The following is a 144179-nucleotide window of genomic DNA, read 5'->3' as shown; positions in this document are numbered from 1 at the left end:
ATGTATGAACTTAAGACATTTATATGTCTCCATCAAACCACAAATATCCCATTTACATGAACAGATAAATTAAAGTGTACAAGTAAGTTAAATAACAAAAATATATTTGTTTATGATCTGTCAAAACAAATGTCGCTGACTTTGAGGTCGAGTTATTTGTGATTTCGTTTCCTGTTTAGGTTGTTAAGGTTTAATTTTCATATATATGGAGGCTTAAAAACCACAAGGACGGCCATATTCTGTTAGGTGGCTCGATGCATAGAGAAAGAATAGGATCTTGCAAAATGCCATAAAATAAATAAATAAATAAAAAAAAAAGAATTATTGGCAGTCAATTAATAAATAAAAAATGGGTAAAGTATTCTGTGTTTACTGCATCATGAATGTATATAATGCACAATATTAGGTATATTTAAAATTTCCAGGTATGTTGGGGATTTTAATGAATCACATATACAAATTGTACGACAGTTTGATCCCACATATTGATCAGGGTGTCTAAAATATCAATCGTGCTACTATATTCCTAGTAAGTTTCTTGTACCATGACATCAAATTTCAAGAAATCTGTTCCACCCACATTTATGTATCAAATACATATACATCAGATTCAAAATTAAATATGGGTTGCAAACATGTAAAAAAGCAGAAGAAAGCAAAATACTTGTTACTTGTCCTGCATTGACCTTATCATTATCCATTATATGAATATCATTAGATGACTAAATTCTGTATTAAAAAAACTCTTCTATTTAAGAATTTTTAATGCAACTTATTTATATTTCTATCTTATGTTTTGAGAATGCTATATCAAAATTATTTATTATTATTATCATTCTTTCGAACTACCTTAATCATAAAGTGAAATAGTTACGTTCATAATATTAATTGTTTTAATTTAGAAATATGATATATTTTCCTTTCGATGAGCAAAGTGAATGTATTGTAACGTTAAAACAGTTAAATATCTAGATTCATTTTAAATAATCAATCAGTAAAATAACTATAAAAAAAAAAGAAAAAAAAAAAAAAAAAAAAAATGAAAATGTAGTTTTTGTCCGGATGAACTAAGTTCAAATTTATTCTTATTTATGCCAAATTAACCTGGATAAAACTAGGTACAAATCTGATTTGTTTTTTCAAACAAACACGACAGTTTGGATTGATGTAAATGAACACAAAAATTATATAGACGAAAATTGCTTCATCATAATTATAAACAATACAAAGAGTAAAGAAATATAGTTAATAAATGTACTAAAACAGTTTTATACAGTTGTAAATATGAAATTTAAATAAACTGAGTATAACTTGTCTTTTTTCACATAATTACCTTTCGAAAAAAAATGTTAATATCTGCAATTTCAAATGAAAATTATTATATTAAGGCATAAATACATTTTCTGTTTATGTTATAAATCGTGTCTACCTACATCATAAAGTAGAATAGAACCATTTTTAATATATGATATGCAAGAATAAAGCGTGTGAATTGTGAAGGTCTTTTGACATATTCAAATAATAAATTTGACAAAGTTTAAATGAAATTATAATGCTGGAGCACACGTAATAATGCCTTATCTTATAAATCAGATCCACCTACAACACAATAAATGTAAATCTGTACCAGCCAAATATATTAAATAGCACTCTAGATTGGAATCGTGCAAAATATGATTTATGGTTGAAAAGCATACATGTTTTTTTTTTTTATTTTTGATATTTTGTTTAAAATGTTATACTTAACATAAATTAACATGTGGCTTTCCTTATAACACTTGTTATAGATGAAACTATATAGAATATCCTGAAAAATTCAAAATTCAAGGAGATATGTTGAATTTTAAATGTGGATTATCAGATAATCTGGAATGAATAATTATGTATTTTGGGGTGTAGTACATATTACTGACTTTGCATTTCCTTACAAAGTCAAACATTGAAGATATTCCGCACTCTTATTCACGATTATGGACAACAAATCAAGTCGTTAGATTTCAATTTTCAAACTCTATATTCACATCATTTATTGAAGTACATGGAAGACTTATTTTGAAAGCCCAAATATAAAAGTAACAAATAATTAAGTTCTCACTGTAGTTTAATTTCTTAGTACATGTTTTTGCATATACCGTAGGCCAGGTGAGCTATTGCCATCATTTCGCGTCCGTCGTCGTCGTTAATAATTTCTTCAAGCATCTTCTTCTCTGAATCTACGTAACAGATTTGCATGGAACTTTTAATGTCAGTTCCGTAGAGTATCCTGCACAAAATGACCATATGGATTTTTGATCGGTTAAAAAACATGGCCGCCGTTACTAAAAATAGAACATGGGTGGTCAAACAGAAGAGTATTATCATTAGGTTTAGCCGAATTCTGAAATAGGGTAAAAGTATTTTGCATGATGAAATCTATCTGTGGTCACATTTGGTGAAAATTTGTTGACCCATGTTGGAGTTATTGGGCATTTTTTGCTGTATTTTGATGTTATTACTTTCAAAAATATTCTTCTCAGAAACTACCATACAGAATTAAATGAAAGTTGGTATTTTGTTTTTTAGGGTATCCGCAAGAAAATGACAGTTTGGAATTTTGACCGTTTAGAAAACATTGCCGCCTTTACTAAAAATAGAACATAGGGGCGTACAGTAGTTTTCTGCATATATCTCCAAAACCGTTAGGTTTGGCCAAAATCTTTCAATTGCTGAAATATCCTTATTATAAGGCCTACAAAAGTCATTAAGTGATCAAAGTTGTCAGACTCCATGTAAGGGTTATTGCCCTTGGGATGAGAGGTGAAAAATGACTTTTTCATTTTACAGTTTTCAGCCTATATCTTGAAAACTATGATAGATAGAATGAAACTTTCAATTGCTGAAATGATTCTTTTTATAAGGCCTACAAAAATTTCCAGGGATCAAAGTTGTCAGACGACTCCATATAAGATTTATTGCCCTTGAAAGGCAAAATATTACGTTTTGTTTGCAATTTTCAATCAATATCTTAAAAACTATAATAGATAAAATGAAACTTTCGATTGATGAAATGATCCTCATGATAAGTCCTACAAAAGTCTTCATGGAGTCAAAATTGTAGGACAACTTCTTGTTAGAGTTATTGCCCTTGAAAGGCAAAAATTGAACCAGGTGTGCGATTCAGGGTCCTAGGAGCCTCTTGTATTTAATATATATCAAAGCATGTGATCAACATTTCAAAATGAACACATCATGTGAATAAAAAATTATTACTTTTAAATGCATCTCCGTATGATATAATTTTAATATGAATTAACGATAAATTATTGCAATATCAGATTTGATAAATTTCTTGGTCATGAATATCGTCATCCGTCTTGTATAACACTGAATACTTATTTGCATACTAAACGACAAAACCCATGAATAACACACACACACACACACACACACACACACACACACACACACACACACACACAGAGAGAGAGAGAGAGAGAGAGAGAGAGTAAAATGATCTAATGACTCTTTTTGTTTCAAATTGCTTTTTCATTTATATCTGCATTTAGACATTTTCGTACCATTACATTGAAAAGTCCATTTGTTTTTAAAACAACTGCATACACATACATTTTGTATATTGAAATGTATTGTAACTGATACAAATGTACTGTAATCGATCAACACCACGAATACTATATAATTATGTCTTTTCTTTCTGAAAATGTATTATTTCTTGATCGGCGTTTATAAAAAGCGGCAACATAAGTTCGTGACTTTTTTCAATTGCAAGAAAGAGGATCTATAACTTCTGAAGCAAGCCAAAGTTATCATTGAAGAGGAAAACTAGACTACTTGAACGTTACCATGTTTTATGCGACGTCTTGCTAATAATATGCGAATATCCTGGTGCAATCATTTATGTAAAAATGAGTTTCAATGTTATTATTTTAAAGATAAGCGGGGAATCCGGAAAGAGGAGAAATGGTGCAAGTATTCGTGTTAACGTCAAATATTAAGCAATACCTCAATTAGAAGCCTGACAAACCTGCTACAAAAATTGTAAACGACGGACAGACAAATGAACAATGTTGTTACAATATAACCTCCCCCGGTCTAATTTAATGGATTTAATGTAAAGTTTGCTTTTACTTTTGGACACAATAATCAATCATGTCCCAAGCTACGTTTCTTTATAGAATATCGAGAGGGTGTTAGTTTAGTCTAAGCTTTTATAACAACCCCCTTTCATTAATAGGCAAAGGCATTTTGGCACCTCAAAATTATTGTCTTTGTTACCAGTGTTGTTATCAGGTCTGACACAACTGTCTCTTTGCGGAAATTGTTCAAATCGTTAATATTTGTGGTAGTCAATTTGTTTTAGAATCACTCAGAAATATGATTAATTTGTCGTTAACATATGTCTGATTGATTCGAATACGGCTAAAGAGATGCATATTCGATGTCTCCTGTTTAAAAAAATGAGTTTTACATTCTAATTATTTTTGTTCGGTTTTGAAGCACCCTTTAAGCACTTTTTGTACTAAAGTTATATTCTACATGTTATATTTGATTTCATGTTCACTGAGAATTGGTTGTTTTTTACTTGCGTTTTCTTCGTTGAATGTTATACGTGTTTTTTTTCTTTTTTATTTGTTCACTAACAAGAAAGTGAGAATGTTTCATTACGATTTTGCTGTAATTTGATTGTCTAATTTGCAATAAAGGCTGTCATTTAGTATATTTATAGCCATGTTGTTTGACATTTGTTATTGTCTTTTTGCTCTTTAAGGCGACAATTCAGTACGTGTTGGTTATCTTTATCTTCAACCGATTTACATTAATTTTTAAATGCATAGATAATAAAAGGAATATGATTGGAGAAAAAAAAATAGTTTAACATGCTAAAGTAATACATCTATATGAGATATGATGTATTGTCTGACAGACAAATACAAGGGCATTTTCTCAAAATGATTTTAATTGCATGCATCAAACAACATTTCCGATGTATATATTTTCAAGTCACTTCATTCACCATTTCATATTAAGTCAATATACATACACAGCTTTGATGGTTTAAATCAAAGTGTATCAGCAAAATGTACTTTATCCTTGATTGTTTTACCCAATATTGAACCAATGACTGCTGATCTGACTTATCAACGATATCTCTATCAGCCATGTTTTACAGGGTCACTCTGACGATAAAAACTTTCTTGGCATTTAATGGTAGTACATATAAACATAATTCGTAACTACCGTTTTTTAGATTTGAATGTCGGTTTTTCTCTCTTTGTTTAAATCATCCAAACTCAACACTTGCTAGTCATATTTGTCAGTTTGGTTGATTATGTATTCATATGATGACTATAGCGATAAGCAACCTGATTTATATGTATTATTTGTCATATTGACTATCTGCTTATCGGCACAAGCATGGAGGTAACCATCGTCATCTCATGACCTCCAAACAGACCTTTGTACCACTAAATAGTTGCTATGAGGAATTAAAGATGTAGCCAACAGGAATCGGAAAAACTTCATGGTTCGTCCTCTTCCGCAAGCGCCGAAAGACAATTATCATATTCAGTTCTAAAAATGTGCTGTTGATTTTTTAACTTGTCCATTTTCTGAGAACCCATCATAAACTCAACCCATTTTTCGGAGTCAGCTCTATTTAGTGCTTCTAAAAAGAAAGTATCACCATCTGCATTGTCTTGAGTAATTTGTAATCTTTCTCTGGTTGATTTGACTTTACATTTATTTAAGTTCAGGAGCATTTCCTTTCCCTGCATTTTAACATCCCGACCAATGATGATATAGTGACAATATCGGTTCCTATAACCTTTCACAATCACTGGCATCCTAACTTCCTTTTTGTCAAAGCGTCTTATGATTTTCATGCGTCCTTTCTTCGACAATGTATCCTTGGTCTTGTTATTAAATTTTGTCGCCAGAACCATTTTGCAAGCTTTTGATGGTTTTCTTACAATTTCAAAGTGTAATATAATCAAAAAGTTAGTTATTGATAAATGAAGATCGCAATCAGCTTATATAATGTTCCCCGAACACTTAGCGACGTTGATTGGGCAATTGAAACGTTCAATCGATAAAAAGAATGCATTAATATATCTCAGACATGAAAGGTATGTGTCAAAATTAAACCACAATTTTACATAGTAACACGGTCATACATATTTAGTGTCAGATTGAAACGAAACGTTATGAACTGTTTTTCTTTCTGATATATACTGTAATTGCTATTTCTATTGATTTTTTAACGATACCATTTGATCGGTTAACATAGTTGATCTATACACAAAAACTGGACGCAATATTCAGAGAAATAACAATTTGTGTCAAACCCCCAAATAAATTGATAGAAAACTAGTTGATCTTTCTTCATGATCACGTTAATATTAAGAATAATACTATTTCAATGTATAATAACATTCCAACATTTCTGTCAAATCGATAAATTATTTCTTTTAAAAAAAAAAAAAAAAAAAAAAAAAAAAAAAAAAAAAACAAGAGAGAGAAAATATCAAGAAAATGGTAATCACAGGAACAGGAATTCGGAGAGGACAATCAAAACGAGTATAATTCAGGGATCAGACAAGGAAATAGAGACAGACAACAAAACAAGAAGAAATAATAATAAACAAAGACAAACAAAAACAAACACAACAAAAACAAAAAACAAAAAACAAAAAACAAAAATAAAAATAAAAACGAAAACAAAACAAAACAAAACACAAAGGGAATATAAACAAGAGTAACCAGGATAAAACAGGGAGCATAGAACATATGCATTGGTGTGATAAATATTTTTTTTTATTGAAACATTCATCGAGTTGTTCACAAAATGTCTTGTTCACGGTGTACGAAAGAAGAAAGAAATAAGCATAAATGATGAGGAAGGGGGGAAAAGGAAAGCTCAAGGATATGTGAAATAATTTGATTTATAAACTGATATTTGAAACTTTGCATTTTTACTTAATCAAAAGCAGTATTCCTAGCGAAAAAGATTGATAACTTTGAAAGCACTGAGACCCTGCTATCTTAAACTATAAAATCACATGCACAAGAAATACATGTATTCGTGTCTGATAATGAGGATCGTATGGTTAAATGTGCAAAATCACAAATGAAAATATTCTAATGATGCCTTTGACAATTGTATGAATAAAAACAAAAATCAAAATAATATAGACAAAAGTGACAAAGTACCCTTTTTTATTTAAAAAAAATGCACTAAACAATTAATAAAATTTTAGTCCCATTACTTACCTAACTTCGCTAGAACTATCTGCTTATATAGACCACTAAACAATATTGATACATAATGATTACAATTACTCTGTAAAGACAATTAAAATAAATTGACTGATAGTAAAATGATATTAGTTCGATACAAATCGGACACGGCGCTGACGAGGTCTGACTTTTTTCCTCGATGTTAAATGTTTTTTTCAAGTAACCTACTTCAAACAAGCTTTTGTATATTCAAACACAACTATGTAGCATCTTACCTTTCTAATGATAAATGGCAATGTACAGTTAAACGTATTCAAGGCCATTTGGGCGAAAGAATGGTCCCCTTACCCACAAAAATATGCCCCAATGTGAAAGAAAAGATCGTTTATAGCATACACGAACTGAACGCTATATCTGTCTGGCATTTATTACAGAGATCTTGTACCAATCACATTGTCAACCAAAATTATGACTTTATTGTCCGGAAGACGACAAAATGTTAAAAAAAAGTTACTTATAAAACAGATTATCACGCATTTTAGCACGTAAATTGTATACTTCGTTTAAAATGTCAGTTTTTAACTGATTTAATTTTGTTTGCTTTTTTTTTTTATACATATAAGGTTTGAAAGAAGCAACTACGATGAATGGTTGGCATACATCTATCCAAACCATTTAAAAAAAATGCTAATCTACCACATACGAATTCTGGATTTTTCGAAGAAATTTTAGTGGGTATGGGGCACCATTCGTACGCCTTTATTGCTTGGGATACGTTAATTAATGCGATGCCTTTGTTCATTAGAAAGCTTAGTTGCTACATAAATGTGTTTGTATATGCAAAGGTTTGTTTGCAGTAGGATACTTGCAAAAAAATCCCAAATTAACCTTGAAATGAAAGAAAATATTAAAATCCGAAAATTTTCTCTTTGATGTAAAACTCATTATTGTCATATTGAAACTAAAAGATACGCGCGCCTGAAATGATAAGGTATGCTTAATACATCGATAATGAAAATACTAGAAAACAACATGTCTTTTGTACACCGTTTATATGCCAAAAAAAAAAACATTTTAGTTCATGTTGTGGCATCTTTTTGTCATGGGTAGGGGTGGCAATTTTCTACCTAACTTGACTTGAAAAAAGCTAAAATATTTATCACTTGAGGTCATTTTGAAGCAAAGACATGATATTAATTACCTGTTTCACACAAAAGCTTGTTTAAACTAGGGTATTTAAAAAAAAGACAATATCGGGTGATATAGTAGATAATTCTAAAATTCTGAAAATTTCCATTTTCCGATCTTATAGTAATGCCATCCCAAAAGAAAAATCTAAGCACTTGAATCAATCAGATATGTTTGGTACATCATTATCTTAATTGTGAATGCCTAAAATATGAGTTATACAATGCCAGTATGCTGTGAAATGAATTTTTGTGCGGTATGCGGAATGAATTTGAAAGATTAATCTTTTAATGGAGATTTTGTATCAGTTGGATAACTATTGCCGTTAACCGACTTGGCGGTTAGTATATAAGTTAATTGCACGGGTATTTAGCTATCGAGGACTGGGTAGTGACCACACAATCGCACGTAAATATATATATATATATATAGGTAGACGTTTATATATATATATTTCATATTCTAGTTTTTATATACATGAAGTACAGTATTTAAATCTGTTGTATTTATTTTGTAGATTAATTTGTTACAGAACGTGATGTTGTTAAAGATTCTGCCAGGCAGTGTATCTTGTGTTTTTGATGGACTTTTTTTTTAAGACTCTCAAACAATTGAGTCAGAAAAATCTTGGCTTTTTGACCCAGTGGAGTATAAGTATAGGCTTATACTGAAAAATAAGAAACCGAGAATATTCTTTGGCGACAAATGGATTCGGTAATGGGAGGTACAAAGGTACCTAAAAATCACCATGAAGTTGAAGTGGATGGTGGACCCTCCCAGCTCATGAACAATTTTACTACAAATATTTCTTAATTGATTAACCGCTACTTTTAGACTACTAAAACTTAATTATTAATTATTGAAATAAATGCAGGTTTTTTGTTAATATCTACATGTTTTTCAGTGATTAAAGTATAGATAATTTAATATTTAATTAATTAATTAATTAATGCTTAGACATAATTGCTTTGTCGCTTTGTTATTACAATTAATGAAATTTTGATTTTGTGGTTCGACACCACCCACTAAAACAAAAAAAAAAAAATAAAATAAAAAAAGTAAAAATAAATAAATAAATAAATAAATAAATAAAATAAATACTTAATAGATAATAACGAAACACAATTAACCCAACAGCAGGTTCATGCGCCAGTTCACAGTCAGAAGATATTGATCTGTAATGTGTTTTTGTGTTTTTGTAAAATCTATTTTCTTTCTGATTTTGAAGAATTATCATTGTTCTGTTACCGTGAATTTTAATTTTTTTATTGTTTGCACCTATCATACGATGTTACTTAAAAATTTTGAAAACCTTTTGATGATACTTGAAAGTATTTCAATTTATATTTAGGTTAAACGCTGGATGCTTTTCACCATATACGTTGTATTTTCAGTTATTAGTTCTTTATTTTCAGTAAGTTTCCTTTTCAATACCTCTTCATTTATCATTTTGTTTGTTTGTAGTCTTTTGAAATATAACAGCTACATCCACTAACATAACGGAACTAATAGTCAAAATACATTTATATTCGAAATAGAAATGGTTCATTGCAATAATATGTACATGAACAAAACTCAAGACCTTGAAAAAGCTCGAACACAAAACGGTTTAGGACTTTGTATGAAACCAAACAATGGATCCATTGACGGAATTGGCTCGTTGTCTGGTGGGAGAAATGTGAAACGTTGTACAAGTGACGTCATGTACAGAAAAAGCTCCATTTTAGCCAAGGCTTCACCCATACAGCCTCTTCTTCCTTCAACATAATTCAATTGGATAATACAAAACAAAAACACAATCAAAACAAACGAACAGAATGAATGAAATCTACACCCCCACCAAAGTCAAACAAAGCCTTATAATTCCACTTATAAAACAAAGTATACATGTTCGCTTTACATGTGCATCTCCTGTGTTCGTGGTTATTATTGATCTGTATACTCAACAATTTATTCTGTTTTTATTTAGATACTCAAATAACAACGCACTCCTCAGCTTAGTATATTCATGTCTGAACGAAAACAGATAGTTTATTATGCCTATATATATATAACGTCTCAGAATGTGACGACTCTATTCGCTACACTGCTCCATCGGATCAAATTGATACAGGAAAGATATATAAACGTTTAGAAAGGTCTGAAAAATTCCCAACGATGTTAGAACTGTCAAATTTGCAATGCAAATTTTTGGTTGTTCCCTCCGCGGGACTCGAACTCGTACCGCTGTGACACCTATGGCAACACCGCCTGCACTAAATCCAGCGACCTAGACCACTCGGCCAGGCTATATAAAAATATAGCTTTCGCTGGTCAGGTCATTCCTCCTCCTAGGATTAATCTAGGGCTGAAACTTAGAGTCGTCACATTCTGAGACGTTGTATAATATTGATTTGTTGTGACATGCATCATTAATTTGATCCTCTATCCTACATAATAACATCTAAATGAACTGTCCCGTACTACTATATATCGTGTACTAAGTTACAGCCCTAGATTAATCCTATATATATAGTGTGCATATAACATTGTCATTCTAGTGTATGTGTCCTGCCTAACTAGTTTATTATATGTTTATAGACGTATTCTGTATGTAAACTTTGTAAAACATTAATCCATGAATTGATACTGAAAGAAAATAAGTAAATATAAATGTATTTGTGTTTATTTCTTTCCTCTGCTTCTTGCAATTTTAAGATTGTGTAAAGATATGTTACTCATTTGAACTTACCAAGAGAAAAAGTAAGAACATTTCTGCTACTTTTTACATTAAATTGGCCATCTTTCTCCAGGAAGCGATCTGGTTTGAAGACATTACTGTCTGGAAAGGCTTTTTCGTCAAATGCGACTGAGTCAAGACACGGCATTAAAGTGCAACCGTTCGGAATGACGTAGCCATTATGTTCTATATCACCGGTTACTAAACGAAGTAGTGCTATTGGACCAATATTACAGAGTCGTAGGGTTTCATACATCACGGCTTGGCAGTATGGCAAATTGGGTTTATCAGATAAAACCGGTGGACGTCCGTTCCCAATAGTTCTATCTATCTCCGCCTGCATTTTGTATTGAACGTCGGGATGATTGAGCATGTATAAAATAAACCATTTTATAACTGTGGCGGTAGTGTCTGTTCCAGCAATAAATATATCACTAATAATGCAAAGCAATTGATCTTCTGCAAATAAAAGATTGTGTTATTTTGCATTTACATGTTTACCATTTGATCTTTAGCATGCTTTAGAATGATTTATTATAACGGTCTTTTTGGGCATAAAGGGAAGAGTGCAACTTCTTTTATCTTAAGGTGGTTCAAGGCAAAATCAAAATTGTACTTGATCAATACCTATCCCTTGATTACATGTATAAAGTCTGTTAAATTATTATCTATATGAACATGTAATTACGATTTCGTTTTTGCATAAATTATTGAAACTATAAGTCAAAACGTATACATCAAAATAAATAAATCAAATCACAGTATTTTTTACCTGAGAACAGTTCATCGTCCTTAGCTTGTGCCATTTCATGAAGATAAATATCAATAAAACTGTCAAGGTTTTTATTGTCAAAGTTATTTTTACGCTCCCGAATAATGTTGTTCCAATATTCATATATTTCCTCCAACATATTCCGCAGTTTGTCAAAACCGAATGGATCAAAAGGTAGTTCAGCTAACCACGGGATAAAGTTCACGGAACCTGTTAGAGTATGATTTGACGAAATAAGTTTTATTATTTTGGCAAATCGTCGAATTTTGTTGTCACTGAATTCACATCTTTTGCCAGTTAAAATACCAATGAATGCGTTGACTACACTCGTATGCAAGATTTCATTCAGTTGAAAGGGGCACCCGGCTTTACTGTCTACATAATTCAAAAATTCATTAACTTCTTCCACAATACTTTCTTCAAAACACCGCTTACTGAACCCAAGACCACGTAAATTAGTCATGGCAAATGTCCTATTGTGTTTCCAGATGGAACCACTTGCACTTATAATGCCTGCAATATCAGAAATAAAGTTGTGAAATGGAAAATGTATTTTAATTATGAAATCAAAATATAGCAATATATTATGCATATATGTTCGAATCGATACCAATTTCGTAGACCAAGACATTTTTAGTGGACATCAGCTCAGGAAAGATGATAAACTCTCTGTTATACTATGTTTTCAACTAAAACATTCAATTGACTGTTAAAGTTTGCGTAATATCAGAAGTATGATTATAAAACCAGCCTCCGAATCGCACAGCTCTCTTATTATTACTATCACATGAAAAAAATGCATTCTCAGTGAAATCAAACCTAGTGTGTATACAGTCATTTCGGTAAGTCAGTTCTAGTGCATGTTTAAAATATCTCTTGTCTTTTATGAACTAATGCTTGTTCTGCTAGCGGGGTACACTAACCACAATAAATATCAGTGACTATTTACTTGTTGTAATGTCATTTGAGAAATTCTACTGTTCAGTTGGAGGTGCACCGGTAATCCATTATTTTGTATATGCTATATATTTGATTACATCTCAACTGATTACGTTTTCAGTAAAACATACAATGTACTATCGGTTACATCAGATTTTTTAAAATTAATTATTTCAAGTAATCAATGACAAACGCTAATTGAAAGATTGTAAGACAAAAATGATTGGATTCTGGTCATGTACTGTTTAAAAGCTTTAAAAAGAGTAGAAGTTGAGTAACAACTGAAAAATTGTTAACATTCTATTCAGAAAAAAGCACCTGACCACCCAACGTATTTACTTTTTCACGCATTTAAATCGGAATGTGACGACAATATTTATATCTCAATGCCTCCATTTGGATTTGTGCTGTTTAGGTTAAGTACATATATTACCACTACATAAAATATTTGTCTGAATTGTTCTATAAAGAAAAGCAATAATTAGGGGATGTTTATTTTCAAAATATTGTGTTATCGATAATCTATTTATCGATTAGATGTTGTTAATGGACAGATGGATATATGCGTTTTGCACTAAACAGACCATACTATGGAGAAAATCAAACAAACAAAAAGAACTAAACAGAAAGAGATATTTTCACCTGATAGAGTTAAACATGAAACAAAAGGTAACTGTTTTTTCATCACTTGATTTACCCTGTGTATATGACAGTAGGTATATTTTATTACTTCATTAAAAAGAAAGATATGTAATTTGTTTGCATGGAGTAGTAGAAATAAAAATAAGTCTACTAAGATGAAAACTGTCATTTCTTCTCGAAGGCGCTACAGAGCAATATTTATTTTATATCTTATTAAAGTGTTAACGCTTTTTTCTTGATATATTTGTACATACCTTTTTGTTTAAGCAATTCTATGAAAATAGAATAAGGTCTGTCAGACGTTAAGTCTCCTTTTTTGACAAGTAGTTCCTTTAGGTTTTTTCGTCCATTGACAATGACAACCCAGGTTTTGCCTATAGAGAGGCAAAACACATCTCCGTATTGTTTGCGGAGTTTCCGAATTACTTCAAGAATGTTGCTCTCTTCAGCCAAATTATGGAGGTTTCCGATTACTGGAAAAGGAGTCGGTCCAGGTGGAAAATTTGCTGGCCTCCTGCTGCGTACCCAAAGAAATGTTGATAATATTGCAATGAATGCACAAATTATCAAGAGCATTGTTGTGTTAATTTACCAAACTTAAGGGTCTTCTCAAGCTGTTGTTATATTTTATGCGGTGTATATATTCTCAAATCTCGAGTTTATATCTAAAACTTCGATGTATTGCTTTACAAAAATGAAAACAGATGGCTTAACATTTCGCTTGCGTTACTAAATTTTGATCTTTACGCTCTATTAAAGTTGGCAATGTATCATGGCCTAGTAATCCGAATATAAAAACCTTACATAAAGAAATTTATGACAATTTATTATTCAATCGTTTTATTTGGCACTGAAGTTTAACGGCCACCCACAGTATATATCAGTTCGGCTCCGACTACTTTCCTACCTGTTAATAATGTGCCTACTTGTCGTACCGTCACCATCGAAAGGAAATTTATGCATTATTTATTTTAACAAAAAAAAAAAAAAAAAAAAATACACATGTGACGCAAATTCATTTTTTGTAACATATTTTTTATCTTTATTGAGTCATCAGTATTTGGTAAGTCAGGAGACTGAAAAAGGATCAAATGACTTGAGTATACCATAGAACATAGAGTACATCTGTGAGGACAAGGGGTGCAAAAGGAAAAGTATAACAACTGTGTCGGAACAACAAAAGACCTTTAAAATAAAAGAAGAAAATATCCGAATTGCGGATTATTATATTTAAATCTATGATAGGAATGAAAATTATACAATAAAAACAAAATATATCAAGTAATATTTTTCCATCGTGTCAATAGCTTAAAAGGCGACTATTGTAATCATGTAAAAGTACTTTACAAGATAACCCCGTCGCATATTTTGCGCCTGTCCCAAGTCAGCAATTACTGGTCTCTGTATGTCAGGTTTCGTATTCACATTTAGTTATCTTTTTTAAAATTTTACTTGATTGTATAGGAGTAAATCTTTAGCTGTACCTGTGCAAAATGATGTTATGGGGCCAGCTGCAACCTGTCTTGCGAACTTGTCTATGTGGACCTGTCTATGTGGACTTGGGCTCACATTTTCATCCCGGGCGGTTGTTGTGTCTTCGACATATACACCAAACCTTTTGTTATTTAATGTTTTTTAAATATGCAATATCTAAACAGAAATGTCCAATCTACTAATGAATAAAAATCGAATAGTGAAACTAAAAAGTCCTTAATATTAAATTAGCAAAAAGCCGTATAAGATGAGCAACTAGAACAATGGTACCCCTTATAATTACAGGTTTCCATTCTTTATTTTTTGTTTTTGTTTTTGTTGTAATTGTATAGTATAGATTTACCAATTCATTCCCATATATTAAGTGCCGCTCTGCTTTAAAACCTCACAGAAGCTTTTAACTAGCGATTAATATATTCTTAATTGCAAAAATGTGGAAATTCAATAATGGCCTCACAGAAACTGTATTCAAAATAAGTTGCAAATAAAAGTTGGCCACTGGAGACATTAGAATTTTGAATTTGATTATGTTGAGATCACAATCTTTTTCTTGTCCGACTTTTTCTTTTCTGAGTATTTGGGTAATCTATCATTTATCCAGCTCAGCGGAGAAATTTTGTACTTCAATCAAGACTGAAGGAGAATCTATATATAACCATTTTACATGATAATTGCATGCCTTGATTCGGTCACCATTTGTGAAGAAATATATCCAGATAGCTATTCCTTTCAACCAGACCGTTTCCATGTTGAACATGGGAAATTAAAGGTTACAATAACAACAACAACATATTTACCCTTTTAAAGGTAAGTCAAAATGTAATTTACCTAATATGTTACTTCACTTAATATTGACACCCTCTGAAAATGCCGAAACACACACACACACACACACATACACATTTCAATGTTTTATTTTATGACGTCACAATCTAATGCTAAAATTACGTTTATGAAATGTTAAACAAACAAAAGCAATTCAATTAAAATAGTCGTTGTATCAACAATTAAGTTATGTAAAGATGAAATCTCAAGCGCTTGCTTTCGATATATATATTGAAAAAATGATACCAGCTATAATGAAGTTTGTTTTTACCTGAAGATTTACTCAATTGTTAATTGCAGCAAGCTATGAAAACAAGAAAAATGGAAAGAGCAATAGAAAATATTGTCTCATACACTGGTCCCTTTTAAACATCTTGCTATAATGTATTTTATGGTTACAGTCTCTTGATCATCACCCTGTATTTGATAATGATTTATTTTGTAGGAAGAAGAGACTTTACGGGTAAAGCCTTGGCTAATTGAGCTTGTTTCTGTACACGAGGTCTTTAAAACACCACTTCACGTTCTGCCTTCCGGAAAATGAACCCATTACGTCAATGGAATCGGCGAAACCCTTTAATGTCAGAGCTTCTTCAAACTTTTCATTTTTGTACACAGTTGTGGAAAGTGTTTTTTTTCTATTTTAATATCACGTCTTTGAATTCAGTTATGTTTTTAAGGGATCAAAGATTCGAACAGTTATCGAAATAGATATAATCTATTTGAAAAATTAATCATTAATTCTCACAATACTTTGATATTTTAAGACGTCATAACTTACAACTACTTTATTGAGAAAAAAGACTGCAGGGATAACAACTAAGCAAAATTACCTTTAGTACAATAAAAAAAAATTGAGGCGTAACAGGACCAGAATACTTTCAAATGAATCTTTATTGAAAAAAAGCCAGTGTATCTTGTCAGTCTACACACCATATCACACGCAAATATTTGTTGAAGATATATATACATGTATATACAATATTTGTTTTTATACAGCAGGCATTGGAGCTGGCTTGTGCTTGGATTCGTCTATAATGTCAATAATTGAATTGTACCAAAAGATCAATTATCAGACTTCAGATCAGTATACAGTTGATCACAGTCTTGGGTTTTTTCCCATAAGTTTAATTATTACACCTTCAATTTTCAGTAAAAAATAGACAAGGCGTTAAAATCTTTAATTCGACCATGTATTTCCATTAAGGAAATGCCAAAAACTGTATTAGATGTATTTCAGAAAAAACAGTCAAAACCCTTTTATTTCTTAAAAATCTCAAACTAACAATAGCCTCTTTCTACCCTCACGTTTGTTTTGAGTTCATCAAATAGACACCTTTTTTTGAAGAAGAATTTTTCACAATACACTATTTTTCCTCAAAACCAGGAAAAAGCAAAAATGAAGCGCACTATCTATTGAAATACCCGCTCAGGAATATGTAATACAAGACTTATACCATTTCTTGAATGTAATTTTATGATGTTTTAGAAACAGATTTATTTGATATAAAGGTCGTCGTTCCTTTGTTTTTTTTTATTTTGAAGATTAACCACAACGAAGCAAAGCCAGTCCACTCTGTTTATCTGTTGTCTACTAATTGTATTTACAAATAATAATCATACTCTTGATCTTTCGAATTCTCTTATGACAATAGTGAATAAGGGTAGACATGTTCTACATGTTGTTATATCCGCAGATGTATAATATGACTTTGACAATAAAAACACCGTGATAAATTTCATTTTACAAAAACAAAACGGAAAACCAAAAAATCGCGTACATTTTTCAGTTTACTTGAGATGTTTATTATATAGCTTTATAGTATTTTATTTTAGATAGAGATATTTTACTGGTTCGGAGAATGTCACGTGCTGTGGTATAAATTATATTGTCTCTCTACTTATACGCTCCCATAGCAAAACAAAATTATCTTTCTTTCCGTGCTTTCATTGTTTTAACTTCACCTTCCAAAGTGGCAGAAAACAGTATCACATGCCGGACACAAAAATAAATAAACTGGAGGAAACCTGAAAAAATCAATTGACGGTGATCGGACGGGAAATAGGTAATAACGACAAAGCGTCTTTATCATAATGCTTTCTTTTCCTATCTTGCACAAATTTCAATTCAAACCATTTAATGTTAGTTTAAGAGCCTCCATTGTCTAGTCTGCCAATTTATTTAAGTAGCCTAATTATTTATATGTTATAAAAGTGAGAAAGCACGATATGAGCGCCGAAGTACGAAGACAGGGAATTGGTTAACGAGTTGATTATACATCAATTAGTCATTTTCTTTAGTAAAATTGGCAAAAATGACTAATAATGTTTTGTCACCGCCCTTTGTTTAGTATTGCCGGCTGACACCCCTTCATTCCAAAGTGTCTGCATCTTGCTTAGTAAAATGTAATGATAACAATTGTTTTTTTAAGAACTTTATAAAGTCAAAAATGCATAGCTTTGTTTTTGTAAAATCACAGCATTATTAAACAACCCGTCTGTCGATTCGATGGTGATGTTTTTTTTTTTTTTTTTGCTCCTTTTTATTCCTTCAGTATATCTAATAATCAAAGTCCTCCTTTTTTCACAAGCATTATCCTTCGTGAAACATAAATGATTTTCAAAATTTTGATACAAATGATAACATCGTTTTAAAAAATAGGATAGGACGATCTCAAGTCTATAAAAATACAGTTGTATCATCTCTGAACTGTTTTCAGCATTTTATAGTTGAAAACAAACATGACTTAAAAACTACCACCAGATCAGATGAAAGTACTATTGGTCTATTGAGTTCCATTCTTAACAGAAAATATTTTTAACCTTGGTTCCCTTGATTACTCTCTCCAGATATTGTGTTTTCTTAACAGTACATATTTGACAAAACTACTCTTTGAAGGAGTAATCAAGGGAACCAAGGTTATAGGGTAATCAAAAGAATGTAATCCAGGGACAAAGACCAGATATGGAAAACACACATACACAACAAAGAACATAAAGTAACTAAAATAATACATACAAAGTAACAAAGTCAAATGAGCAACTCGGACTCCACTAAAAACTGGTGGCATGGACCAGGTGCACCGGTAGGGTAAGCGTCCTCTGCTTTTCTAGAAACACCCGCCGAGTTGCTCATAAAAAGTCAAGTCCAGGGTAGACAAACGAGGAAAGGAAAACTATGACCCGTTGAATAAATCAGTTTTCATGTGCAGATGGATACACCATAACGATCCACGAGTTCATGATGACGACCATAAAATTTCTGTAGTGATGACTTCAATCTTGTAGCAACATAACCATGTTCCAGAAGCCTATTTGTTAGAGTTCTAGCGCGATACAAAACATCTGCGTAGTTTGAAATGAAGAGGTTAAATATCATATTCCTACTAATATCGGTTGAAAAGAATGTTGCAACACTATCAAAAGCTATAGGGAAAAGTAACTAAAGAACATAATGCGTCAACTGATTTGTTATGTAACACCTGATCGTTCCGACTGTCTCCCGTATACTGGAAGGTCACAAAAATCCTTTCAAATCACATTTTATTTCAGCTTCTAGCTAACATTTTAGTAAATGGGCTGAGGTAACCCCCTACTCACCACCCTACTCATCAACCAATATATGATTTTCAAGTACCCTTATACCTCCCATTTACGGATCATCTTTTTGCCAAAAAATAAATTGAAGGATTTTTGTATTTTTTGGCTACATCTATACCTCGTTGAGGCAAAAATCTATTTTTATGGTTTTTTGATTGTACAAATTTCTTCTTTCTACAAAACGAAGTAAACTGACATATGTATATATCATCATGTAGTCAAATGTCTCAGCTTTACAATGGTACTAAGAAAAATGTGGTAAGACTTTTTGGAGTTTTTGCAGTAAAATTAAAAAGTACACAACTACATCGCCGAAAAATCGCTTAAATTGACATAATTTCAATGTCAGAAACTCCTAGAGTATCTATGCTTCAGTAAAAATGACTTACGCGGTATTTTCTGTTAAGTATTATCACAATTTATTCTTCTAGGGTTCTTTTGATGAATTTTGGCAATTTTGTTAGTCAAAATGGGATTTTCGGTTTTTCGGTCAAACGTCACCTAGATTCGACTCTACAAGTTACTAAAACGTTTCAAAGTTGGTATCGTGCGATAGATAATTCAATTTTCTACACAAATAAATCCCAAAAATCTAAGTTTCAAGAAAGGATTTTCAAACAATGTTAAAAATATTACCCCTACTCCTAGAAAACTGGTTTCAGTATCTAACAAAATTTTCATTCACAGCATACCGACAACGTAAAACTTATTTTTCAGGTTCGTGTATTCATAATTGAGATAATGATGTGTCCAATTTATCTGATCAAGTAAGGCGCTTAGATTTTCTTTTTGGGGTATTAATTACTACAAAATCGTAAAAAAAGGTAATTTTCAGAATATCAGAATTTCTTTTAAATCACCCGTTCTTTCCATTTTTTAGACGTTTTTTTAGAATATCTTAGCTCAATCAAGCTTTTGTGTGAAACAGTACATTAATATAATGTTTTAGATTCAAAATGAGCCCAAATAATAAAAAAATAAACTTTTTCCAGTCAAGTTAGGTGAACAATTGCCACCTCAACCCAAAAAATGCTTCAAATTGAAACCCAATCTTAATTATTCAAATATAAACGATATACAATAGAAATGTTGGGTACTATTGTATTAATCATCGATGTATTCAACATATCTTCTCATTTCAGGGGTGTATTTTTCAGTTTCAATTTGAAAATAAAAGAGTGGAATTTTCAGAATTTCATAATTCATTCCAATTCACCTATACTTGACATTTCTTTTTTCAAATACCGTACTTTAAACCAGCTTTTGTATATTCAAATACTATCATATAAGGTCTTAGGTTTGTAGTGAGCCCAAGTGATGAATATTTGAACTTTTTCAAGTCCATTGAGGTGAAAAATGCCACCCCCACCCATGAAAAGAATACTAAATATGAACCAAAATGTTAATTTTTAGCACATAATTGATTTACAAAAGACATGTTGGGTACTATTGTCTTAATTATCGATGTATTTAACATATCTTCTCATTTTAGGCGAGTTGTTTTCAGTTTCAAGCTGACAATAATGGGTGGGTTTTTAATAAAATAGGGAATTTTATGATATTCATATTTTCTTCCATTTCCTTTGTAATGGGCAATGCTTTCAGGTAACCTACTTCAAACAAGCTTTTGTATATCAAACACAACTATGTAGCATCTTACCTTTCTAATGAGTCACGGCAATGTACAGTTAAACGCATTCCAAGCCATTTGGGCGAAAGAATGGTACCCAATGAAAACCTGCCCCCAATGTGAAAGAAAAGATCGTTTATAGCATACACGAATAGTACGCAATATCTGTCTGGCATTTACTACAGAAATCTTGTATCAATGACCTTGTCAAGCAAAATTATACCTTTATTGTCCGGCAGACGACAAAATATTAAAAAAAGGTTCGACACCATCCAATAAAACGAAAAAAAATGGTAATAAATAAATAAATTAAATAAATTTAAAAAAATTATAATAATAAAATAAATATACAAAATAAATAGATACTTAATGGACAATAACGAAAAACAATTAACCCAACAGCAGGTTCATGTGCCAGTTCACAGTCAGAATATATTGGTCTGTAATGTGTTTTTGTGTTGTTATCAAATCTATTTTTTCTGACTTTGACGAATTACCATCGTTCTGTTACCGTGAATTTAAAGCTTTTATTGATGAAACCTATCATACGATGATACTTATTTCAATTTATATTTAGGTTGCTTTTCACCATGTACGTTATATTTTCGGTTATTATTTGTTTATTTTCAATAGGTTTCCTTTTAAATGCCTCTTCATTTATCATTTTGTTTGTAGTACTTTAAAATATAACAGCTACATCCACTAACATAACTGAACTAGTAGTCCAAATACATTTATATTCGAAATAGAAAAGCTTCATTGCAGTAATATGTACGTGAACAAAACTCAAGACCTTGAAAAAGCTCGAACACAAAACGGTTTAGGACTTTGTATGAAACCAAACAATGGATCCATTGACGGAATTGGCTCGTTGTCTGGTGGGAGAAATGTGAAACGTTGTACAAGTGACGTCATGTACAGAAAAAGCTCCATTTTAGCCAAGGCTTCACCCATACAGCCTCTTCTTCCTTCAACATAATTCAATTGGATAATACAAAACAAAAACAAAATCAAACAAACAAATTGAATGGAATCTACACCCTACCAACGTCAAACAAAGCCTTATAATTCCACTTACAAAACAAATTATACATGTTTGCTTTACATGTGCATCTGCCGTGCTCGTGGTTATTATTGATCAGTATACTCAACAATTTATCCTGTTTTATTTAGATATTCAAATAACAACGCACTCCTCAGCTTAGTATATTTATGTCTGAACGAAAACATATAACATTGTCACTCTACTGTATGTGTCCTGCCTAACTAGTTTATTATATGTTTATAGACGTATTCTGTATGTAAACGTTGTAAAAAATTAATCCATGAATTGATACTGAAAGAAAATAAGTAAATATAAATGTATTTGTGTTTATTTTTTTCTTTGCTTCTTGCAATTTTAAGATTGTGTAAATATATGTTACTCATTTGAACTTACCTAGAGAAAAAGTAAGAACGTTTCTGCTATTTTTTACATTGAATTGGCCATCTTTCTCCAGGAAGCGATCTGGTTTGAAGACATTACTGTCTGGAAAGGCTTTTTCGTCAAATGCGACTGAGTCAAGACACGGCATTAAAATGCAACCGTTCGGAATGACGTAGCCATTATGTTCTATATCACCGGTTACTAAACGAAGTATTGCTATTGGACCAATATTACTGAGTCGTAGGGTTTCATATATCACGGCTTGGCAGTATGGCAAATTGGGTTTATCAGATAAAACCGGTGGACGTCCGTTCCCAATAGTTCTATCTATCTCCGCCTGCATTTTGTATTGAACGTCGGGATGATTGAGCATGTATAAAATAAACCATTTGATAACTGTGGCGATAGTGTCTGTTCCAGCAATAAATATATCACTAATAATGCAAAGCAATTGATCTTCTGCAAATAAAAAATTGTGTTATTTTGCATTTACATGTTTACCATTTGATCTTTAGCATGCTTTAGAATGATTCATTATAACGGTCTTTTTGAGCATGAAGGGAAGAGTGCGACTTACTTTAACTTAAGGTGGTTCAAGGCAAAATCAAAATTGTACTTGATCAATACCTATCCCTTGATTATATGTATAAAGTCTGTTAAATTATTATCTACATGAACATGTAAAAACGATTTCGTTTTTGCATAAATTACTAAATCATAAAGTATATGTTTCAAAATAAATAAATCAAATCATAGTATTTTTTACCTGCCAACTGGTTGCTGTTCTTAGCTTGTGCCATTTCATAAAGATAAATATCAATAAAACTGCCAAGGTTTTCATTGTCCAAATTGTTTTTATGTTCCCGAATAATGCTCTTCCAGTATTCAAATATTTCCTTCAGCATATTCCGCAGTTTCACAAACTCGAATGGATCAAAAGGTAGTTCAGCTAACCACGGGATAAAGTTAACGGGACCTGTAACGGTGGGATTACACGAAATATTGTGTATTATGTTGACAAAATGTTTAAGTTTGTTGTCATTGTATTCACATCTTTTACCAGTTATAATACCCATGAATGCGTTGACTACACTCGTATGCAAGATTTCATTCAATTGAAAGGGGCATCCTGCTTTCCTGTCTACATAGTTTAAAAATTCATTAACTTCTTCCATAATATTTGCTTCAAAACTCCGCTTACCGAACCAAAAACGGCGTAACGTAGTCATTGAAAATGTTCTATTGTGTTTCCAGATGGAACCACTTGCACTTATAATGCCTGCAATATGAGAAACAAAATTGTTATATGGAAAATGTATTTTAATTACGAAATCAAAATATAGCAATATATTATGCATTTGACCGGAGAGTCCATTTGTTTCCAAATTTCCCACTGAAAATTACTTCTACTCGTAATAAGAATATTATACTGAAAACTTAGCATTTGGTATTTCCATTCATAATGTAAAACTGTGACATGCATTCGTTTAAGAAACTGTTAATTTCTGAAAAAGTAATTTTGTTTCTTTTATTGATTTGTACATATACATGCAAACTTATTCTACCAGAATACATTAAGGAGGTATGGTATCTTTCCATTGAAGTTAGAAGAATGTGTGTCGCCTATTTTTCGTGTTTTAAGTAAGAAAAAAAAATCTTAAAGTTTAAAATCAATTATATTGGTTAAAACGAAAGACAAGATGAGGGTTCGAATCGATACCAATTTCGTAGACCAAGACATTTTTAGTGGACATCAGCTCAGGAAAGATGATAAACTCTCTGTTATACTATGTTTTCAACTAAAACATTCAATTGACTGTTACAGTTTGCGTAATATCAGAAGTATGATTATAAAACCAGCCTCCGAATCGCACAACTCTCTTATTATTACTATCACATGAAAAAAATGCATTCTCAGTGAAATCAAACCTAGTGTGTATACAGACATTTCCGTAAATCAGTTCTAATGCATTTTTACATATATGATATCTATTGTCTTTTATGAACTAATGCTTGTTCTGCTAGCGGGGTACACTAACCACAATAAATATCAGTGACTATTTACTTGTTGTAATGTCATTTGAGAAATTCTACTGTTCAGTTGGAGGTGCACCGGTAATCCATTATTTTGTATATGCTATATATTTGTTTACATCTCAACTGATTACGTTTTCAGTAAAACATCAATGTACTATCGGTTACATCAGACTTTTTAAAATTAATTATATCAAGTAGTCAATGACAAACGCTATTTGAAAGATTGTAAGACAAAAATGATTGGATTCTGGTCATGTACTGTTTAAAAGCTTTAAAAATAGTAGAAGTTGAGTTACAACTGAAAAATTGTTAACATTCTATTCAGAAATAAGCACCTGACCACCCAACGTATTTACTTTTTCACGCATTTAAATCGGAATGTGAAGACAATATTTATATCTCAATGCCTCCATTTGGATTTTTGCTGTTTAGGTTAAGTACATATATTAACACTACATAAAATATTTGTCTGAATTATTCTATAAAGAAAGGCAATAATTAGGGGATGTTTACCTTCGAAATATTGTGTTATCGATAATATATTTATCAATTAGATGTTGTTAATGGACAGATGGATATATGCGTTTTGCACTAAACAGACCATACTATGGAGAAAATCAAACAAACAAAAAGAACTAAACAGAAAGAAGTATTTTTTTCTGAATCAAATTCATATCTGACCAGATTTTGTTAAAATTACCCCTAAAATTTTTTTTATATATTTTCACCTGATAACGGTAAACATGAAACAAATGGGTAATCGTTTTTAATCACTTGATTTACCCTGTGTATATGACAGTAGGTATATTTTATTTTTATTTCATTAAAAAGAAAGATATGTCATTTTTTGTTTGCATGGAGTAATGGAAATAAAAATAAGTCTACTAAGATGGATAATGTCATTTCTTCTCGAAGGCGCTACAGAGCAATATTTACCTCATATCTTATTTAAATGTTAACACGTTTTTCTTGATATATGTGTAGATACCTTTTTGTTTAAGCAATTCTATGAAAATAGAATAAGGTCTGTCAGATGTTAAGTCTCCTTTTTTGACAAGTAGTTCCTTTAGGTTTGTTCGTCCATTGACAACAACAACCCAGTTTTTACCTATAGAGAGGCAAAACACATCTCCGTATTGTTTGCGGAGTTTCCGAATTACTTCAAGAATGTTGCTCTCTTCAGCCAAATTATGGAGGTTTCCGATTACTGGAAAAGGAGTCGGTCCAGGTGGAAAATTTGCTGGCCTCCTGCTGCGTACCCAAAGAAATGTTGAAAATATTGCGATGAAGGCACAAATTATCAAGAGCATTGTTGTGTTAATTTACCACACTTAAGGGTCTTCTCAAGCTGTTTTTTATATTTTATGCGGTGTATATATTCTCAAATCTCGAGTATATATCTAAAACTTCGATTTATTGCTTTACAAAAATGCAAAAATATGGCTTAACATTTCGCTTGCGTTACTAAATTTTGATCTTTACGCTCTATAAAAGTTGGCAATGAATCATGGCCTAGTAAGCCGAATATACAAACCTTACATAAAGAAAGTTATGACAATTTATAATGCAATGGTTCTATTTGGCAGAGAAGATTAACGGCCACCAACAGTATATATCAGTTTGGCTCCGACTACTTTCCTACCCGTTAATAATGTGCCTACTTATCGTACCGCCACCATAGAAAGGAAAGTTATGCACTATTTATTTATATTTCGCATGCGTTATTGAATTTTGATCTTTACGCTCTATTAAAGTTGGCAATGTATCATGGCCTAGTAATCCGAATATACAAACCTTACATAAAGAAATTTATGACAATTTATTATTCAATCGTTCTATTTGGCACTGAAGATTAACGGCCATCCACAGTATATATCAGTTTGGCTCCGACTACTTTCCTACCCGTTAATAATGTGCCTACTTATCGTACCGTCACCATCGAAAGGAAAGTTATGCACTATTTATTTATATATTTTCATATTTTAACCAAAAAAAAACAACAAAAAAACAAAAAAAAAATACACATGTGACGCAACTTCATTTTGTAATATATTTTTTTATCTTTATTGAGTCATCAGTATTTGGTAAGTCAGGAGACTGAAAACGATCAAATGACTTGAGTATACCATAGAACATAGAGTACATCTGTGAGGTCAAGGGGTGCAAAAGGAAAAGTATACCAACTGTGTCGGAACAACAAAAGACCTTTTAAATAATAAAACAAAATATCCGAATTGCGGATTCTTATTTCTAAATCTATGATAAGATTGCAAAATATACAATGAAAATAAAATATATCAGGTAATATTTTTCCATAGTGCCAATATTTTAAAAGGAGACAATTGTAATCATGTAAATGTACATTCAATCCGAGCTTGGTCTATCACTTAATGTCAAACTTATGCCCTATCAACTTCGCAAATATTAATACTAGAGTGATATACAATTGGAACCTTGCATAATAACATGTCTAGTGAAGTTTGTCATCATAAACTTTTATTTTATGGTTTAGTGTTTTGAAAAATTATTTAAAAAGGTTTACATCCATGACAGCTTACATTTATAAAAATCCTTAACCATAAAAATTACCTTAATGCAAAGTTGAATGGTTTTTGAATAAGATCTTAAACAAAGTATGTACCCTGTTGGTGACACAGGTAAAAATATGGTAGGATGTCCAATCTAACCTACAAGTAGCAGTGGAACATAAATGTGCATGGTCATGTATTCAATCACCATCAAACTGCAAAGCTAAGCCTGACATTGTACATGAACCTAAAAAGCTGTATCATTGACACTTTTTTGGATGACCATTAGACTCTGACATGTATGTGGGGGCTTGGAATATTAATTTGAGTCAAAATAATTATTTTCAAAATTTAGAAAATCATTCACAACTTCTTTTTCTCATACCCACAAACTCAAAACATTATAGTTCATATGTACATGTAGAATAAAGAATCTTGTCAAGTGTGCTGAGCATTCATCAAGACATACATGTATCTGAAGTTGCAACACTACCCTCTCTGTTAGAGAGAAATGTATATTAGACATAAACACTCTTGAAATGGAAGATACATGTATGTTCATATACAAATTATTTTCACAACATGTTTTATTTGGTCTGGCAAAACCGTGTCTGTGATAAGATGAAATACATTTTGTACTGTTTAAGCCCTAAAAATACACTCTGAACCTAATTTACATGTACATTTATTGTAGGAAAAGGAATATGATATGGTAATACCCATACATGTATATGTAAATCAGATAAAAATCATTTTCACAAGTATTTGTTTCATACAAAATTAGAATATTCATTTTTGAAAAGTCTGATGAAAGAGAAGCAGATCAGGTTACATTTACATGTAGGGGATGACCATTTGAATCTTGGGGGACTGGCATTTTTTCAGGCAAGAAAATTTATTTTCAGTTATCAAAGTAATTGCTACAATGTTTTCGGTCAGACATTTATTTCTGTCAAAAATTATTTTTCTTTTTCTGTTTTCAGGTGAAAAAAAATCTGGACAACATTAAGAGTATTTATCTTTTTTATTTTCTACCGCAGTCCAGATTATTTATTTTCAGAGAATATCTATTTCTAAAATCTACCATTGCCAGCCTCCTCAAACATGTACTGATGTGTTGTGTAGTACAGTCATGTGCAGCTGTTTGATTACCAGACCAGCCCATCTTGGAACTTTACCTAGGGCTTTCTTATTATAATATATAATTATTAGTACATGTATGCTGGGACCCTCTATCGGTCTTATTACTCCCAGATGTATGTGTTTAATGCTAATGTTTATGAAAACTTTAATTTAATATTGAAATGGCGTAGCTAAGACTACTTACGAGTTCCAACAGGATAAACAATGCCGTAATTATCTCGAATGGTGACAACATTTTCAAACGTCAAAATCCAGTCCCTTTTCCGTTTTAATCGTTTCGTTGGTAGAATGTTACATGCAGAGGCAACATTAGCTTCAGGATGTGTGCTTAGATGCTGGGGTATTTTGCAATATAACCTTCTGCTTCGCTTGTTATTTCTTGGCCAGATATTTGCAAAATGTTATAAACAAATTTTCAAAGGACTTTCAAACAAATTTTCAGGCAAACTGCCACATTCAGTAAATATTATTTTAATGCCTTCCTCAGAATTCCTTTTCAATGTAATGAACTCCCCCGAACACTACACAGAATCAATAAGATAGTTAAAATTACAAGTCATTCTATTTTGTAAACAAATATCTTCCTCAAAAAGCAGACGATTTTTATAGCCTCCTTTTTAGAGAGTGAACTAGATAAAAAGAAAGATAACTCTAATTGGAAACCTATGACTAGACAATTATCATAGGAAAAGATTTAAATATGCTGTATCCTAAAATTTTATCTATAAATGTGTAAAAGGGGTCAGTTTGTGCATTTTCCAGATATAAGCAGTTTGCCAATTGTGTCACACTACACCATCTGATTTGTTTTTTGCAATATCTTTTTTATTTAAAAAATACCCATTCTGATTTCTTAAGAATACTTTTTCACACGTATTAAATATACTAAAAATAAGATATCAGAAATTTCCTCAGTTGCATTTTGAAATAAAACATGTCTCAGTTTAGTGTAATTTTGACTCTGAATGCCATTAAATATGATATCAGGACAGTCTTAATAAAGAAATGTAAAGTTATAAATCAGTTGTATTCCTTATTATCCATTATTTAGATAATTATATCAAGATCATAATTTAATACCAAAATAATGGCAGATAAACAGATTTGAATGTTTTTTTTATTGAACAATACAGATCTAACAAATTTGACCAAAACTGTTAAGACCATACAAAACCTTTGCTGTTGCGATGGTGACACGATTTTTTTTTTATAGCAAAGCATACCATTTTTCAAAAATTCATATGATACAATATCATTGTGCAATACTCAATTCCAAACTTGCAATGTGCCATTTCTGATTAATTTTGATGATTACATAGAATAGCTCTTAATAGTTGCATTCATAGTTATTATGATGTGGCTTTAGTTCTACTAGATGATAGTTTCCTTTCGATGAACGACATAAAGAAAAAGTCAATAAACATTGTAATTTTTACAAAGTTGAAAATACTTATCTCTACATAAGAAGTACATGCATTTTTATTAAAATAAAAGATTTATTCGACAAGTTCAAATTTTAATCGGCGTGAACTAGCTGCAAATGTTATTCAAATATAACCAACTGCATTCTGGGAAAAAACGGGTAAAAATTTGCACAGTTGTGAAACAAGAGCACGCTAGTATGGGCATAGTACATGCTTTATATAAGGATAGAAATAAAAAAAAAGAGTAAGAAAATGATAGTGTTCCCTTATGCTCTATGAGATTTCTTTATTAAATTAATTTGAATTTAAAAATAAGTAACACAATTTAGTTGTTACATGTTCGACCAAAGGTTTTATAGATGTGAAATAGAAACGAAACAAATCTCAATTGTAAATTCATAAATCAACTAAACTAAGTACGATGTTTCCTTTAATGAAAAAAAAAAAAAAAAAAAAAAAAAAAAAAAAAAATTAAATTTTAAATAAAATGATGATGTCCGCAATTTCAAATGAAAATTATTGCTTTAAAGCATGCTTGAATTTTCTGGTTATGCTATAAATCGTGTCCACCTACACCAAAAAACGTAGAAAAGAACCGTTTGTAATATTCGATATGTACATAAGGCAGAATATGAATTGTGAAGATCATAAATTTGGGAGAATGTAAATGAAATCATAAGGCACGTTCGTATGTCTAAATAAAAATTCTGATCCACCTACAATATTGTGATGGTTGATACCATCTGTCCCAGTCAAAGTGATTGATACGAAGTGTGAACATTTTCTGCTGATCTATTCACAATTATGGACAATAATTTAAAGCATTTGGTTGCAAGTTTTTAACTGTACATTGACATCATTTATTGAAGTACAAGGATGACATATTTTAAAATCCCAAATGAAAAATCAAACAATTTTGTTCTTACAGCAATTAAATTTTTCGTTAAATCTGTCGTATATCTAACTGTGTTATTTTCCAAAATGCATGTGATTGGCATTTTAAATTCAACATATCACGTGAAGAAAAACAATAATATTTTAAATTCTATATATCAACAAAACAAAACCGTTAAAGCACCTTTTTTGTAAAAGAATTTTGAGATAAATTCACGTTAAATCATAGCAATATCTTATTTGAATTTCTAACATAGATTTAACAAATTCCTTGGCGATACATATTATAATTTCGCTTGTTAAATATTACTTTTGTTTAGGTACTCAATGCAAATTGGGTACTCTAACCAGTGAATAACACACACACACACACACACACACACGACAACAACAACAACAACATGATCTATCTCTTTATCATATGCTGCTTCATTTATATTTACATTCGGACATTAATGTACCTTCAAACTAATTAGGCCGGTCAATGGAGAAGCAGTTCGCACTAATGAATTAAAATTTATTGCTACAGATATTTGTAATCGGTAAAATAAAAGTAATGCACAACTCCGCGAATACTATATGATGAAATAATTGTTTCTTTCTGAAAATGTACAATTTTGCAATTGTTGTTTATTAAAGAACAACATTACTTCGTTGTTATTTTTAATTGCAGAGAGAGAATCTATATCGTCGGAATCAAGACGAATATATCATTAATGAGAAAACTTGAAAGTTATTTAAAACTTTTTCCTCAGATACAGTGTAACAATAAGTCTGAAAAAAAATCCCACCTATCAGCAATTAAACTATAATAAGATGTAATATGCTACCTATTGCTAAGAATATTCTCATGTAAATAATTATAAATATATTGGCTATGTCGTCTATACATTTCCGATTGAATTATATGACTATACGAATGTGTACCCGATGTTTCTTGCTTTTACAAACAAAAAGTTATATATTATTCATATATTGTTCGGTTTTAAACACTTTTTGTACCAAAGTTATAGTTTATATGTTTCCATTGATTTCATGCTTATTGAGAATTTATTGGTTTTTCTGAGGGTATGTTTGTCGTCTTGGTTATTTCCAGTTTGATATTATCAATACCAAGAAAACGGGCATAAGCAAAACGTTTCTTTTAATTTTGCTACAATATAATCTTTTCATTTTAAGTAAAAGTTGTCATCTATAATATTTATAGTCATTGTACTGACATTAGTCCCTGTCTATTTGTTCTTTAGGGCGATAATTCGGTATGAGCTGGTTCTCATCCTCTTCAACCGATTAACATTTGTGTCTATATGCAAAGGGAATAATACCAATGTAATACAATTTGATGTAAGAAAAGATATTAGTATAACATGTCTAAGTAATATATTTATATAAGAAATGATGTATTGTCTGACCAATGTTTGAATAAATACTGAAGTCTCAACATTATGCACGGGGATCAGCTCGCACAGTGTTTCATTATTCACATTATCTGCACTTTGTGCATTGGATTTGAGTCATCACCATCTATAAACATGGTGATAATGTTGCAGTCTTTTGCATTCTTTCGTATACTTGAACCTCTGTTAGTTTTCCTTTAGGGCACATATGAATTGAAGTGATCTTCCCTATAAGGAAAGTATTTAGGTAGACCATGTAAAACATTTGCCAAAGTTTGCACAGTTTGTTGGGACTGGATATACGAGTCTTGGATTACTGCTAATTCATAGTATGAACTTGAAGTCGTTGAGTTAACGGGACAATACTGGTCAATGTTTACATTATTCGAACAATTGGACCACAGTTCACTTCGCGATAAATCAAATTCAGAGGTGTTACGCAGTCTTAATAACATTAGTTCTGTGAACGTTTTGTCTTAAGGGACATCATGATTAACGAATTTTTTTTGAAAAATTTTACTGCATCACACACACACACACACACACACACACACACACACACACACACACACACACACACATATATTCTACCGACTCTATTCGCTACACTGCTCCATCGGATCATATCGATACAGGGAAGATATGTAAACGTATAGAAAGGTCTGAAAAATTCCCAACGTGTGTGTGTGTGTGTGTTGCAGTAAAATTCCATATGATTATATGATTAACGACCTACCGATCCCATTATTTTTTTTCAGCATGTGAGAGTAAACACGCATATTTTCGTTTTTGGGCCTCAGCAAAAATTACAATTTCAAATAAATAAAATTGTATTTAACCTTAAGTAAATAAAGTTTTGACTTATTTGTAAATTTGGCAGATAGAAAGAAATATTTCTAATATTGAATAATACATAATCTGTGACAAGAGACTAAATAGATTTGAATTCTTTGGTACTTTCTTATTTGTCTTGCTAATAATTTATGTAAACAACTGATACTTAAAAGAGATTGGTAAAATCTATTGAATTGCTTTAGGTAATAGTTTTCATTGTTTAAGGATAAATAAATTAAAACTGTATTAGACATAACAGACTGAGTAAACGTAATCTTAGATAACCAAACGTCTCATATTCTAAGGCGTTATGAATATTCAGTTTTGGTAATTAAATAAAATTAAGAGATTACATAGGTAAATAAAGACTGGTCCGACAACACGTGATACTGTTTTTTTTTTACCTCAGAGACAGCTTGAAAACTGGCACAATAAAATAGCCTGAGAAACCAACTAATCATCGGTTGGAACCCTTCAGTATAGTTTTGTTTAGAGCGAACTGTTTCAAGATTACAACCTTAAGTCATTTATAGATACATGTATGTTAGGATTGTAGCAAATGGTTATGATCATCAATTAGCCCTCGAGGTCCTTTGTAAGCAGTAACTGTCAAGGCCATGTACAAAACTATTTAAAATGGGACAGTATCACCGACTCTCCCGCCTCCGTTCGTCAAGCAAAGACAAGTTACTTTTCAATAAGTTTAGTTTAACACTCACGTAGCACTCAAATCAACGGCAACACCTGTAGTTAGTTATTTAGTTATGAAGATTATCACACTGCATAAGAATAAATGATAATCACTTTGTAGAACTAAAGACTGAAGCCTTCAAGATCGCTAATCGTCAAATATTCACTGGGACTGATTTTGTCTTACTTTAAACATATGAAACTGTACAAATGAGCAAATGAAATATGCTCTAAAGTCTTGGTTCCCTTGATACTATTGCTTATTCTTTCGTAACCGATACGATCCGAGTGTTTTCAATCATTCGGAACAAGATTAAACAACTGGCCATGGTTATATATAGATATCGATGTCCTGAGAATATACAGTAACGAACGCCTGTAGTTGAATCGGAAACTGGCTAACCGATCAGTTTATCTTTTAATGTAAATGAGAAACAAGCAAAATAAAAAAAGGAAAAACAGGCATAAACACGTGGTTAATATGTGTTTAAAAACACGTTGCAGCGATTGATATATGACCAGGGAACCAGTTTAGAAACCAGATAAAGCAGATGGCAATGCATATTCATTAATATCGGGGCGTGCTAATGTATATGTCATATATAGTCATGTAACGAGCCTCAGTGTCTGAATCGGGGTTCAAAGCTAACCGATCATTCCATGTAAACTTCCTTCCCCTTCTCGTTTACGCAAGAGACACATGTAGAACACTCGTGTATGTTACTTAACAGGTACATTCTTATCTCGTATGAAACTGAAGTATGGCGTTAAACACGGCGAGAATCTGTAGCATAATGTGGCATATACATATAACTACATATTTATGCAAATCATATGCGAATATTAAGTACTGAAATTACGAGAGCAAGAGGTCTTAAAAAGGGGTATATCTCCTAGGAGGAAAACAATATACGCAAATATGTGCAAGCCAAAGTGGACAAAAATGAGTATTTTCTGCTATTAAAAATTGATTTTTTAATATTACAAATTTATTTTCTAATTTTACACATTAGATTTCTTATATCAAAAAACACTTTTTTAATATTAAAAATTCAACTGAATTTCAAATATTAAAAACGATTTTTTAATATTAAAAATTCAACTGAATTTCAAATATTAAAAACGATTTTTTAATATTAGAAAATAATTTTGTAATATTAAAAAATGTAACTGATTTTGCAATATTGCAAAGTGATTTTCTAATATTACAAATGCATTTTGAATTTGTAATATTAGAAAATGCATTTGTAATATAAGAAAATATTACAAATTCAATTTGTAATATTACAAAATGTGTGAGGTTTTATAATATTACTAAATCAGGAATTTATAATATTAGAAAGTGAATTTTTAATATTACAAAATGAATTTATAATATTAAAAAAATATTTTCTTATATTAAAAAAATGATTTTGTAATATTAAAAAAGTATGTTTTCTAATATTAAAAAAATGACTTTTAAATATCACAAATCACTTTTTTTCATATTAAAAAAATGATTGAATTTCTAATATTAAAAAACGACTTTTAAATTTATAAATTGATTTTCTAATATGAAAAAATGGATTTGTCGTATTCAATTTCAATTTTTTTTAATATTAGAAAACCATTTTGTAATATTAAAAATCTGACTGATTTTGCAATATAGCAAAGTGATCTTTTAATATTACAAATTCATTTTCTAATATTACAAATTCATTTTCTAATAGTACATATTCAATTTGTAATATTACACAATGTGTGATCCGGCCACCTATTGAGACTACTGATCAACTTAGCTGCAAACAAGTGCAAATCAAGGACAGTATAGGGATCTTTAATCTAATAAGAATTCAAAACACTGACACCCGGTTTCAGAGGAGTTGATACTATCCAAATAAAAGCATAAATAGCATTTGGCATTAATTTTGGATAATCAAACAGAACCAAAGAGGTAGACTGCAGGTTTTTTTTATACAACATTCTTGCTAGGTTTGGTACAACGTAGACGTGGTATTTCTACCTTCCACATTTTGAGAATCCTCATTGTTTGTGGTCGCGACCTTTTGCGTCAATTTTTACGGAAGCTACGTATATTTCATGTGTTATCCATAGTGACACCAGATTTTTTAAGTTGTTAAATCTTTTCATTTTACAAAAAAAAATGTTGACTAACGTGTTGTATATACATGTATCAGTGTATAGTACACAGAGGTATAACATAGAAAACTTGTTAACTAATCTCGAAGGTATACTATTCGCATTGAAATCATGCTCAACTAAGGTATTGAAACGCAATTATAAATATAGAAGTAACCTTTTTATGCCCCTTTTACTTGCTCTCTTCCGAATCTTGCTTTACAACATAAAGTAAAGGTACTGCGGGGGTACATACAATTTATCCGTATTTTAAATTGCTACTGTGATCATTATATGTTTCACTTACAATGTACTTTCAAAAATACAGACACGATTTTCATGAAAACGCTATCGACTAAGGTACTGGATCAACAAAAATTTCTCTTTACGACACAGAGAGATTTTAAAAGAAGTTCCTACTGTGATAAGTATATAAAATGTTTCGCTTACTAATGCGTATAAATGATTGTCACGAACAAATAATAACCAATGACGTTAAGAAATCTCTCAATCAATCATGATTATATATTACAAATACAATGTACCACATAGGAGTGCAGAATAATGAGTATATTTCTTAGCACGAAAACGGCAATTACACCAGGTACAGGAACAGTCAGCTGATCGTCAGCGTCCTTCGAGTTGTGCGTTTGACTGGTTAAGATTTCGTTACAAAAGCTTTTTGGGGATTTTTGTGTATTATATCCACAAATCCACAAAGATAGTCAAAATATATGCTCGAAGCTACGTTGTCATAGCTTTAAAATGAACGAAATGACGGGTGTAACGGATATACAGAAAGTGTTTTTTTCAACTTTATTGTTATAAAGTAATTTAAATAGTCATACCAGTTTAAGATCGTTTTGTGCACAAGATTTAATTTGTAAGCATTTCCTTCTCTCTCTTTTTACTCAGAAACTGGCAGTGAAAGACAAGACATAATTTATAACATTTATTACTCTTTTTCTAACAACCAATGAATAGTAAGACATCACAAAACATACATCATTTTCTCTTCACTATTTCACAACAATTAAATTGAAATTGAGAAGAAAAAAAATATAAACATTACATTAAAGTATATTTTGAAAATATCACATGAAACAAAACATTAGCACTACACACAACCAAGGAGTTAAATATTGAAGGATTCGCATCTTGTAATTTATCGCAATATTAGTATACTAGCCACAGCAACTTGGCGACTATATATATACTACCATTGAGGTCAAAATTAGGTCATATAAAAAATGACATCACAAAAGCAAAGGAAGCTACAGCTATAAATATCCTTATCTACACCCTCATACCATTTTTCATCAATTTGAAACAAAGTTGATGATTATCATTGGAGTCTTGAAGAAGGTGTTAGAATTTTAATTTAGGAGGGACTATTTTTCTTGAGGGCGTGACTCCGGTCACCATTTTTTTTATATCAACAGTTGGTCAAATAAAACCATTGATATCACGACAAAATGAGAGGTTACAACTATACAATTTCTTATATACACCCTCAGACCATTTCAGATCAATTTGAAACAAATTCTATGATGATAGTTCAGGTTTTGAAGAAGGAGTTTGAATTTTAAATGAGGAGGGAAACTGCCCTCGAAAGCGGGGCTATGCGGTCAAGAGTCAACCAGGGCATATAAAAACGTTAATACCAAACATACAAAATAAGATAAAGCTGTAAAACTCCTTGTGATATTCCTATCCTTGGCAAAACTCATGATTTGTACTTTTTAACACACTTTATCATTACCTTAAAATTTGTGTTAAATATCTCATAACATCAATATTAGCAGTACCTACCACTTGTTCACACTATTTCACTAAACTCAGGTATACATGTACATGATTATCTCAAAAATATATGAAAAAGAAAGCACTAAATATATTTTGATACTCACATATAATATACATATACTGATCTAGTATTGCATTTTTATTGCAAACATTGTCTAATTGCACACCCTGCAGCAACTGCTCCTGACTTGGTTTGAAAACATGGCAGTTTGTTCTAAAGTTAATCTTAGTAGACAGAAGTGTAGATATCGTAGGATTGTCCAAGAATGATCTGTTGTCTGTGTGAATTTCCTTGACCATGGAAAATACTCTTTCACAGTCAGCATAAAAATTTGGTACGAGTCCACCAACAATCATTATCTCGGATAAGTAGAAAAGCTTTAGATTGCCTGTAATCAGATTTTTCTTCTGCAGTACTGAGCCCCATCACTCATCTGGCAAAAAAAATAGCGATGCAGTCTAAGAGCTGTTGCCATTAATGTGTTCTATAACCCTACATATAAAAATTTCTAAAATTACTCACACATGTTAACAATATTCAAACATTTTTGTAGTAAATTACAAGTATGATTTTAAAGTACACATTCTCAGCTTTTATGTGAGTAATTCAGATCAATATACACATATATCATGATCATGCTTTTACAATTCAGAGATCTAGGTTCAGTGTGTTTTGGTACATTAGAGGCCATGTATGAGGCCAATTGACATGGCAGTTGGAAGTGAGACTTTCACTCTGTTATGACATGTAAGATTATGGAATTCTTTGAAATAAAAAGAAAAATTCCAAACTTGAACAAATATATCAATATACTTCTAAAAAGCATTTTTTAACAATCAAACACCAATAAAAATATATGAACTAACAAATAAAAAAATGTGGCTGAAAGGAATTGCAACCAAAGAGCCTTAGTATGTACACTCACAACCAATTCCCTATGCCCAAATAAAAAGTGGTTCCCTATGACCAATTCCTGTAAAAAATAAACACATCTAGATTTTATTGCAATATTGCAATTAACCTTTCACAAACGCTTCAAGGTAATCAGTCAAGAGATGAAGGCATTACCTAAGTGACAGTCTTAAACTATCATTTTTTTTTAAAGTCTTCCTCCCAAAAAAGTAGCCCACTTTGCTGATTTCTGTGAAAATTAACCCATCCAAGATTGTATTGCTACAAACTATTCACCAAAGTTTGAAGATAATCGGTCAAAAGATGGAAATGATATCCAGGCCACAATTTGTGATGGGTGGATGAATGAACAGGCAGATGGATAAGCAGACTTTGAGAGGGGTATAATTATAACATAGGACATGTCCCAGTCAATTAAGGGTATAATTATAATATGTTTACTTTCAAACTTATCACAGTCAAATAATAAAAATATTTTGTCTTTACAAAAATACAAAACTTAACAAATATATATATCAAATATTTTCTGTATTTTATACAATAACTGCATCATCATATCCTACTGCAATATTTTGACAAGTTATTATATTTTATAGACACATAGTCTTGTAAACAAAATAATTACACAATGAAAAACAAAAACATTAATACCTTTAAAATAGAAGGTTTTTTTTGAGATTTTTACTTCGATGACCAAGATGATATTTAATACAATAAGTATAAAAAATAAAAGATGACCAAGATGATATTTAATACAATAAGTATAAAAATAAAAGAACAGCGTTCCAATGTCTACAGCGAAAAAAAGTGTGGAACACTTTATATTCACTTAAATTTTTTAAGTCCAAGGCTGTAACTTCAGTACAAATCATTCAACAATAACAAAAGTTGAACTTAATCTGTAACTTCTCATAGTTAGACTATGTACAAAATCTAAAATCAACTCATAAAAGCATTACAAAAAAAAAAAAACGGAAAAACAGAAAATTCACTGAGACGTTTTAAAGTCCAAGCTCCATAACTTCCGTAAAAAACATTCAACAGTAACCAAAGTGGAACTTAATGATAAAGGCACATACCAAAAATAAACTTATTTGGTAAAAGCATAAAACAAGTGAAAAATGCGGACAGACATACAGACAGACGGACGCCTTGCATTTCCAGACTTTGGATAATAAATGATGTGATGTGAAATGTGAATGTAATTTAAATATAACTAGTTAGTCTCAATCTTCACTTCGTCGATTAATTGGATCACTTTGGTCATCATCATTATCACTTTTTTTATTAAAAATCCTTTCAACAAATTTGTACTGATCAGAGTTTTTCATGTCCGCAACTTCAAAGCCAATAGTCTCAGGAACTGCCACATAAATTACCAAAAACAATACTAAGACTACAGCCATATAAAGAGCATATATGTAACTCTGTAGATACATCTGAAATTGAAAAAAGTATTTGTTCCAAATATGCATCATTACTTTTATCTAGTAAAATATTTATTGACTGATTGGTGGATTGCAGTTTTACATCCTATGTCAGATATTTTACCATGTTTTATACACTTCGAGTTCAGAAAATTAAATGGACCCTTTCTTGTTCTAGTCATGTTCAAAACATTGATCACCCTATATTTATTACATTATTTAACGGTGCATTAGGGAGGCAAGATACCCATTCAAAAAGTATTCAAGAGAACCAAGATTATAGCGGTAATCAAAAGAATGTAATCCAGGGACAAAGACCAGACATGGAAAACAGGCATACACAACAAAGAACATAAAGTAACTAAAATCATACATAAAAAGTAACAAAAGTAAATGAGCAACTCGGACTCCACTAAAAACTGGGAGCATGGACCAGGTGCACCGGTCGGGTAAGCGTCCTCTGCTTTTCTAGAAACACCCCCGAGTTGCTCATAAAAAGTCAAGTCCGGGGTAGACAAACGAGGAAAGGTAAACTATGATCCATTGAATAAATCAGTTTTCATGGTGCTGATGGATACATCATAATGATCCACGAGTTCAAACCAATCATTTGGACTACGAGCAAACCAGCAATCATTTATCTCCTAAATGTTGCATGCCTTCCTGACAAGCAGAGACTATAGAACTAAAGTCTGTGGTATAACTCAGCTGAGAATGGAACCGACTACATCCTGTATTCAAAGCATGCAAAGTAGTATTTTAGTCATTTCCTTTCAAATCATGAAAGTAAACAGAAACGCTGTAGAACAAGTGTATTCTTTTAAAGATAAAAGAATACCTTGATTAAAGTAGCAACTTGTAATAACAAACAAATTACACATTGAACAACAATTTAGATGAACATGTCAAACTCCAGTAAAATATTTCAATTCATGTCTTTTTTTCAGAGACAGTTGTTCACAGAGATTGCACTACTATACTATTGATATGATACACAAATGACCATAGACAAGTATATGACCATATCAATACCCTTTCCGTGTGGATAAAAACAGTAATCCAAGCTTGTCCTAATAGTTTAGTATGGACCCATCAACAGTTTTTTTATAATCTAGCTGCAAATGGAGTACAATATAAGAAAGATTACTTATATTATCATAAAATAGTGCTACCACTGTTAAAAGTAAGAAAAAAAAAACCTAGCTTGATACATATTTATAATGACTTACTTGCAAGATTCTAAAGAGAAACAAAACAATTGAATTAGAAATCCAATTCACACCCATGGAAATACTAAAAACAGCACCTTGGTTTTTCTCTTCGAACATCTCTTGAACCATTATGTATGGAATGGGACCTGCAAAAGTATAAAGTCAAATTTATGATAAATATACACCTTAACAAAATTTCTTTCAATATAATGGTAGTATAGTATGCACATCTACCCTTTGAGAAAACATTGCATATTTCTTTGTTCTTTATCTTTAAAGAACCAAAAACAATGAAGAACACAAGTTTTGATTTGCAAGTCTAAAATTAATGTTTTCTTTGATAATCATTATGTACAGGAATAACTCAAATATATTTTAGTGTTAAAAATGCATTACATATTTACAAATTTCATTCTTAAAAAAAATAATATTGACTTTAAAAAAAAGCATGACAATATGCTGAACTTTTGGATCAGTGTTGTAGAAAACAGGGAAACAGATCATGCCTAGTCTTGGATTAGACTGAAATTATAAACTCGGTACATATGCATGGGAGTTAGCAAAATAGCAAAAGAAGTTAAAGGTAAAGTTTCTTTTTTTTTTTGATGTGTGAAAAACTTTTACATGAATGTCCATGAATCGATATTTTTTGATTATTTTTATCTGAAAATGTTAGCAAATCACTCCTAACCATTACCCAATTGGAAGGCAGTTTGGTTTGCTATTTCATTCAATTGTTTTACAATTCACTCACAAATAATTAATTTGCTTGCACAAGTTAAGTGGCTTATATCCTAAGATTCGTGTTAGTTTTACAATGTTTTAAGAAACGTGTTAATTTCAGAGAATCATAACGACTCGTAAGTAAAATTTGTGTATGTGAAGGGGGTACTAAACTTAAGTGTGCAGGGCATTATTGTGTTTTAGTTTTTTTTTGGTAATTTAAACCCAGTAGTTGTTTGTTTTGTTATTTGTCTAAGACTATTTTGTTACTAGTTTTATCACAGTTGTAAATACTTGCCCAAACCAAGTGAAAATGCCACAATGTAAAGTGAAACCGCTGTTACTGCAAAAAATGGACATGGTCTTTGGAAGTTCTAAAATCAAAGAGATAAGAACATATGTAATCAACATCCAATATCAACACCCTTTGCGAAGAGCTGCATCTCTTGGTTTGTTTTGAAAACTCTTTAAAAATATTAATTACTCGAGAATGAAGTCATTGGTATTTTTTAAGCATGATAAGTGAGCCTTACTGTCTTTATTAAAATAGATGTTATTTAAACTGCATGAACTCAAGCCATTGGTAATTACTGGACCAAATAATATCGGTTAACACTCCCACATTTGGAAGGAGATTCCAATAAAATCAATGAAAAATTATAAATCTCTCACATAAAAATGTAAGATTTATGAGGGGTTTATGGTAAAATTATTATATTTTCAGTAAACAATACTAAAAGAAAAAAATTGAGATGAAACGATGTGTCAGCAAGACATGGATGCCCCTGCCTCAATTAGTACTCCATCAAGATTCAACAAAGCAGAAACAAAATTCAATCACTCTATTTAACTGATCAATAAAATCTAACATACAAAACATCAGATCTACATTTCACAGTGTTTAGGAAAAAAGCCTGGAAAACAAAATGAACGGGAATTTTACTAAGTTCAAGGAGAAGAACTCTTTTAAAAATTATCAATCCGGAACAATACTTACATGTTTACTTGATTTGTAACTTATCAATTAACACCTGTATATAAAAATTAGTCATAAAAATTGTCATATGAGGAATTTTTCTAAGTTATAGGGGCCTAACTCAATCAAAAATCACCAAAATGAAACAAAACTGGCATTTTATCAGTAACTCATCAATATGCATATGCATACAAAAAAATTGGTTCAATATCTCAAAAAAATACAACAGCGTCATTTCTACAATTTTCTTCCAAATAAAAATTCCTGACAAATGTACAACGCATGACACAAGGTTTAGCTGAAAAATGCATCAGTCCATCAGCAGCCATTCCACAATTTTTTTCAAATGCAACGATCTTACCAGAATTTATCATTCACTGCTAGTGATTAAGCTTTAAAAAAATTATAAAAATATGCAACTTTTAGAATTTACCTTCTTTTCCTCATTTAATTATTTATCCCTCCTTAATAATTGTTTTTTACAGAAAACTAAGTTTGCATTTATCCATCAAATAGTTCATATTTAGATCTTAGTTTTTAAATTCAGTTTATATTAAGTTAACACTATATGTGTAGTTAATACAGATAACTTGAATATTGAGATATTTCATCAAATTTTTTTCTAAAAACATGGGTCAAAAACAGAAATGGCAGATTTTCTCTGAACAAAAAAGAAAAAAAAAAGATGTCCGACAGGCCTCAAACCGGATCCTGGATACGTGCCCTTGTACTTGATGCTTGATACCAAATACCAATTGCAATCGGCTGCAATTTGTAGATACTAAGAAAATTGTAAAAAAAATAATTTCCCTGCCTGCCCGCCCGACCAACATTTACCATCTATAACGCGATTTTCACTATGTGAAAATCAGCCAAAACTGTTTGTTACACTTGTAAGTTTTAAAATAAAAACAAAGCTGATTTTTAACAACAGAATTTGAATTATGTACCTCACAAAGTTGACTAGTGATGAGTTGAATAAATAATGCAAAAAACATCAATGCTGTAGACAACATCAATAGTTTTCTTCTCGGTTGTCTAGTAGACAGTGTAATGAAGGTTGAAATGCAATTTGTAAGGGCTGTTCCCAAAACAACCCACTCGGCAAGCTCAAACTGTACCCCAGCGTATTGATAAATAAAGCTGGAAAATGCAACTATCTAAAATTGAAGCAAAACACATAATGTTACCATACTGATCTTAATGGTACAAATAGGACACTTACAGTTGTGGATAAAGGGGTTTCTAGGGTCAGAACCCCCTTTATTGGGAATTTTGATCATTTTGTGGAAAATGTTGGAAAAGGTGATCATGAGATAATAATAACCTGAAGCCCCTTTCTCAAAATTTCTTGATCCACACCTGTATTACCTCAACAGTCCCCAATGTTACAGAAAAGGCCTGACAATTTTATATTTACATTTTAATTGTGTCTACCTTTTACCTTTTTATTTGGTACTTCCCTAGTAAAATGAATTTTCGCCTTTTTTCTATTTTTTTTTTAATATACACATTAAACAATCAACATTTTTTTTCTAGCCACGGTTACTTTTCTTTTTACTTACCACATTAACTCCTGAAAGTTGCTGAGCAGCTTGTAAATAACAAACAATTATCAGCCTAACTCTAGATTTGATATCTCTCATCAAATTTGAGACTGAGGTAAACTGCATTCCTTCTAATTGCTCGGCTACATAAATAACTTGCTCACTTTTTCCCTCTAACTTTTCTTGAACACATATCTTGCGTAATTCTGAAACAACGTACATGGATATTTTTTCTAGGTCAACAAACAAAGTGGAAATTAGCAAAATTGGAAGTAAATACAAAGTAAACAAGAGGCTCCCACCAGAATTATGCCCTTCAAAGGCAATAAATTTAACGAAAAGTGTCCAACAATTTTGACTCAAGCAGTCTTTACATGTTTTTGGTAGGACTTACCATAAGATCTTCTCAACAATTGTAAGTTTCTTTTAATCCATCATAGTTTTTAAGATATTGACTGAAAACGGTTAAAAAAAGGAGTCATTTTTCCCCTTTCAAGGACAATAACTCTTACAAGGAGTCATCTACATCTTTTATTCCTGAAGACTTTTGTAGTTCTAATAGTATGGATCATTTCAGCTATTGAAAGAATTTTTTCTAAAACTAACGGTTTTGGAGATATATGCGAAAAACTACTGTCTGACCCCTACGTTCTATTTTTAGTAATGGCTGCATTTTTTTTTTGACAGATAAAAAATCCCAACATCATTTCTATGCAGGATACCCCAAGGAACATTCATACCAAGTTTGGTTTCAATTGGAAATAGTTTCAGAGGAGAAAATTTTTGATAGAAATAACGTTAAAAATAGCAAAAATCGTAAAAAAGGGCAATAACTCCAAAAAGGCTTCAGGAATTAAAACCAAAATTTGACCACAGAATGATCTTATCACTCTGAACACTTTTTTCCATCAGAATTTAGCTAAACCTAATGATTTAGGAGATATATGTGAAAAACTACTGTCAGACCCCTATGTTCTATTTTTAGTAACAGTGGCCATATTTTTCAACGAATAAAAAATCCCCACCATAGTTCTATGCAAGATACCCCAAGAAACATTCATACCAAGTTTGGTTTCAATTGGTCAAGTAGTGTCAGAGGGGAAGATTTTTGTAAATAAATAACATTAAAAATGGCAAAAATCTTTGAAAAAGGGCAATAACTCCAACATGGCTTAACGGATTAAAACAAAAATTTGACCAGGGATAGATCTCATCATAATGAACACTTTTATTTCATCATAATTTAGCTAAACCTAATGGTTTAGGAGATATATGTGAAAAACTACTGTCTGACTCCAATGTTCTATTTCTAGTAATGGTGGCCCTGCTTTTCGATGAATCAGAAATCCCCACATCAGTTCTATGCCCAAAGAAACATCCATACCACGTTTGGTTTCAATTGGTCAAGTAATTTCAGAGGAGAAGAGTTTGTATAATTGTTAACGACGACGGATGACGACGACGACGGACACCAAGTGAGCTAAAAAAGAATAATGGTAAAGTCCAGATTTGACATAACGGAATTCCCCTAAAAAACGAAAAAAAAATCATCCCTGAAAGTAAAATCTATCTTAGGTATTTCTCATACATGTATATTATATAACATAGAATATTTCTAGGGAATAGATTTCCAAATTTTTCTCAAAGACGATCTTCACTGAACATACTTCAGAATTTTAATATAAAAAGAATAAGGTCAGCGAGCTTGATTTTAGGGTAATTTAATCTGGTTCCCTGGTCAATATCATAAGCGACCCTAGAATCGCTAAAATATAGACTCAGGTTACCAGTGACGGATATGCACAATATATGAGCAAATTGCCGCTTATGAAATAAAGTAAAAACCATGATGAAATTATCTAAATTAACTTTTCTATTGTGCATTTGTATCGAAATGTAATCTTAGTAATTTGGAAGAAATATTTAAATGTTGCTTTTAAAAATTTGAATATTAGAACGGATAAAATAAGTAAAATAACGTCATATCCACCCAGCCAATCAAAAGACAGAAGACGTCATTGGTGACCCGGGTTTATATTTGAGAGAAACTTGTGGAACAAAAAATATTACCTGGGCCGCCAGGTTAAGTGGTAATTGAGACTAAGGTTACATTTTACAGATGGGAATGAGGTGCAATTTTTCGTACCCAAAACTGACCCGGTCCAATTTAAAAAAAATAAAAGGTGAAACTAAGTGGAAATATTGATTGTGGGTAGTAGAGCATTCATACTTGAAAAGATGCAATACTTGTGAAGGTAAAGAATATAAAATACATGTTTTGAGCTATCCGGAAAGATTTGGGTTCTCTTTCCAACTGGCTGTTTTTTTTTGTGTGAAATTTCATACACACTTTATAATTAGGAATTAAAATCATGAGCAGAACAAGGTATACGTTTTGTTTGTTTGTTTTTCAATTATACCATGCCGGCTTACTTTTTCTGGCAATTTTAAAGTGCCTGATATTTAAGAAAAACTATTTTTTGACAATTTATTTTGGGGAGACCACTGAACATTTTTTTATGACAACAGATTTATATTTTTATTATGTTACCATGGCTACAGATTTTCTTGATAAATTAGAAAAGAATATCAATCTTTTTTCATGGATCTCCAGCCCCGTGCAGGTCCAGGTGTAAAACGAATAGGCCTGAAGCTGTGCTAAGCTTGTCGTAAAAGGTAACAGAGAGCAACTGGATTGTGTGCCCCAGGTGGTGAAATGGGGTACCCATGGCGTGTTACATTCTGGGGTTTTCAGGCTATAAAACGGAAAACCTGACCGCAAACCATAGTGGTGCACCGTGTTGGGAAAGATGCCACGTTCCTCATACGTTAAAGAACCCTGCTGTGGTATTCGATAGGAGTAGGAACCTTTGCGCTGCGCCACAGGAGGCTAAATTGCCCAACCCTACCCTTCCCCCCCTTTTTCTAGTGGCAATCAAAATTATTGACCCCACTGTCATTGTGTCCCATGCCATTTCTCATTTCATCATCATTCTGTGTTCATTTTGTCATTCATTTCATGTTCATTGTCTGAATATAGCTGAAATATTGCTGCTCGGACGTTAAATCCCAACAATCAATCAATCAATCATGGATCTCCATAATGTAAGGTTTTAAAAAAAATATATTTTTACAGCAAAAAAAATGGATTTGTTTATCACGTTTATTTAAATGTCTCAATATAGCCTTATTTCCACAAATTGTCATAAAGTTATCTGCAGTGACCTATCTATATCGTGGAACCTAATCAAGAGTTTTCCAGACGCCTTAAACACACACCTGGGTAAAGTTTTGCTTTTAAAGGACAATAACTTTAACAAGGAGTTGTCCAACAATTTTACCTAAAAAAAGACATTGGTATGACTTATAATACAGATCATTACAGCAATTCATTATTAAAAGTTTCTTTGTATCTATCATGGTTTTCAAGATAATGGCTGAAAATTAAAAAAAAAAAAAAAAAAAAACAATTTTTCACCTTTCAAGGGCAAAAACTCATTCAGAACTTTGACTCAATGCAGACTTTTGTAAGCCTTAAAATGCAGATCATTTTAACAATTGATACAATTAGGCTAAAGCTGATGGCTTTGGAGATATATGTGATAAACTTCTGTCTTACCCGTACATGTATGTTCTTTTTTAGTAATGGCGGCCATGCTTTTCAACAGATGAAAAATCTTAACATTAGTTCTATGCAGAACATCTCAAGGAAAATTTAAGCAAAGTTAGGTTCTGACTGGTCTAGTAGTTTCAGAGAAATTTTTTGAAAGAAACAAAAAAAAAAGCTAAAAAAAAAAAAAAAATTCCTTTCAAGGGCAATAACTTTACAAGGAGTCGTCTGACAACTTTGATCCCTGGAGACTTTTCTAGGCCTTATAATGAGGATCTTTTCAGCAATAAAAAAAATTTGGATAAACCTAACAGTTTTGGAGATGTAAGGGAAAAACTACTGTCTGACCCCCCTGTTCTTTATTCAGTAACAGTGGCCATGTTTTGACTAATCAAATTCTCACATCAGTTCTTGAGGGACACCAAGTGATGGCTATAGTTCACATGGATTTTGCCCAAGTGAGCTAAAAAAGACATTATTTTTACATGTTTTACAACATATATGGATTCTGTTGGGAATTTTCTATACTACCTAAAACTGGTAGATAAAATGTCATATGAATTTATATAATGAATACTAAAATAACATTCTTTCATATTTCAAAAAAGAAACTTACCGGTTACCACACTTTTTTTCTTGTAATATATAAACAAGAGGCTCCCAGGAACTTGAATCGCTCACCTTGTTAAATTTTTGCCTTTCAAGGGCAATAACTCTAACAAGGAGTTGTCTGACAATTTTTTTCTCCCTGACAGGACTTATCATAAGGATCATTTCATCAATTGAAAGTTTCCTTCTGTCTATTATAGTTTTCAAGATATTGACTGAAAACTGCCAAAAAACGTAATTTTTTGCACTTCAAGGGCAAAATAACAACTTTGATCCATGGAGACTATTGTAGGCCTTATGATAAGGATCATTTCAAAGATATTGGTTAAACCTAACAGTTTTGGAGATATATGCAAGAGTAATCAAGGGAACCAAGGTTATAGCGGTAATCAAAAGAATGTAATCAAGGGACAAAGACCAGACATGGAAAACAGACACACACAACAAAGAACACAAAGTAACTAAAATCATACATACAAAGTAACAAAAACAAATGAGCAACTCGGACTCCCCTAAAAACTGAGAGCATGGACCAGGTGCAGCTGTAGGGTAAGTGCCCTCTGCTTTTCTAGAAACACCCGCCGAGTTGCTCATAAAAAGTAAAAAATCTGCTGTCTGACCCCTATGTTCTATTTTTAGTAATGACGTCCATGTTTTTAACCGATCAAAAATCCAAGTGGTCATTTTGCTAAGGATACCTTAAAAAAACAAAAATACCAACTTTCATTGAATTCTGTATAGTAGTTTCTGAGGAGAAGATTTTTGAAAGAGTAATCAAGGGAACCAAGGTTATAGCGGTAATCAAAAGAATGTAATCCAGGGACAAAGACCAGACATGGAAAACAGACATACACAACAAAGAACATTAAGTAACTAAAATCATACATAAAAAGTAACAAAAGTAAATGAGCAACTCGGACTCCCCTAAAAAGTGGGAGCATGGACCAGGTGCACCGATAGGGTAAGCGTCCTCTGCTTTTCTAGAAACACCCGCCGAGTTGCTCATAAAAAGTCAAGTCCGGGGTAGACAAACGAGGAAAGGAAAACTATGACCCGTTGAATAAATCAGTTTTCATGGTGCTGATGGATACACCATAACGATCCACGAGTTCATGATGACGACCATAAAACTTCTGTAGTGATGACTCCAATCTTGTAGCAACATAACCCTGTTCTAGAAGCCTATTTGTTAGAGTTCTAGCGCGATACAAAAAGTCTGCGTAGTTTCGGCAAGCTCTGGCATAACGTATGAGTTGTGATATGAACACTCCATACGCAGGAGCCGAAGGGATGTTGCCACAGATGAAAGGAAAGTTGATAATTCTGAATGAAAAGTCATCACGTATGTCGTAAAGTTTGGTCAATAGTTTTCCTTTATCATCAATTTCTAAGTGTAGGTCAAGATATGAGGCTGACTTCACAGTGTCTGTAGTATCCTTTATCTCAAGTTCTTTTGGGTAGATGTAATATCAGCAAAAAACAGCAAAAAAACGTCCAAAAAGGACAATAACTCCAATATGGACAAACAGATTTTCACCAAAATTTGACCACTAATTGATGACATCATGCTGAATACTTTTGAATCTACTGTATGACCCCTATGTTCTATTTTTAGTAACAGTGGCCATGTTTTTAACCAATTAAAAATCCATATACATTGTAGATATACAAGTTCTTGAAATGTTCACAGATTCCATTTACATGTAAATGCTTGTTTATATTTCTGACAGCACAATGCTAAGTGTGCATCTATATATAAACGTTATGAGTTTGTGCTCGCACATATGACAGAATGAGTATTCAAACATATCAAAGGAACATGCACATGACCATTGTTCATTTTAAACATACTTAAAACATTCCATGTGCATGAAACATTGATGTTTCAAGATAGTATGCCTGAAAAGTTGAAATATATGTTTTTGTGGAAACCTGTGTTTTATGAATGGTATTGAGTTACTTTTGTGCTTTACACATGAATATATAATTAAAGTAAAAATATATTTGAATATAAATTTTCCAAAAACAACTACAATTGACTTTCTTTGTCTTTTATTCAAGAAATCATAAGGTTGCACTGATTTGAACTGGTGGCAATCTGATGCTGCCTTTTTCATGCATTTGTGTTGCAATTGAAATATATGGAAATGATGAACTATAATGGAAGAGGTAGCTTCAGAGCTAAACTCTCAGGTCATACCCGCCTTTCTTTTTGAAATGCCTGTACCAAATCAGGACCATTGCAGTGGTTTTTCAATTTTCTGGTTTTTGCCCTGATATTGCCATTTGTTGCATAGACTCCTTTTAGATTATTCCTTTTTACTGCCTAGATTTTCTCAGTTCAATTATTTTTTATTACCCTTCATGGATTATATCATGAACATTTCTTCACAATTTGATATTTTTATACCTTTTGTATAAGTATTTCCTTCAGTCTTTAAGTTATGTTTTTCATATAGGTCACTTGTTGTTTCTGAACTAATCCATACTGTTCAAATTTGTTTCGAAAACACAGTTATTTTTGTTCTATGTAGCTATATAAAAGGTATAAACTTCAGTCATCTTTTTAACAGTATTTATTCAATGTGTGTTTAGTATAGGTACGAGGACACAATTAATTTCCTAGTGCATTTCAACAGACCCATATTGACATATAAAAAAAATTCCACCGCTTCAAATTCATTCACACTTCACCAATATGGAAACATGTATAAAAGCAGATTTCTATAAGAGTGCCAGAAAAATTCACCATCCTTTTTTATTTTTAGCAACTTTGCTTCGAGGACCCCGTAGACATGAAAAGTGACCACTGCCAAATGTCCTAAATTTTGACCTTCTTTCATAGGACCAAATCTTAACTTCTACATAAAATTACAGAATGAAAAAAAATCCCTTGTAAATTTGATCCTTGCCCTACATTTCTGCAGTTAATACTAGACAATCTCGTACCTATAACCACAAAATTGTAATCTTTATCTTAGTTTCTGCTGTTCAAATGAAACACAGCTATTGACTGTCGGACTAATGAGAACCATACATTCAGATCATTTAAGAAGGTAGACCTAGGGTAAGGGACATAACTTATGAAGTAAGAGATATGTTTGTATCCTATTCAATTTCACCAAAGGCTATCAAGCTTTCAATTGACACAGAATGAAATTAATCTAAGTTACTTTGATGCTTACATGACATTGATGTAAAATGCTGAATACAAAAGTTCAAATGATTTTTAAGAGTTGTGTCCCTTACACTAGGTCTACCTCTTTAAAGGACATCTCAACACAGTACTCACCCTTCTCCATTAATTGTACATTCCTTGTTTTGATATAAACATTAACAGGACTCTCTGGACACCATCTAAGTAAAAAGTTGAACAATGCTGGGACACAATTTAGGGCAAGCAGCCAATGCCATCTTTCAACATTACCTGTAACATGAAATACTTAAATAAATAAAATAAACTGCAATAGCTCACTTGGCCATACTATTTCAGGTTTAGATATTTACCTAGTATGATCAAAGATGCAAAATATAAATACATATGCAAACTGAAACCCCAGTTAAAAATTGTTTTGCAGAAAATTTTATCTCAATGTATCTAACAGTTTTCAGTTTTCAAATAAAGAAAAAGTCATAGTAACTTATCCACTCTCACTTCTCCTAAATAATACCAAGGATTCAGTAAAACATCAGCAAATAAATTTTACTGTACCATTATTATAATAGCAATTAAAAATGTTGAAGATAATGTTGCAGTTGTTGTTAATTTCTGAAAGGTAGTAAAAACAGTTGATATCTAGAAGTAAAGTGGTTGTCAAGGATAGAAAAATTGGGGTATTAATATATGAAAGAACCTCTTACAAACATGATGTTGGTCATGGTCAAAAAGTAGGAGATTGCTAAAAACAGGAATAGGGGTATATGGTCTAGAACATGTAGAAAATACACTGCTTTCTGTCTGTTCAGATAAAAATCTATAACTTTTGATACTGAAATTTCAGGTATCAAAAAAGGAATCCCTTTATAAGTAGGAAGAAAATCACGTCTGCTCTAAGGTTCTTTTAATTATTGCAATTAAATCCAGATAATTTTAGATAATTTGACTATAAACATGACAATAGGTGGGAAAATAAAACAATTCAGCCAGGAAAAAAAAACCAATTCATTTTTTTTTGAAACTCAGTCTATGAGTAAGTCCACTAAATAATACATTTTACACAAGATCATAAAATGCTGAAATGGTTCAATTCAGGTTTACTATAATTTAGCAAATTTATCTTTCTTCACTTGAACAGTTTAGGAGGCACTTTTGATGCCCATATGTTTATTATTTCAGGAATTAAGTCGAAATGAAGACTTCTGCTAAGGTAAATTTTCCACCATGCATTGTAGGCTCATAGGCTAGCTGTCATTGTTTTTTTTTTCCTTATTAATTTGTAGAGCAGTTCTCTTTTCCAGCTTTCTAAGGCATCTACTTCCTGTTTTCCAAGCAAAAAATCTAAAAAAATCAACCCTAGCTTGATCCATGTGGTATGGAACCTAGTGTTACAATCATAGCTATCCATTCACTTATGTTATACAGGCAAGAGATGTAAAATACTAGTTTTGGGCCTTTTTAGACTTATGATAAATGCTTAACAGTTAGACCAAACCTCCAAATCAAAATATTCAACTTTACAGTACAATTTTATACATTTTGTAAAAGATCTATTCACCTATACTCAACTTTGATATTGAATGTTCAGAAACTGTTTACACTAAGTAAAGCCTGAGGACTTTGAAAGATTTTGTGATTGTATAATAATGGCATTAATGTAATAAAACACAACCTTCTTAAATGAAATTCAATATCTTGTTCTCATCAATGAGATGTGATTGTAAATTCAGGGACTCCACTGAAAAAATTTTGCAATTTGCAGAGATTATTAACATTGTACGGGAATATGTGATTTTTGGAGGTTATGATGCCAATTAAACAACTAAATGATGAATGCCCAAATAGAAAATCAATAAGGTAAGGCAAGATATTTAATTTTTTATGTACCTTACCAAAACAATAGCTGGTTCCAAATAGAGTGGCTGTAACAATTCCAATAGTAATATAAAAGTGAAACCATCTATCATATGTACCAAAGGATCCTTTCACATTGCTGATTGTTAACTTAGAGATTTCCATGATGTACATACCAGATATAATCAATCCACAACCTGAAAATAGAATTATGAAACCAATTTTTCTAGCTTACCAGTGGAAATATTAGGATTTAAAACTCCTCTCCAAGTTGGATGCTGATTTTTTAGTTAGCTTGCCAATTTTGAACAGTAAAAGTTAACAGGAAAAGGCCCCAATGCTGGATTACCCCCATTGCAAGCTTCTCCCTACATGAATTCTCTTACACGAAGTTTCATCAAAAGCCATTAAATAGTTAAAAAAAATGGGTCAGATGAAGGATGTAATGTATTTCAACTGTATAAAGTATTATCAACATTTATTGAACAGTTTATGAGGGATTGCATTTACATGCTTTAGTCAACTGAGGTCTTGCTTCATTCATTTTTAAAAATATGACACCAAATTTTATTTTATAGTGTGGTACAGGATAAGCTGTCCTTACAAGCTTTAAATAACTTCACAAAACCAAGACAAAATTACCTTGGTCATACACATAAAGAATCTTGGTTCCCTTGATTAATATTATCTACCTATATATATTTGATTTCCCCCCCCTTATTTCTTACTTCTTGCACATCTACAATTCACACACACAAACAGAAACTATACCTCCAGAAAGAGTAAAATCCATTGAACATTTAGAATCAGTTTCATTTACAATTTTATGTGATCCTCGCGAGAAAAAAAAAAAAAAAAAAAAAAAAACAGTTCGGTTAGAATACCTTCCTTTGTAATCATCTGAGAGATAGATCTAAATACATATGGAATTTCATTGAATTCAATAGTATCAGTTTATTGAAATTGTGCCTTCAAGGGTAAGGCAGACAAATTGAAAGCAGTTTTCAAGGTTTGCTACCTTTTAGGAGAAATTCTATCAACAAAAGAGTAATAGAATATTTAAAAAATTGTAGGTGTCTTATTTCCTACCAAGTGTTGATGTACGAAAGTCCACAAAGATTTTGCCATGGAAACAAAATTATAGAAACAACAAGCTCTGCCATCACAGTATGATACAACCAAAGTGTTCAAACCTTGAACAGTTTGGGCAAATGAGGACACAAAATTAGTTTTTGACACACTTAAGCATACAATTCATTATGGACACAACAACCATTTTAGACACAATATAGCACAAAATTTGAAATTTAATTAAATATTTTTGAGATCAGAGCAAAAATTTAAATGTCGATTTGTTTGGGTGTGGCCCCTGTGACCCTTATAACTGGAATACCATACAAGTTATCAGAAACCTGATTGACAAATGCAGGCAGGGATTTTCATATAAGGATTCCATTTTTTTTTCCAAATTGGAAAATTCAAAAAGTAGATTTTTTGGGGGTGTGGCCCATATTACCCCTTTTAATTTTAAAACTGTGAGAGATATCTGAATTTTAAATGAAAACTGCAGGCAGGCATTTTCATATGGAATCCAATAAAAAAAATTCTCAAAACTGGACCAAAAATAATGAAGTTATTGTCTTGACTTCAGGAAAATGCATGTTTCTGCCCCCTTTTTGGCCCCTGATTTCTGAAAAGCTCAAGTCTTTACACCCAAAAATCAATCCAAGTCTGACCATTGTGGTAGATCATATTGTGAACAATATCACTGACATTCCTATGCTTTTACTGGAGTTTTATAATTGAAATGATTGTTTTAGTCCCATTTAGCCCCTAATTCTAAAATGGTTAGGGTATACCCTCAAGAATCAATACCATCTTTCCTTTTGTGGTTCAAAACCTTGTTATAAAATTTTATTAAGATCAACCAATACAAAGGTAATACTCAGTTTATTGCACATAAAGCAAGTGTCTAAAGATGACGATGAAGATGACCTAGACGACTACAACAGCACCATACCAACATAGGACTGCAAATGTTTTGCAGTTGTATAAAAAAAATTGTGTTTCTATGAGTGCATATTACCTTAATTTTTCACCTACTGAGTCCAAAAGCAACAGATGTCTTAATTCTTACCTAAGCCTTTCATGAAAGCAGGAGGCTAAGTTATATTAATAAATTTAGCTTCCCACCAATTAATGTCTTCCTTACTCTTATAAGTGGTATAAGTTCAATCAGAGTGCAAAAACATTCAGAAGTATTGCCCAAGAACTATTTTGAAAATTGCAGTATGGAAGAAAAAAATTCTATATCACTCAAGAATCCAATTCAAGTTCTTTAAAGGAAGAAGAGGAAAATGTATATTTCTCTTTCTGGCTTTTTATTATTATTCCACTGCTAGGGTCATGACCTTCAAAAATCAATCTTATTTGAGTAACATGACACCTTCAGATACAATAGCAAAGAGAACCATACAGTTTTAATATTTGGGTAAGTTAGGCAACTTTGCCTTGAACTTATTAGGGATCAATACCTGTACTTAAGTTGGACTGTAATCAATTAGAAACAAAATTCTAAGGATTTTTTTTCATTTTTTACCAAGTTATACTTGTGTAACCAACTTTGCAACAATAAACATCATGTGGTCAAAAATTGAAAACAGTCTATAAATAAAATGATTCTAAAGTACACAGTCTTACCACATGGAAATCCAATTAAAATTCTATGAAGGAAGAAAAGTAAAATTCTGTATTTAGTTTCGTCAGGATAAGTAGTAAAATATCCTATTATTGATGCTATCAACATCATCAATGAATTCACCATCAGTGGTTTCTTCCTGAAATGAATGAAAAAGCATTTTTGTACATAAACACTTCATAAAGTAAAACAATATGTAATTATTAAATAAATCAAGTTACTGTGTGATTAAAGAAACATAAATCTTAGCTGTTCTTAAATCATGAGTTTCTTTACAGTTCCCAGCAGCCCCCAAAGTCACCATGACATATTATAGAGCTTAGTGTATGGTACAATTTACAAACAACCTCCACTTGTGTTGGATATTGAGCTTCATTTTCTGGACATGACTTTCCATGAGTGCATCAATGTAGGCATTCCACAAAAAGCAAGAGCTGGCCATCTTCTGGAACACCTGAGTGCATTTCTGGTTTAAGGATGGTTTGTGCTGAACATTTGCCATGTTCTATAGTTTCATTATGTAATGTTACTTGTTTTTAATAGTATGTTGCTTTTTTGTTGTTCCAATTCAGATTTTTTTTAAAACAGACACCCCCCTTGTTTGTGTATTCAGCTCTGCCACTTCTTTTCACTTTAATAACTGTATCTATGTAATGCCTTTCAATGATCACTTATGATATCAACATTTAATGCTTAGATTCTAAGTACTTTTATTATATAGATATCAGTAACTTACAGAATGGTCCAAGTGTAAAAAAACTGATAATTAATACTGTGAATATAATCTATGTATACACAATATGATCACTCATGCCTGAAGAACACATTAAGATTTAGCTTTTAAGAGGATTAAGTTCTGCACACTCAATAATGCGTTATTTGGCACTCATGACTATGTCTGGGTTATTCACTCTTTAAATTAATTATCTTATTAATATGCAGGTACATGTACCTTCCATAAGTTCTGGCTACTTTGCTGGCTATCAGAATACCAAAAAACCCTGAGAACACATATAAAACCACTCCTGATGACCAGAAAATGTTGAACATTATACTTTCATCAAACTCTTTAATGACATCCATTTCCGAATTGCTTTCATTATCTTTCATTACAGATAAGGCAATTGTCTACGATAGAACAAATGTCATCATAATATTTATAATGCTCACAGCTTAACATCATTATTGGTGATAGGTCGTACTTAATGATGTTAACTATGAAAAGACTATGTCATTTTGAATTTTTTTTTTTTTTTTTTTAAATTTAACTGTGCTACCATACATTGTATACTAAGTTATAAACCTAGATTTATCTTACGTTTGAGTCCCATGGAGGGAATGACCAAAAATTTGATAGTTCTAACATTGTTTACTGGGAGAATAATAAGCAGTCACTTAAACAAAATGTTTGAAAAGTAATCCAAAATTGTAACGTTCTCACTGATACTCACCACAGCTGGATTGTTAAGCACAGCCATATTGTAGCCAAAAAGAAATGGATTTCCAAATAATGCTGAAAAGGCACTTAAGTATTGAATCTTTGTTGACAGATCCCAGTCCTGAAAATAAATTTAAAGGAGGTAATAATGATAGTTTGCTTACAAAAATATCTACCACCATGTCTTGCATTATTCACGGAAGAATCAGTGCAAAACGTATCATGGAATTTGAAGTTGATATCATTTCTAGCTCATATAAATCATATCATCTTAATTCAATATTTTACTCACAAGTAAAGGGAATATATTCACTAGTGATTAAGGAACATTGCTAAATGCATCTTTATATGTATATAACACACAAGCACAAGTCAAACTTAGCAACACATGTTTTATAACTTCTATACAACATTAACAACAAAAATGTAAACAACATATTTTAGAATAAATCTACAGCTGTCAAAAACAAAATTTGAAATCTGAAATTCATATAGTTCTGTTCCTAAATGTATAATGCAGTGCAAGCTAGCATCAATTTTCTTGAAAAAAAAGCCATTCATTTGAATTTAGATGAATTGAGATATTTTATACCATGATCCAGCAAAATACCAAAACCAATAAACATAAAATATTAAAGTTTTTATTCAAATCTAGCAATTTGTCACAAATTATTGCCAGCTTGCACTGCATTATTGTTAATATGTAGTTTTTTAATTCATTTATAAATATTTGTTTGATAGTTAAGATATCTAAGAAAATTTAAGACAAATTAGTGAAAATATTATGGATTATCACCTATGACAAAGCAATAATCTGATGTTATTTCAGTTAACTTGAGAAAGACAGCAAACATAAATCATCATTTGAGTGTCAGTCTCTGTAAGAATCAGGCAGTGGGTGAAACATGGAATAAAAAACCCACTTTAAGAATGTTTAACTTGACTATTTGCACTAACAGAATCAAAGAAAAAGAATAAGATTTTTTGGTAAATTGAGTTATACATGTTATAATTTCATTGAAAAACACTGAAAATGATTATTTCAAGGACAGATAGTTTTGTTAAAAACCTCATTCTTCTAACATTCTATTGAAAAAATTATGAGAAATTCAATTGATAAAGATAAGTTAAGGGTCTTTTCAAAAAGAGAAAGCATCATTGAGGTAAATTATATTATCAGATTGGTGGCTTTTGATTTTTTCCATTTTGCCAGATTTTTACAAAAATTTAGACTTAAAAATAACCAAAGAATGGTCCACACTCAAAATGTATCAAGTATAATGATCACAAAAAATCTTCAATGTTTCACATCATTCTAGGTATATTATCTTCCTATCTGTATAATCATCAAATTGTTAATCTACAACAAGACAGATGAGTAAATGTGGATCAAGGTAGAAATTGAACTCTAGAACCATAGAACAACAAGGTTCCTTATGAAAAGCTTGAAGTTCTATGCTTTGTAATGCTAGGTATACCCCATTCAATCAGAGAGATGATATGAGAAAAAAAATAAAAAAATTGCTGTAACAATATATCCCCATCTTTATAAATGTTATAATTACTCCATAAAAATTGTGGCAGCAATTTAATCATGAACAAATATGTGCATCCAAATGCATTAAAGAACAAAGCACACTTACAACTCACATAAATATCTGACATAAAAATTATGAGGAGAAAGAAGACAAACAAATCACAAGCAATCTATAAAAAGCTTAGGAAAGTTTATCCATGTCAAATTTCAGCACAACTGACTATCTTATATTCAAAGGTTATGCATCAAAGCATGCTTTATTTAACAAGCTGCTTCGGAAGTTTCATTTTTGACTTTAATTGCTCCTGTACGGAGCTGTTAGAGCTCTAGGATTTAAGCTAATGTCTGTAGAGATAGCGTGGACTAAGAAAAACAACTCCAAAGTTTGAAACCAAACAGTGGTCAATTGATAGCTATTTTACTGCTTTTGCTTGCTTCCTAGTATCCTTGTAACCATAAGAGTTCACATACAGTGAACATTTTTTGTCAATTTTACACCCTAAAGAAGATATCTTCCCTCCCACGACACTGTATTAGAAACCCCATAAGTGATTTAAGGCAATGAGAAGGAAAAACAAAATTGAAGGTGCACAATGGCATCATGTGATAAGAATTTGTGAAAGTTTCATCTAATTCTATTCAGTTCTGGCCACTTGTGAGCTATAAAGTGGAGCATTCAACGGTGACTTAATTAAACAAACCCTACAGACCAAATCCAACACAATTCATAATGAAAGGAATATTCCTATACCTAACTGCAACCAGATCTAAAAAGTAAATTACATTTTTTTTTTTTCTCCAGAACAAATGTATGTAATTGAAATATCATATTGTCTAAATTACTTATGCATAGACCAATTTCTTTTTGAGTGGGGGGTGGGGGCTGGGGCTCTAAATTTAGAAAATTGTTTAAGTAGCCAGATTTAAAATTATTATTTGAAATTCCAAAATGTGAAATAAATTCTTTCCCTGTACTGGTTAAGTAAAAAACTATTTTTTTCCTGCTAAAATTTGGAACTTAAAGAAAAAAGTTGCCCCTGCCCCCTGTTAATAAAAATGTTGATGCCTAATGTGCTATTTTTAGTTTTTTTCTTTTTCAATTAGTTAATTATCCAAAACAAGACATCATGAGAAGTTGAACACATATCTGTGGTTCCCACTGTAAAAAAATCCGAATGAAAATTTAATGGAACATTCCTATAATAACTCTTTCGGCTAACTCTCATGGAATAATTTGACCTAAAGGTCACTATCTCTATAATACAGTACTTGATCCAATCTGTACAACAAAACATTGCGATCGGTCATCAAAACTGATCAGTTTCCAAACAGTCATCAATCTGTCAAAATGATCCATTAAAATGGTGATTGCACCACGTGACCACAGGGCAGTCAATATATTTTACAGTTTTCTTTGTCAATTGTACACATATTTACACAATGCAATAGATTAAAAATGTGGAACAAATCAGTTTTAATGGCACAAATGGATACACTGTAAAGATCCACAAGTTCATGATGATTTTGAATTTTGAATAAAAAGTCATCATGTTTATCATAAAGTTTGGTCAAAAGTTTTCTTTTACCATCTGTCTTTAAGTGTAGGTCAAGATATGAGGCTGACTAAATTGTGAAAGTACTAAATGTTTTATAATTTTATAAAGATCTATACAGTTATACTCAAGTTATTGATAGGGCATGGAAGTATCTAGGGACGAAAACAACAGCATGATACCATTATTTGCAGTCATATCAAAATAGGATATCTTTTTATAAAAATTATAAGATTATATACCGCAACTCGGCCGGTGTTTCTAGAAAAGCAGAGGACGCTTACTCTACCAGTGCACTTGGTCCATGCTCCCAGTTTTTAGTGGAGTCCGAGTTGCTCATTTACTTTTGTTACTTTGTATGTATGATTTTAGTTACTTTATGTTCTTTTTTGTGTTTGTCTGTTTTCCATGTCTGGTCTTTGTCCCTGGATTACATTCTTTTGATTACCGCTATTACCTTGGTTCCCTTGATTACTCTTTTACCATTCTATTACAATTAAGAAATTACACAATATGTAGTAATAACTTGGTAGAAAACTTCAGTGGATACAATCCCCATCTTTAATTCAATGTTCATGAGGCTTTTGTGCATCATTCTGATTGTATGCTTGTTTACATTGAGCATCGTCAGCATGGGATTATAAATGTTTCATATTTTAGCTTTTTTAATGTAATCTTAATTCTACAATCAAGACAGTCTAACTTTTAAATTTATGTGCCATGCTGAGAAATTTTAATAAAAAAGCATTTAAACTGTAGAAATATTATAATCAATTGTTTACAGAGTAAAAATTGTTTTTTCTAATCATGAAATCACTTTTTGGCTGAAAGTACATTTCAACATGTTGTGACCTTCCTTGATTATAGCACAAGATAATGAAATTGAGATTTTTCTATCTTATATTCATTAGTGAACTTCCTATCATATGTAATAAATGTCTTAACATAAAACTGAACTTGCATAATTGCTAAGGCAAGAAGAACTGACAATAACATTTAAACTTCATATATTCTAAGAACATAAAACATTTACCAAAGTGTTGGTACTCTCCTCTCCTCTGTAAAACTTGTTGACAATGACAAGGATGGCAGCAGTTATAATAATATATAATACTGAAGAAAGAACTCCCCAATAGGATTGCTTCAGAGCTAAAAGTATAACAATAAATAACAACATCTTCAAAGGCTATAAAAACTGCAACAAAAATCTCACTCATGCTTTTTATAGTTTTAATGCAGATAGATATCATTATGCTGAAAACATTAATCCCATATCAAAATTTGACTGAACCTAACGGGGTTGGAGATATATATGTAAAACTACTGTCTGACCCCTTTGTTCTATTTTTAGTAACAGCTGCCATGTTTGACCGATCAACAATCCCAACATCAGTCCTCAGAAGGATACCCCAATTTATACCAAGTCTGATAAAAATTGGTCAAGTAGTGTCAGAGGAGAAGATTTTTGAAAGAAATAACATTAAAAATTGCCAAAAAAACTTCGAAAAAAGGCAAGACCTCCAACATGGATTAACAGGCTAAAACAAAAATTAAACCATAAATAGATCTTATCATGCTTGACAATTTTACCCCATCAAAATTTGCTTTAATCTAACTGTTTTGGAGATAAATATGAAAACCCATTTTGGTCAGGCAAGCTAAAAAAAGAAAATAAAGCATTTTGACCCACTATGTTCTATTTTTAGGAACATCAGTCATGTTTTTTGCCTGATTAAAAATTCTATCAGTATGTGCAGAAATCCCCTAAAAACAATTATTTCAACTTTCATTAAATTTTGTCACATGGTTTCAGAAAAAGAATATTCTTACACATGAAAAAGACAAAAAAAAAAATTTCGCCACATGTCCATCTTCTGAAAATATTTTTTCTCCATCACAATTTGACAAAATTTAACAGTTCTTGAGTTTTTTGCAAACAAGACACCCCAAGGAGCTTGAATAGCTCACCTGGTTAAATTCTGTCTTTCAAGGGCAATGAATTTAACAAAGACTCAAGAAGACATTGGTAGAACTTATCAAAAGTATCATTTCCGCAATTGAATGTTTCTTTCTATCTATTATAGTTTTCAAGATATTGGCTGAAAACTGAAATATTTTTTTTTTAAAAACTAATCATCTTTCAAGGAAGATAACTCTTACAAGGAGTGGTCTGACAACTTTGATACCTTGGGGACTGTTGTAGGCAGTATAATAAGAATCAAATCAGCAATTGAAAGAATTTGACAAAACCTAATGGTTTTGGAGATATAAAATGTAAAAAAGTACTGTTTGATCTTTATGTTCCATTATTAGTAAAGGCAGCCATGTTTTTGACAGATCAAAAATCCCAGAATCAGTTCTATGCAGGATACACAAAGGAACATTCATATCAAATTTGGTTCCAATTGGTCCAGTAGTGTCAGAGGAGAAAATCTGTTTTAAGAAATAACATTAAAAATAGCAAAAAAAAAATGTCAGAAAAGGACAAGAACTCCAGTATGACTTCACAGTTTAGTACCTCTAACAAGGAGTTGTCCCACAATTTTGACTCAAGAAGACTTTAGTAGAACTTATTATAAAGATCATTTTATCAATTGAAAGGTAGTGTCAGAGGAGAAGATTTTTATTAGAAATAGCAAAAAAATGGCCTATCAGACTGAAGACGAGGGATGACGACAACGACAGATGCCAAGTGATGGTAATAGCTCACATGGCCTTTGGCAAAGTGAGCTAAAAATATGAAGGAAAAGAGGACCAAATTTTTGGTCTTATGGCCTTCGTTAGGGCAAAAAGTAATAAAAAGAAGACTGACACAAAACAACAGAGATCATGACGACCTTCACCAGAGAGACAAGATGCCCTTCAAATTGGATTTTGATCATTGTGAAGATGCTTTAAGTTCAAAAAGAAAAATGAAAAATTATAATTATAGCTCATACCATATTCTGTTAACCAAAAAAGTTGGGTTGCATAGCAAGTGCTCATGTAGTAGCCTTAGACCAGGTCAGACACTAGCCATATGCCAGCCAATCTGATTTTCACTGGTTTAAGGTTATGTGTGACAGGCAAACTGCAATTTGCCTGCATGACACAGCATGTACATGTATCCTCACTAGTGGGATATTGCAATATATATCTGAGACAGCCATCCGCAAAAATGTTTATTTAAGGTACTTAGTCATATACATGTATATATTGGTAGTTTTAGCTTATAATGTTATCTTGTAATACAAACAAATATATTATACTCTTTCTGTGTCTATTGTGTATAAACAGGAAATACTATATATCAACCCTGTTAGGGAAGGGGACATAAATGCTTTAATAAAATTATAGATTGCAAATACCTTCATGACAGTCTGTCTTCAGAGGTCCATTTGGAATGACAACATCATTTAATTGACACACAGGATTTAAGTTTGAACATCTGAATATCTTCAAAGGCCACTCAATGCTGTAATTAACACTGTAGAATTGGCCTTCTTTAGATGAGACTGCATTCATTTGCTGAAACAGTTAATAATTTGTAGACTTGTGATGCAAAGCATCGTAATTACTCCGACTGCCAGGGCTTTCATTATCTTTTCAGTGCACTGGCGTAATAGAGAAAATGGACTGCCTACACCTTCATAATGTACATGTATCAAAGAGGGAATGGGGCCAATCGTGATTTTGAACCTCAATTTCCACTTTTTGGACTGTCTACATTTTGACAGTAGCCGGTTCTTAATGAAACCTTTGACTGCAGATTCATACATATACCAGGTTCTTATACCTTATCTATAGACAGCCTTGTTTTTATTGAAGATGCTGAAGCTTAGTGTATATATACAAGATTTCTGAAAAAAATGTTAATACCTGTATCATATATATTCACACTAAACTCAGACAAAATCTGTAAAAATATATTTTCATAATAATTTTTGTGGAATTTTCTAATGTCTGCTAAAACTTAAAGGATTACTGCATTTTTCCTCTGGAAAGTGTCCCGCTTCTATAAACAAGATATGTTGCCTCAATATGGTTGTCAACACAATGCTGTCAATGTTTCTTTCAAATAATTCTACCATAAATATATAACATCTTGATAATGCAATGCTGATTCTTAAATTTAATGCCAATTTTTAAAATTGAGAAGATAAATAAGATTCACTAATGCCCCTATATACGTCAAGATAAAAAATCCCCACAAATAGATTGTTACGGATATCGTACGGAACAATCATGCCTTCTTTGGTTACAATCCACCTACATGTAGTAGTTTAGGAGGAGAAAATTTTGTAAGTTGGAAATACAAAAAATCTGGGAAAAAATCCATTTCAGGACCCATAACTCATTTATCTATCTTTCTGAAAATTTCAGCAAAGATTCAACTCATCATGCTAAACAATATTACTCCCTGCCAGATTTTAGCTGAATCATTTTTGTGTTATGTGCAAAACTGTAACTTCACCCCTTTGGTTTATTTTTCATTACGATGGCCATGTTTTTCGCAAAATAAAAAATCCCAACTCATAAGGATCATTTCATCAGTTGAAAATTCCCATGTTAGTTCTATACAGAACATCCTATGGAACATTCACAGAAAGTTTGATTCTGATTGGTGTAGTAGTTTCAGAGGAGATTTTTGAAAGAAATAACATTAACAAGTACATGTACTACCTGTAAAAAAGAGATAGCCGACGCAGTAAAATTTTGCTCTTTTTTAAGTTTCTACATTTTTTTCAAGAAAATAACACATGGCATGTAATTTCAAATTGTTGATTGTATTTCGAACGCAATTTAAAAATTTCAATACAATTTTTTTGAACGCCACTTAGTTAGCAGTATTTGACCAATTGGGAAACATAATTGCGATCAGATGATTTGTATTTCCATAAAAGAGCGTCCTTAAGGTCAAAGGGTAAAAAGCGAAACTATACCAACTGCGTTGGCAAAATAGGGAAAAAGATAAAAAAGGGCAACCACTACAAGACAGCCTAGCAAATTCAAGTGAAAATTTGACCAGAAACAGATCTTATCATACTGAACACTCAGACCCCTTCAGAGTTTGGCTACACTTAACAATTTAGGAGACATATGGGAAAAACTTCTGTCTGACCTTTCAAGGGAAACATATTTAACAAGAAGCTCCCAAGAGCCTGAATCGCTTAACTACTTGTGTTTTGCCTTTCAAGGGCAATAAAATTTGCAAGGAGTTGTCCAACAATTTTGACTCAATAAGACTCATCAGTATCATTTCAGCAACTGAAAGTTTCTTTCTATCTATTACAGTTTACAAGATATCGGCTGAAAACTGTAAAAAAAAAAAAAAACTGTCACTTTTCATCTTTCAAGGGCAATAACTCTTAAAAATAGTTGTCTGACAACTTGATCTCTGGAAACTTTTGAAGGCCTTATTACAAGGATCATTTTAAGTAACTGGAAAAAAAATTAGCTAAACCTAACAGTCTTTGAGACATGATATGCCATAAAACTACTGTTTGACCCCTATGTTCCATTTTTAGTAATGGACGCCTTGTTTATTGACAGAATTAGAATCCCCACATCACAGGATATCCCAATGAACATTTATACCAACTTTGGTTTCAATTGGTCAACTAGTATCAGAAGAGAAGATCTTTGAAAGAAATAACAAGTGATCCCAGGAGTCTAAATCGCTCACCTTGTTGAATTTTGCCTCAAGAAGATTTTGGTTGTAAGGATCAGCAATTGAGAGTTTCTATCTATCACAGTTTTTAAGATATTGGAAGAAAACAAAAAAAAATGTTTTGACAACTTTGATCCCTGGAGACTTTTTTAGGCCTTTAAATTATGATAATTTCAGCACTTGAAAGAATTTGGCTAAACCAAATGGCTTTGGATATATATATATGCAAAAAAATACTTGTATACAAACAAAAATATGTTGAAAAGGGAAATAACTCCAACATCGCTTAGGTCTCACTAACCACTTCCAGGTTAAATGGCCATCCCTACGTAGTAAAAAATCACACTGAAACTAGAAATATGCATTGTAAGTGTATTATTTGTGTGTATTCTGATCAAAAGTAGTCATACTTACATATTTGTAATTTACTACAAAAAGTGTATGGATATTGTTTACATTTGTGAGTAATTTGCCTCCATGCTGTCAGTTAACAGAATAGGTAAAAATGTGGATTTTCAGTATTATTTATTCAAGTAATCTTTTAGAAGAATTTCTATAATCATCGTACCATTAGCATAATGATTTTGGAAGCCCTATTTTCCAAGCTTTACAATGGTATGCAACTTTAGGATGTCATATGTCCTGGAAATTAATATCAAAATGACCATTTCTTTGTAGTCCCATGTCTGATTTTGATAGTTTTGGTCTTATTAGATGAACAACACCACAAGCTTTCACAAAATATAAAAAAAGGAAAAATATAAAAACTCATTAAATGTTCTTAAGGTCTCACTAACCACTTCAGGGGCCAATGGCCAAAGTTTCTTTCAATCTATCATAGGTTTTAAAGATATTGGCTGAAAACTGTAAAAAAAATCATCTCTCAAGGACAATAACTCTTACAAGGATTCATCTGACAACTTTGATCCTGACAATAAGGATCATTTCAGCTATTGGAAGAATTTGGCTAAACCTAATGATTTTGGAGATATAATAAAAACTACTGTCTGACCCCTATGTTCTATTTTCAGTAATGGCAGCCATGTTTTTCGACAAATAAAAAAACCCAAATCAGTTCTATGTAGAATACCCCTAGGAATATTTGTACCAGGTTTGGTTTCCATTAGTAAAGTAGTGTCAGAGGAGAAGACTTCTGAAAGAATTAACATTAAAAATAGTAAAAAGTGTTGAAAAGGGGCAATAACTCATACATGGCTTAATGGATTAAAATGAAAATTGGTGTCAGAGGAGAAGAGTTTTGAAAAATGACTACGGATGGCAAGTGATGGCAATAGCTCACATGGCCTTCGGCCAGGTGAGCTAAAAAGTGGATTGTTTGTAAAAGGCATTGAGGTCATTATCTCTATCAAGTTTCAAAATGTTGGCACCTGTCGTTTCAGAGAAGTTGATCTTTGAAAATTGGTCAGTTAGAACCTTAAATGGCTTCTCAGGTCATCATCTTGTTTACAGGTAATCAAGTGAAACCAAAAGTTGATATTTTGTAGAGGCTCTTACATTCATCATTTCTGCCAAATCTGGTTTTTCAAGGGATTTTCATGTAGTGGAGAAAAAATATTAAAGTTTATGGATGGTTTACGATGGACACAAAGTGATGGCATAAGTTCACAGGTAAGCTAAAAAGATAGTTTACTTATAGTAAACAAACTTTTTCCTGTCTTGCCATAACTGTCTTAATGCAATTAAAAATATAGGAATTTCTGGTATAGCAATGACATTTTACAACTATTTTATCATTTAAACAAATATTAGTTTACCTTTCCAAACAGAGTACATGAAGGTAATGGATAAATCTTAGGAAAGTTGACTTCAAATTTAACATTGTTTAAGCCAGGACAATAGCTGTACCTCATACTTCCTTCTTCTGGTTCTGAAATATCTGTAAATATATAAATATAGAATAACTTAACGGAATAAGTGCCTATATGTGCAAAGCATAGATTTAATTAGATTGGATAACATATTTAAGCTATATTTACAAAGCCTTTTTGTATTTTTTTTTATCTGTAATAAATATCTTTTTTTATTCAAATAAAAGGCACTTGATTAAGAGTCTGAGTGGCTCACCTCTATAAAGAGCAATAATTCCAGTAAGAAGATTGTGTATAACTTGTTGAACTAACAATTTTGAAGGCATTGTGATCAGTCAAAATGATTTGGTCCATTTAACACTTTATCAACATCATTTTCTATTATAATTTACAATAAAACAAAAAATGGATACACCTGCTTCATATAAACTTCGATGTTAAAATCTAAAGCTGAGTAATATACCTTTGGAGAAATCAGCCCTTCATTCACATCATAATAAAATGCATAGCCTTCCTATCACAAAAACACTGAGTCCTTTACAGGGTAGGAAACTCACTAAAATTCTAGCCAGTCCTGAAGACAACTTTTCAATACATTTACTGTATGGCTATATAGATTTTTGCTGAAATTAGCCAGCCCTGCCAAAAAATAGTCATTCTCGGGCTGGTAGGCAGGCTACTATTTTTTAACTCTGTCCGTGAGAAACAGTTGCTATTACAAGGTTATTTTTACATGTTAAACACTTAGAAGTTGATAAATCACTCTCTCCATGCAATTTGGACAATATTTATCTTTTTGCATATACATGTAATTCCTCATATCAAAATCCTTTGAGTAGTTTAGGAGGAGTTATGAATACAAAATATGTAGATACAGAGAAAAACATTGTGGTACTCATATATAGTATATGTATACCCTTTGCAAGGGGTATTGCATATACATTGAACTTACACTGAAAGACTGTTCTAAAAAATCTGGCATCAAAGGAATGAAAGTATTCCCCATAATAACATATGACACTCCTATTCCCCAAGTACTCCTCAGTAAGTAGTATTTCATATGTTGATTTAGTTTTATTAGGTTCATCAAGCTTCTTAAATTGTCCTTCATCAGCCCATCTAAAGTTTTTTTGAATTCCCATATCTTCTGATATGCTGCACTGAAGTTTAAGTGAGTGTCCTAATTCCACTGGATAATTCAAAGCTTTACCAAAAACTAAAATAAAAATATAATCCACCACAACAATATGCCCGTATTCTAGTTTGATATTGGTATATAACAGCAAAGTTGACTTTTATAATAGTTTACTGTAGACATATGAAATAATTTTTACTAGTGACTGTGTAAAAATATTGGCTGGAATTATCCCCTTACTTTTCTAAAGTAGAATTGAACATAACATTAAGATACATGTAGATTCAACCTTATATTTTTGGTATGTATATATATCATATGTAGAATTTTCTCATTTTTCTAAAAGATGTATGTAAAAACTTTAAATATAACAAGAGCAGTGTTCCAGGCCCCCATTTTGGAAACAAAGTGCTGTTTCATGGAATATAAGTAGTTTACATTTGTATTTCCACAATGTCATAGGGATTTGTTTTATATTGGATCTTGATGAAGAAAATGTTGAATGTATGACCTTGAAATTTCAACAAAAATTTCATTACTCATATAATGAAATTTCAAAGGTATGACACTTCTGACTGGTTTACTATATTCAAATAAAATAATGATGTATGAATGCAAGTGTGATGAAAGTCCATGGAGGCAGTCAAAAGTTATGCTTCAAAAACTAATTCAAGCCCAAAAATTCTATTTCATTAAGTATGTGTTACCTTGATCTTTGATATACTGACCCCAAAACCAATAGGTGTCCTCTATGAAAATTTATGAATGTGTTCAAAAGACATGCCAAACTAATTTTCGACCAAAAACATCTAATTCATTAAAGTAGGTGTTACTTGGACCTTTGTACCTACTCTCCCAAAAATCAGTAGATGTCTCCTTTACCTGATAAACATTCAACTGTGTACGTTTGATGAAGGTCTATGAAGGACTGCAAAAGTTAGGCCATTGAAACCAATTTAGACCCCGAAAATTTCATTAAGTACTGCAAAAGTAATATGCCAAGGAAACTAATTTTGGAAGGATGGACACATGCAGTCACTGATGGAAACCTGAATTTTACACTCCCCTTTTACCAAAAGATGTACAAGTATGACATCAAACCTTTATTTTGAGAAAATAAGCATTTTTTTAACAATACTTTATATATATATTTTTTTATAGGGAATGTTTACTTTTTCACAAACAATTGAAAACCTGGTATACAAAATTTCTTAAAAATTTGCACGAAAAACATTCATCTGACATGTCTTCATTATTCAACAAGAGGCTCCCTGGAGCCCGAATCGCTCATCTGGTTAAACTTAATTTCTCAAGGGCAATAAATTTAACAAGGAGTCGTCCAACAACTTTAATTCAAGAAGATTTTGGTAGTATTTTATATAAGGATCATTTCAACAACTGAAAGTTTCTTTCTATCAAACATACACATGTAGTTTTTAAGATATTGACTGAAAACTAAAAAAAAAACATCTTTTATCTCCATTCAATGGCAATAACTCTTACAAGGAATCGTCTGACAACTTTGATCCCTGGTGAATTTTCTAGGCTTTATAATGAAAATCATTTCAGCAATTGAAAGAGTTCAGATAAACCCAATGGTTTGGAGATATATTTTTATTTCAAAATATGTATACATGTACATCTGTATGATTTTGCAAGATGACAGAAAGGAATGCTCCATGTGACAAAAATGTTACCATGCAACTTTAATATGACATTTTAATGTCAAATACTGTGAGTCCTAATGAAGAATTCTCCAAAAATAGTTTTGGAATTAAAATATGTATATATCACATATTCCAGTTAAGTCAGTCTAATTGTATGGATTGAATCAACAATAAACCAGAAGTTTTAGTCACTACATTCCACTATACAACAGCAATTTTGTTCTCCACTTTCCCAATTTTCATTGCTTTGAGTGGTTCTCAAATCATTAAAGGGACTGTCCCAGACATAATAGATGCAATTATTATTTGCATGATTTATAATTAGGAAGTTGACAGAAACATGTATTATCATTATGTTATCCTAAACTTATATAGGAAGGCTTAGAAACAATGGCAATGACCAAAAAACTTGCATGGTTATGAATTTGTACTAAACTAAATACATGTATATTAACACTTAAACAGTGCACTTAAAAACTGCATAAAATGTTCATATGCAAATTGTAATTTAAATTACAAAGTTGTCTTTTTTTTTAATACAACAATTCATTTATAACATTTAACAAGTTCCCATATTGAGTATGAAAAAAGACTAAAATTATCTAATTTGTGATTTTTGTTCAAATACCCTTTGATACAGGCATCTTGTAAACTGTAAGTCAGACAAAAGACCAAACAAAACAACATAAAGTTACTGTAGTTACCTATGGCATAAGCTGCATCAACTGATAAGAAAATCACCCAAAATATCATTCTCTTGCTCTGAAAACAAAGTGTGTTTGACCATTAAAAATATTTACAAAAATATACACACCTTAAACACTCTGGTTTCTCATTTCAGCAATTCATGCTTTGTTTATCATACAATTGCTCAGACATTTGTTTCAATGCGCAATAGAATTTTTTTACACATATACAATGAAAGTGGTTTTTTTTTCTTTGTAAATTCATTATTTGCTTTTCTTTGGCTACTATTATTGAATTTTAACTAAATATTCTTTATGGGTATTTTTTTTATATAAAATATGTTTTTTTTTTCATTCTTTATTAATTGCTAGAATTATTATTTTTCATTATTCTCCTATCTTGTGTTTAAACACATGCTAAGAGTGTGTCATTTGTTTATTGTGTGTTTAAACTCACTAATAGAAACCAAGTATGTAAATTCTGACAACAACAACAAAGAAAAAAGAAATATGTACATGCATATTTGATATAAATCCTTGCAGAGTAGTATATGGTGATATATATAAATTTGATTTTATTTGAAAAAAAAATTAGTTGATGCGAGGCACCCCCAAATCTGGGATCACCCTTTTATATGTTACATATACTAGTGGAGCTGCATAATGATAGTGGGAGCACGCCCCTGTGGTAAAAAGCTTTGAAGTTTGTCACATCATATAAAAATCAGTGATATCCACTATGTAAAAATTCAGTTATTGACAAGGGTAAAAATCTACAACCCTGATCGTAACTGGGCATTCTAATGGAAGTATCCCCCCTCTTCTCTGTATATTAAAACCAAATACGCTTGTATCTGTTTATATTTGGGAAATACTACCAAACAGAGGTCGACTATCATTGCCCAAGTACATGTACGATTAAAACGAAAGTAGCAAGTAATAGAAGTATCCTTTTCAACTGTTGTTGTTTTCTTGGGGAAGCAAGTTTATTAACATGTGGGAAATGGTGTGAGAATCAATTTAACGAGAATTTCAATCAGCTTTGTGTATAATGTGTATAGTTTATACTTACTGACAACACCGACATGATCATTTTGGTGCAACTTCGGTCGGTCTATTAATAGGAGTGACTATAAAATACGAACCGAATTCAAAATGAAACGAAACAAAACGAAACGATACGAATCGAATCGATACGAATCGAATCGAATCGAAAAGAAATCCATACATTGCGAAACGAAACTGTAAAATGTAAAACGAAACGAAACGAAACGGATAAAAATAAATGTACGTGAATTGTAGCTATATATACAATGTACGTACTTGAAATGATCTTTAGATGTATACAGCGATAAATATACAAAAACGATTAAATAAGATTAACGTATGTATACATTGTGTATGTATGTATGTAAGGATGTACAATGTCCTACTCTTATTCATGTCCATACAGAGTGAATGTCTTCTTTTTCTTCTTCTTCTTCTTCTTCTTCTTCTTCTTCTTCTTCTCATTTAGAGTGTAAATTATTAATGTAGAACTTGGGACACAGAAGATATTAACTCATCTGTGGACATGAATTAGAGTAGTACACATCTTACAAATATACATAAACATACATTAATCTTGGTTAATCCTTTTGAATATTTATCGCTGTATACATCTAAAGATTTATTCAAGTACATGTATGTGTATCTAGCTACAATTATCGTACATTTATTTTCTCCGTTCCGTTTCGTTTCGCATTTTACAGTTTTGTTTCGCACTTAACAATTTCGTTTCGAATGATGTTTTGTTTCGAATTGTTTCGTTTCGTTTCGTTTCGTGTTGATTTCGTGCCGCATTTTAAAAGTACCCAAAACATGACGAAAACCGGACGGACATTTTCCGATACATTTTTTGCTATAATAAATAAGTTTTAATGAATGGAATTTCTAAAAAAAAAAAAAAAAAAAGAAGGAAATGTGCTGATATAAATGTGTTGATATAAAGTTTCTTTGAAAATATACAAAAATAAAGCCAAAATCTTGACAGGACGAACTTTTTTCTGACAAGAAAATCGAGATACAAAGAGGGACATGTCGGTGAATAAAGTTCATTATCGATATAATGTTTCACGTCTGTCAAATAATGTTTACTTATTCGTAATGCTTATGCTAAGAGGTATATTTTGGTATAAAAATTATTCCATTTTGAATCACTGAAAGTGGAAAAATCTTGACAGGACGGACCTACTCTGTTCCGTTAATCATGTCGCTTTTTACGGGGGTTGGGTAATAAGACATCATATACTTGAAAACTACTGAATGTCTGTCGAAAATCTTAAGCATATTATTTTAAAATAAAATATTGCTATTTTGTATTTTGATAAATATTTTGTTGAAATATCTTCTGAAATAAAACCAAATTCTTGACAGAACGAACTTTTTGCAACAGGAAATTTTCAATTTGGTATCGAATGTGGGAACAATTTTTTGTTTCTATATCATAAATGTCTGTCAATAGATATTTACATGTTATCAAAGCCTATTTAAACGGTATTTTTTTATATGAAAAAAAAATGAAAACGTTAAAGGGGAAAAAATTCTTTCTATTACTTGATTTGTGCATTTTTTACTGGGGTATTGTAACAAAACATAACATATCTGAACTTTTATTGTAAAAAAAACATTCATCATATTCTTAAAGCGTATATTTTCTCTACATTCTGATATCTTGATATTTGAAATTAAATAAGAGATAAATCCCAACTTTTGACAGGACGAACTCTTTTCGGGTTGAAAAATCTTCATTTATCGTCATAAATGAACTTAAATAGAATTATAATATACTTGTTATGTATTCCTTTCAAAAATGTATTATGTCAATTTTTTGCTCTTACCTTGAACTTGCTTTATTTATTTATTTTTATTATTTCATTTATTTAAGGTTAGTTAGTGTTTCCAAACACTACAGCTCAAGTCCTCAATACCATCGGCCTCACCACAATCCCAATTCATTTCTACAGTTGCAGTTTTTGACTTCATCTTACCTACTTGACCCTTAGTCATTTAGGAAACATCCTAAACTCTCCTTTCTCCAAGCACGAAATCAAATGGTCTCATATATTTTTCTCCGTACTGAATATAAACCCAGCTAGCACAAAAACGTAATGAAAATGTTTTAGAAACACTAGTATTTTAGTATTTATAAATACTACCGTTTTCCCATTACTGGTATACTCGCGATATACATACCTGCAGTAGTTAGAATTTAAATACTTAGGAACAAATTTACTTATTATTAATTACATATCATTTTGATTTTTTTGCAACACATGTATGTGTCAATCATGGGAATACAATTGTTTTTTGTCCAGATTTAATTTGCACTCTGAAAAACCATGAATAGAGTTTTTAAGGTGAAATTGTGGTGAGCATAGCTATGTACGTATGTATGTTCTCCGTCCTCATTAAACAGGAAGTTGTTATTCATGGAACCAAACTTTATTAATGTGTTCTATGATTAAAAGTTTATTGAAGTACTGCCAAAAAAAAAAAAAAAAAAAAAAAAAAAAAAAAAAGGTGGTGAATCCAAGAGGATCCAAGGGTGCCCCTCATATTTGAAAAAAATAATTTGATTTTATAGAAAATTCAAGATTCTACCCACAGTGAACCCCCTCAAAGGCCACATTTCCCCATCCTTTTGTAGTTTCTGGATCCGCTACTGATTTATGTAAAACAGTCATTGCATATTATGGTCAAATGAATGGAGAGGTAGACGAAAAGACTAACAAACGCCATGATGACTTGTCATGGTCCAAGCAGATTATTATATAGAAATTACCTTGAAACAAAATTAATCATCTTGGTTTATTGGGAACATTATATAATTAGGTGTAAGCTTTTTTATGTCATCCTTATTCCCTGCAAAAGAGAGAGATCTGGTACATTTTTTATAGAGAAATAAATTAAAAATGACAAGCATTATATAATTCTAACAAATTAAAAATAAAATCAGAAATCACTTGTGTGTTTGTCTTCACAGCGTGATGTTGTCTAATTACTAGGAAATTGTGAAATGACTATTTGACCAGCTATGTACTTTGGCATGCAGTTTTTAAAAATCTAATTACAGTGGATTGTATTTATGATCTTTTTGAATAGACTAAGTTCTTTAAATCGTCTTCAAAATAGTGTGTGCTCCTTGCACACGTGTGTAAGGTAATATGCACCTGGTTAAAGATTTGCTCTGGCCTATTTCAATAGCAGCATGTGGTACACCATTTACACTATTACCTCATTGTTTCTATGGAGATGCCATCATTTATATATTATTGATACTAATAGCCCATGTATTTATTTATTTTTATTGTGCTTTTTGACTATATTGCAGGCGATAGGAGATTATATAACATGTTGTGCAATGCTGACCTCTCGGGCATTAATTTTAAATTATTTTTGTTCAATTATGTTTAATATTTTTTTTGTAGAATTCAGTTTGAATAATTATTGTTGCTATTTTGACTAATGTCTAAAAACAAGGTTTATGTCCCCAAAATACCTTATTTTCGGGTAAGCACGAACATACCATGTATACTAGATTGCATGCAAGTTTATGTTATTTGCATACTCGAAATGTACAAAATGTATGTGTATATGTCGTCTTATGCAAATCTGTTCTTACTTAGAGTTAGGGTTAGAGCTATGATTAGGGTTATATTGAGGGTTATGTGTCACGCGTCAGGTTCTGATTTATAGTTTGATCTCGGTAATGTCTTTGTCTTGAATTTAGTCAGACCTAGGGTAAATATTTCATCTTGATAGATCTACGGTTTGGATTGTGTATGGGGTTGGGGCTATGGTTAAAGATAGGAATAAATAAGGTCTCGGTAAAAGTTAGATCTAGAGTTATAGGTTTAGGGTTAGGTTTTGGTCTAGATGGTCTAGGGTGAGGTCTTCATTGAAGTTGGATCTAGAGTTAGTTATAGGGATAGAGTAAGGTCTAGGTACTTGTTTCGGTTCAGGGTTCTATCTAGGGTTGATGTTCGGAATAGCTGGGGTCAAAGATAATGTCATTATAACATTTGAGCTAGGGTTAGTGTTAAAGTTTTAAATGAGGTCTAGTGTTAAGAAAGTTGTTAAACAAATGTTTGATCTAGGTTCAGATCTACGGTAGGGTTAAGTGTAGGGTTAGGGCTATGGTTATGTGTGCAGTTGGGATCAGGTCTTGATATTTGTCTTGCGTAAGGGTTAGATTGATCTAGAGATAGGTATATGTTAGGTCTTGTTTAAAGTCAGATCTAGAGTTGGTTATGGGATAAGGATAAGATCTAGGTACTTGTTTCAGTTCAGGGTTTTGTCTAAGGTCAGTGTTCGGATAAGATAGGGTTTGATCTTGGAATTCGAGCTTGGGTTTGACCTAGGGTAAGCATTAGAAGAAGGATTATGGTTATAGCTTAGATGTAAGGGAATAATATGTTACAAAGAATGAGTTATATGGTATGGATTTTGTTTGACAATACAGCTACGGTTTCAAATGGGATCTCTTTTTTGTATTTTATTCGCGAGGCTCTTTAAAGTTTTCCAGTAACGTATTGTGTTATTCGAGAGATGTTTTCCAGCAGCTTTTATTGTTATGTCAAGATGTAACTTCTACTGTTACATTATTACATTATTACATAAGACTGGAATACAATTTCATGATCAAAGTGGGAGGGTTTGATCTAAACATAAGGATATAATAAGGATTATATGGTTTTGGAGCAGTCGAACATCACTCAAACTTTTGTGTCGTACAAAATATTTTGCACAGTATATCAAGAGACAGATGTCAATCCGGAGAGTCCCTGTGACAACTGCGGAATAAAATGAAGTAAATTTTAAAGAAGATGCAACAGAAGCCTTTTGATGGTGGTTATTTTCCGGTTTCGAAAATGGAGATACCTTGTTGTGTCATTACTTTAAAGGATACAATTATTTTCTCATCCTACAGTACTTGTATAAAATGGAATGAAATATTAACTATCGATTATAGCCAATAATGGAAAGAACATTTCATTGGAGGTGTCAAGATGTAAGATACTTATGATCGAACTCCATAAGGGACACTTTCCTCACCTGCAAAATATACTCATAAAACGGTCCTCATCTATGACAATAACAGAAGACCGAAAACAAATGCGGTTGCAATGTAACAGTGTTCTGTCGCTGACATATGGAAAGAGGGTTTGTAATTGACCTTATCATAACATATCCGTGTGCTGAAGTTATGTTTATCTGCATGGTTCTGGATGGCAAGATGATGCTCTGATGAACAGTCTTCTTATTCTCATGAACCAAACATCTAAGATGTCAACGATATAAAGGATACTACAGACACTGTGAAGTCGGCCTCGTATTTCGACTCGCACTTAGATATCGATGGTAAAGCAAAACATTGACAAAACTATACGACAAACGCGATATTTTTTTTCATTTCGTATTGTCAACTTTCCTTTTATCTCTGGTACCATCCCTTAAGCATCTGCTTATGGAGTTTTTCAATCACAACACATACGTTATGCCAGAGCTTGCCGTAACTACGCAGACATTTTGTATCGCACTAGACTTTTTTTCAATTAGGCTTCTTGAACAGGGTTGTGTTGCTACAAGATTGATATCATCTGTACAGAAGTTTTGTTGTTGTCATATGGAACTTGTGGATAGTTACGGTGTACCAATCTGTACCATGAAAACTGATTTGTTCGACGTTTCAAAGTTTTCCTTTTCTCTGTTGTCTTTTATTGACAAAGGTACATGTAATAGTTGCAATCCTAACCAACGAAGGTCATTTACAGAATATTTTTATTGTGTGATTTAGTCTTTTTCTGTTATCGTTTGCTTTTCCTGACTTTTATTGAATACACATTTTGACACTTGGAGTATTCGTTTTATTTAAGATAGAGTATAGATTCATGAGTACACAGTACCAATAGGCACACATTGTCTATGAAACGTACGATGTCATCTGGGCTGGTTATTGTGTTAACTCGTCCAATTCATTGATTATAAAATCATAATGTGATTGAAAAAATATGTTTTACCCATATGAAAAAAAAAAGAACGTTTAGAGTAATACTTCAGCTAGTATATATATATACATAATTATCTTAAAATATTTAGACATAATTTTTGTCGATAGACGTTGCACTTATCATGGACAGTACATTGAAAACAATCTAAATAAGAAAATCATATGTATCCTGTTGACCGGTAAGTAAATTAAGAATCTGATTAACTTGTTCACCATCTGAAACTCTTGGTTGCTGAGGCAGTGAAACATTGAACTATGTACATGAGAAAAAAGTGTTATAAATTTGTAGATAATGTCAATGTTTCCCTATATCACTTTTAAACCAGTTCAACCCAAAGTCGTTTTTTGTTCCCCTCTCTTAACGTGCATTCAACCTATTTCATATTTTAAAGCTGAGTATGTATTTGGTTTAGTTTACCCTCTTTTCCGGACTATTATGTTATTTCTGAGATGTTATATTATCGTTTTTTTTTTTGTGAAAATAAAACATTACCCTTTTTCCTGTCAATGAAAAATTGATGTGTGTGTTTCGGAACTTTTAAACGTAGCTGACCGATATTTATGATTGAAACAATATTAAGAGAATCAATTGAACTTAAGAGAAGGAAAAAATTGACTATGTGATTTTTGTTTAATATCTGGTATTTTGCCAATTTTGAATAATTCTTAACTTTCTCTATGGAAAATAAGAATAAGGAAATTAAATATTTCGATTTAAAAAATCATGCAGCTGTTTTTATTGCAAGTGACCTAGATATTTTAAATATAACCTTCAAGTATCCCTTTCGACAAAAAAAGTTTGTGTTTGCTCCATGTCGAGCCTTATCTTAAATTATTTTTTCAAAAACAAGATATTTCGTTTAAGAGTACTTCACCCAAACAATTGAAAAAGGGGTTGGTTTTCACATTAAGATTATGGGACTTACAAACTTTTAACATTTCTTAATCGTTAAAGAGCCTTTGTGCGTATATAACCTTGAAAACAACCTTTGCGATTCCTTCAAACTGTTATTCAGTACATTCCCATACTGTTTGCTAGTATGGTTAATAAAAATATTCTGGTGCATTTTATTCACACTGTTCTTGACTTGCTTCTACATTTTGTAAATTTCTTAATGTACCACTAAACTCAGTTCCCGGATTGAAAAATACCGGTTAATAAGTAAGGTAAGTCCTCACATTTTGTTTAGATATTGAGATAAGACATGGATAACTTACATTTGTTCAGGATTTTATCTTTGTCAAAAGTAATACGCTTGTATGTGGCATTATCGAGGTTTTACTATCAATGCCCACTTCCTTAATAAGGCAATTGAGGTAACGGGGTTTACAACCAAAGATAATACTCTTTGAAGTTTGGTCCTCGAGGACGATAACCTATTTTTCATCTAGTGAGGAAATAAATAATTATCTCTTCAATTTTTCCTGCTCTTAGGAGATAACCAAATAGTTTCCAAGATAGTTTAACTTATCTTCCTCAAATTGAAATTTTATAGTTCATTGTATATAATTTTAATCTCCCAAAAACAAGGGTATATGGAAAACCACATGTTAGTTTCTATTAAGTATAAAATTTTAAATAAAATTTCAAAAATAAAGATATGTCGGCTTTTCAACCATAAATCATACTTTCATGATTCTTATCGGGAGTGCTTCTTAATGATTAGTAAATTGGAGATACTTTTAATATCCATTTCTCTGTTCACCCCGTAAGCCTTTGATAAAGTCTATAAAGGGAGTTATCATGTGGACTAGATTGAGAAATGTATGAACATGATGCATTGTTAAGTAGTATCTTGCAACGAATGGAAACTAATTTCCGGACAGCTTCATTGCAAAAAGGCAATTAAAATGTAAAACCAACACTGTTAAATGCGAATATTTACTTAACAACAAATATATTAACATATTATTCTTTTTTTTTCTCGTAAATCCTTCTTTCATTTTGCGATATTATTTTCTTTTTCGTTAAACTGACTTTGTAACATGAACTTTGTATGATCAAAATAGTTTTATGTACATCTAAATATTTTTTTGTTGACCATGATTCCCCTCCAAAATTTGACACGAGTAATTTAATACTTGAATTTTTTCAAGTCTAACAAGGTGAACAATATATATATAATGAGAGAAAGACAAGGAATTTTTGTTTGAATTTTCAGAGTATTTGATATATCTCAATAATGTCCTTCTCATAAATAGGGCAATTTTCGAAATTTCGTATTTTCTTCTATTTCACGTATAGTGGGCATTTCTTAACATCTTAGCTTCCTAATGAACCAAAATAATACAAGATTAAACTTATTCAAAACACGTAGGTGAAAAAATGATACCCTTAGCTCAACTATAATCTGAACAAATATGAAAGAGGATGGTCGTTTAAAACATATACAAACTGTTAATTATTCAAATGTGCCAATTGTGTTTTTATGCAGCCATTATTTATAATATTTTCTCCCGATCAAGCACTTAAATCTCCGCTTTTTGGTAAAATTGTTCAAAGGGGATGTTTTTTTCTTTTTTCTTTCTTGATGAAATAATTTCTGAAACATTTTCTTTAAAGGTAATGGTTGGAAGTCATGCTCTCAATACATTGTCCCTTAGAAAACAGAAACATTTTCAATATTTTTTATGCATATGATTGTATCGTTCTTATAAAAAACGATAGTGCTAATTAGATGACTTGGATTTAAATAACGAAAGGTTGAATTATAGTTTATGTGTACATGTAATTGTAATGGTTGACATGTTTAAGACCATACCCATATATGTCTCTACATATCAAAGAAATTATAGTAATTCCATTTTTACTGTTATATCTCTGTCAGTGGTCTAACATTCTGGCCAACAACATTTATTTTCGCCCAATTTTACATAATCATTCAGTAGTTTATTACGCTTTATATAAAATTCTATTATTATTTTGCACTGGTAGGGTGAACATGTGTGCATAGTCTAGAAAACTCCTCCATTTATTGATATCAAGAATTGAATTATGCACATGTGATAAATATCCATTAGCATATGTTACTAAATATCTACTGATATCAATAAATGGGGAACAAATTCCACTATGGCTTGTCATAATCATAAGACAAATCATATACTTATTACAATGTTTTTTTCCTTGAAGGTGTATTTGACTTGCATGGATGTGTTAAACTTGCTATGTCACGTTAACGATTGACCATTTCACTTTATGTAGGTAAGCTTGGTAAAATTCTGGACTCTCAGTTTTGTTTTAGATTAACAGAAAACAACAATGTGGTATCTGTCTGTTACATGAACGGCCCTAATTTTGAATGAAAGGGGCCCTTAAACTCAACATTAAATAGGAGCATTTCTTCAGTAGTTATGAAAATTTCATAACAATTGATCAATCATAACTATAAAGTTATCGCACAAAAACCAAGTGAATATGGACGATGACGACACGGACGCCGCCGACGAGATTATACTGTCAGCACCATTCCAATTTCCGACCGCATTATTTTGCGGTGACACTACTATTATATTAAATGTGTACGTATATATATATATTTTACATTTTTACATTAGTCCTAAATAAGCAGCCCTTTAGTAAAAGAGAATAAAACTACATACTGGAAAAAATTTCCACTTACAGTCATGTACTAAACAGAAAACATTCGAAATTCTTTTGAAACAAAATTATAATACTGGTATATTAAAAACTTTAAGGCTAAATCCATCGATACTGGGTCACAGTTAACACTTAAAAATCAATATTTCAACTAAGTCTTGTATCAAACTATTTTATCAACTTCTAAATAGTTATATACATTTGTAACCTGAAAAATGCCTGTTTCCTTGTACAAATTCCTGTTTTGCAGCGTATAAATTATATCCAGAGGCACTGCCATTGTCGTTTGGTTTCAGAACCAACATAACGTGTATGTACATTCAGCACTTCACAACACTGTCATTAACTTTTCTTTAGAATCTCTATTTCATTTAAAACATGTGAATCTTCTTCACAATTTAACAAAACTTAGTAATTCTTACGTGTGTAGTATTAATGTATTGATTTTTAATAAAACACGCATCCTTTTTACAGAAAAGCGATTCATCCATATTGGTCGATCTGCAAATATAAGAAAAAGGGTTGACATTTATTTTGAATACTTTACAAACAATAATAAAAAATGTATTTTTTATATTGTTGTATATCAATGCCTGCATTTGTTGATTGAGTGTATATTGTTACTCGGGCATCTATAATCATACAGTAAATCTTACTGTGTAATTCAAAATCCATGTCTATTGAATATTCTAATGAAAACATCGAATGATATCACTATGGTTATAAAACATTTTTTTAAAAAAGCATTGCATGTCAATGTCTTTTAACTTACATGCACATATGTGTACAATATCATAATAAAATGAACTTAGAAAAGAAGATTATTACAACCTCATTTCTATTTCCTAAACTGTTTTTATTATACTAAAGCTCAATTGTTAAAAATCAAAAACCATTTCCAATGGAGAAATAATATTGATGTAGAATCTTGAGTAATAAAAATACATGCACACACATATATACAGAAACCTTAAAAATAATCAACAGGTTTGTCAAGTTCAGATTTTATTCATGTTTATACATGTATTTAAGTGTTTTGATTTAAAAATCCAGTTAACCCTTTATGTACTTTTGTAACATGTATAAAACATACTTGACATTCTATGTACACAAAATAACATGTACACAAAGTCATAATGTGATGCTTTCTCTTAATCGTAAATTAAACAAAAAACGGTAAGTAAATTATTACAAAAGATTGTATGTAGTAAACATCTCACAAACTATTAATATTTGCATGTAAAATGTTTAAGTATTCGGGTGACTTCTTTCCTATTCATTACTTTATTGGCACGAAGTCATAAACAAAGAAATGGTTAAATCAAAAGTCATATTAAGAGTTGTTAGTACATGCAGTCTGACATATGCATATAAAGCTTAACAAAAAATAGTTGGAGCTCCCCGGTAATGTACTTACATGTACACTGTACCTTTACGTGTACATAATTTCTTTATAAATAATATAGAGTCCCCGAAACTTCATATTACAGTAATGGGCAGCTAATTAGACTAGCCAAACTTAACAGATTCCGCAATGCCATGTGTTTTGCAACAGAACGTTGAAAAGTTCATATACATAATATACGCGTACGTGTATGGAACATAAACTCATGTTTATTATCAGAGATAAACGTAGAAAATAATAGCAGTGACCTAGTCTGCTACCACACTCTCCAAAAAAGAGATTGTGGAAAATCATAAATTTGTGTTATCCTCTTTTGGTCTCTACCATGGACGATGATTGTGATTTACCGTCTATGTATTGGATTCCTAATTCCACAAGAATCCATACAAACAACGTTACGTTGCTAGATCTACAAAATGTACCTCAAAACCACTTTCGAAACTTCTAACTTTTATACTCACAGTTGTCAAAGAGGGTCTGTAGTCTTACCACAACACTTGGTACTCCCGTAGTAATATTAATTCAACCTTGATCTTGAAAAATTCGAAATATCTCTTGGAGACAATCAGTTCAAGACTATTATCAGAATATAAGAGCATTAAAACCTATGCTTTTTTAATCCTGTATACTTCTATTCCCAATACTCAGTTAAAATCCCGACGCAAAAAAACATTATACATGTTGTTTTTCCAAAAACGATGGTACACCGAGATACAAATATATAGTTCTTGGCAGGAAGTCCTCATACTTTGTAAAAAAAATCAAATCATCTTCCAAATACAAAGAAGAAGATGCTTCCAAAATGCTGGAATTATTAATCGACAACATATTTGACTAGTGTAGTGGACGCATTTTCAACAAACGGTCCGCATTCTAATGGAAACAAATTATGCTCCTCTTCTTGCTGACCCATTCCTTCACTCTTATCAGGCTGACTTTAAAGCTGATCTGATCCGAAAGAAAGAATATCGTTTAGCTAGATCCTTACATCTCAGTTTCCGCTATATAGATGACGTACTATCTTTAAACAATTCTAATATGGGGATTTGATGCATCGCTTCTATCCAAAAGATCGCTACAATGTATCCATCTGTGCCATGAAAACTGATTTGTTCAACGTGTCATAGTTTTCCTTTCCTCTTTCGTCTAACCCGGACGTGACTTTTTATGAACAACTTGGCGGGTGCTACTAGAAGAGCAGAGGACGCTTACCCTACCGGTGCACGTTGTGTATGCTCTCAGTCTTTAGTGGAGTCCGAATTGCTCTTTGGTTTTGTTACTTTGTATGTGTGATTTCAGTTCCTCTATGTTTTTTGTTGTGTATGTCTGTTTTCCATTTCTGGTCTTTGTGCCTGGATTACATTCTTTTGATAACCGCTAGAATCTCGTTCAAGATATTGGTTGTAAACTGCTGAAAACGTCATTTTTCACCCTTCAAGGTCAAAAACTCTAACGGGGAGTCTTTTGACAATTTTGATTCAGGCTTTAGCAGTGTTAAACTCTTTGTCTCAACGATATTGCCCATCTTAGCTTGTTGTGTTTTTTCTGATACCATTTTCTGTTATAAATACACTGTTGAATGACTTAGTGTGTACTCTTTTCTAGTGACCTCTATGTTACTCGATTTTAGGCGCTGCATTATTTTTGCAAGACTATTACCGGAATGTACTCACTTGCAATGAGAGCAACTGGTGGACAATGTTCCCATGTTCACGTTTGAGCTGTGTGTGTCTTTTTTTAATATTTGAATCACCCCCTGCTAATGCTTTATATTTATTTTTGTCGATTATTCAATAAAATGCACCCTTGATTAGTTTACAGTGTGCGCAGAAATGTTTGCTGCAATTAACTGACAAACAACATGAGTACTGGAAGTTGTAATTGTATATAGTTTGCCGTTTTGTACTTGTTACATTCGTTTACGGAATAGTGAATATTTATGCAAACGAAATATTCACAATATTTTTATATAGAGTTGAGTATGTCCTTTTTTTTGCAGATTGAAATTATTGAAAAATATATACATATATGTCGCGAATAATTTCATGCTTGAGCAAAATACGCGATTTTAGGAGAAGTTGTTATTGCAGCAGGTGCATCGTTCGGGTAAGTGCTTTTTTTTATATGTTTGAACGGACAAAACCCATATTATCACGGTTGTTATTAAATGTTATTCAATAAAGCGTCAATATTAGCTTTAATGTAACTAATGTTTACTATCATATTACTTTACTTGGTTTGGGTAGTGCAAGTTAAAATATTTAAAATATTGTTTTAGACAACGCTGTTTATTTTGTCTCAAAAACATATTGGTCGTTAGCAATCTTTATAAAATATCATTGCAAACTTTCTGTTCTCAAATTTATGTTTATCCTTTACAAACACCCCTAAAAAGTCAAAAAAGACAAATGTTGTTGGAGATGAATGTTCGTTTCCCAATTCAGCTTGAGGCAGAACTGGAATACTCCCTTCCTTTGCGTGCTTTTAATTAGTTTTGCCTTCTAACAAACTGTTTAGCAGATATTGCTATTTGGCACCATCCCAGGTGAAATTTTAGGGAATATCAAGGTTCATCCTCCTCTGCCAGTGACGCAAATTAGTTATTTATTTTGCCCGAATATGGATTTGATTGCTGCTTTTTAGAACCACATATACATTTAGATCATCTGTCCTCATCTTTCCTGAATTGGCACACTTATAAAACATAATCACAAAAAGTATTTTGATGATCGATCAATACGTATTTCGATCTTATTTATAGTAATCTTACATTTACATGAACTTTAGCATACCGGAAGATAATGATGTAAAAGGAAAAGCGACTTTTGAATCCTTTCAACAATGCAGGGATCTTGAAAATCTTTTTGTTGTTACCTTGCTGCATGATCGTAAAACTCTTCTTTGATTCAGTACAGGCCTTTGCCTGGTCGTTATTTTTTTTTATTTTAAAAACCATTGTGAAAGCTGAACAAGTCGTCTTCTTCAAATCCTATTAATGTACTCGAATAAATAATGAAGTGGATACAAAAAGTGATATCAGTGCTGATATTGTTCTCCCAGTAAAAAAAGCTTACCCCTGATCTTTGACAGATTGATATCTATATTTACTATGTTTGAACGTTAGACATGTATATGTCTCCAACAAACCACAAATGTCTCATTTACATAAACAGACAAATTAAAGTGTACAAGTAAGTTAAATAACAATAATCTATTTGTTTATTATCTGTAAAAAACTATTTCCTCTGACCTTGAGGTCAAGTTATTTGTAATTCCGCGTTTGTTTTGATTGTTTAGGTTCGATGCAATGGGAATGAATAGGATCATACGAAATGCCAAAAAGACTAAAATAAAAAGAAATATAGGAAGTCAATTTATAGATAAACAATGGATAAAGTATATTGTATTTATTCCACCATGAAAGTATTTTATGCATAATGTTAGGTCTCTTCAATCTTTTCAGGTATGGGTAGGGGGGGGGGGGTTAGTTAAGAAAGCACCTTTAGAAATTGTACAACAGTTTGAACCCTCACTTATATCAAATTATCACACATGTCATTGAATTGTGATACTATAATATTAGTAAGTGTCTGGATGACATCAAATGTGAAGAGATATATTTTACCCACATTTATGTACCAAGTATACATGCAAGAAAAAAATATGGGTTGCAAATATGTCAAAATAGCAAAATGAAAGCATAATAAATTGTGCTGCATTGGCAATATCTTTATCCAATATGTATATATAATATGAATATCATTTGATAACTTAATTCTGCACAATAACTGTTTAAACATTTAAGTTTTTATTGAAACTTACTTATGTCTATCTTATGTTTTGAGAATGCTATATCAGAATTAATTTTGTAAGTATAATATAGTTAAATAGTTATATTCATAATGTTGATTGTGTTAATTTAGAAATATAACATATTTCCCTTTCGATGGGCAAAGTGAAGACATCGTAACGTTAAAATAGTTGAATAAGTAGATTTATTTTTAAATAATCAATAAATAAAATAAACATTTAAACGAAAGATTTGAAAATGTCGTTTTTTTATCCGGCTGACATAATTTCAAATTTATTCTTATTTATGCCACCTTAACTTTGGATAAAACTAGGTACAAATCTGCTTAGTTGTTTAAACAAACACGACAGTTTGGATTTATGTTTATGAACACAAAAATTATGAAGACAGAAATTTCATTTATTATAATTATAAACAAAACAAAGAGTAAAGAAATATAGTTAATAAATGTACCAAAACATGTTTTATACGGTTGTAAATATGACAATTAATTAACGTGAGCATCTTTTTTTTTACATAATTACATTTTGAAAAATTTCAAATGAAAATTATTACATTTCGGCATAAATATATTTTCTATTCATGCTATAAATCGTGTCCACTTACATCAAAAAGTACAATAGAACCGTTTCGTTTTTGATATATGATTTGCAAAGAACAAATGAACTGTGAAGGTCTTTTGACAAATAATAAATTTGACAAAGTTTAAATGAAATTATAATACTGGAGCGCACGTATTATTGCCTTATCTTATAAATCAGATCCACCTACACTACAATTGATGTATGTCTGTACCAGCCAAATATATTAAGTAGCAGTCTAGATTGGAATCGTGGAAAATTTGATTGATGGTTTAAAAGCCTACGTATCTTTATTTTTGAAATTTTGTTTAAAATGTTATAGTTAACATAAATTAATATGTGGCTTTTCATATAACCTTTTAATTAGGAGATGAAAATATATATGCTCTAACGAATTCACAATTATAGGAGATAACTTTGTTAATGACACTAAAAGACAATAAAAACTCTTAGATGTGTTATGTCGATTATATCCTAAGAGCAGACAAATTGGAATAAATTGTTATACATTTCATCATAAAGACCTTTTCAGCAACTTAATAACAAAAGGTGCCTTTTTTGGGTGTATCACGTATTACAGAATTAACACAATTCTTACAAAGACAAAAATTGAAAACATTCCGTGGACTTATTCACGATTATGGACAACAGATTAAAGCGTAGGATCACAATTTTCAAACTGTATATTGACATCATTTCTTGAAATACATGGAATACTTATTTCAAAAGCCCAAATATCAAAGTAACAAATAATTGATTTCTCACTGTAGTTTAATTTCTCAGTATTTTCTTTTGCATATGAGATTGTGTTTTATTTAACATCCTAAAGCATGTGATCAACATCTTAAATTCAACATATCATGTGAATAAAAAATATTACTTTTTAATGCACCTCTCCAATATGAATTAACGATAAATCATTGCAATATTTAAGTAGAATTTCTAATACAGATTTGTAAAATATTTGGCTAGGAACATCTTCATCCCTCTTGTATAACACTGAATGCTTATTTGCAAACTTAAACGATAAAACCCGTGAATAACACTCATTTCGTTCAAGATGAATTGTATTGTAATTATTTAAAAGATAAGCGAGGAGTCCGGAAAGAGAAGAAATGGTACAAGTAGTCATGCTAAAGCCAAATATTAAGCATTACCCCCAATATAAGCCTTGCAAACCTGTATAATTGAAGGACAGACTAACGGACAATGTTAAAACATAGCCCCCTTGTTTAATACAGTAGAGTATAAATATAAAGTTTGTTTCTTACTTGAGACACCATAATCAATCATGTCCAAAACTACATGTTTTCTTTATAGAGGTTGTTGAATTAATCAGGCTTTAGAAAATAACAGAAATAATCTTAAATTGCAAAGGCATTTTTTGCCACCTAAAATTTATTGTCTTGTTTACCAGTTTTGTTATCTGATCTGACACATCTGTACTCCTTGTGGAAATTATTCAGTTCGGTAATATTTATGTTAGTCAATCTGGTTTAGATACATGTCTGATTGATTGATTGATTAGCACGACTTAAAAAATGTATAGTCGACGTTTCCTGATTAAAAAAGCAAAGAGTTGTACATTCTAACTATTTTTTTATTGTTTTTGAAGTACCCTTGAAGCACTTTTTGTAATAAAGTTATATTCTACATGTTATCTTTGATTTCATGTTCATTGAGAATTTTTTTTTCCTTGTGTTTTCTTCGCTGAATGTTACTAGTTTTTTTCTGTTTTATGTTATCACTTACAAGGAAATGAGACGTTAAAGACAAAATATTTCATTACGATTTTGCTCTAATTTGACTGTCTTATTAGCAATAAAAGATGTCATTAAATATTCCTGTAACCATGTTCACTGACATAAATCACTGTCTTATTGCTCTTTAAGACCATCATTGGGCACGTGCTGGTTCTCATTCGCTTCAAACGATTTACATTTGTGTCTAAATACAAAGGTGATAAATCAAATATTATGTGAGGAAAAAATATAAGTAAAGAATGTTTTAGTAATATATCTATATGAAACATAATGTATTGTCTGACAAAATACAAGAACATTTTCTCAAAATAATTTTAATTGCAAGCCTCAAACAACATTTCCTGGCTTTTGCAATGTTTTGAGTTATTCCGAGATCTGTATTTGTCAAGTCATGCACCAATGTTCACGTTATTCAATGTAGATATGCGGCTTTGATGGTTTAGATCTATATGTAACAACAAAATTGACTTTAATCTTGATTATTTCACCAAAAACGATATCAACAACTGCTGGTCTGACTTATCAACGACATCTCTATCAACCATGTTTAACAGGGTCGCTTTAACGATAAAGTCTTTCTTGGTATTTGATTGTAGTACATATAAACAGGTTTCGTAACTATTGTTTCTTTTAATTTGAACGTCGCTTGCTTTCTCTTTGATTGAATCATCCAAAATCAACACTTGCTAGTCAAACTCATCAGTTGGTTGATTATGTGTTCATTTGATCACTATCGTCATAAGCAACCTCATCTATATGTCTGCATTTTGTCAAATTGACCTACTGCTTATCAGCACAAGCATGGAGGTAACCATCATCTCATCACCTCCAAACTGACTTTTGTACCAAAAAAATAGTTGCTATGAGGAATTAAAGATGTATCCAACAGGAATCGGAATCCTTAATTTCATGGTTCGTCCTCTTCCCCAACCGCCGAAAGACAATTATCATATTCAGTCCTGAAAATGTGCTGTTGATTTTTGAACTTGTCCATCTTCTGAGAACCCATCATAAACTCAACCCATTTTTCGGAGTCAGCTCTATTAAGTGCTTCTAGAAATAAAGTATCACCATCTGCATTGTCTTGAGTAATTTGTAATCTTTCTTTGGTTGATGTGACTTTACATTTATTCAAGTTCAGGAGCATTTCCTTTCCCTGCATTTTAACATCCCGACAAATGATGATATAGTGACAATATCGGTTCTTATAACCTTTCACAATCACTGGCATCCTAACTTCCTTGTTGTCAAAGCGTCTTACGATTTTCATGCGTCCTTCCTTCGACAATGTATCCTTGGTCTTGTTATTGAATTTTGTCACCAGAACCATTTTGCAAGCTTTTGATGGTTTTCTTACAATTTCAAAGTGCAATATAATCAAAAAGTATGTTATTGATAAATGAAGATCGTAAACAGTTTATATAGTGTTCCCCGAAATTAAGCGACGTTGATTGGACAATTGAACCGCTCAATCGATAAAAAGAATGCATTAATATAGCTCAGACATGAAAGGCATGTGTCAAAATAAACCACAACTTTACATAGTGACAAGGACACATATATTTAGTGTCATGTTGAAACATTACGAACTGTTACATATTTCTTACATATACTGTCACTATCACCAATATAATGACTTTTTTCATTGATTTATTAATAATCGGTAAACCTAGTTGAACTACACAAAAAAGTGGATAAGAAATGGCAATTTGTGTCAAACTGCCGAATAAAATGATATAAAACTATTTGATCTTTCTTCATAATTACGGAAACATTAAGAATAAAATATTTGAACTATTTTAAAGGCTAACGTTGTAACACTTCTGTCAAGTCAATAGATTATTCCTATTTATTAAAAAAATATGGAGACAAGCTGTTAAGAAAATGGAAATCAAGAGAATCATACATGTACTATACAAGGTAGGAGAGACACAGATCACAAAAAAAAAAAAAAATAAAAAACAAAAACAAAAACAAAACAAAAAATAATAAATAAAACAAACCATAAAAAATTGGCATTGTAAATACTCTCTGTTTTCTAGAAACATTCATCGAGTTGCTTACAAAATGTTTCGTTCAGAGTAGATGAAAGAAAAAAAATACATGTAAGCATTAATTATGAGGAAGGAATATGCACAAAGAAAATCCCAAGTGTATTTGAAATTATATGATTTATAAACTATTGCATTTTCACCTCTTTCAATTAATCAAAAGCCGTATTCAAAGCAAAAAAGATTAATATTATTGGAAGCAATGACTCATGTCTTAGACTATAAAGTCATATTCCAAAGCAATACATGTATTCGAGTCTGATCATGAGGATAATGTGATTAAATGCAAAATTACGAATGAAAATGTGTTAACTATACCTTTGACAATCATCTGCATAATAAGACAAATCAACGAAACAAAGACAAAAGTGACAAAATACACTTTTAATGTTAATTTTTTTTTCAACTTAACATTAAATACAACTTTAGCTCCTCTACTTAATTAACTTTGCTAGACTTATCTGTTTATATATGTTGACAATCAGGCACCGACCATGAGGAACAAAACAAACTTTTATTGAAAACTTACCTTGATAAATAAAGATTACATTGTAAAGACAATTACAACGAATTGACTAATAGTAAAATAATATTAGTTCAACAGAAGTTCGACACAGCGCTAATGAGGTCTGACTTTTGTCCTCGAATCTAAGCCTTGACCATAAAACTGTGTATTTCAAGTAATACACCATAGTGTCCATATCGCGTTGTTGCATTGATCATAAATAATATCGTCATGATAGAAAATGGTTTTCCAGTGTTATATGTTAGGTCATTTTCACACTTACGACTTTTCCGAAACGAAACACATTGTTGCATGTCTTTTTGTAGGTTTTTATTCTTATGTTTTAAATGTGATATCCAAATCTCACCTCAGAACTGCATAAGTCCTCGTCTCTTCTGTTAGCAGTGACCTCGGTATAAGTCTACTTCCGGTGTCTCATTTATGTTTTTGTTATTTTTGTCATGAGAATTTTTTTAAAATTAAAAATATACATACTACCTATGAAACGGGAAAAGGCAGTTAACCATGACATCTTAAAAGTTTGAGTTTTTATTTCGGATATTAATACAAAATGTCCATTAACCCGATGTAACAACAGTAAGAAGTAAAATAACATTTTCTTGTTAAAATTGAATAAAATTGATTAACAACAATGTTGCAACAACATCGAGTAACTAAAGAACATTATACATCAACTGCTTTGTCATGTGCTAAGGAGGCAGGGGGAAAGTAGAACGATATCTTGAGTATATTTTATGGCTGGCGTCGTCAACGATTTAAATATATACTTTCGGTGTAAAAGTCTGGTAGTTTTAAAAGTCAGCAATTTAATTTTAAAGCTAAACCATTAACCTAAAATATGTTTTAATTTTCTTTTACTTGTATGAAATTCTGTAGAAACATGATACCTCATCTCACTTATTACAACAGTAACACCAGAGAGTACAATAATTTTAAAATATTAATCAGAAAAAAGCTATACACAGAACAAAAATTGTATGGAACTTTACTATCCCCAGCCCCTAACGACATACACATTACCGTCCCGATTTTAAACTGAATAATAGAACATCACAAAAGGCAGTTAAAATCTCGTTTATTTAATCTTGTAGCAACAATTTTATTATAAATGTTTCTGAATGATTTACCTCTTCTGTAAAACTTTTAAAACTTTTAATTAAACATTGAATGTTTTAATGACCACATGAAGTTTTCAGTATTGAAAGAATAAATAATTACATTTATTGGACATTTAAGAACATATTTAGATGTCACCTATGCTTTGAATTTATCTTACAACTTTTATATTCGATTTGGTAATATTCTATACAGGCAGATTGTTGGAATTTCACTGAGTATTTATTGTGCTCCTCTCATAAGCGATTTTTTTTGTTAACTGTAACAAATAACATTTCCTTGGTTCATGAGGCATACCCAGGGTAAAGGATATAACTCTTGAAATCTGTGATATGTTTGTTTCATATTCAATGTCCCCAAAGCCTATCAAGCATTCCTTTGAAAAATAATGAAATAAGTCTTAGTTATATTGGTACTTCCACGATATTGCTGTAAAATGGTGAATACAAACATTCCAATGATTTATAAGAGTTGTGTTCCTTACCCTATGTCTATCTCCTTAACTCGATCATTACATTATAAATACTCGTACCCCATTTTCCTGATTTAGATATTGCACAAGAAAATGGCAGCATCGATGCTAAAATTCAAAAAGGGTGATTAAGATGAGTCTAATATTAATCTTTGTTTTCAAGATGTTATTTGTTATTCCTGAAGCTCCCCCGACGCTATATACATTCTATAACTGGTCGTTTTGCTCGTATTTGCAATAACCTATCATGTTTGGATGAACGTAAAGTTTCCTGGTATGAAAACGCTTGAGTACGAGATATCGATATCATTCTTCTAAAAAATCACCAATACTTAGACAAAAACAATAATAAAACTTGAAGTTTCTTAATCAAAAATGGCACCAGTCACCTTTTTTATGCTAGCATAGTCTAAAAAACACATCATTCAAAACAGAATCCCGTTAATTTATTAACTCTTCTGAATAGATTTATTCGTGCGGAATACCATTTTCAAATCACTGTGTTTTTTTTCAACCGTGTACGAGTCAACTGGAATTGTAGTGACGTTTGCTTTTTCCATGCCTGGCCCTTGACCGTGGATTACATTCTTTTGATTTCCGCCAGAATTTTTGTTCCCTTTATTAGTCGACATTTATCTTCTAGTAATAAATACACATACTTACATTACTGACATTGTATTCCAAATACATTTATTATCGAACTATAAAAAAAATAACTGTCCATTGCAGTAATGTATACTTGTAAAAAAATCAAGACCTTGATAAAGCTCGAACACTAAAAGGTTCAGGATTTTGTATGAACCATACAATGGTTTCATTGATGGAATAGGCTCGTTGTCTGGTGGGAGGAATGTGAAACGTTGTACAAGTGATGTCATGTACAGTAATAGTTCCATTTTAGCCAAGGCTTCACCCATACAGACTCTTGGTCCTATAACATAATTCAGCCGCATAAGACAAATATATTTGATTGAAAGATGAACAACAAAGGGGGACCCGGAGTAACAAAAACCAAACAAACAAACACACAAAAATAAAACCAAAAACACACAACTAAAAAAAACATAACAAAAATAAAGAAACAAAAAAAAATTGATACAATAAAATTGAATCGAAACATAATTTAAAACAAATTAAGCAAAATAATTGAAAACTACCCCCCCCCCAATTCGAAAAGCCAAACAAATCCTAACAATTCCACATATTATGCAAAACTTTAATTGTTCGCTTCACATACCCCGTGTGTGTGGTTTTTATTGGTTTTTATATATCAGTGAACTCAACAATTCATTCCGATTTTGGTATAGATATTCAAATAATCACGTTTTCCCTCCTCAAGTCAGTGTATTCATGCCTTAACGAAAACAGAGAGCTTATTATGTCTATTTATATATGTGTGCATATTACATTATCATTCGAGTGTATGTTAACTGTCTAATTAGCTATTTTTATGCTTAAAGGCATTTTCTATATGTACACGTTGTAAAACATTAATCCATGAATTAATTCTGAATGAAAATAAGTTTATTTAAATACTTTTGTATGTATCCTTTTTCTGTTTCTTTCTTTCAATTCAGAGGGAGTTTAAGCTTTTGAACATTTGAACTTACCTATGGAAACAGTAAGAACGTTTTTGCTACTAGTTACACTGAATTGGCCATCTTTTTCCAGGAAGCGATCTGGTTTGAAGGAGTTACTGTCTGTAAAGGCTTTTTCGTCAAAGGCGTTTGAATCCAAACATGGCAATAAAATGCACCCATTTGGAATGACGTAACCATTATGTGTTATATCACCAGTTACTAAATGTAATAATGAAATTGGAACAATATTACTGAGTCGGAGGGTTTCATACATCACAGCTTCGCAGTATGGCAAATTAGGCTTATCAGTTAAAGCCGGAGGACGTCTGTTTCCAACGGTTCTATCTATCTCTGCCTGCATTTTGTATTGAATGTCGGGATAATTGAGCATGTACAAAATAAACCATTTGATAACTGTGGCGGTAGTGCCTGTTCCAGCAATAAATATATCACAAATGATGCAAAGCAATTGGTCGTCTGCAAGTAAAACATCTTGTTCCATTACATTTACATGTTCTAAACAGTTTGATCTGCATCATATTTTGGAAGAACTTAGTAGAACGGTCATTTTTAGCTAAAAGGAAAGAGTACAAGTTATTTTTTCGAAAGGTGCTTTTAGACCACATCAAATCTTTACATGATTAATACTCATCTCTTGGTCATATTATACAGCTTGTTTAATCATTTCCACATGAAAATGTAACTACGAATTCGTTTTTGCATCAATTAATGGAACTACAAATCATAAAGTTTGTATCAGAATTAATAAATCAAATCACAGCAAATTTTTACCTGAGAACTGGTCTATCTTACTAGCTTGTGCCATTTCATGCAGAAAAATATCAATTAAACTGTCAAGGCTTTTCTCGTCAAATGTATTTTTATGTTCTTGAATAATGTTCTTCCAATATTAAAATATTTCCTCAAACATATTTTGCAGTTTGTCAAAACCGAACGGATCAAAAGGTAGTTCAGCTAACCACGGGATAAAGTTAACGGGACTTGTTAGAGTAGGATTTGACGAAATAAGTTTTATTATTTTGGCAAATCGTCCAATTTTGTTGTCATTGTATTCACATCTTTTACCAGTTAAAATACCCATTAATGCATTGACTACACTCGTATGCAAGATTTCATTCAGTTGAAAGGGGCATCCTGCTTTTCTGTCTACATAATTCAAAAATTCACTAACTTCTTCCATAATACTTTCTTCAAAACACCGCTTACTGAACCAAAGACCACGTTAATTAGTCATGGCATATGTCCTATTGTGTTTCCAGATGGAACCACTTGCATGTATAATACCTGCAACAACAGAAATATATTGCATTGTTCAATTGTCATTTAGAAAATATATTTTAATTATGAATTTAAAAGAATGATATTTAAAATTTAGTACTTCTCGTAATCAGAAAGTTCCAATTTTGAAACTTGACATTTGGTTTTCTTAGTAACCATAGTAACACTGCGACATGAAATCGTAAATACTATAGAATTGTTGATTTCTGATTTAGTAATTCCGTTTATCTACAATAATTTGTACATGCAAACGTTTTACCTTTTAAAACAGAAGACACTAAGCAAGCTGGGCTATCCATTTTTTATCTTTTTATCCGTTAAAGGGATGAGACATGCAAATGTGTTGCCTTTTAATCTTTCAATTGAGAAAGAAATTCAATTTAGATCTTTCAAATCAAACGTGTTGGTTAAATCTAGAAGATGAAAATTTGAATCAAGGTTGATGTCGTGAATGTTCACAGTGGTGGAAAGATAACGCACGCGCTTCTATGTTATTATATGTAATTTAGGTAGTACCTGAAGTACCCCTTAATTTCCGATGATTTATTTGACTTCGAATGTGTACATAATTTTGAACAAAGCATAATACATTTTCAGTCAAATATTTCCAAAACTTTACCGTGCAGATTTTGAGCCACAATGACTAAGGCTATTTTTAGAAATCCGATTCAGTGGTCGAACTGAACCATTTGTGACAGAATATTTAGTTCATAACTAAATAATGAGTCAAATTGACTCACAAAGGATTAAAGTGTACGATTAAATATAAAAAAAAACTTGTGTTCTACTTATGTTGTGGATGAGTAACTTATTAAAATAACAAAAAACGGGAGGGGGAGAGGGAAGGAGGAGGACATTTTTAACCTATTTGCCGATATAAAAAAACTTTTTTTTTTCAATTTCCTAAACAAAACGATATTATATGAGCGTTTCATGTACAAAAAACATTAACAAAGTTATGATTAAGTTCACCAGGTATTTTATTTTGTGATGTTTAAGAGGTTGTCCATGTAAAAATCAGCCAGATCCTTTAATATGGGTAGCACAGGGTAGATGCTATCATAATAATGTTTTGTTTCAATGTTATGTATAAACTATGTGTATTTCAAAAAAGTATCAAGTTCGTTTGGAATATACAATGGATGGCTCAGAAAATGATTTTAAAGTTCCATTACACTAAATTAAAGATATGTCCGATTTTATTCAGTGAATTTCAATGCTTTTTATACAATTTATTTCCCTTTGATCGTTTCAGCCCATATAAAACCAATATTAAACTTTGTGAAGGATGCGTTTACAAATTTATGATATAAAATTGGTCAAACAATTTTGAAAACAAAATTTGTCGTGCGCCACTCACTGCCTGATGTTTGACTGGACACTCTCTTAAATAATCTTGAGGTACAACATTGAAAAACATTCTTACATATTATAAAATTATGATGACTTCTATTAATGAGAGAGCTTTGTCGAGCACAGAATGATGCAAAATAATTTCACACAAAGCTTGAATTTTCTTAATTTAAGAATTATGAAATATTATCTTTCTTTCAAGCTCATAAAGTTTAAGGAGTTATAAATGTGGCTAGGTTATTGATTAGCTGTGTTGTGTCATTCATGACATTTTCAATATTATATTTCTATTAAAGCATATCTCAAGGAATAGATTGATTGCGTCATTTCAAACAGTTTCCTACCAAAAATGAAAAATATATTCCTCAATGTACGCCTCTGAAACATATAATCATCTTTTTTTTTCATTTCTTAGTTTACAAAAAGCAAATTTGCTTGAGGCTAGCATCTTTGTTCTAGACGTTGAGACCTTGTTTGAAGTTTACATCAGTATCACTTTGAAACTTGAATACGTGTACCAGGAGTCGTGCAAACGGTTTAGTGACATGAAATCTTTCTATTTAGTTTACCTCCCTTACCCTAGGTCTACTATCTTAAAATACTAAATTTACACTTTAAGTTTGCGTAGTATGGAAACTATGATTTTAAAACCTGCCTACACATATTATTATTTACTATCATGTAAAGTAGAATGCATTCTCAATGATTTCAAACCTATGTACATGTGTGTATTGACTTTTCCGGAAAAAGGTGCATTTCTAAGAAATATGATAACTCTCGTTCCATACAAGGAAGAAAAAATGCTATTCCTGATTACACTTGAGTACAGTAAACATCAGTGACATCCAACTTCTTGTTATGTTATTTGAGAAGGGCTACCACGTGGTGGAGAGGCACCTGCAATCCATGATTTGTATATGCTAAATAACTTTACATCTCAAATGATTACGCTTTCAGTATATAATTGTTGATTTTAGAAATTACTTATTTCATGCCGTCAATGAAAAACACTATTTGAGATTACGGGAGACAAAAAAAATTAGATTCTTATTTAAAGGCTTAAAAAAGCCTAGAATTTAAGGTACAAATGGAAATTTATTAATATTCTATACAAGAATAAGCACCTGACTACCCAACTTCTGTATTTTTTTCTCTCACTAACATCGGACTGTATAGATATTTTATCTCAATGTCTCTTCAATTTGAATTTTCGCTGCTTTATTTTTGCACATACTACTATATTTTGTAAACCATTTGTCTGGCTAATTCCAAAACGAAAGACCATCATAAAATTGATGGTTAAAATGTTAAAATGCATATTTGACCAGATTTTGCTAAATATTTCCCTTCAAGTTATGTCCGTATGTCTGCACATGAAAAAAACATATTTGTTTGTAATTACTTGTTTTACTTGTTTGTTAACGACAGTAAGTATAGGCATGGATTTCTTCAAGAAAGTAGTTAAATAATTAAAAATTTAAATTTCTTCTCTTATGCGCTACAAAGCCACATGTTCTATCTTATCGAAATTGAACATATCTTTTTTCTTGATATATTTGTACATACCGTTTTGTGTCAGCAATTTCATGATAGAGAATAAGGTCGGTCAGATGTAAATCCTCCTTTTTTGACAATTAGTTCCTTTAAGTTTTTTCGTCCATTGACAATGACAACCAAGTTTTTCCCTAGAGATAGACAGATGTCCCCGTATCGCTTGCGAAGTTTCATAATCACATCAATGATGTTTCTTTCTGCAGCAAAGTTATGAAGGTTATTATTACGGGAAAAGGAGTCGGTCCAGGTGGAAAGTTTGCTGGTTTCCTGCTGCGTATGCATAGAAGTGTTAATAAAATTGCAACAAAGGCCAAAAATATCAATGGCATAGTTGTGTTAAAAGAACACACAGTGTTGTATTTATGTGACATATACTCTTAAACCTCGAGTATATATCTCACACTTTGATTTACTGCTGTACAAAATAGAAAAAAAAACTGTTGTATAAATTCAATATTTCTCATGCGTAACAAATATTTTAAAAGTTGGGATACATATTTATATACGTTAATATCAATACAATTTAATATTTGACACCTTAAGAAGATATGGCATGTGCAAAATTAACACTGGCTCATTTGTTTGGTTTGTACCATTTTTAGTAACTCTGCATGGAAAATATATCTATTATGAGATTCCTTCGTCTATGTTATTTTATACCTTGGCTAATAAAGCATCAACATAAAACATGTTATTGAAGTCATCTCTTTGTTTTGAAATTCCAATTTTCAATTACATTTTTGAATAATTTTCAGTGTAGTTACAGACTGGTTGCTAGGGGAAATGAGGGTGCTTAGTTATCATGTTCTCTATACATCAGATATTTTTTCACTTTGATGAGTAACTATAGTTTACAAAATGACAACACAAGCAATATCAGCATAAATGAGAATATTGGTCAAGTCACTGATTCTTCGATGCTTATAAAGAATTGATATTAATGTAAGTAATGTACTGCACGCGCTACCTCGGGTCCATGACCGATTAAGCCGTACATGGAAACCTTAGATAAAAGATGTAGTGATAATTTATTATGCAATCGTTCAATCTGAGCAGCCAATATGCCTTGACAGTATCTTCATTGAAGATATACGGTCACTCAAAGTATATATCACGTTGGCTCTGACTACTTTCCTACTCTTACATAAACTACCTGTTTATCGTGGCGTCACTATCGTAGGGTAAGTTATGTTTTTACTTTTTTTTTGTTTTACATTTCGTTATAATTAGATAAAACAACATAATAGCACATGAGACCCAATTTCATTTTTGTAACAATTTTGTGATCTTCGCTGAGGTATCAGTATTTTGGAATTCAGGGACACAGAATAACGCTCAGGTGAGTTGAGCATCCACAAGATAATGCAAAGTTGATTTCAAAGGGTACAAAGCAAAAGTATATGCACTACGTCGGAACAACCCAAACCCTTTTTATTAAAAAGAAAGTTATTAATACATCTTTTTAAATGCGAAATTTCTTAAAAGTCATATCTGATCTAGATATGATCAAATTATGTTTAATTCGAATGGTGCAAAATTCCTTTATCTTAAAATATGAGATGAGCATTTGTAGAACATTGCACGCCTGCAAATACAAGTACTCCGTTCTTACTTGTTCCTTTTCTGATGCATGTTGCACATTGAAGTTTTATTAAGTGCTGCTCTGCCACTACATCAAGCAGAGGTTTATAATAAGTGATTGGTGTATTTCTTTATTAAACATATTTCTGAAAATCCTTCAGTAAGCCTTAGAGAAAATGCATTAGAATATATAAGTGCAAATCAAAATGGAGACATCTAACATGTCCAATTTGGTTACATTTACTGACAGAAAAGTAAGGGATATATCCCGCAAGACGTTTTACATTATAACTAGTCAAAAATATTAAAGAGATAAAGCAAATCAAAGGAAATGATGATAGAAAGAGTCGTTTGTAACAGACGTTTTTGAATAGATTTATTGATTATCTTGAAAAATGAAGGATCTCCTCTTGCCTTTTTCCATAGACACAACCATAACTAAGTGTCAGTAACTATGTCGACTGTGGGTGTTTCTAGAAAAGCAGATGACGATTACCCTACCGATACACCTGGTCCATGCTCCCAGTTTTTGGTTGTTCATTTTCTTTTGTTGCTTTGATCGTATTATTTTGGTTAGTTTATGTTCTCTGTTGTGCTTGTCTATTTTCCAAGTTTCCTTGTCCGCTGGAATCGTGATTCCCTTGATTACTCTCTCTCTCTCTCTCTCTCTCTCTCTCTCTTTCTCTCTCTCGCTCTCTCTCTCTCTCTGTAAGGATCACACAGTAGGTGAAGCATGGTATGAAAACCCCACCATTTTCAAAGTGGAATCAGACTTTTGTACAACCAAAAGCATTTGCAAAAACAAAAGCTTTCATATGTTATGATATCAAAATCTACATGAAGCTAAGAACAGTTTTGTGTTTCTGGTAGTTTCTTTCGTTTCTTCATATAGTCCGTGTTAACCGCACAATTGGTATATTTTTTGCGATTCTCTTTACAAAATACTGTATAAATGAGATTTGTAAACTTAGCAAATATCTGTTTTGAATAAAAAAATTAAACTTAACAAAGTCATACTGAATAAAATGTTAATTTATACAGTTTGCAATGAGTTATTACATTTAAATATTGGATGTAATTTATGTTTTTTTTTATAAATCAGATCCATCTGTAGTTACTCCATGAAAGTGAAAAGAAACCTTTTGTTTCGGTCGAAATACAAAGAATATATAATCTGTATGGTTACAGACTTTTGAATAATGCACTCAATAAATTTGGCGAAATACAATGAAATTATAATACGTGAATGCACGTACTTAACGTTATTAATCAGACCCACCTACAACACTATGGTCGTAAGTACCGTCTGTACCAGCTAAACTGATGAATACAAAGTCTGAAAACTTTTTGCTGACATATTCATGTAAATGAACAATAACTCAAGGATTTGAATCATAAATTTGAATCAGTGTAATAAAACATTATGTATTGGTGTATTTGAACGATATAGTTTAAAAGCCAAATTAGACAAATAATATTATTTTTACAGAAGTTTGATTTTGAAATAAATTATATTGCCTATACAAATGTATATTCCGATACCTAAGCATGTGATCAACATTTTAGATAAGTAACATAATGTGTTTAAAAAAAAACATTTTAAAAGTTTTCACTCGTTTTGCATTTTTTAAAGAAAATATTAAGATCAATTTACAATGAATCATAGCAATATCTTATTTGAATTTCTTATTGAAATAAACTAATGGTTAAAACTGTAGTTCACCATCATACACAATGTGGTTAAAGACAGACCTCTTTTGGCAAAAAAAAATCACTTTTGTCCATTATTGGAATATTTTGAGATTTATATTCGCAGATTCATGAAAAATTACACACATGTAGTTCCCAATTTGACAAATCCATGATTAAATGATTACCGTAATGTTTCTGATTGATTTGTTTTGTTTCATTTTTTTTTTGAATTGATAAATTATAGCAAACACTGCCTATTCATCAATAAATTTGCATAAGCGATTTAATTTCACTGCAGTTTATTTCAGAGTTTAAGGAGGTAGACCTAGGTAAGGGACACAACCCTTGAAAATCATTCAAACGTTTGTATTCAGCATTTTACATCAATCCTATGTAAACATCTAATTAACTTGAATTCATTTTATTCTACTTCAAACAAAAGCTTGAGAGGCTTCGGTGAAATTGAATATAATTCAAACATGTCACGAGTTATGTCCCTTAACCTAAGTCTACCTCCTTAAACTGAAAAAAATGAAGCCAAATTTCACGTAGTATTTCAACACATATGTTTTAATATTATTCCGATATTTATTAGCAGTAATAGTCATACCCTCGCCTCAATTTCGAAAATGTAATTAATATCTTCGGAATAAAAGAAATTAATACTTTAAAAGAGTACATTGTCTCTGTCAAATAGGCAGCTATCGAAAACTTTCTGCTGACTAAGGTTGATGAATTGGACTTTGAATCAGATGTATTTAGAAATCATTTTTAAGCATTTGATAGATATAATTAACTTACTCCTAATAAAAGCGTTATGCAAAAAAGACAAATATTTGCATTCTAACTGTAGGTATTTTCTAAATAAATTGCATTGATAAGATAAATGTGTTTAATTAACTATGAATGTTATGAATATTTCAAATACGTATTGTCACGTAAATGACAAAATAATATTTCATGAACCGTCCAATTAATATTTAATTTCAAAATTATATATAAGGTAAATTTACAATAAATCATAGAGATATCTGGTTTCCAACTAAACGAAATCCATATTGATGTTGTTTACCATCATGTATAATATAGGGAAGAACTCGAGCATAAATTATCTTACTTTTGTCCGGTAATGAAATTTTTCAGGTTGTTATTCGCATTATCAATACTGTGGACGCTCTGTACGTTTGAATGTGCCCAGATAGTTTTGATTTGTCAAATTCATGATGAAAATTATGTCTCTGATAATATTGATTTGTAAAATAATAAAATTTGTTAGCATTTTCATAGTTTAGTCAGAAATATTATGCCTACATTTATTATAATTTGTTTTAAGTTGAAGTTTATGACACCAGGGTATTAGTGTACGATAGATGTATTTGGAAACAGTAAAACAGGTTTGATGTTCAAATGTACAATACTTTACATTAATGATGTAACTTTTGCTTTCTGTAATATATGAACCATTTTACATAAATAAATATATATTAGCAGTTATGTTCGTAGCCATGTCTTTTTTTTTAATTTCCAACGTAGAATCAATATTTTTAGTGAGAATACTAGACAAATTAAAAAGGAAAGTTTGACCGTCACATAAGCAATTATTTGAAAAAAACATATTCAGGGAATTTCACAGTTATGATGAACGCCTGAACATAAATCTACCATGGGCAAAATCTGCGATAGTCAAACAAAGGCAAATTCCACCATAGCTTACGATGATCGATCATCTTCCATGGTCAATTTATCGTAATCAACCATAATTTGTCATGGTTAAAATCCATAGAAGTCGATCATGTGCAAAATTACTCGTTTATTCACTTCAAAATATGTGCTTCTACTGTAATTCAACAAACATAATGCTTTTGAATAAATAAAAATATGTTTATAGAAACTTAATGTTTTTTATAATCCAAATTGTACCAAGGTATACCCATACTTTAACACTATGTAATACAATTTTTTTTCTGTCTTCTTTCTTTAACCAAGCACGTAACATCTTAGTAATTCGGTGGGTGTATCTCAAAAGCCGACTTATCCTACTGATGCACGTGGTCCATCTTAATATGAACCCTTTCGATGGTACATTGACCTGAAGAGGGTGTTTAATTATATGATCTAGATGTGTAAACTTCTTTCTTGAAGAGACATTTTTTCAGCGCCTTTTATATCAATTTTTTGTTTTTCCTTAGTGTTTTGTCTGTCTGTCCATCTGTAGAAACTATTTATTAAATTCGTAAATTGCTGTAATAGACAATTGTCTATAGAATCACTCATAAACTTATCCGACAACATATGTATGACTACAGGGATATGTAATCAATTTTTCCTGTTTTATCAATGAAAGTAAAGTAAAGTTTAAAAAAAGTCATACACTATATGTTTTATGTCTTTTTATAGACATGTCATGTACCATTTTGAATGTCATTTTTTTATTTCTTGATAATGAGTACCTGAGAAAGTTTGGTATATTTTCTAGTTTGTCCTTTTTTAAAAAACGAATACTAGAAGTAATGTGTTCACTTGCATGGGTCAATTGTTGGATGCGTAAATATATTGTTTCCTGAGCGCTTTTCTTCGTTTCGCTATTTAGTCTCTTTGTTGCTGTATGTTGAATGTAGTCTGTGTGTTAGATGTTGGATGCCATCAACTTTATTATAGATACTATTATTATCTAAAAGATATTTGTGCATTTTTGAAAATAGAGAGATTTAAATGTTTTTAAAATACAAAACTATATACAGAAGTTTGATTTGAAACTTGTGACACGATCTGAGACTATAGCAAGTTTAATAAATAAATTTCTAGTGAAATGATAGATCGACTGACAAAAGAAATGTTCACAATATAACTTCATTGCAAAAAGCATACAATACTTTCTTGTTCTGTTGAGCCATTTATTCAAATAAAAAGGTCATTTTATACACTACTTATAATTTTTCTAAACTTTCATTTTAAGCGTTGATGCATCAAGTCTTTTGTCCGATATACATCAGCAAAAAGTGTTGCCTCTTTTATTGTTTTCATCCTGAATCAATAAATGCTGGTCAAACCCGTCAATGATATATATCTCTCAGAGATATCTGATGAAATTAATATATCGATAACATTCTTTATTGACGACAAACCTGTAGTGTCTAAAAACAGTACTTTGTCAGATGGACGTTTGTCAGCGCCACGTCTTCGTCATATCTTCTTCAATCAGATCTTGGCGACGCTAAAAAAGACTGCTTTACATAATTAAAGTTGTATCCAACGTGCATCGGATGTTCTTAACTTCACGGTTCGTCCTCTTCAGCAAGCGCAGAAAGACAGTTGTTGTTTTGGTCAAGCATGATGTTTCTCTGTTGCTTCTTTGAATTATTCAGCATTTTTGGGGTACTCATAAACTCAAGCCATTTTTCAGAGTCATTTTTATGATGTCCTATTAGAATAATTGATTCGCCATCCGCATTGTCTTGAGTAATTTGTAATCCGTCCTTGTTTGCTGAGACTTTACATTTATTTAAGTTTAGAAACACTTCCTTTCCATGCGATTTAACGTCTCGACAGATGATGATATAATGACAATATCGGTTCTTATAACCTTTCACTATCACCGCCATATGTATAGACTTTTTGTCAGAACGTTTTACCATTTTCATGCGTCCTTCCTTTGATTCGGATTCTTTGGCCTTGTGACTGATTTTTGACACTAAAACCATTTTACAGTCTTTTTGTCGTTCACTTGAATCCAAAGTATATTAATATCAATACATCCGTTATTGACCAATTCATATTGCTCCTAGTTTACATAGTATTCCAAAAAAATGCGCGACGCTGATTGGAGTATTCAACCGTCCAATCGATAAGAAGAATGCATTAATATAATTCCGACTCAAAAGGCGTGTGTCGAAAGTGAACCGCATATTTACATAATGACAAGGACAGGCGTATTAATTGTCAGTTACGAACCTTCATTTGTTACTTACAATTATTATGCTGGAGGTTTAATTTGCAAATTGTTCTTTATTTTCTTGTTTTAGAAGAAACGGTTCGATCGGTGTTCAGACAGTTACTTATCACATAACCAGTCTGAGTTTTTCATTTGGTTGTTGCGCTTTTGAGATAAAAACAATATATAGATAATACATGAAATTGACATTTGCAAGAGTAATCGTTCATAATTTAGTTTCATTTGGTTGATTTTATGGGTATAAATATATGATTTTCTAACAAATAGTGCATATTTGAATTCAGGAATGATTATCGTTATGCAAAGGCATAGCATATAAGGACTGAAAAGGCATTGTTCGTTTGTTGGGTTTTTCGACACCATAAATCACTTGACCATTGGCAGTGTCTGAATTTTATATGGATTGGTACTTAAGTATATGTGTATTTTTAATGAAACAAACACATTTTTTTCATGATTTAAAAGTAAAAAATTATAACTAAGTCGAGGAAAAACGACGGAAGTGATCGAATATCTAAAATATAATAAATGAGAGGTTAATTTATACATCTAGCAGGTATGATTGACATTTATATTTCGTAAACAAACAACAAATGTCCATATAGACATAACCAAATTCGTTAATGATTACAAACTAAAACATTATAGTCTGTTCCTTATGTACTGTGTTTTTTTTTTATTTACTATCGCCCATATTTACGTTATTTACGTTCATTTGGATCATTATGAAGTATTTGAAAGATGCGGACATGAACAAGGTGCAAAACATGCAATTGTGGTTAAAAAACGGGTACAATAAACCTCATTAAGGCTACTTTTGTATTTCAAAATTGAGGTTCGCCAAGTTTACAAATCACATATATGCTGCTACAAGATTGAAGTCATCACTACAGAAGTTTTATGGCCGTCATCATGAACTCGTGGATCGTTATGGTCTATCCATCTGCACCATGAAAACTAATTTATTCAATGAGTCATAGATTTCCTTCCCTCGTTTGTCTACCCCGGACATTTTACGAGCAACTCAGCGGGTTTTTCTAGAAAAGCAGAGGACGCTTACCCTACCGGTGGACCTGGTCCATGCTCCCAGTTTTTTTTTGGGAGGTCCGAGTTGCTCATTTGCTTTTGTTATTTTGTATGTATGATTTTTATGTTCTTTGTTGTGATTGTTTGTTTTCTAGTCTGGTCCTTTTCCCTTGATTAGAGAAATTGCTTTGCTTTTGTTTGTTTGTTTGTTTTTTTGTTTGTTTGTTGCATAGGGGAAAATTTGTTATTTGGCAAACACAAAAGAATAAGTATTTTGAGACATGTAATAGGTATAGTATCCAGTAGTGTAGAAGTATATGTTTAATAGTTATTTTCAGTATCATAGGCAAATCCTAAAAACAAACAAAACAATCGTTCCAAGTACATACTGTCCAGCTTTGTGTAATGGTGGTAATGTTTGTCAGTTAACGTTCACCATTTAAGATGTTTCTATCTTACAGATGGGTCAAAATACCTAAATTTAGATTTCACTTCTTACTATTATAATCTCGATAAACTTGACACCTGTTTATGTATTTTGTTTAACTCGTGCTCCATATCTGATGCTTCAGTACTTAATACCACAAAAGATTGATTTACCACATCGTTACTTTCACTGTATTTTCCCAACAAATAACCCTTGGGGACATTCCTAAATGACAAATGTTTTAGGAAAGAAACCAAGGACGTGTATCTGTCTAATATTGATAAGCCTATTTATTTGTTTTTTTTTGCGGATGCTAAGTGGTGCTTTCAGTACTTACGCTGAAAGTAAATATGTTGCGGAATTAATATTTAAGATTTGAGACAGGCCGCTAAAAATTGGTTTCCCTAAAATATGAGCAATAATGTTCATGTATTACTATGTATGGCACATTTGGGTTTATTTAACGTCAGATAAAATAATCAGAATTTTTTTTTTCAACTCTTAAGTCATTGCTATTCATTGTCATTGCAAATAAATTATATATAATATATCACAGACATCAAACCCTTTTCTTCAACTGAAATGTTATCATCAATTTTTCTTCCAATTAAAAGTGTGCCTTTAAAATTCATTTTCCTTATATCCGACTTGTGCTTCATTTTTTTTTATTTAAGCAAATTTGTCATCCGACAGATTGATTTACTGTCAAATTGAAGCAATGGACAGCAGTAGATTTCAAATTAAAAATTTCAAATTATTAAACCCAAGGTAAATACTATGATACTTTTAAATAACTTATTTCAAACCATCAAGGTTCTCACCGAAGTGAAAATAATTTTAGTTCCTATACTCGACGTCACATGAATAAGATACTGTTACAATTTGAATAAAAATATTTTCTACACTTTATTGACACCTATCGTCGTTTAAATTGTCTTAAATGACTTGCTCATTCGTTCAGCCAAACGGCTTCTCCCTAAACATTGAATCGTTAATTTCCGGTGAGATTTCAATTCTCGGTCCCATTATTTACATTGTCAAAATTTGGCCATGTTTACAGTGATCGGGTTGCTAGGAGATGTTGTTTACGTTTAAATGGTTTGTCCAAAAACCGATGAACCCAGAATGCATTTCGGCGCTAATTCGGATATTTCGGATTTATTCTACGCGAATATCGTACAACTCCTTATAATTTATTTAATGTATCCTTGATCAAGCACACGATTGTCACCGAAGTTCGACGGGAACTTACGAACGTCGTTTGTAAACAAATCGTACCGTAGAAACCAACATGGCGGATATTAGTATAAAATTTTCCCGTTAGGATTTGTTACGTACGATTTCAGCCTATAAACGACTCGTTGGTGCTATCGCATCATGCATATATGCGAACTATCTTCAGATTGAATAAAAGAGAGACAACTCTAGTGGTTAGTCCCGACAGTTTAAAATATACAGCTTCAAATCGAAAATGTGCTGTATGTGACGTCGAGTATAGTAAAATGTTTACTGTTGTCCCTTTCCCCATTGAGACTGCTAACTAGGTTGTCGGATGTTAGTGGGTTATATCCCTTGGAAAAAAAACTTGCTAAAATGGCTTGCGTTACTGTGGAAAATGACTATTGGAATGACATTTTTTCGTTGTTGTTGGATATTAACAATTAAAAATGCCGAATGAAAAATTACACACTTCTACCTTCCACATGAGAAAAGTTGCCTTTTTGTCAGCTGTTATTCAGATATTGCTATTTAACATTATAGGTATGAATTAATGTTAAAATCATGGTATATCCATCCTCTGCCAGTGACAAAGAAATTTATTGTTTTCGCCCGTACATGAATTCGATTGCTGCGCTTTAGAACCATGCATAAACTAATAAAAAATATTATATTGTTCAAATGTTCTAAATGCTGAACAATTGTATAAGTTTTTTTCTTAAAGTTCAAAAGTTTATAATCAAAAGTACAAGGTTTATCAATACCTGATTTCCATGTACTGCATCTCATCACTAAGTTGATAATTCTATTTACTCTATGCGTTTGTTTTATTTGTAGTCAGTTAACAAATCATTCCTTAATGTATTGGATTTATAAGCCATATTTTTGCAGTGTTACTATTAAAGACAAGGAACATTGTATAAACTATTTAGCTCTTTTTTCGAATCATACAATTAGTTTTGAATGTAAATGTGTTTACTGTATTTGCTTGTGCTTATAGTATTTAATAAATAATTAGATATAATATTTGTATCAGTCTCGTATTGCATAATTCTGAGCGGGTGTACGTGAAAACATGGAGGATGAAAAATACAGTGCGCTTTCTTTTTGTCTTTTCCTGTTTTTGTTCTTTTTTTTTTTTTTTTTTTTTGTTTGTTTGTTTTTGGTTTTTGTTTCGTTTTTGTTTTTGTTTTTGTTTTTTTCAAAAATGATTATAATTTTTCATCATAAGTACAGGGAGGGTCGACATCAAGCTATGAATTTTTGGGGAAAACCAATATTTTCATGAAAAATAATGCTTCAAAAAAGGGGTCTACTTTATGAATTCAAAATAAATATGAAAGTAGTTCGACCTGTTCTGACGTAACAAAGTTCGTGCCCTTTTTCTCTAAAATGGACGTAAAATTTGTGTTTGACATTTCCTTAATAGAAAAACATGGTCAAGAATTATATTGAAACACCTTGTCTATTGTAAACGAAAGTTAAGGTTTACTATAGAAGCCTATGGTTCAAAGAAACAAGATTAAGACCCCTCTTGGTTCCTGGTAAATATCATGATCGCTAAATATACATTGAAGAAAAACTTGTGGAACGAAAATACTACACGGGCGTACATGTTAATCTTAATAGTTTTTGTGATTGCTTATTTAGCATTCAAAGTAAAAGAGCAGCGCTGATTGGATATCGACAGATTAATATCTATATTTAGTAAGAATGATAGACATTTTATGTCGACAACAAACCACAAACATCGATTAATAATGAACAGGAAAATTTAAATGTTCAAATAAGTATAATAACAATAATTCATTCTTTATTATCTGTCAAACTATTGTCGCTGACCTAGAGGCCAACTTATTTGTGATTCTGTGTATAATTTTCTCTCAGTTTTATATTTTTGATATGGTGGCTAAAAAACCACAAAGACGATCATATTCTGCTCGAAGAAATAAAAGCAGTCAATTTATAATTAAACAATGGAAGATGTTATGCGTGTCATTGATAAATATATGTGGTTTATTCACAATATTGATACTTTTAAATTTTTTTTCAGATATGTTTGGGCAGTTAACAAAGCATCTAAATAATAAATATGACAGTTAAAACAACTTAAGATCAAGGTGACATACATATCTATCAATTGTGTAGCTATTATACTAGTAAGTGTTTGCTACGGTGGCATTAAAATCTGCTCCACCCACATTTATGTACATATTTACCAGTTACACATAGTAAGCATTTGAAATAAAATAGGGGCCAGCCTCCCACTATAATTGCAAACATATCGGAAAGCCTACATAAATCATAATGAACTGTGCTGTATTCTGACCTGTGATACCAAAGTTAATCTTTGCACAAACTACATGTTTATTGTTTAAAGAATATTTACTGCAAATGCAAATTCATCTTTACGATGCATGCAATGTGCAAATATGAAATGCTTCTTATTATTTGAACTTTTTCTTAAGTTTTACCATGCTATACATTTCACCCATGCCTTTTGTTTCAAATGTTTCAAAACAACTCTAAAAACTGCAATCACTCTCTTTTATCAGAGCGTATCTAAATATTAAAAGGGTGCTGAATCTATTTAGTTTTTTTTCTTGCATTAAGTTCCTTCCATATTTTGGCGCCTAACTTTTGTTGTTTTGCTCACCAGTGTTGTAATCTGGCCTGAAACGTTTATACTTGTGAAAATGGTTAAATTCCTTAAATAAGAAATACATTAAGAAAATGATTTTTTTCAATTTTGCCCTGATATACTTTCTTTATTGCAAATGATGATAAGGGATATCATTTTTAATTTTCATGTTTCATTTATTGCTGTATAAGGTGATAATTTGGTGCAATCTGGTATTCAACCTTTCATTCGATTTACATTTGTATCTTTCGACTCTTTGGTGCTGTTATAGACTTTGTCATCAGAATCGTTTTGCAAACATTTTATTTCCTTGCAATTCCAATGTTAACCTTAATCAAAAGTGAGTTGTTGATTTATACAGGTCGTAAGATTTTTATATAGTACTCCCTGGAAAATAGGACGACGTTCATCAGACAATTGAAACGTTTAATCAATATGAAGAATAAATAAATATAGCGCAAACTATTAAGAAAAGTATCGCATTCTAACTACAATTCGTATTGTGACATGGACATATATTTAGTGTCAACTGAAAAACGTAATGAAAGTTGTTTTCTTTATTATATATATATATATATATATATATATATATATATATATATATATATATATATATATATATGTAGTATTTGACACCGATTTAATTGACATATTTCACTTGATATACTGGACTACAGGTATAAAGTATAAACATGTAACAAGTGCACGTAAGAATGGTTCTGAAAAGAAAAACAATAACTAAAAATCAAGACAAAGAAAACGGATATAACAATAAGGGACGAAATATGGCTGTCAGTGACTTACCCTCCCCCCTCCTCAATCAAATCCTTTCTCGTATTAACAGTTTGGATATTTGAATGTGTTTCAGAAATATTTGTGTTTTACAACAGTGCTTTAAATTTACTGAATAATTACATTCATGGATATGCATAACAAGTATATGTGTCATCTTTAAACAAAAGGAAGCACACTGTAAAATTATGATTTTATTACTGTCATTTTCTTCATTTCGTCATAAAATCTTAACACGGGAGACAACTATTTGGAACAGTATTATTTATTGAAATCGGGAAACTAAATTACGATCAGCTGGCTTGAGTACAATGTGTCAAAAGACGAGGTTATTTTGAAGGGGTAAAATGAGAATACCGACTGGTCGGAACAAAAAACCCTCAAATATTTATTTCATGCTAATTAAACTCACTCCAATTTGGACATGAATACTTCCACAGAATTTAAGACGATATTTCTGAGTAAGGTATTATGACTACACTTAAAAGACAGGAGGTTATGTGTCTTTTATTGTGAAAGTAATAATAATGAATGTCCTAATTCTAGTGTGCAAAAAGTTTATCGGGACACTCAATATTCTAACTTTTTCTGATTTGTTCATTGAAATTGAAAAAAAAATAATTGAAGATAATCTTTTTTATCCAGTAGAAGTGATTTAATCTTCTTCATTAAATAGGAAAATGTAACTTTATGACTCTCTATCTGAACATTTGCATAATTTTGTATAACGCATAACACAAACATCTTTCTTTAGAAATTTCAACTTTTCAATACTTCGATTTTGTACCTGCAACGTGTCAGTTGTAAACATTTCCACCTTTTTGGGCCAGAAAAAAAATGAAAATTTTATTTCATGGCAATTTCATGTAAATCCTACAATTTACATAAATCCAATTCAATCAGGGAAAGGTTTATAAAATATGAATTTCTTTAAAAGTAAATCCATCATTCAGTACCATCGAAAATGGTAAATTTAAATAAGAACACGAGGCTGTTTCAAATATTAATTGCAATAATTACATGTAGTTCAAGATAAGATAATTATATGACTTTGAAAACAAAACATGATACTAAATGCTTTGGATGTGGTATAAAACCAAACATCGGATCCATAGTCGTTCGTGTTCCAGTTGAAGAAATAAAAAGCCTGCGTGAATGGAATAACGTACATGTAACCTCTATATCATCTGTTACCAGGTGGACGTATAGTACTAGGGTTTTATACATCACTGCTTCGTAATATGGCTTTGCTTATCAGATAATGACGGAATCTTATTGTACTATAAAACAGTAAATATATCTTTGTCAAGTAAATCTGGTATTTTGAATAATCAGTATTTATTTTTGTAATTATCTATTGGGACAAAAACCATCTCAATAATTATCATACAGTTTTGTTATACGACGCATCGATGTACCTGTGTTAGCATGTTTACATTTAATAAAGCACATCATTTATGAGGATTTAATTCATTTAAGAATAGACTTAAATTCAAAATAAAGTAAGTTTTCAAAAAAGCAAAGCAACGGAATAGGTACAGGAGCAAAGTCATTAACATATTTACTGTATAAGACATATATGTATATAAGACATTTCAGACTTATTTAAATCAATACATGCACATTGGTGTGTGTAATCATTAGGATCGTAAGATTAAATATGCAAAATCACGAATGAAAATATGCTAATTATGTCCTTGAAAAAAAACAATGCATTGAATAATACTTTGTCTACCCTACCTATCTACATTTCTCATGTACCCGTGCAGGTCCGGGTGTTAACAGAATAGGCCTGCAGCAGCGCTAAGCTTGTCTTGAAAGTCGACTAAATAGTGCTCAGAACCCTAGCTGGGGGCAAGGTCGCTCTGCCCACAGAGCAACTGGGATGTGTGCCCCACGTGGTGGAATGGGGTACCCCTGGCATGTTACATGCTGGGGTTGTCAGGCTATAATACGGAAAACGTGACCGCAAACCATAGTGGTGCACCGTGTTGGGAAAGATGCCACGTTCCTCGCACGTTAAAGAACCCTACTGTGGTATTCTCCCGGAGTAGGAACCATATGGTTCTGCCATGGGAGGCTAAATTGCCCGACCCTACCCACCTCTCCCTATTTCCAGTGGCAAAATTTGTCGACCCCCCATTGTCCTTGTGTCCCATCCCGTTTTCATTTCATCATCATTTCATGTTCATTTTATCATCACTTTCATGTTCATTGTCTGAATATAGCTGAAATATTGCTGCTCGGACGTTAAACCCCAACAAACAAACAAACAAACCTTTCTCATGAACTATCTCCTAACAATGCTTATCTAAAGTCACTATCGGGGACCACCTGTGAGCTGGTGAAGCATGTAGTTCTTCTCCAATGGAAACCTCAACCGTAAACCCACCAATATACAAAATGTATCTTTATCGTCTTATTGATAATAATGACCATCACAAATGACAATGAAAATGACAACCCAGCTGAATTACTATTTTTACCATTTTTACATTCACAACTTCTGTGAAAAGAAACACAGTGTTGCATTTCTTTTTATTCATGATCGTTTTATGATTTAAATTTGAAATTTCCTTTATACTTAAACTACGTTTATATCACAACGACAGAAACATCTCTAAGATATACATCCGTATAAGGTAACTAGTTAGAGGTCGTGGTCGTGTAAATTAACATATTGCAGAAAACCTTCTTTATTTATTTAACAGTGATCCTGCTATACATCTGTTTTCCGTGTGGCATTCATGCACTATTAAACGCACAATATGCAATACAACACACATAAGTCCAATTTAATGAGCTAAATGAGTAAACCATAAAATATAAAATATCTGAGTTGTATTTTCGTACATCAATTCAATATGTCCATCAACCTCATGTCGATTTAATTATGTTGTTCGGTATGAACCCTTTAAATGTATCATTACCGGAAAGGAAACATCCTGGAAGACAGAGAAATTATTAAAATCTTTTTTGGAAAGCCTTAAATGGCATCCCCCTACTAACGGTGATTGAAATGAATCTTGCAGCACTATGAACGTTTGTTTAAATACATAAGACAAGCTTTGACTCAGAAAAGAAAGTAGCATAAAGATTATCGGAAAAATAGTCAATAAATCTTACCATCGTTTTGTGTCGGAAACAAAGCGACTAATAACATAGTTGTTCACTGACGTAGATACCATACCGACGATCTTCGTAACAACAACAACAACACCAAAGATAAATCGGGTACCTTCCAATTAATAACTTCTGCATAGTGTATGCAAAAATACAACAAAACAGGACAACTTCGTACATCAGCTGTTTTGGTGTGTGCTGACGTCAATCACATGACCATTTAACTGAATACAAAACCTTTACAAAAAAGACGTTCAATACACATTTTATTTCATCTTCTAGCAAATACAAATGTTTCTTAATTGTTAACCTTATTTGAAAACTAGTACACAATTTGTATTACAAAAATGTAATAAAATTATAGTGCAAGATACTTTTGTTCAAGATTTATGTTAGGTATTACGTGTATATCGAACTTCAAGATTTGCATGATTTGATCTACCCTTTATACAACGCTTCCCCATCAACCAATAAAAGATTTGTCATCATATTTGATACAATGGTCTTTTAATAAATCTGGCTGTCAATTTATTATAATGACTTCATGCAGTTTTCAATGATTAAATATAAGATACATGCATTTTATGGTTATATCAAGGACAAATTTAGATATGGTCAATGCTTTGAATTCTTAATTGTCCATGTTTATATTTGATATGGTAAATTTCTTAGCATACAGGTTGTTGAAATCCCAATGGATACTAATTTCGCTTCTTTCATAACCGATGTATATTTCTACTGTTACAAATCACAGCTTATGTTTAATTTGATAATACTTTCAGATATCTTTATGATATTTTGACCATAAATAATCCTTACTCCGAAAATATATTGAACAAATCGAAAGCAAGTAAATCAAGTCTTGAAATGTAAGTACTTGTATCACTTGTTCTTGCTTAAGATATTACAATATTAAGAAAATATGGCAGTCTGTACTCTTAGATTCATAACAAATGAGTTGATTTTAATTATCCTACTGTTAATTTTTATTTATAGATGCTGATTTATTTGAAGCACCCTGTTACAATAAACATATTTCTGGACCGATCCGTTTTGTTAGAACATGCAAAAAAAAAGTTTCTAATGAACATATTTTTTTTACAGGAAAACCTTTGTGTCAGGAGAATTGACATTATAAACTTCTAAACAGTAACAAAACTTTGACAAAAATATAATAGAGCTTGCAGGTTCTTAATTAAAAATGGTATTGTTCATCCACATTTTAAAGGAAATATAGTTTTTCAAAGACGAACAAAACTCAGTAGATTTAGTTGGTCTTACTCAATTAATTTCTGAGGAATTTCAAATTTGTGTGTGTTCTTCTAACATTGTATTCGCAAAAAGATATATTCCAACCTATATATCTATAAACGCATTCCTATTTTAAAATAGGTCATTTTCGGTTATTGCATAATGTAAATCCCACCTTTTTAGCACTTTTTTTACAACTTTAAATAGAGTCGTTTCGAATTGTAAAGACGGATTATTCTGATACAGGTACACATTACACGTGTATATATTAAAGATATATCTTTTATTGTATTGTTCATGATTACGACCATAAAACTTCTGTAGTGATGACTCCAATCTTGTAGCAACATAACCCTGTTCCAGAAGCCTATTTGTTAGACTTCTAGCGCGATACAAAAAGTCTGCGTAGTTTCGGCAAGCTCTGGCATAACGCATGAGTTGTGATATGATCACTCCATACGCAGGAGCCGAAGGGATTTTGCCACAGATGAAAGGAAAATTGACAGTTTTGAACTAAATCTAAGTCATTGCGAACATTTTATTTTTTGACATTTCATATCGTCTGTATTGTTTAAATTGAGGTATATATCGTGAAAGGAATTGGATGTGTTCGTTGTTTCAGATCATTTTGAGAAAGTAATCAAGGGAAACAAGGTTATAGTGGTAATCAAAAGAACGCAATCCAGACATGGAAAGCAGACATACATAACAAAGAACATGAACGAGCTTACGACCTTACAAAACTAGTTACTGTGGTTTCGTTTATTTAGTGCCACTTTTCATATGCATGGGTAGAGAAAAAAATGACATATCGTTGAGCATCTTCATGCGTTCTTGGTGGACAAGTAAATTTTGAATAAAGCATCGATTTCCTTGCAAATCTTGTAAAATCATGACCACATCTACGCCATTTTTGGCTGAATATAAAATACCAAACATTTTGTAAGCATTTTCTAATATTCCGATACGATTTCCAAACACTGACAATTAAAACCATAGAAATTTTAATAATGAATTGAAGTTACGTATGTGAAACAACCATAGGAAAATTTTGACTCCGGGTTTTATTTTCCACATTACGAGTAAATGTTCTAAAAATTCTTTGCAATGAAAATAAATCAGATGCCATTGCTAGATCTTAATTCAGCGTGCGCGGTAAAACACCGACATCGTTAGTAGAGAGATAAAACTGATCGTCATTCATACGAAACACTGTAATAACAAGTGTATGATAGCCTCAACGGTAATACATGCTAATGTACAATTTACTGGTATTGAACAATTAAGGGAAAGGGAGAATATCGACTGACCTACATGGTTTCTTGCTTAATGACACGTGTAGAATGCCGAAATTTTTCTTTCAAAGTTAAGATATCCGTTCCTTGAAGTCTTGTTTCCATGGTTTGACACTGCCAACAGACAGGAGAATTTTATCTTTGATTTGTGTTTGTGTTGTTGCTTCAATTTTTAATCTGATTTAGAATAGTTATCATCGTTCTATTACCGAAATATTTTTTTTACTATTGTTGTCGAAGCATATTGTATCTTAACACATAATTGTTTTCATTTGTTGAAGACCACAATGGTGGTATGATATCTGACAATATATCTATTTCAGATTTAGGTTTAAGGCTGTTGCATATGATTTCACTATATCTATTGCCAGTTTTAATTATACAGATTTAGTTTCTACATGTATTCTTTTCTTTCTTTTCAGTCTTTTAAATAAAATATCAACATGTAATTACATAATTACATTTTGTATCCAAATTCATTTATATTTGAACTTGAAAAAAAAAAAAAACGTTCCAATATATTTGTATACACTATATATTAAATCCTTGACACAGCTCGAACATTGAATGGTTTAGGATTTTGTACGAAACCAAACAAAGGGTCCACTGATGGAATAGGCTCGTTGTCCGGTGGGCGGAATGTAAAGCGTTGTACAAGTGACGTTATGTATAGAAAAATCTCCATTTTAGCCAAGGATTCACCCATGCAAACTCTTCTTCCTGGAACATGATTACACGCATGACATAAAACGAATAATTGAACGATTAACATCAAGGGGCAACATAAAAATCATTCAAAAGCATTCGAAAGCACGCACACAAGAAAACCAAATATTATACAATACAATCTTTACAAAACAAAACACAACAAAACAACATATAACAAACAAAAACTAACAATGAAAAAATCACAATCAAACAAATGAATAATCCAGTCCTTACAATTCAACCTTTTCAGTATTAATGTTCCCTTTCATCTCTAATTAACGCTGTTTTCAAAGACCATTGAACTTAACATTTCAGTCTTATTTAATTCAGCTATTTAAAAGAAATAAATATTATTTCTCCTCAACTCATTTTATTCATGCCTTAACGAAAACAGAAAGCCCACAATTGTCTATTTATATATGGTGTATATATCACATTGTAAACGCTCAAGATAATTTGAGAGTATGTTATCTGTCCTACTAGCTAACTACATGCTTAAAGACATTTGTACTAAATGTAAATGTTAATTTAAAACATTAATCCATGGAATAATACTGAATACATGTAACAATAATCCAATATACATAGATTTACATGTATCCCTTTACTGCATTTTTTGCAATTATATGGTTTCGATTTTAAGTCACGCATTTGACCTTACCTAAAGAAAAAGTAAGTATGTTGTTGCTATCAGTAACATTGAATTGGCCATCTTTTCCAAGGAAACGATCTGGTTTGAAGGAGTTACTGTCTGGAAAGGTTTCTTCGTCAAAGGCGACAGACTCCAGACATGGTAATAAAAGACAGCCTTTTGGAATGGCAAAACCATTATGTTCTATATCATCGGTTACTAAATGATGCATTGCTATTGGACCAATATTACAGAATCGTAGAGTTTCATACATAACGGCTTGGCAGTATGGCAAATCGGACTTATCAGATAAAGCCGGTGGACGTCCGTTTCCGACGGATTTGGCTATTTCTGCTTGCATTTTGTCCTGAACATCAGGATAATTGAGCATGTATAAAATAAACCATTTGATAACTATAGCGGTACTGTCCGTTCCAGCTATAAATATATCACTGATGATGCTTAGCAGTTGGTCCTCTGCAAGTAAAATATTTTGTTCAGTAACATTTACATGTTCTAATTAAAAGTGTTTTAAATAATATCTAATCGAACGATCTATTTGAGCTGAAAGGAAAGAGTTCAACTATTTTTTTTTTCTCTAAACGTTGTTTTGAAAACTCCAACACTGTACATGATAAATACCCATCCCACAGTTACAGGTAGAAAGTCTGTTTAATGATTAATACATAAATACGTATATCAGATTTCATTTTGCCCACATATTGAAATATGGACCAACATAAATTAATAACATGACCCTAAATTCATACTTGCAAACTGGTCACTGTTCCTTACTTGTGCCATTTCATGAAGATAAATATCAATAAAATTATCAAGATTTTTCTCGTCGAATGTATCCTTGTGTTCCTGGATAATGCTCTTCCAGTATGCAAATATATCCTCAAACATATGTAGCAGTTTGTCAACTCCGAATGGATCAAATGGCAATCTAGCTAACCATGGCATATAGTTTACAGGACCTATTACGGTAGGATTACTTGAAATATTCTTTATGATATTGGCAAAATATCCAACTCTGTTGTCAGTGTATTCAAATCTTTTCCCAGTCAAAATACTCATGAGTGCATTGATAACACTCGTATACAAGATGTCATTCAATTGGAAAGGGCATCCTGCTTTGCCATCTACATACTTCAAAAATTCAGTAACTTCTTCCATAATATTTGCCTCAAAACTCCGCTTACCAAACCCAAAACCACGTAACTTAGTCATTGCAAATGTCCTGTTGTGTTTCCAGGTGGAGCCACTTGCACTCATTATGCCTACAACAAACAGCAAAAAACTGTGCGTTCTAAAGTTGCAACATATAATACATATTTTCAAATTTGAATTTTTAAACTTAAAATATATAATTATACAAATATATGTAATACTCTTTCCATGCAACATTGTTTTATAGTTACATATATATATGTTTGTATACATAAGTGTATATCGTTCAAGTTTTTAACACAGTTCCAATTCCAGAAAATAATTTCTGACTTTTATATGGTAAGAGATTCATGAAAGTGACTCATTTGTTCTGGTTTTGATCATAGGAGTATGGTGAAATGGAAAACAGTCTCAAAATCGTTCGTAAAATCCATCGTAATAAATCATGAAACATGAGAAGTTTATACTTTTTGCAGCACATCACTTTCACCAATGGTTTGGAATGAAGTTTCATTCCTACCGTAAAACATCGTTTAATTGTACATATTGTTGATTTATTCTTAAGTGCTGGACTTTAGAAATGTTAGTACATAGTTTATCATAAGTTGATAGTTTCGTCTTAGCAGTGTTTGGGAATGCAGTGCAAATGAGTTCAAAGTTACAATAAAATGAAACGGGTGACGTGCGTTATCTCCTTTTGATAATACATTTCTAATAATTCCTGAATATTAAAAAAGAAATAAATACAATTTCTGCATTTTTATAACATTTTGGACAAGATCTCGTGAAAGACTTGTATGTCCTTTCCAACCCTGATTCACCCTCTCTCTAATTTTTTTTCTACAGAAAATAACCACATGGCATGCATGAAAGCAGTCTAAAGTATGTTTTTTATTATGCATTTCAATATATGAAATAATTAATTTGTGTCGCATTTTGTTCTTTCACGCAAAATAGAAACTACATTTAGATTTTCGAAAAAAAGAAGAAAAATATAGGTATAACCTGGAGTTATCGTCAAGATTGTAATTTGTACTGTCATATTATGCCATATTATGTTATAAGATAAATCATGCTTATTTTACGCCTTACGTTTGCTTATTATGAGTTTCAGTCTGTTATTTTTATTCCAAATGTATCCGGTGAGAAAAAGTGATAGAAACTTGGCTTTTCTCATTCAGATACAATAGTTACTCAATGTAACAGAAATGGAAACTGTGATTTAATAAATAAATCTTTTACGGTGTTCTTTCGCTTGACCATGACATTTTTCTTTAAGATTCATGTAACATCATTATAACGGTGTCTCAAACAAGAGAATAGAGCAAACAAATAATGCATGTTCTGATAATGTAATCGCAGCACAATGGACGTCAATGAATTCTAACTTCTTACTATATCATTCGATTTAATTTCTTTAATCTCGATTAGTTGTGATTTCAGTAGAAAATATCAGATATAATGAAATTTGAGAAAAGGCTTATTTAACCTATCCAATGAAAAAGGCTATTTGGGAGAATGCCTGACAACAATAGTTTGATTCTAATCATGTTTTTTAATGCTCGAGCTTGCGAATATGTAGAAGTTAAGGTACAAATTCAAACTTATTAACATTCTATACAAGGGATAATTACGTGACTTCCAAACATATTTACTTTTTTCGAATATTTAACACCGGACACTGAAGATTAAGTCTATTATAACGCATGCCTCTTCAATTTATATTTTGCGTCTTGATGTATGCACAGACATAAACACCAAATAGAAATTCTACCTGGATACTTATTAGATGAAAAGCGATCATAAAATTCCTTTTACCCTTAAAGTGGTGAATTTGGCATTTTTTTTTATCTAACATTATATTGAGAAAAACTAACAAACAACCAAGCACTAAATAGAAGATTACGATTTTTCTCGTCGTTCTTTGAAAAACCAATTGGTGCCCTTGGCCTGACATTTTCATTCTGGTGGGTTTGTTGCTTCTTTGACATATACATCATACTTATTATCGTGATATTTCTCTAACACAACTGTATTATTGACCAGATTTCGATAATACACTTTTTCCTCATGTTATTCCACATATTTCCTCCAAAACCACCGTTAATCATGAAACAAAAGTGTAATTTATTGTTTTTCACTTACTCAACAAATGCTAAATACTCATACATTTATTTATTTTGGGATCAAAATAAGTTTATTCCTTTTTTTTATTTAATTGAAAAGAAATTGTTTTTCATAAAATAATGAAATTAATTAAAAATTACTAAGTATTGTAATTCTTTTCGTAGATGCCATGAAAGCACGTACCCTTATCATTTGGTATTTTTTTTTTAAATTGAAACATTTTTTTTTGACTTATTTGTACATACCTTTTCTTTTTAGCAATATTGTGACAACAGAATCAGGTCTGTCAGACGTATAGTCTCCCTTTTTCACAAATAGTTCCTTCAAGTTTTTTCGTCCATTTACAACGACAACCCAGTCTTTACCTAAAGAAAGACTGAAAATATCCCCGTATTGCTTGCGAAGTTTCCGAATAACTTGCAAAAAATTGCCCTCTTCAGCTAAGTTGTGGAGGTTTCCGATTACTGGAAAAGGAGTTGGTCCTGGTGGAAAATTTGCTGGCTTTCTGCTTCGTATCCATAGAAATGTTAATATAATTGCAATAAATGAACAAACTATCACGAACATAGTTGTGTTTAAATAACCAAATATAAGGGTATTGTCAAATTATTATTGTACTCAAAACGGTATATATATCTCAAGCCTCGAGTTACTGCTCTACACAGTAGAATTAACTACGTTTCTAAATGTACACTAGTTGCGAAAACGCTTGATGGTTGCGTTAACAATTTTAATCTCTATCAAAGTATTCCATGTATCACTTCTTATTGAGCAAGCAAAATTCATTAGCAAGATATTTATTATATATCACTTTGGCTCCGCCTACATTTCTTCCTTTGCATGAACTACCTGTTAATCGTAATATTGTTGTCGTTAGTAAAGTTATTTTCTTCTACATTTTGATATAGAATTATAATACTTGACAATTACAATTCTGTCAAACAGCCTTTCAGACTTTAATTAGATATAATTATTTTGTAAATTCAAAAAAAATACGATAAGTTGATCTTAGTATCCACAGAAGAGATAATCTTAGTCATCAAAGGATATTGAGCAAAAGTTTCTCACTGCGTGGAAACAACCAAAAACCTTCAAGCACACATCTACATATGAATTATAAGTTAGGTAAAGGAAAAGACCACCTTTGCATTAAATTGGGCTCTTATGATAAATCATACGCACGTAAACAAAAGTAAATAATCTTTAATGCAAAATGCGCTTTTATAAAATGCTCAAGGCTATGCAAAGTTTGAAATCCTTGAAATATAAGTGGATAGCCATCTTGCAGAACTCTCCTATCTAAAGGAAGATCGTAGCCAGATTTTATTGATTTTTACCCATGGCTTCCGATTGGCTTGTGACGTCACTAAGTTGCTTTGGTACTGATACAAGTACTGCAAATATTATGTAAACAAAGAATATTCCGTAAATATGTCTACGATAATGTTTATCTTATCACCAAAACACGATGACTTGTCAAGTTTACGATTGCACGAATGATAAAAGAGAAATATTTTAAAAGGTTTTTTTTACCAGCAACACAAACATTCTTCGGAAGTAGCCATACAATTTTCCTTAGACAATTAGGGTATACTAGTCATCTGGCTGCAAATCCCGTTGTTCGTCAATGATGTCTGACATTTGCTTATACATGTTGTGCCTCAATCTCTTTTTCTATTTATTTTGGGTTGACATTATAGGGGAAAAGTCCTAAATTTGCGATTTCTTCGGACATCGTAATCAATTACCTATTTACTTTCACTTTACAAACCGACTTCGTGACGTCACAGTTCAAACGGTCATGGTGGCGCTCATAGGCGCGGGAAATTCAAATTTCCTAATTATAAATCTCGATTTATAAATTAAGAAAAGGAAATTAATTTGTTTCAATTTAATTTTGATGAATATTTAACATATTAATTTCGATATTTATGACTTGCACAATAACATGGTTTTCTCCTTTAAAGAAAGTTTACATTGTACATGAATGCTGCCGTAGAACTTATGATAACTTTTCAGAGCAAAGCGTTAGAAATAAAAGAAAAAACGCTTTTTAATTGTGAAAATGATACAAACAATTACACATGAATAAAAATATTGGAAGAGACGCATGCTTTGGTTTTTTTGCTGATTTGTTCGTTTTATTTGAAGATGAATATTCTACGACAATAGACATTTCCAGTGGAAATGATGTCAATCTATCCTCATTAACTAGGGAAAAAGCTACTTAAAGGGGTAAATTCACTAATACTAGTTTCAGGCCTCTTATATGTATTTTGCAGAATTTCCAACTTAGCATTTGAAAGGATGAGGGCTCTGTGGCCTCAACTAGAAGAAATAAAATTAACTCCCTTTAGTAAACCCATAACTGTTCCGTTCTTGAAATTAAAAATATCTAATTCATGTTCGTTTATAACAAAATCAAAAAAGAAAATGTATTTTCCTTTACGAAAGAAATAAACAAAATTAAATGCGTAATCGATCAGTATATGTTGAATAAATATGCTAAACTATTTGACGGATCGATAACCGATGACCAGTTACCAATCTAACGGACGACGACTGGTCGGAAACTGATCGCTGACCGATGATAGATCGAAATTAAAGTTGCCTGGATCGGTTCAGGTACTGTATCAATAAAAAAGATTAATCATGAGTTATTATTTATCACAGTGATATTACGTTTATGTCCATTTTCTGCATAACCAAAACGCTAAAGTTATGTCTGTCATTGGTAAAAGCGCCAAAATGAAGGTAGTCTAGAAAAGTTCAAGAAGTCAACGAATAAATTGTCATCTTCTGTTTATTTACATTTTGAAACAATATTGCAGCAAATGTTAATTTAAAGCATCAAAGCCTCTTTGGAGTTTTGATCTCAAGTCTTCTAAATCTTCTAAAACAGATGTCATAGCCACTATACTGAAAGCTGTTATAATATGACATATTCTGTATTACACATGTCTATATTTGTCCATATATAATCAACATCATTCAAAATCAGACCATGATCAGGGCAAACAATTTAAAATGATAATTGAACTTACATTGTAAAGGCATTACAATCTGTTATCCAGTAAATATCCAACATGTTGAAAAACACATGTAGAGTTCCCAGGTAAACAGTGTTAGATGCACGAAGATATGTTTCGGAAATATATATAAATATGTTACTCATTAACTTTTCAATGTTTTGATATGTGAAACCCCCATATTGAGGGAAATCAAAACATGAAATAGAAGGTATACAATAGGAACATGTAATGATGATTCTGTAAAAAAAATCATCCAATTCCATTCAGTGGTGTAGGAGACGTAACGGATAAGAGATGGGTTTCTCCATGTCCCCACATTCAAAATGACAAAGTCTATATGTTGATATCTCTCCCTCCCCCAAACTGAATTGGATCAATATCTAAACTAGAAGGTGCACAATGGAAACAGTGGCTTAGAAGAGTGACGGGTAAGAGTTTGGTGTCCCATGTCCCCATTTCCTCAAATGATTATGTCAATATTTTGCTATGCGAAACTCCCTAAGTTCATTTAGATCAGAATTTAATACAGGAGGGGTGCACAATGGGAACAGGTTAAACAGATTCTGTGAAAGTTTCATTCACTTCCATTCAACGGCTTTGGAAGAGTAACTGGTAGGAGATTGGATGCCCCATGTATTCATATGGCTTAGTCCATGTATTGTTATGTCAAACCCCCAAATTGATTGGGATCAAAATCTAAAATAGGGGTTGCACAATGTCTGAACCTAAAAAAATAGAATAGAATGGAAAGGTATTTTTTTATTTCTCTTAATAGGACATTATTGTAAATTAACAAATGCAAAACTAGCACAACGAATAGGAACCTGCAAACTAATTACCATGCTGTTTTTTGTGTTATATCAACGATCGAAGTTGTTTCAACTTCGATTGTTAGATTGTCAGTTCGTTAAGGTATAAAATGTGCTTCCATTTGTGGCAAGATCCCTTTGGCACCTGCCTATGGAATTTTCACATCGCAACTTTGACGTCATGCCAGACCTTACCATAATAACACAGTTTTTGTCGTATCGTGCCTTACTTCGTCTGGCATGTAGTTATGTTGCTACAAAAACTAAAGTCGTCACTACAGGTGTTTTAGGCTCGTCATCATGAATTCGTGTATCGTTACGGTGTATCCATCTGCACCATGAAAACATATTTGTTCAACATGTCATAGTTTTCTTTTCATCTATCCTTGACTTGACATTTTATTTGGAACTCGACCCGCTGTCTTTCTAGATAAGCGGAGAACACTTACACTACCGATGCACCTGGTCCATGCTCCAAATTTTAAGTGGATTATTCATTTGCTTTTGATTTCTGTGTGTTAGTTTGATTATGTAATATTCTTTGTTGTGCGTCTGTTTTCCATGTCTGTTTTTTGTTCCCAAATTATGTTCTTTGTTGTGTGACTGTTTTCCATGTCTGGTCTTTGTTCCTAGATTATGTTCTTTGTTGTGTGACTGTTTTCCATGTCTGGTCTTTGTTCCTAGATTATGTTCTTTTGATTTCCGCTAGAAATTTGGTTCCCTTGATTACTTTCTCTAATAAGTTTTATTTGTTCTTATAATTTTATTTCAATTCCTGTACTTCATTGTTACGGTTATCACGTATTCGATGCGGTTACTCGTAAGAATAAAAATAGATTGTGCATCAAGGACTTGCAGTTGACATTCTCTTTTTACAAAGATTGGCTGGCTTTGCAAAACAAAGATAAATTCTAAAAACAAATATGATTCAAATTTACGATTTCGACTTTAATACAAAATTATTGAATATGCCACATTCAATAAGTTGTGTTTCCTTACATCGTTATATTGGTTACTAATATTCAATACTAGTAAAAAATTTGTTCCTAAATGTAAAGACTATCCACTTTCTGGAGACCCTTTAAATCAGTTAAATATGCCTTCGATGAACGAATCTGTCTGTACATAAGTGGTTTATTTGTCAGATTTCTCTGTAATAATAAAATAGTAATCAAAGGAACCAAGGTTATAGCAGTAATCAAAAGAATGTAATCCTGTAATCCAGGGACACCAGACAGGGAAAACAGAAATACACAACAAAAACATAAAGTAATTAAAATCATACATACAAAGTAACAAAAGCAACTCGAACGTTTAGGTTCACGTATATTTAAATGGAAAGATTACCTTATCCTGAGGTAAAATTATCATCAGATAATCACCAAAACTATTGAAGTAATTGGACATGACTTCTAGATATTCACAGCATGATATAATCTTAACGTGCATTCGTTGAATAACCATATATATTATGCCTGGATTATCAAATAACCGCCAAGGTTGAGGAATAATATTGCAGCTCTCTATCATTATTTCTTAAGGGGAATATTTGTTTCTAATGAGACTTTGTTTGGATCAAATATTCCTCTGCAAATAATTTCAAAACTCGAATAACTCCATTAATGTATAATAGTTTGAAACAAGATATATTAATACCTTATACATAATTAAGTCAGGAGTCTTTCAAACGTCCTAGCGTAAAAAGTTTTAAATGCAGTCCACATAAAATTCAGACACTGCCAATGGTAAGTGACTCATGGTGTAGAAAAACCAACCAAACAAACAATTCTTGTTCAATCTATATGTGCTGCCGTTACTAAAATAGAACCTTGGGGTCATACAGAACTTTTGGCATATATCTCCAAAACCGTTTGGTTTAGACATTTTCTGATTGCACGAATTTGTTCAGCATGATAAATGATGAAATCTACAATGTGTCAGTCGTCGAATTGTCGTGTACATCTGTTAAGTCATGTTGGAGTTTTCTTTTCTCTTATTTCACGTATTTTGTTCTTCTTAATGTTATTTCTTTAAGTACCCGTCTCTTCCGACTCTAGCTTGCAAATAGGAACCAAATTTGATTTGGATGTTTGTTGTTCATGATGTTTTGCATACATCTAATGTTGAGATTTATGATCTGTTAAAATATATGGCCACCGAATTAACCGAATAAGTAAAAAATTTCAGATTTAACGCAATGTTAACGAATGTTAAGATCTGATGTGACATATTCAGTCGAGTTTTAACTTATATATATCTTATGACCAAAATAAAACCGTTTATCAGTCATTATCAGATGTATAAAGACTGAATCAGTTAACACACGACTAACTTGCTTCTTTAAAATAAAATGCGCTTTTCAGATCAACTTTTGCCGATGAATGAAATATATTCTATACTCAAAAAGATACTCATTAAGATAATAGGATACCAATATTTTAGAGAAAAAAAAAAACTGTTGTATGTTACAGAGATTACAAATGCCGGAGAATTTGAACACAACAATGAATTTATGTACACACTCTATACAAATACTTCCATATATAAATTTCAGTTCGCTTCTGGTAAGTAAACAACAAAAAAGAACAGAATACAGGAATAGTCGAATATCGCAGATTAAGGTAATTTGCCTCTTTTTGGTCAACACGTAAGCGAATTGTTACGTTGGTCATTTTACTTATATCTTTTATATTTCTTTTTTTTTGTTTTTGTTGCATTCTTTTTAAACTTATTATGTAGGTAGAAGAGCCTGTATGGGTAAAACATTGGCTATGATGGAGCTTTTTCTTTGCATGACGTCACTAGTACAACGTTTCTCATTCTGTCCATGTGGAAACGAACCTATTCCGTGTATTGAACCGGTCTTTTCGTTCATAAAACCCCCGAATTCCTTCAATATCAGAGCTTTTCCAAGATATTGATGTTTGCACACAACTGAAATACATAAATAAAAACATATATGCCTGACTTTAAATACACCCAACTATATTTAATTATTAATATCAAAATTTTATAAAAAGAATCTTACATTTTATTTCGAGTTTTTGTTATAGTTGATTAAATAACATGCTTAAAATATGTCCATTATTTGAGGTGCTCGAATAATAGTTTTTTTTTACTTTTTTTTTGTAATTCGGAATCGTCGTGCTATCGTGTTCATGCGTTTACTACGATAAATGTTTTATTTATTTTCAATCGTTCTCGTAACTTTTGCCCTGTGTTGTTTATTATCGCACGATCTGTTGCCCTGTGAGATCAAATTTAAGATCAAATTTAAGATCAAATTCAAAATTGTCAACAAATTTAGCATATTTTGATAATTTTTCGAAGCCTTGATGTGATTTTGACGATTTTGGATTTTTGTCTGCTGTGCTTGCATAACGACACTTGGTTAGAAATAATGATTTCACCTTATGCGGACGCTTACCCTACCGGTGCAAGTGATTCATGCGTCCTGTTTTAGTGGAGCCGGAACTGCTGATTTGCCTTTGTTACTTTGTATGTATGATTTTAGTTTTGTGTTGTGTATGTCGGTTCTCCATGTCTAGTCTTTTTCCCTGGGTTACATTCTTTTGATTACCGCTATAACCTTGGTTGTTCATATCACAACTCATACGTTATGCCAGAGTTTGCCGAAACTACGCAGTCTTTTTGTATCGCGCTAGAACTCTAGCAAATAGGTTTCTGGAACGGGGTTATATTGCTACAAGATTGAAGTCATCACTACAGAAGTTTTATGGTCGTCATCATGAACTCGTGGATCGTTATGGTGTATCCATCAGCACCATGAAAACTGATTTATTCAAGGGGTCATAGATATCCTTCCCTCGTTTGTCTACCCCTGACTTTTTACGAGCAACTCGGCGGGTGTTTTTAGAAAAGCAGAGGACGCATACCCTACCGGTGGACCTGGTCCATGCTCCCAGTTTTTTGGAGAGGTCCGAGTTGCTCATTTACTTTTGTTATTTTTTATGTATGATTTTAGTTACTTTATGTTCTTTGTTGTGAATGTTTGTTTTCCATGTCTGGTCCTTTTCCCTTGATTACATTCTTTTGATTACCGCTATAACCTTGGTTCCCTTGTTTACTCTTTGATAATATTGCAACAATACTTTATAAGAAGCAAACAGAAATTGCTTTACTTTTGTTTGTTTGTTTTTTGTCTTTTTTTTTTTTGTCTTTTTTTTTGTTGCATAGGAGAAAAAATCGTTATTTGGCAAACACAAAAGAATAAGTATTTTGAGACATGTAATAGGTATAGTATCCAGTAGTGTAGAGGTATATGTTTAATACTTATTTTCAGTATCATAGGCAAATCCTAAAACAAACAAAACAATCGTTCCAAGAACATACTGTCCAGCTTTGTGTAATGGTAGTTATGTTAGTCAGTTAACGTTCACCATTTAAGATGTTTCTATCTTACAGATGGGTCAAAATACCTAAATTTAGATTTCACTTCTTACTATTATAATCTCGATAAACTTGACACCTGTTTATGTATTTTGTTTAACTCGTGCTCCATATCTGATGCTTCAGTACTTAATACCACAAAAGATTGATTTACCACATCGTTACTTTCACTGTATTTTCCCAACAAATAACCCTTGGGGACATTCCTAAATGACAAGGGTTTTAGGAAAGAAACCAAGGACGTGCATCTGTCTAATGTTGATAAGCCTCTTTATTTGTTTTTTTTTTTTTTTTTTTGCGGATGCTAAGTGGTGCTTTCAGTACTTACGCTGAAAGTAATTATGTTGCGGAATTAATATTTAAGATTTAAGACAGGCCGCTAAAAATTGGTTTCCCTAAAATATGAGCAATAATGTTCATGTATTACTATGTATGGCACATTTGGGTTTAGTTAACGTCAGATAAAATAATCAGAATTTTTTCAGAAATCAGAAACTCTTAAGTCATTGCTATTCATTGTCATTGCAAATAAATTATATTTAATATATCACAGACACCAAACCCTATCCTTCAACTGAAATGTTATCATCAATTTTTCTTCCAATTAAAAGTGTGCCTTTAAAATTCATTTTTCTTATATCCGACTTGTGCTTCATTTTTTTTATTTAAGCAAATTTGTCATCCGAAAGATTGATTTACTGTCAAATTAAAGCAATGGACAGTAGTAGACTTCAAATTAAAATTTTCAAATTATTGAAGCCGCGGTAAATACTATGATACTTTTAAATAACTTATTTCAAACCATTAAGGTTCTCACCGAAGTGAAAATAATTTTAGTTCCTATACTCGGCGTCACATGAATAAGATACTGTTACAATTTGAATAAAAATATTTTCTACACTTTATTGACACCTATCGTCGTTTAAATTGTCTTAAATGACTTGCTCATTCGTTTAGCCTAACGGCTTCTCCCTAAACATTGAATCGTTAATTTCCGGTGAGATTTCAATTCTCGGTCCCAATATTTACATTGTCAAAAGTTGGCCATGTTTACAGTGATCGGGTTGCTAGGGAGATGTTGTTTACGTTTAAACGGTTTGTCCAAAAACCGATGAACCCAGAATGCATTTCGGCGCTAATTCGGATATTTCGGATTTATTCTACGCGAATATCGTACAACACCGAGAAGTTGATCAAGCAGACATTTGTCACCGGAGTTCGACGGGAACTTACGAACGTCGTTTGTAAACAAATCGTCCCGTGGAAACCAACATGGCGGATATTAGTATAAAATTTTCCCGTAAGGATTTGTTACTCACGATTTCAGCCAATTAACGACTCGTTGGTACTATCGCATCATGCATATATGCAAACTATCTTCAGATTGAATAAAAGAGAGACAACTCTAGCGGTAAGTCCCGACAGTTTAAAAGATACAGCTTCAAATTGAAAACGTGCTGTATGTGACGTCGAGTATAGTAAAATGTTTACTGTTGTCCCTTTCCCCTTTGAGACTGCTAACTAGGTTGTCGGATGTTAGTGGGTTATATCCCTTGGCAAAAAACTTGCTAAAATGGCTTGCGTTACTATGGAAAAGGACTATTGGAATGACATTTTTTCGTTGTTGTTGGATATTAACAATTAATAATGCCGAATGAAAAATTACACACTTCTACCTTCCACATGCCTTTTTGTCAGATGTTATTCAGATATTGCTATTTAACATTATAAGTATGGATTAATGTTAAAATCATGGTATATCCATCCTCTGCCAGTGACAAAGAAATTTATTGTTTTCGCCCGTACATGAATTCGTTTGCTGCGCTTTAGAACCATGCATAAACTAAAAAAAAATATTATATTGTTCAAATGTTCTAAATGCTCAACAAATTGTATAAGTTTTTTTCTTAAAGTTCAAAAGTTTATTATCAAAAGTACAAGGTTTATTAATGCCTGATTTCCATGTACTGCATCTCATCACTAAGTTGATAATTCTATTTACTCTATGCGTTTGTTTTATTTGTATTCAGTTAACAAATCATTCCTTAATGTATTGGATTTATAAGCCATATTTTTGCAGTATTACTATTAAAGACAAGGAACTTTGTATAAACTATTTAGATATAATGTTTGTATCAGTCTCGTATTGCATAATTCTGAGCGGGTGTACGTGAAAACATGGAGGATGAAAAATATAGTGCGCTTTCTTTTTGTTATTTCCTGTTTTTGTTTCTTTTTTTTTTGTTTTTGTTTTTTGTTTTTGTTTGTTTTTGTTTTTGTTTTTGTTTTTTTTTTCAAAAATGATTATAATTTTTCATCATAAGTACAGGGAGGATCGACGTCAAGCTATGACTTTTTGGGGAAAACCAGTATTTTCATGAAAAATAATGCTTCAAAAAAAAGGTCTATTTTATGAATTCAAAATAAATGTGAAAGTAGTTCGACCTGTTCTGACGTAACAACGTTCGTGCCCTTGTTGTCTAAAAGGGACGTAAAATTTGTGTTTGACATTTCCTTAATAGAAAAACGTGGTCAAGAATTATACTGAAACCCTTTGTCTATTGTAAATGAAAGTTAAGGTTTACTATAGAAGCCTATGGTTCAAAGATACAAGACTAAGACCCCTCTTGGTTCCTGGTAAATATCATGATCGCTAAATATACATTTAAGAAAAACTTGTGGAACGAAAATACTACACAGGCGTACATGTTAATCTTAATAGTTTTTGTGATTGCTTATTTAGCATTCAAAGTAAAAGAGCAGCGCTGATTGGATATCGACAGATTGATAACTATATTTAGTAGAAATGATAGACATTTTATGTCGACAACAAACCACAAACATCGATTAATAATGAACAGGAAAATTTAAATGTTCAAATAAGTATAGTAACAATAATTCATTCTTTATTATCTGTCAAACTATTGTCGCTGACCTAGAGGCCAACTTATTTGTGATTCTGTGTATAATTTTCTCTCAGTTTTATATTTTTGATATGGTGGCTTGAAAACCACAAAGACGACCATATTCTGCTCGAAGCAATGAAGGCAGTCAATTTATAATGAAAGAATGGAAGATGTTATGCGTGTCATTGGTAAATATATGTGGTTTATTCACAATATTGATACTTTTAAACTTTTTTTTTCAGATATGTTGGGGGAGTTAACAAAGCATCTAAATAATAAATATGACAGTTAAAACAACTTAAGATCAAGGTGACATACATATCTATCAATTGTGTAGCTATTATACTAGTAAGTGTCTGCTACCGTGGCATTAAAATCTGCTCCACCCTCATTTATGTACATATTTACCAGTTACACATAGTAAGCATTTGAAATAAAATAGGGGCCAGCCTCCCACTATAATTGCAAACAAATCGGAAAGCATACATAACTCATAATGAATTGTGCTGTATTCTGACATGTGATACCAAAGTTAATCTTTGCACAAACAACATGTTTATTGTTTAAAGAATATTTACTGCAAATGCAAATTCATCTTTACGATGCATGCAATATGCAAATATGAAATGCTTCTTATTATTTTAACTTTTTCTTAAGTTTTACCAGGCTATACATTTCCCCCATGCCTTTTGTTTCAAATGTTTCAAAACAACTCTAAAAACTGCAATCACTCTCTTTTATCAGAGCGTATCTAAATATTAAAAGGGTGCTGAATCTATTTAGTTTTTTTCTTGCATTAAGTTCCTTCCATATTTTGGCGCCTAACTTTTGTTGTTTTGCTCACCAGTGTTGTAATTTGGCCTGAAACTTTATACTTGTGGAAATGGTTAAATTCCTTAAATAAGAAATACATTAGAAAATGATTTTTTTTCAATTTTGCCCTGATATACTTTCTTTATTGCAAATGATGATAAGGGATATCATTTTTAATTTTCATGTTTCATTTATTGCTGTATAAGGTGATAATTTGGTGCAATCTGGTATTCAACCTTTCATTCGATTTACATTTGTATCTTTCAACTCTTTGGTGCTGTTATAGACTTTGTCATCAGAATCATTTTGCAAACATTTTATTTTCTTGCAATTCCAATTTTAACTTGAATCAAAAGTGAGTTATTGATTTATACAGGTCATAAGATTTTTATATAGTACACCGTGGAAAATAGGACGACGTTCATTAGACAATTGAAACGTTTAATCAATATGAAGAATAAATAAATATAGCGCAAACTATTAAGAAAAGTATCGCATTGTAACTACAATTCATATTGTGACATGGACATATATTTAGTGTCGACTGAAAAACATAACGAAAGTTGCTTTCTTTATTATATATATATATATATATATATATATATATATATATATATATATATATATATATATATATTGTATTTGACACCGATTTAATTGACATATTTCACTTGATATACTGGACTATAGGTATAAGGTATAAACATGTAACAAGTGCACGTAAGAATGGTTCTGAAAAGAAAAAAAATAACTAAGAATCAAGACAAAGAAAACGGATATAACAATAAGGGACGAAATATGGCTGTCAGTGACTTACCCTCCCCCCTCCTCAATCAAATCCCTTCTCGTATTAACAGTTTGGATATTTGAAAGGGTTTCAAAAACATTTTTGTTTACAACAGTGCTTTACATTTACTGAATAACTACATTCATGGATATGCATAACAAGTATATGTGTCATCTTTAAAAAAAAGGAAGCACACTGTAAAATTATTATTCGGGAGACAAATATTTGAAACAGTATTATTTATTGAAATCGGGAAACTAAATTACGATCAGCTGGCTTGAGTACAATGTGTCAAAAGACGAGGTTATTTTGAAGGGGTAATATGAGAATACCGACTGGTCGGAACAAAAAACCTCAAATATTTATTTCATGCTAATTAAACTCACTCCAATTTGAACATGAATACTTCCACAGAATTTAAGACGATATTTCGGAGTAAGGTATTATGACTACACTTAAAAGACAGGAGGTTATGTGTCTTTTATTGTGAAAGTAATAATAATGAATGTCCTAATTCTAGTGTGCAAAAAGTTTATCGGGACACTCAATATTCTAACTTTTTTTCTGATTTGTTCATTGAAATTGAAAAAAAATAATTGAAGACAATCTTTTTTATCCAGTAGAAGTGATTTAATCTTCTTCATTAAATAGGAAAATGTAACTTTATGACTCTCTATCTGAACATTTGCATAATTTTGGTAATTTTGTATAACACATAACCCAAACATCTTTCTTTAGAAATTTCAACTTTCCAATACTTCGATCTTGTACCTGCAGTCAGTTGTAAACATTTCCACCTTTTTGGGCCAGAAAAAAAATGAAAATTTTATTTTATGGCAATTTCATGTAGATCTTACAATTTACATAAATCCAATTCAATCAGAGAAAGGTTTGTAAAATATAAATTTCTTTAAAAGTAAATCCATCATCCAGTACTATCGAAAAGGGTAAATTTAAATAAGAACACGAGACTGTTTCAAATATTAATTGCAATAATTAAATGTAGTTCAAGAAATGATAATTATATGATTTTGATAAAAAAAAACATGATACTAAATGCTTTGGATATGGTATAAAACCAAACATCGGATCCATAGTCGTTCGTGTTCCAGTTGAAGAAATAAAAAGCCTGTGTGAATGGAATAATGTACATGTAACCTCTATATCATCTGTTACCAGGTGGACGTATAGTACTAGGGTTTTATACATCACTGCTTCGTAATATGGCTTTGCTTATCAGATAATGACGGAATCTTATTGTACTATAAAACAGTAAATATATCTTTGTCAAGTAAATTTGGTATTTTGAATAATCAGTATTCATTTTTGTAATTATCTATTGGGACAAAAACCATCTCAATAATTATCATACAGTTTTGTTATACGACGCATCGATGTACCTGTGTTAGCATGTTCACATTTAATAAAGCACATCATTTATGAGGATTTAATTCATTTAAGAATAGACTCAAATTCAAAATAAAGTATGTTTTCAAAAAGGGAAAGCAACGGAATAGGTACAGGAGCAAAGTCCTTAACATATTTACTGTTTAAGATATATATGTATATAAGGCATTTCAGACTTATGTAAATCAATACATGCACATTGGTGTGTGTCATCATTAGGATCGTAAGATTAAATATGCAAAATCACGAATGAAAATATGCTAATTATGTCCTTGAAAAAAAAAAAAAAACCATTGCATTGAATAATACTTTGTCTACCCTACCTATCTACCTTTCTCATGTACCCGTGCAGGTCCGAGTGTTAAAAGAAAAGGCCTGCTGCAGCGCTAAGCTTGTCTTGAGAGACGACTAAATAGTGCTCAGAACCCTAGCTGGGGGCTAGGTCGCTCTGCCCACAGAGCAACTGGGATGTGTGCCCCAGGTGGTGGAATGGGGTACCCCTGGCGTGATACATGCTGGGTTGTCAGGCTATAATATGGAAAACCTGACCGCAAACCATAGTGGTGCACCGTGTTGGGAAAGATGCCACGTTCCTCGCACGTTAAAGAACCCTACTGTGGTATTCTCCCGGAGTAGGAACCATAGGGCTCTGCCGTGGGAGGCTAAATTGCCCGACCCTACCCACCTCTCCCTATTTCCATTGGCAATCAAAATTTGTCGACCCCCCATTGTCCTTGGGTCCCATCCCTTTTTCATTTCATCATCATTTCATGTTCATTTTATCATCATTTTCATGTTCATTGTTTGAATATAGCTGAAATATTGCTGCTCGGACGTTAAACCCCAACAAACAAACAAACAAACCTATCTCATGAACTATCTCCTTACCATGCTAATTTAAAGTCACTATCGGGGACCACCTGTGAGCTGGTGAAGCATTTAGTTCTTCTCCAATGGAAACCTCAACCGTAAACCCACCAGTATACAAATGTATCTTTATCGTCTTATTGATAATAATGACCATCACAAATGACAATGGAAATGACAACCCAGCTGAATTACCATTTTTTACCATTTTTTACACTCATAACTTCTGTGAAAAGAAACACATTGTTGCATTTCTTTTTATTCGTGGTCGTTTTATGATTTAAATTTGGAATTTCCTTTATACTTAAACTACGTTTATATCACAACGACAGAAACATCTCTAAGATATACATCCGTATAAGGTAACTAGTTAGAGGTCGTGGTCGTGTAAATTAACATATTGCAGAAAACCTTCTCTATTTATTTAAAAGTGATCCTGCTATACACCTGTTTTCCGTGTGGCATTCATGCACTATCAAACGCACAATGTGCAATACAACACACATAAGTCCAATTTAATGAGCTAAATGAGTAAACGATAAAATATAAAATATTTGAGTTGTATTTTCGTACATCAATTCAATATGTGCATCAACCTCATGTCGATTTAATTATGTTTTTCGGTATGAACCCTTTGAATGTATCATTACCGGAAAGGAAACATCCTGGAAGACAGAGAAATTATTAAAATCTTTTTTGAAAAGACTTAAATAAAATCCCCCTACTAACGGTGATTGAAATGAATCTTGCAGCACTATGAACGTTTGTTTAAATACATTAGACAAGCTTTGGCTTAGAAAAGAAAGTAGCATAAAGATTATCGGAAAAATAGTCAATAAATCATTACCGTCGTTTTGTGTCGGAAACAAAGCGACTAATAACATAGTTGTTCACTGACGTATATACTATACCGACGATCTTCGTAACAACAACAAAAACAACAAAGATAAATCGGGTACCTTCCAATTAATAACTTCTGCATAGTGTATGCAAAAATACAACAATACAGGACAACTTCGTACATCAGCTGTTTTGGTGTGCGCTGACAAACCTGTATTACAAAAAATGTAATAAAATTATTTCAGATTTAGGTTTAAGGCTGTTGCATATGATTTCACTATATCTATTGCCAGTTTTAATTATACAGATTTAGTTCATTACCTTCAAAACGTTTCTACATGTATTCTTTTCTTTCTTTTCAGTCTTTTAAATAAAATATCAACATGTAATTACATAATTACATTTTGTATCCAAATTCATTTATATTTGAACTTGAAAAAAAAGAAACATTCCAATATATTTGTATAAACACATTAAATCCTTGACACAGCTCGAACATTGAATGGTTTAGGATTTTGTACGAAACCAAACAAAGGGTCCACTGATGGAATAGGCTCGTTGTCCGGTGGGCGGAATGTAAAGCGTTGTACAAGTGACGTTATGTACAGAAAAATCTCCATTTTAGCCAAGGATTCACCCATGTAAACTCTTCTTCCTGGAACATGATGACACGCATGACATAAAAACGAATAATTGAACGATTAACATCAAGGGACAACATGAAAAGCATTCAAAAGCATTCGAAAGCACGCACACAAGAAACCCAAATATTATACAATACAATCTTTACAAAAAAAAAAACACAACCTTTTCAGTATTAATGTTCCCTTTTCATCTCTAATATATGCTGTTTTCAAAGACCATTGAACTCAACATTTCAGTCTTATTTAATTCAGCTATTTAAAAGAAATAAATATTATTTCTCCTCAACTCATTTTATTCATGCCTTAACGAAAACAGAAAGCCCACAATTGTCTATTTATATATGGTGTATATATCACATTGTAAAAGCTCAAGATAATTTCAGAGTATGTTATCTGTCTTACTAGCTAACTACATGCTTAAAGACATTTGTACTAAATGTAAATGTTAATTTAAAACATTAATCCATGGAATAATACTGAATACATGTAACAATAATCCAATATACATAGATTTACATGTATCCCTTTACTGCATTTTTTGCAATTATATGGTTTCGATTTTTAGTCACGCATTTGACCTTACCTAAAGAAAAAGTAAGTATGTTGTTGCTATCAGTAACATTGAATTGGCCATCTTTTCCAAGGAAACGATCTGGTTTGAAGGAGTTACTGTCTGGAAAGGTTTCTTCGTCAAAGGCGACAGACTCCAGACATGGTAATAAAAGACAGCCTTTTGGAATGGCAAAACCATTATGTTCTATATCACCGGTTACTAAATGATGCATTGCTATTGGACCAATATTACAGAATCGTAGAGTTTCATACATAACGGCTTGGCAGTATGGCAAATCGGACTTATCAGATAAAGCCGGTGGACGTCCGTTTCCGACGGATTTGGCTATTTCTGCTTGCATTTTGTCCTGAACATCAGGATAATTGAGCATGTATAAAATAAACCATTTGATAACTATAGCGGTACTGTCCGTTCCAGCTATAAATATATCACTGATGATGCTTAGCAGTTGGTCCTCTGCAAGTAAAATATTTTGTTCAGTAACATTTACATGTTCTAATTAAAAGTGTTTTAAATAATATCTAATCGAACGATCTATTTGAGCTGAAAGGAAAGAGTTCAACTATTTTTTTTTCTCTAAACGTTGTTTTGAAAACTCCAACACTGTACATGATAAATACCCATCCCACAGTTACAGGTAGAAAGCCTGTTTAATGATTAATACATAAATACGTATATCAGATTTCATTTTGCCCACATATTGAAATATGGACCAACATAAATTAATAACATGACCCTAAATTCATACCTGCAAACTGGTCACTGTTCCTTACTTGTGCCATTTCATGAAGATAAATATCAATAAAATTATCAAGATTTTTCTCGTCGAATGTATCCTTGTGTTCCTGGATAATGCTCTTCCAGTATGCAAATATATCCTCAAACATATGTAGCAGTTTGTCAACTCCGAATGGATCAAATGGCAATCTAGCTAACCATGGCATATAGTTTACAGGACCTATTACGGTAGGATTACTTGAAATATTCTTTATGATATTGGCAAAATATCCAACTCTGTTGTCAGTGTATTCAAATCTTTTCCCAGTCAAAATACTCATGAGTGCATTGATAACACTCGTATACAAGATGTCATTCAATTGGAAAGGGCATCCTGCTTTGCCATCTACATACTTCAAAAATTCAGTAACTTCTTCCATAATATTTGCCTCAAAACTCCGCTTACCAAACCCAAAACCACGTAACTTAGTCATTGCAAATGTCCTGTTGTGTTTCCAGGACGAGCCACTTGCACTCATTATGCCTACAACAAACAGCAAAAAAACTGTGCGTTCTAAAGTTGCAACATATAATACATATTTTCAAATTTGAATTATTAAACTTAAAATATATAATTATACAAATATATGTAATACTGTTTCCATGCAACATTGTTTTATAGTTACATATATATGTTTGTATACATAAGTGTATATCGTTCAAGTTTTTAACACAGTTCCAGTTCCAGAAAATAATTTCTGACTTTCATATGGTAAGAGATTCATGAAAGTTACTCATTGGTTTTGGTTTTGATCATAGGAGTATGGTGAAATGGAAAACAGTCTCAAAATCGTTCGTAAAATCCATCGTAAAATATCATGAAACATGAGAAGTTTATACTTTTTGCAGCACATCACTTTCACCAATGGTTTGGAATGAAGTTTCATTCCTACCGTAAAACATCGTTTAATTGTACATATTGTTGATTTATTCTTAAGTGCTGGACTTTAGAAATGTGAGTACATAGTTTATCATAAGTTGATAGTTTCGTCTTGGCAGTGTTTGGGAATGCAGTGCAAATGAGTTCAAAGTTACAATAAAATGAAACGGGTGACGTGCGTTATCTCCTTTTGATAATACATTTCCAATAATTCCTGAACATTAAAAAAGAAATAAATATAATTTCTGCATTTTAATAACGTTTTGGACAAGATCTCGTGAAAGACTTGTATGTCCTTTCCAACCCTGATTCACCCTCTCTCTGTTTTTTTTCTACAGAAAATAACCACATGGCATGCATGAAAGCAGTCTAAAGTATGTTTTTTATTATGCATTTCAATAGATGAAATAATTAATTTGTGTCGCATTTTGTTCTTTCACGCAAAATAGAAACTACATTTAGATTTTCGAAAAAAAAAGAAGAAAAATATAGGTATAACCTGGAGTTATCGTCAAGATTGTAATTTGTACTGTCATATTATGCCATATTATGTTATAAGATAAATCATGCTTATTTTACGCCTTACGTTTGCTTATTATGAGTTTCAGTCTGTTATTTTTATTCCAATTTTATCCGGTGAGAAAAAGTGACAGAAACTTGGCTTTTCTCATTCAGATACAATAGTTACTCAATGTAACAGAAATGGAAACTGTGATTTAATAAATAAATCTTTTACGGTGTTCTTTCGCTTGACCATGGCATTTTTCTTTAAGATTCATGTAACATCATTATAACGGTGTCTCAAACAAGAGAATAGAGCAAACAAATAATGCATGTTCTGATAATGTAATCGCAGCACAATGGACGTCAATGAATTCTAACTTCTTACTATATCATTCGATTTAATTTCTTTAATCTCGATTAGTTGTGATTTCTGCAGAAAATATCAGACATAACGACATTTGAGAAAAGGCTTATTTAACCTATCCAATGAAAAAGGCTATTTGGGAGAATGCTTGACAACAATAGTTTGATTCTAATCATGTTTTTTTAATGCTTGAGCTTGCGAATATGTAGAAGTTAAGGTACAAATTCAAACTTATTAACATTCTATACAAGGTATAATTACGTGACTTCCAAACATATTTACTTTTTTCGAATATTTAACACCGGACACTGAAGATTAAGTCTATTATAACGCATGCCTCTTCAATTTACATTTTGCGTCTTGATGTATGCACAGACATAAACACCAAATACAAATTCTACCTGGATAATTATTAGATGAAAAGCGATCATAAAATTCCTTTTACCCTTTAAGTGGCGAATTTGGCAATTTTTTTTATCTAACATTATATTGAGAAAAACTAACAAACAACCAAGCACTAAATAGAAGATTACGATTTTTCTCGTCGTTCTTTGAAAAACCAATTGGTGCCCTTGGCCTGACATTTTCATTCTGGTGGGTTTGTTGCTTCTTTGACATATACATCATACTTATTATCGTGATATTTCTCTAACACAACTGTATTATTGACCAGATTTCGATAATACACTTTTTCCTCATGTTATTCCACATATTTCCTCCAAAACCACAGTTTATCATGAAACAAAAGTGTAATTTATTGTTTTCACTTACTCAACAAATGCTAAATACTCATATATTTATTTATTTTGGGATCAAAATAAGTTTATTTCTTTTTTTTTATTTAATTGAAAAGAAATTGTTTTTCATAAAATAATGAAATTAATTAAAAATTACTAAGTATTGTAATTCTTTTCGTAGATGCCATGAAAGCACATACCCTTATCATTTGGTATTTTTTTTTTAAATTGAAACATTTTTTCTTGACTTATTTGTACATACCTTTTCTTTTTAGCAATATTGTGACAACAGAATCAGGTCTGTCAGACGTATAGTCTCCCTTTTTCACAAATAGTTCCTTCAAGTTTTTTCGTCCATTTACAACGACAACCCAGTTTTTACCTAAAGAAAGACTGAAAATATCCCCGTATTGCTTGCGAAGTTTCCGAATAACTTGCAAAAAATTGCCCTCTTCAGCTAAGTTGT

The 144179-nt window shown here is 31.6% G+C and overlaps 7 protein-coding genes across 12 annotated transcripts in view; all 7 read right to left on the bottom strand.

Annotated features, from left to right (window-relative positions):
* Nucleotides 1–9689: 9689 nt before the first annotated feature.
* Nucleotides 9690–13821, bottom strand: LOC148605074 (vitamin D 25-hydroxylase-like). The gene is made up of 4 exons (XM_088549499.1): nucleotides 13751–13821; nucleotides 11916–12428; nucleotides 11156–11602; nucleotides 9690–10181 (listed from the first exon to the last, which is right to left on the bottom strand). Exons 2-4 carry the CDS (start codon nucleotides 12376–12378, stop codon nucleotides 10000–10002), a joined length of 1092 nt encoding a protein of 363 aa, XP_088405625.1. The 5' UTR covers nucleotides 12379–12428; nucleotides 13751–13821; the 3' UTR covers nucleotides 9690–9999.
* Nucleotides 13822–21425: 7604 nt separating this feature from the next.
* Nucleotides 21426–26505, bottom strand: LOC148605073 (cytochrome P450 2U1-like). Its single transcript, XM_088550611.1, has 4 exons — nucleotides 25497–26505; nucleotides 23238–23750; nucleotides 22484–22930; nucleotides 21426–22013 (listed from the first exon to the last, which is right to left on the bottom strand). The coding sequence occupies exons 1-4, from the start codon at nucleotides 25816–25818 to the stop codon at nucleotides 21832–21834; spliced, it is 1464 nt and encodes a 487-aa protein (XP_088406737.1). The 5' UTR covers nucleotides 25819–26505; the 3' UTR covers nucleotides 21426–21831.
* Nucleotides 26506–36475: 9970 nt separating this feature from the next.
* LOC148605072 (solute carrier family 2, facilitated glucose transporter member 5-like) lies at nucleotides 36476–72729 on the bottom strand. Of its 6 annotated transcripts, none has more exons than XR_015915814.1 (16): nucleotides 72635–72729; nucleotides 71581–71638; nucleotides 69027–69290; nucleotides 68021–68142; nucleotides 63943–64102; nucleotides 61629–61744; nucleotides 57519–57626; nucleotides 57020–57195; nucleotides 56070–56206; nucleotides 53408–53566; nucleotides 51651–51785; nucleotides 44158–44345; nucleotides 43543–43752; nucleotides 42614–42647; nucleotides 41915–41990; nucleotides 36476–37835 (listed from the first exon to the last, which is right to left on the bottom strand). XR_015915814.1 is itself a non-coding variant. In XM_088548100.1 (16 exons), exons 1-16 carry the CDS (start codon nucleotides 72653–72655, stop codon nucleotides 37818–37820), a joined length of 2076 nt encoding a protein of 691 aa, XP_088404226.1. In that variant the 5' UTR covers nucleotides 72656–72729; the 3' UTR covers nucleotides 36476–37817. The 6 variants fall into 6 exon arrangements, 5 of the variants coding, with proteins under 5 accessions (XP_088404226.1, XP_088404225.1, XP_088404224.1 ...); XM_088548100.1 differs by lacking the exon at nucleotides 42614–42647 and adding an exon at nucleotides 40912–41039; XM_088548099.1 differs by lacking the exon at nucleotides 42614–42647 and adding an exon at nucleotides 40912–41039 and having other exon boundaries at nucleotides 36476–37776.
* Nucleotides 72730–93958: 21229 nt separating this feature from the next.
* LOC148605071 (cytochrome P450 2J6-like) lies at nucleotides 93959–99899 on the bottom strand. The gene is made up of 6 exons (XM_088547543.1): nucleotides 99804–99899; nucleotides 98179–98203; nucleotides 96449–96686; nucleotides 95587–96049; nucleotides 94679–95045; nucleotides 93959–94047 (listed from the first exon to the last, which is right to left on the bottom strand). The coding sequence occupies exons 1-6, from the start codon at nucleotides 99897–99899 to the stop codon at nucleotides 93959–93961; spliced, it is 1278 nt and encodes a 425-aa protein (XP_088403669.1).
* A 19196-nt stretch (nucleotides 99900–119095) lies between these two features.
* On the bottom strand, nucleotides 119096–120539 carry LOC148605070 (cytochrome P450 2K1-like). Its single transcript, XM_088549271.1, has 2 exons — nucleotides 120093–120539; nucleotides 119096–119443 (listed from the first exon to the last, which is right to left on the bottom strand). The coding sequence occupies exons 1-2, from the start codon at nucleotides 120451–120453 to the stop codon at nucleotides 119262–119264; spliced, it is 543 nt and encodes a 180-aa protein (XP_088405397.1). The 5' UTR covers nucleotides 120454–120539; the 3' UTR covers nucleotides 119096–119261.
* A 267-nt stretch (nucleotides 120540–120806) lies between these two features.
* On the bottom strand, nucleotides 120807–121340 carry LOC148605069 (cytochrome P450 2U1-like). The gene has a single exon (XM_088547541.1). The coding sequence runs from the start codon at nucleotides 121338–121340 to the stop codon at nucleotides 120807–120809; it is 534 nt and encodes a 177-aa protein (XP_088403667.1).
* Nucleotides 121341–139357: 18017 nt separating this feature from the next.
* Nucleotides 139358–144179, bottom strand: part of LOC148605068 (cytochrome P450 2U1-like) — a 5264-nt gene continuing 442 nt past the window's right edge. The window contains exons 1-4 of the mRNA XM_088549249.1: nucleotides 143976–144179; nucleotides 141200–141712; nucleotides 140461–140907; nucleotides 139358–139888 (exon numbers count right to left, since the gene is read on the bottom strand). The exon at nucleotides 143976–144179 is cut by the window's right edge and continues 442 nt beyond it. Of these exons, the coding sequence (XP_088405375.1) occupies nucleotides 139707–139888; nucleotides 140461–140907; nucleotides 141200–141712; nucleotides 143976–144179 (1346 nt within the window). The 3' untranslated portion in view covers nucleotides 139358–139706. The remainder of the gene's footprint in view (nucleotides 139889–140460; nucleotides 140908–141199; nucleotides 141713–143975) is intronic.

The sequence above is a fragment of the Perna viridis genome, chromosome 10 (genome assembly GCF_037379345.1).
Source record: "Perna viridis isolate PV_CMFRI_1.1 ecotype Kerala chromosome 10, ASM3737934v1, whole genome shotgun sequence".
Lineage (NCBI taxonomy): Eukaryota > Metazoa > Mollusca > Bivalvia > Mytilida > Mytilidae > Perna > Perna viridis.
This window is presented reverse-complemented; position numbering and strand designations above follow the sequence as displayed.

Excerpts from the sequence above, each read along its gene's own strand:
- LOC148605074 (XM_088549499.1), bottom strand. The coding sequence starts at position 12,378 with ATGACTAATTTACGTGGTCTTGGGTTCAGTAAGCGGTGTTTTGAAGAA. Across the intron at positions 11,603-11,915 it reads GGACGATGAACTGTTCTCAG|AAGATCAATTGCTTTGCATT; the intron begins GTAAAAAATACT and ends TTTTATTTGCAG. Across the intron at positions 10,182-11,155 it reads TGTTCTTACTTTTTCTCTTG|GAAGAAGAGGCTGTATGGGT; the intron begins GTAAGTTCAAAT and ends ATTATGTTGAAG.
- LOC148605073 (XM_088550611.1), bottom strand. The coding sequence starts at position 25,818 with ATGCTCTTGATAATTTGTGCCTTCATCGCAATATTTTCAACATTTCTT. Across the intron at positions 23,751-25,496 it reads AGAATTGCTTAAACAAAAAG|GCATTATAAGTGCAAGTGGT; the intron begins GTATCTACACAT and ends CTCATATTGCAG. Across the intron at positions 22,931-23,237 it reads GAACAGCAACCAGTTGGCAG|AAGATCAATTGCTTTGCATT; the intron begins GTAAAAAATACT and ends TTTTATTTGCAG.
- LOC148605072 (XM_088548098.1), bottom strand. The coding sequence starts at position 72,655 with ATGATCATGTCGGTGTTGTCA. Across the intron at positions 61,745-63,942 it reads GAAGACAGACTGTCATGAAG|CTCTGAAGCAATCCTATTGG; the intron begins GTATTTGCAATC and ends TTATACTTTTAG. Across the intron at positions 44,346-51,650 it reads TGTACAATTAATGGAGAAGG|AATTACGCAAGATATGTGTT; the intron begins GTGAGTACTGTG and ends ACGTTGTTTCAG.
- LOC148605071 (XM_088547543.1), bottom strand. The coding sequence starts at position 99,899 with ATGAAACTTCGCAAGCGATACGGGGACATCTGTCTATCTCTAGGGAAA. Across the intron at positions 95,046-95,586 it reads AAAAAGATGGCCAATTCAGT|TTTTATTGTATCAATTTTTT; the intron begins GTAACTAGTAGC and ends GTTTCGATTCAA. Across the intron at positions 94,048-94,678 it reads AGGTCTTGATTTTTTTACAA|CATCGATGCTGCCATTTTCT; the intron begins GTATACATTACT and ends TTTGAATTTTAG.
- LOC148605070 (XM_088549271.1), bottom strand. The coding sequence starts at position 120,453 with ATGCTCAATTATCCTGATGTTCAGGACAAAATGCAAGCAGAAATAGCC. Across the intron at positions 119,444-120,092 it reads CATACTTACTTTTTCTTTAG|GAAGAAGAGTTTGCATGGGT; the intron begins GTAAGGTCAAAT and ends ATCATGTTCCAG.
- LOC148605069 (XM_088547541.1), bottom strand. The coding sequence starts at position 121,340 with ATGAGTGCAAGTGGCTCCACCTGGAAACACAACAGGACATTTGCAATG.